General features: G+C 32.0%; 17 protein-coding genes across 25 annotated transcripts in view; 8 read left to right on the top strand and 9 right to left on the bottom strand.

Annotated features, from left to right (window-relative positions):
- Nucleotides 680–7441, bottom strand: LOC109361070 (von Willebrand factor A domain-containing protein DDB_G0286969-like). The gene is made up of 13 exons (XM_019606373.1): nucleotides 6967–7441; nucleotides 6228–6380; nucleotides 5927–6139; nucleotides 5761–5850; nucleotides 5515–5631; nucleotides 4381–4650; nucleotides 3881–4040; nucleotides 3366–3443; nucleotides 2909–3009; nucleotides 2592–2762; nucleotides 1954–2028; nucleotides 1387–1500; nucleotides 680–1096 (listed from the first exon to the last, which is right to left on the bottom strand). Exons 1-13 carry the CDS (start codon nucleotides 7345–7347, stop codon nucleotides 755–757), a joined length of 2265 nt encoding a protein of 754 aa, XP_019461918.1. The 5' UTR covers nucleotides 7348–7441; the 3' UTR covers nucleotides 680–754.
- On the top strand, nucleotides 11459–17381 carry LOC109361012. Of its 2 annotated transcripts, XR_002109248.1 has the most exons (9): nucleotides 11459–11746; nucleotides 12307–12613; nucleotides 13834–14031; nucleotides 14353–14625; nucleotides 14945–15047; nucleotides 15224–15342; nucleotides 15706–15882; nucleotides 16252–17133; nucleotides 17221–17381. XR_002109248.1 is itself a non-coding variant. In XM_019606284.1 (8 exons), the coding sequence occupies exons 2-8, from the start codon at nucleotides 12320–12322 to the stop codon at nucleotides 17059–17061; spliced, it is 1974 nt and encodes a 657-aa protein (XP_019461829.1). In that variant the 5' UTR covers nucleotides 11459–11746; nucleotides 12307–12319; the 3' UTR covers nucleotides 17062–17381. The 2 variants fall into 2 exon arrangements, 1 of the variants encoding a protein (XP_019461829.1); XM_019606284.1 differs by having other exon boundaries at nucleotides 16252–17381.
- Nucleotides 22849–23634, top strand: LOC109359651. Its single transcript, XM_019604349.1, has 2 exons — nucleotides 22849–23036; nucleotides 23343–23634. The coding sequence occupies exons 1-2, from the start codon at nucleotides 22849–22851 to the stop codon at nucleotides 23632–23634; spliced, it is 480 nt and encodes a 159-aa protein (XP_019459894.1).
- Nucleotides 27851–29337, top strand: LOC109359146. The gene is made up of 2 exons (XM_019603701.1): nucleotides 27851–28190; nucleotides 28658–29337. The coding sequence occupies exon 2, from the start codon at nucleotides 28670–28672 to the stop codon at nucleotides 29153–29155; it is 486 nt and encodes a 161-aa protein (XP_019459246.1). The 5' UTR covers nucleotides 27851–28190; nucleotides 28658–28669; the 3' UTR covers nucleotides 29156–29337.
- LOC109359130 lies at nucleotides 35615–38539 on the top strand. Its single transcript, XM_019603676.1, has 2 exons — nucleotides 35615–36596; nucleotides 38295–38539. The coding sequence occupies exons 1-2, from the start codon at nucleotides 35890–35892 to the stop codon at nucleotides 38362–38364; spliced, it is 777 nt and encodes a 258-aa protein (XP_019459221.1). The 5' UTR covers nucleotides 35615–35889; the 3' UTR covers nucleotides 38365–38539.
- Nucleotides 43901–47414, bottom strand: LOC109359575 (gibberellin 20 oxidase 2-like). The gene is made up of 3 exons (XM_019604276.1): nucleotides 46906–47414; nucleotides 46111–46432; nucleotides 43901–44336 (listed from the first exon to the last, which is right to left on the bottom strand). The coding sequence occupies exons 1-3, from the start codon at nucleotides 47385–47387 to the stop codon at nucleotides 44073–44075; spliced, it is 1068 nt and encodes a 355-aa protein (XP_019459821.1). The 5' UTR covers nucleotides 47388–47414; the 3' UTR covers nucleotides 43901–44072.
- On the bottom strand, nucleotides 53524–54843 carry LOC109361185 (putative protein TPRXL). Its single transcript, XM_019606547.1, has 2 exons — nucleotides 54270–54843; nucleotides 53524–54079 (listed from the first exon to the last, which is right to left on the bottom strand). The coding sequence occupies exons 1-2, from the start codon at nucleotides 54678–54680 to the stop codon at nucleotides 53636–53638; spliced, it is 855 nt and encodes a 284-aa protein (XP_019462092.1). The 5' UTR covers nucleotides 54681–54843; the 3' UTR covers nucleotides 53524–53635.
- Nucleotides 54948–60657, bottom strand: LOC109361184 (PHD finger protein EHD3-like). 4 transcript variants are annotated; one of them, XM_019606546.1, is made up of 7 exons: nucleotides 60514–60656; nucleotides 59427–60118; nucleotides 57379–57564; nucleotides 56947–57279; nucleotides 56493–56582; nucleotides 56309–56353; nucleotides 54949–56131 (listed from the first exon to the last, which is right to left on the bottom strand). In XM_019606546.1, the coding sequence occupies exons 2-7, from the start codon at nucleotides 60030–60032 to the stop codon at nucleotides 55208–55210; spliced, it is 2184 nt and encodes a 727-aa protein (XP_019462091.1). In that variant the 5' UTR covers nucleotides 60033–60118; nucleotides 60514–60656; the 3' UTR covers nucleotides 54949–55207. The 4 variants fall into 4 exon arrangements, with proteins under 4 accessions (XP_019462090.1, XP_019462091.1, XP_019462088.1 ...); XM_019606543.1 differs by having other exon boundaries at nucleotides 54951–56131; nucleotides 59379–60118; nucleotides 60514–60655; XM_019606545.1 differs by lacking the exon at nucleotides 56309–56353 and having other exon boundaries at nucleotides 54948–56131; nucleotides 59379–60118; nucleotides 60514–60657.
- Nucleotides 61807–67595, bottom strand: LOC109360796 (probable methyltransferase PMT10). Its single transcript, XM_019605922.1, has 9 exons — nucleotides 66848–67595; nucleotides 65460–65606; nucleotides 65115–65385; nucleotides 64748–64858; nucleotides 64439–64598; nucleotides 63615–63872; nucleotides 63358–63480; nucleotides 62361–62438; nucleotides 61807–62282 (listed from the first exon to the last, which is right to left on the bottom strand). The coding sequence occupies exons 1-9, from the start codon at nucleotides 67505–67507 to the stop codon at nucleotides 62078–62080; spliced, it is 2013 nt and encodes a 670-aa protein (XP_019461467.1). The 5' UTR covers nucleotides 67508–67595; the 3' UTR covers nucleotides 61807–62077.
- Nucleotides 71007–75803, top strand: LOC109360797. Its single transcript, XM_019605923.1, has 5 exons — nucleotides 71007–71092; nucleotides 71798–73179; nucleotides 73295–73526; nucleotides 74328–74407; nucleotides 75524–75803. The coding sequence occupies exons 2-5, from the start codon at nucleotides 71881–71883 to the stop codon at nucleotides 75599–75601; spliced, it is 1689 nt and encodes a 562-aa protein (XP_019461468.1). The 5' UTR covers nucleotides 71007–71092; nucleotides 71798–71880; the 3' UTR covers nucleotides 75602–75803.
- Nucleotides 77407–77877, bottom strand: LOC109359650 (uncharacterized mitochondrial protein AtMg00810-like). Its single transcript, XM_019604348.1, has one exon. The coding sequence runs from the start codon at nucleotides 77875–77877 to the stop codon at nucleotides 77407–77409; it is 471 nt and encodes a 156-aa protein (XP_019459893.1).
- LOC109360795 lies at nucleotides 83629–92182 on the bottom strand. The gene is made up of 8 exons (XM_019605921.1): nucleotides 87391–92182; nucleotides 86741–87186; nucleotides 86533–86614; nucleotides 86315–86389; nucleotides 84767–84857; nucleotides 84304–84574; nucleotides 84172–84214; nucleotides 83629–84100 (listed from the first exon to the last, which is right to left on the bottom strand). The coding sequence occupies exons 1-6, from the start codon at nucleotides 92018–92020 to the stop codon at nucleotides 84451–84453; spliced, it is 5448 nt and encodes a 1815-aa protein (XP_019461466.1). The 5' UTR covers nucleotides 92021–92182; the 3' UTR covers nucleotides 83629–84100; nucleotides 84172–84214; nucleotides 84304–84450.
- Nucleotides 93814–102089, top strand: LOC109360986 (ubinuclein-1-like). 4 transcript variants are annotated; one of them, XM_019606252.1, is made up of 13 exons: nucleotides 93814–94221; nucleotides 95168–95254; nucleotides 95418–95504; nucleotides 95639–95715; nucleotides 96827–97310; nucleotides 97994–98093; nucleotides 98198–98307; nucleotides 98421–98504; nucleotides 99195–99320; nucleotides 99992–100117; nucleotides 100201–100248; nucleotides 100587–100688; nucleotides 101473–102089. In XM_019606252.1, exons 1-13 carry the CDS (start codon nucleotides 93976–93978, stop codon nucleotides 101902–101904), a joined length of 2109 nt encoding a protein of 702 aa, XP_019461797.1. In that variant the 5' UTR covers nucleotides 93814–93975; the 3' UTR covers nucleotides 101905–102089. The 4 variants fall into 4 exon arrangements, with proteins under 4 accessions (XP_019461797.1, XP_019461794.1, XP_019461793.1 ...); XM_019606249.1 differs by having other exon boundaries at nucleotides 98198–98313; XM_019606248.1 differs by having other exon boundaries at nucleotides 98198–98313; nucleotides 98418–98504.
- On the bottom strand, nucleotides 103856–107342 carry LOC109359137 (cyclin-A1-1-like). The gene is made up of 11 exons (XM_019603685.1): nucleotides 107109–107342; nucleotides 106134–106509; nucleotides 105837–105973; nucleotides 105576–105668; nucleotides 105261–105394; nucleotides 105066–105141; nucleotides 104894–104970; nucleotides 104754–104787; nucleotides 104342–104491; nucleotides 104109–104243; nucleotides 103856–103973 (listed from the first exon to the last, which is right to left on the bottom strand). Exons 1-11 carry the CDS (start codon nucleotides 107283–107285, stop codon nucleotides 103911–103913), a joined length of 1452 nt encoding a protein of 483 aa, XP_019459230.1. The 5' UTR covers nucleotides 107286–107342; the 3' UTR covers nucleotides 103856–103910.
- Nucleotides 109497–118591, bottom strand: LOC109359548 (beta-galactosidase 16-like). The gene is given in 18 exon segments (XM_019604254.1): nucleotides 109497–109670; nucleotides 109928–110073; nucleotides 110462–110566; nucleotides 110738–110830; nucleotides 110982–111091; nucleotides 111736–111816; nucleotides 111915–112113; nucleotides 112227–112394; nucleotides 112864–112982; nucleotides 113064–113148; nucleotides 113432–113537; nucleotides 113673–113767; nucleotides 114586–114729; nucleotides 114848–114940; nucleotides 115305–115371; nucleotides 115725–115837; nucleotides 115977–116072; nucleotides 118424–118591. Coding segments are annotated over 18 exon segments (2124 nt in total). The 3' UTR covers nucleotides 109497–109534.
- LOC109359549 (E3 ubiquitin ligase BIG BROTHER-related-like) lies at nucleotides 124437–125194 on the top strand. Its single transcript, XM_019604255.1, has one exon. The coding sequence runs from the start codon at nucleotides 124457–124459 to the stop codon at nucleotides 125042–125044; it is 588 nt and encodes a 195-aa protein (XP_019459800.1). The 5' UTR covers nucleotides 124437–124456; the 3' UTR covers nucleotides 125045–125194.
- The window catches only part of LOC109360259, a 13474-nt gene continuing 9347 nt past the window's right edge, over nucleotides 128943–133069 (top strand). The window contains exons 1-4 of one of the 2 annotated variants that reach the window (XM_019605007.1): nucleotides 128943–129069; nucleotides 129319–129436; nucleotides 129983–130084; nucleotides 130242–133069. The exon at nucleotides 130242–133069 is cut by the window's right edge and continues 242 nt beyond it. In XM_019605007.1, the coding sequence (XP_019460552.1) occupies nucleotides 130020–130084; nucleotides 130242–133069 (2893 nt within the window). In that variant the 5' untranslated portion in view covers nucleotides 128943–129069; nucleotides 129319–129436; nucleotides 129983–130019. The remainder of the gene's footprint in view (nucleotides 129070–129318; nucleotides 129437–129982; nucleotides 130085–130241) is intronic. The other variant, XM_019605008.1, reaches the window with a different exon arrangement.

Raw genomic sequence — 133069 nt, 5'->3', positions numbered from 1 at the left:
TATATATATATATATATATATATATATATAAAAAGACAACCAATAAAATATTAAAAACACATTAAAAATTTAACTTTAATTAAAATTTAATCATAAATATGATGTTTTAGAAATTTTTCCATACAAGTTTTGTTTAAGAGTTGATATTATTGCAAGATTTTTATTCTAATGACTTTATGTTTAGAAAGAGTTTAAAATTTTATTATCAAGTAGGCTACACCCTTTGTTACATTTTACTTAAATACTGATCATTAAATTATGTGAATTTTTATTCACATATTACTAGTAAGAAATTATAATTATAATTTATCAATGAAAAGATTAAATATATTACTGAAAATTAACAATAATCCCCACAAAAAATAAAATGCTTAGGATTTTTGAAGAATGAGTTTTTAAAGATATTTGAAGAAATTTTTTTCAACCAGTCCCAATTTTACCAAACGACAATGAATTTAGCATATTGTCAACATTATGAATGGGGATTACTTGTCCCCATTCCTGTCTTATTTGATGTTCCCGTCTAATCAGAAGATTCTATTTGATTAAAAATAAAAATTATTTGTACACTATTCTATAAAATTTGATTGACTTAGTATATGGAGATATAATTTTCCTGGGACAGAGGATCCTTTCCACACAAAAAAAGAGCATAGTGTCAGCATCATCACATAAGAGCTTATATATCAACAATTTGTTATATGATACATGTCTTCTTATGCACAACTTAGCATATAAAATTATAAATGTTCTTTCAGTCGAAGCAATCACAATCACAATCACATAGCTCAATACAGCATTTGATTAACTCAAAACAAGCCAGAGCAGCACAAAGTTGGGAGCAAACAATGGTGCATTGGTCATTCACACAAGCACAAGTTTTAAGCAGACACATGCCACAACAGTTATTAGCCAATCGACTGCAACAAGTAGAAGCAGCCTTCTGCATTAATCCTTCAGATGGTTTTGCTTCTTTTATTGCTGGTGGAATGTTCTTAGCAGTTGCTTTCGTGTCACCGAATCCAAGACTCATACCTCCGAGGAATAACTTCTGGTTGTCAAGGTCTATCCTTTGGAGGCTAACTTTTCTGTATACCTGTTTTGGAGTAGGGAATTAAACATATTATGTAAGAGGGTATGGAACTATGATGCTAAGTTTTAGTTTGTTGTCACAGATTAGATTAGGTTGCAATTATCGCAATTGTACATAATTCCGATGCGGCTGCAATTAAGGTCGCAAGTGGTTGTAGAGAGTACCAAAACCGCAACATTGTGACTTCAATTGCAATTACGGATCACAATTTAAAACATGTCCTTTATATTTTACGCAGAAGAGAGGATAAAAGTTTGCCCTTATTTTTCTAAAAATCTAAGGCAAAGGTTTACCTTTTGTATCAGAAATGGTCCAGGTATAGGTTCCTTCTTCCCTTCATTGTTCTCCACAAGAACCATGCAGGTGTACTCTGATGGGACTTTATTTTGAATGCTCATTTTAATAACCTGGTAGAGAGAAGTTTGGCACTTGCTTACAGATGAGTGGTGCAGCAACAAACATAAAATACTATTACCACTTGAGGACATATCAAATTATCAACACTACTATACTAAAGTGAAAAACCATAGTTATCCTAACATACTTGTTGATTTGAAAACAAAGGAAAGAAAGCAAAGCAAAGGATTTACGTAATGTCACAATTTAATAATCTAAAATATATACGACACCAGATAGCAGAAACAATTTCCAAAACATTTCACTTTCCAGTCCAGCTTAATTGATCCCCCTTGTAACTCTTTCTGTCAGTGTGCACAAAATCACTAAATCAGTACCATGATTTTGTTTGTGATCAATGCTTAAATGTATACTGGTATAGTGGTCTTTTCAATTTTTCCAATTTTACCTTTAATAGTTTCATTTTCAAAGATAAAAACTATAAATGTATGTTGAACACAAACCTTCTCCTTCAACTCTTCATTTTCTAATAACCATGCATCAGCAGTGACAAGGTCTATATGTCTCTTTGAAAGAACCTGGAGTGAATACCAAAAATCATGTCAAGCCACATTTTAAGTAATCTATCTATAACTTCAGATATTCTTAAACTTGCAAAATTTTGGTTTGCAGCACTACGAAACACATGTCACGTGTCTGGAATCTATAAATTTAGAACCAATGTAAGTTTGTGTTTCAAGGGTTTAAAAATTGAAATACACATGTAGATGCAACATAAAATCTTGTCAACAAAATACTAGTAGTCTAAGAAACCATCCACTTTTAATATGCCCATTGCCTTACCCAACCAAAATAGAGTGATGAGTGAACGATGTAAAGTAAAGAGGAAAAAAATGTAAAAAATGGCAGTGGAGCAAATTCAGGGCCTGAATCTGGGAACATGTGATAGTATACAAGCATCCTTGCTACAAGGTTAAAGGGCGGTCCAGTGCACGGGGTTCTCAGTTAGTGGAATATGGGGAGGCTCCCACTAGGTTGCATGGCAATATTCAGCTCCAATTTGCTAAGATTGGATAGATTTACGAAACTCAACCAAATACAAAGAATGGGTAGTAGTTAAGTCTTAGGATTGAGATATTACATTACTGAGTTTCATATCCTTTTCTCTTTTCACCTTAAGCTCCATGACAAAGTTGGTCATATCTGCCAAAGTACCAGTAACTTTAACTGATTCAGGAAAAGTTCCGTCGTACCTTCCCGATATGATGAACAGACTTCCCAATGATAGATCTGGAATGTGATTTGGGAATAACTGCAATGATCAGAACACAGTTTAGTTTATATGTGCTCACAGAAACATCAAATAGATGAACATGTAACAATGATGTTTATGTAAACTAGATCATTAGATCAAAGGTTTCCAGTTAAAATTAAAGATGGAAGTTTCTGATTGTGTACCACCTGTGATTCAAGATCTTCTAAACTTTCAATGGTTATATCAGCAACTATGACTGATGAAGCAATATTGAATAGCCTTTGCATTCGAAAGTCAATTGAATCTGGGCAAGGATAAAATACAAGAGATATATAAAACTTCACATATAGATGACTAAGCAGTTACTTGTGTTTCCCTTATAATGGGCAACAACTGCAAAACCTGAATACTTGAGGTTTGGTGCAGATGTAATCCCAATCGTATAGCTAAACATTAGAAGCATTAATACTAAGGTTTTTCAAAAAGAGGACACAATTTGATAGTTTTTTGTTGTTTATCTGTTATCACACTGACTAAAACATAGTTAATTTATGAAAAATTATAAAACATAACAACAAATCTTTTTTTAAGCATCAAATCTTTGCAACTTCAAGCCCCAGTGGTAGGCTGAGTCATGAGTTGGTAAGGAAAGATGCTGACCTAAATCATGAGCGGCATCATAGTGACCCCTCCCAATTTGCGCTAGCATTTGCAGGAAGTACTGATTACAGTACAAACCTGAAAATTTTTGTAAGGAAAATTAAACAGGTTAGTGAGGTTAGTGATATATCAATGTTCAATATTAGGCTAATTTACAGGAGTATTAAAAGGCATTTGGCATAAGCAGCAAGAGTGAATCAAGTGACTCCCAATGATTTAAAAAAACAAGACAAAAGGGTAATTGACGAATGCACATTTCTTACAAAGTTTAGGAGAGGGGAGTTTGACCCCATTCCAAGGTTTGGAATTGCCAAAGACTTATCAAAGAATTTGTTTCTCCAATTTAAAACATGCTTAAATTAACTTTCAAATAATTTTGGCTACATAAAACATCAGCTAAAGTAAGTAAAAAATTATCAAATGTTTAAGTGTTAAGAATAAAATCATTAAAATGGTGGTATCCCAGAATCTGTTTTTTCAAGGCTACAAATAGAAGTTGAAGCTAGAATCCTTGCCTATGCCAAAAGCACATAAGCGTGGTGTATGAATTGATTGCGCACTAGTGACACAGTTTTTCACAAAATTGCATATCTCTCTTTCATCATCAACAGCACCATCAGTAACGAGAAAAATAAGAGAGATTGAATTAGTTGATTTCTGGAACAGCTTCATTGCCTAAGATAGAGAACAATATTAAATAATTTTTTATGACAATATATAGTTATATGCATATTAAGGATTCAAAAACCAAAAGTTCTGTGTGGAAAAAAGCTATTGAACACTGCATAGAACATCCTGGCTATCAACAATTCCATGTGATAAATAATAAATTCCAAGAGCTAAGATAATGAAAGAATATTAGTTTTTCATCTCCTCTTGTTAGATGTAAAAATAATTTCATTACTGCAGTTGAATTGAGAAACCAAAATTGCCGAAAATTTTGAAGTAATACGGCATGAAATAGGAGAAGAATATTTTGCACATCATATAGGAAATGCCAACAAATAAGAATTACCTTAGTTAGGGGAAGCATGATGTTCGTCCCACCATTTGCAATAAAAGTAGTGTCTATCCATTTGTTAGCTTTTAGAATTGCTTCCTCTGTAGCTGGTTCCATGCATGGTGACCATAGGTTGACCTCCACATTGAAAGCTATAATGTTAAATGTATCTTGTGCACTTAGTTGAGAGAGTGATGCCAGTAGTCCATTTTTTATGTTTTCAAGAGGACTTCCCTTCATGCTTGCACTTATATCTACTACAAATACCACATCCTTTCTAAAAACCTATCAAGTGATTGTAACAGAAAGCTCCATTATAAATTTGAAAAACTGCCGTCGACAGACTTTGTGTGAAAATTAAAGGCAGATAGATTGAAGCTAAGATGCACTTGAGTAATGTGAACTATAAAAATGTTGCTATCCTCCTTTGAACTAATTTGCTCCAAGACAATTTTTCCACATTCCATGAACTTCTTATAACTTTAATCATTCAATTACGTATATAAATATAAATATCATTCTACTTTGACAAACAATCATTATTTTGGATGAAATCATTCTTCCGTTGATAAGACTCTGCAAAGAACAGACATCCATCATAGAAGTGGAGACAGCTTATGTTGGACTCAAGAATTGGACACAGAGAAATAGTCATATTTTATTAGAATAATCTGGTTTGTAGATCAGATTTAAGGAATGGTATCTCAAGTTCACAGGGTTTCACGCTAAAAAGGAGTTTCCTCCTTCAAACAGTCAACAAACACAGGTTTTCCCTAACAAAGAGTCTCTCCTCCTTCTGCAATTCAAAAATAAAAAATCCACCAAATGAATGTCCACCCCACACATCTCTAGACTGCTAGACCTATAAATACTGCCAATAAATGTCATACAAACACAAAACTGCCTAACTAACTGCATAAAAACTTCCTAAATAAGCACCTGAAGGCAAAATAACTACCAAATACAGATAATTTAGGCCTAGTGGGACCCGGCTGTTTCATATTCCTATCAGCTTACACTGCAAGATAACCCTTTGATGCATTCAAGTGACATATATACACAAAATCTCGTCTAGCTACCCCATCTTAAGCAATCATAAGTACAAAATAGTTTAGAAAAAAGTTGACTACCATAATATTGCAAACAAACCTTTCTATCCTGGCCATTTTCAGGGTAGAGATACAAGCAAAACATCTCTCTATCATCGAAATCACGCAGGAATGGAGATTGCAACAGCACACCACCAAATATGTCAGTTGAAGAAACCTGTAAAACTGCTACTCAATAACTCAATTAAGCTTGGTGGTAATGTTTTATCATTGTGTGTATAGTACTGAATGTATAGTAGTTGCCTTAAAAAACAGAACCATACAATTCTATGATTCAAGGTCTTACAGTGTATGAGAAACTGAAGTCTGTACTTGACCAGGCTGGCACTTCTGCTTCATAAGATAAACTTAATTTGCCAGCTTGGCGCAAAAGTCCCTGAAAGATAGATAATGTTTAGTTTAAGTCTAGTTAAGGGCAAGCTGAACTTTTGTAACAGCATAATAGGTTTTACCTTAAGAGGATGACTAATAGTTCTGCATAACACTTCTGTCGCAGCACCAGAATTCACTTTCAAAATTATATTTTCTTTCTTAGAAATTTTTCTTCCAACGGGTGTGACATACGAGGGAAAGCTGAAAGGGACACTAAGAGAGAACTGGCCATTGTGAAATAGTATTTTCTGAGTCCACTTGATCTTAATTGAGAATATAGAACCTCCTTTAAACTGCAAGACAAAATAAATATTTTTAAATGATTAAGCTATGTTATCAATAATGAAATGATATTAATCTGTTTTGCTACATAATGGTAACCTGTGGAATCCTAATTATGTATATTTGGCTTTTCAAAAAGTATCCATCTTTAGCTTTTGCTATTTTCTCCTTGTCCTTATCATCTTTTTGAGAGATCAATTCAGTATGATAAGATCTTTCAGCATCAGTAACCTCGAGACCTAGAAGTGAACCCTGTTAGCCACATCATATTTAACTTGAGAATTCATGAAACAAAGTAACAAACTGCAACAATTGCAGGGAATATCGGGATGCAATATCATCAAGCATCATGATATAAAAGAAGCTTCCTTCAACACAAAGTTACTAGGAAAAAACAGGAATAAATTCCATCATGAAACATGACCCAGAAAACAAACTACTAGTGCACAAACGCATCTCGATGATGCTGATCGCAGAACAGGAAAATTAGCCTGCATAAGTTATTAGATAATCCATCTGGAAAGTAACATGCACAAATATAGCAATGCAAGAGAAGTCAAATTTGTTCGAATTTGAAGTTTTTAACCACTCCTTATATCATTAAATAACGCATAACTTTCTAAAAAGTGTATATCCTTAGATTGGTATTATTGCATAATGTAAATCACACGTACTGAAAAAAAACATAAGAAACACAATTTAAAACATCCATGTTTCTTTTATTGGAGAACATGAAGGAACTGAAAAGAAAAGAATGATAGGCAAGTGGCAGGTTATTAACTTTCGGCTTTTCGTATTTAAGGATAAAAATATTATTACATTATAATGTGATATTTACCTGTTCTCCCATGGGTATAGCAACCTGGCAATCACACGTGCTACTAGCCGTTACGCAATGCACGCGCCACTTTCCGGTTACCGTGACAAACGCCGTATCCAAACAGCAATCAACTTCCATGGCAACTCCATGAAGCTGTAGAGGTATCAGCGCCGGCGGCTGACAGCTGCCATGCACGTAAGGCTGGTAGCTACGAATGTCCGGGTTTTCAACCGTCTCCGGATCCGTTATCATTGCGTAACACATCGGTGCCGTCGGTAGGTACTCCGACGACGACCTGGACATTGCCGGCGCCGGAATTGGCGCAGAACCTCTCTCGTAGTAAATTCTCTTTGATAAATTGAGTCCGAAGGCGACGGAGCTGGAAAACTGGTACGCCATGTCCGGTGCCGGAGAAAAGTTTGCCGGCGAATTTAGAGAGAGAGAGAATGAGTTTGGAAAAAGTTGTGATGAGAAAGTGATGGTTTTGGAAGCGGGGTTATTAATAAAAGGTGGAAGAAGGTGAGGTTTGAAAAGTAGTTGAATAATGAGACAGTAAAATAACAGGAGTAGAGAAGAAGAAGAGGTAAGAATCATTTCTCTCCAAATTTTCTTGGCCAATCAAATCAAACATGAATACGAAAATGGTATTTTTGTTTTTATAATTTTTCTTTTTAAATGAATGAATTTTTTTTTATTAATTTGTAACACAAAATAGAATATAAGACATGAAAAGTTTGTTGTGATAGTCAAATATTAATCTTTTCAACAAGTAAATATGACTAAAGTGGTATTTTGACTCATTGATAAAACATTTTCCATCAATAAACTCTTAAGAAGTAACATTATTATTAACACATTCAATTGTCTACTATCTACTTTCAAGTAATAAGTTTATGGTTTGTACGAGGGAATGCTTATATTTTATGTATTTTCAGAAGTAAAAGAATCCTCCCACCAGAGACATAAATTATTGTTATCTTTATATTTACATTGGTAAAAATATCAGATTATTATATATAAAGGGTAATAATGTTTATATTTTTCTTTTCTTGTTTGTTTTGAATGTACTTTTTTCCCATATTGAAAATGAGACTTAACCAATTGTATTAGACGTGACTTATAAATAAGATAAAAAAAAACATGTTCGTGTTATATAATTGACTCATTAGATACCATCATTAAAAACGTGACACGTTTCTAATAATAAAATAAAAAGTGAGTCATGTGTTCATAGTTAATTTAATCAACTTTTATATTTCACTTACATTATCTATCAATGATATATTATATTGACTTTTAAATATATGATGCCTTAATACAGTAATAAACTTAAATTTACATTAATATTATACACCCATTAACCTTCTAAAAAACACAATGTCATATGAAGAAAAACTGATAAGCAATTTAAATTAAATTCTGATATAATAGTTTAAGGAACTCTTTAGCTATATTTATTGTATCTCTACACACCAAATCTCTAATGATAAACAAGTAATAAATGATTGAGATACACTTAAATGCAATTTGGTCCTCAATATTTAAATCCTTTGTACAACTTCAAGTCCATAACAAGAAATCACTAGTCTTTGTCTAAGGCTATAACTATTTATTGGGTTTTGTTATTCATTTCATTTTACAAATAAATTTAACTAATCTCATATATATTAAGGAAGTTAGTTAAAATAATTATCTACTTTGTTTAATATAAAATACAAATTATTACAAGTATTCATGTTGTATATGGGAAATTGTTTCTAATAAAAAAAGATATTGAAACTATTTAAAAGATAATTGTAAATTTGCTTATATTTGAGACAAAAATATTAGTATTTTTTCTTATATATAATTGATAATAGAGAGGAGTACCTTTATAAGATCTTTATTGAAAAACTGAATTTGTAGCTCTTAACAATCAAACAACTTAATATTTATATACAGACATTCTAACAATTTTTTATACGATCACTTATCACATGTTTATTAATCATCAATAAATCTTAAATGAAAATGATACATATAAATAATGAATGATACATTCTTTGCATATTGAATAAAAAAAATTGCAATGTCATAACATAATATTAAACTCATAGTTAAATATATCATTTTTTAATATCAACTTGGTCATTTTAAACTTCTTAAGCATGGTACTAAGGAACCTTTAGATTATTACTATTACTATTATATTTAAGTCCCTCTTACAACTACCACTACTTAATCGTGGTCTACTATTCTTTATTATTATTATTATTATTTATGTTTCTAAGCCATAAGGCCCACCCTAACTAACTATGAATATCTCCCACGCGCTGCATCATGTGTAAACTACATTTAGGGCAAACAAAATACTTCACAGATATATAATTAGAAAAGAAGAGAATCCCTAATTTGCTTCTTTTAGAGGAAGTTCACTTGTTTCATGTTCCTTTTCGTTTATTCAATATATGGTTTGTTACGAGAAGACAAAGCATAATCATGTGCTAAACTTTAGGTAAATGTCAAGGTAAGAATCACCACTACATTTTGTTTAATATATATGTTTCCTAAAGTTAAGAATCAACGTTAGATTTTGTTTAACATATGTTTTATCTTCGGTGATTCGATATTCTTTGAACAAGGAATTAGTTTATCTAATATTCTCGAATAGCCTGATAGTCACAACAATATTTCTTAATCTGATGAAAGTTGCATACAAATATATAAATGACAGAATTATGAATGTTTTGATTCTAAAGGAGGTGGGATTCACAATTTTGGCATAAAAATTATAACTTCCATTTAAAACTCCAATTCATTTTGGCAGAAAACAGGGTAGGTTTTTAACTTAATACAGGAACCGCACTTGTTGGAAGGAGACAACCATGAATCAAAAAATATTACTTCCTTATCCCAAAAATGTAAAGATATATCATTAATAGTACAAAAAAAGCGTACAACCTTAGAACTTGTTTTAAATTGCACTTTAAATCTGAAATTGTGATTACAATATTATAGTTTTAAGAATCTCATTACTTGGTGATAACAATTGTGTTAATATAAGCGGCATTTTTCTGAAATTAAAATATTAATTTCATGTGAACATTTTTTTATAACAACATACTTAGTATGAACAGTATCGTATGAGATAGCGCAGAATTAGGGAAGTGATTGGCGGAAAGTGGAAACACCGGCCTATAACTACAGCCACTAATGATGTTTTGCTAGGATTATAAGGTTTTCTTTACGTATGAAGGTATCACATTGTGTCTGGTGTTAAATACTGTACTACTGTGGAAACAAATATTGAAGTGAATGCGACCAAATCAACCACATGATGTGTGGTCCTTATTGCCGTTTTTTTCTTCTTCTTCTTTAGTGTCTGCCATTACGCTTGATCTTGAGGCCAAGGGCAAGATACAGAAATTCAAAACAAAATTGAATACTAATCTTAGCTCCACATGTCTGCTATTTTATATCCAAAAAGTTAATTAAGAAGTTAAGGCATGTTCGTAACTTTGTAGTTCACTAGAGAAAAAAGTTACAACTTATAGATTATTTAGCAAGATTCTCATGTTAACCATGAAATTCAAACACACAGTAAGATTCTCTTCGATTATATGCTAAGCAGGGTTATTAATACGGTATTAGTCATTAAAACAGTTCGGGTACTAATATAATGATATAACAGTTCAGCCGACTAATTAAATCGCATACAGGCGAAATTAGATATATATATATATTGTTAAAGCATAAGATCCATGGGGAAAATATAATAGAGAAAATGACACCAAAAATTTAATGTGGTTCGACCATTTATCTACGTCAACGACGGAAAAACAACAAAAATATTTCACGATGATAAAAAGAATTAAAAGTGTTTCACTTCACAAAACTAAGCTAAGTATTTAGTGTGTCTTATAATGACTTGGAACATTCTTAAAACAATATAACATGAAGATAGAATATACATTAAGCTAAGTATTTAGAACAAGGATCCTCTCCATTAATGGAGAGGCAAGTGATTGTTTTGCTCATATTTTTAATGGCAAAAAAGTAGTTTTATAATACACAAAAGGGTAAAATTGTTATTACATATTGCATGTTGTGTGTTAATGTGTGTCACTTGCCTCTCCATTAATGGAGAGGAGCCTTACTCAAGTATTTAGTGTGTCTTACAATGACTTGAAACACTCATATTTATAGCTAAAACTTTTAAAAATTATGTATTCACATTAATGTTGATATAACTAGAATCATGACTATCTCTTTAGTGATTTAAGAATTGAAAAAACCTTTTAGGAGAATTACTTTTGGACAATTTGTATCACATACAAATTAGCCAATGAAAATAGTATTGCTTCAGAGTATGAAAGTGCATACACCACCAAATTAAACTATAAAAAAATTTAAAAGTTGAAATTTGTAGTAGAATAATTTCATATATTAGAAGTAATCACATAAACATACCCCACTATATCCATACGGATTTTATTAAAATACAATGTCTCATTTCAGGTCCTTGTTCTTAGTCTTCATTTCTAGTGGTTTCGGTCACCTTATACAAACTCCATCTTTATCCGCCACGTGTAAACCATAAAAATGTTAAGAAACATTAAAAACATAACTTTTTTGTTATTGCTTCCTCCAGAAATTCAACCAAAACATTAATTCTTTCGAACAGAACAAACAAAGAAACAAACTAGGTCGAAGGAGTTAGATTATATGCTTCACGATTATAACCATATTCTGTAATACAATTCATAACCAACTGTTTATGATTCATCATTTCAATTCCCTCTAAAATCACGTTCTTAAGGTTTGTTCATTTCTCCTTCATATTTTATCGTCTTCTCAATTGGAATTTCAGGGTTTTTGGGTTTCGGTTTTTCTTCATGTTCTTCAGGTTTCTTTGATTTTTTCCTAATTATTTTGCTCAATTAATTGAATTAGACCTAATTATTTTGTTCAATTAATTTAATTAGACCTAATTATTTTGTTCAATTAATTTAACTGATCATTGGTTTTCAGTTTTTCCCAATTTGATTAGTCGAATTAATAGATGTTCAAAGTCGAGTTCCGTAGCTAGCTGAAATTGAAATTGTTCGAATGTAACCCATCCAATGGATTTCCCTTCTGAATAATCCTGAAAATCTAAAAAAGTTGACATCAATTTATATGTGGGTGATTTTTGCTCATCGTAATTTAAACTCTAGTTGTTGAAGAAAAAAACCCATTTTGATTTTTTGGGTTGGAATGGTTCACTCTGATAGAATGGAAAATGAAAATTTTGAAGTTGGCTTATATGGGAAATTGTATTACATTTTTTTTTGTTATGAACCATTTCTAATTTTTTTAAAAACGGGATTGTTATTATAGGGAGAGTAAAATCATGGCAACTGCAACCATGGCTACTGCAGCCGGTGCAGCTGCTCTTTTGTACTACACAATTAATAGGAAGCTGCAGTCTCGCACGATCGGTGATGATGAACATATCAGCGATGCGCCCACGAATGTGCCTTTAGGTATTGACCGTGTTTCTCATAGATTAATCCAAGCCCCTGCTACATGGTCGGAGACAATTTCAACATTGTCAGAGACTCTTAGGTTCACCTACTCAGAAACACTTGGGAAATGGCCCCTCGGAGATTTGGCATTTGGTATAAGCTTTCTTCTGAAGAGACAGGTAAATGATAAATGGGGACTTTGCTTTTTTGTTTGTGGTCCTGGTTATGTCTTTACTAAGTAGGATACAGAATTAGGAAAAAGTAGGTGCTTGTTTTTAAGGCAGAACCTTCATTGAATGATTGGAAGGCCAATTTAATGCTTGCCATCTCAATAAAAAATTTATGGTCTCTGAAGAAAATAATCCAATGTTTGGAGAACAGTATTATAACTTATATTATCTCTGAAGTTATCCTTACATATTATGAGCAACTTAATTTTTTTAATCATTGTCTTAACTCTCAACCTCACAGCAGTGGATTGAGTTTATAATTTGCAACTTAATAGCTTCTGCTGTTAAACATTATTATGCTCAAACTGTCATATTAGATTGTTTTTTGGATTTTATGATTTACATGATATACTTGCTGTTTCTAATTTCTAGGAGAGTAAGGTGACTAAGATAGCTTGGAGAATAGACTATTTTCTCCAAAATGAATCCTCTATTGAACTTGAACCATGAGATATTTCACATGGTCCATCCAACATTATATATTTCTTTTGATTTAAATTATATATTAATCGATTTTTAAAGATAGATCAATTTCATGACGTCCTTGGAAGACAAAATCTTTGTTTTTTAGCCTGAACTGTTGCATTTCATCTGCTACCTTTATGCATGTAGGTTGTGTTGGTTTAAATTTTAAGCATATAATCACATATCTGTCTTTTAAATACGTAAGTTTGGATGGCAGTGTTATGTTTGTTTTAGATTTTAACCCTCTAAAATCAGTAGAACCTGTCCAAAGTCATTTCTTGCAGTAATTTTACGTGAAGTAAGTTGGGACTCAGGATTAGCTTTTTAAGTGGAGATTTTTTTAAGATGGGACCTAGTAGTTTTCCAAAAAGGCCATACAAGCAGTTCCAATAAAAAGAATTCAAATGTAACAAGTTGGGACCTTGTGATTTTCTAAAAATACCCCTAAATCCTACTACAAATGTAATTATACAATATAATACCCAACAAATCAAAAATTCTAAAATCAATATCTTTCAGTGTAATCCAAATGAACCCCAAGTTACTAAACTATTGATATTCACAGAACATTAGCTTTGTATTTGACCTTCAAAATGGCTTTATATTTTATATTTTGACATGCTTCCCTTTTTGTTTTAGCTTTTTTTAGTGTAAGTTTAACATCAATATTTTAAATGTTAAAGTTTCTGGCATATGCTTTGCAGGGAAACTATCATGTTGACAGTGTCTTTGCTGGTAAGGACAGTTCACAACTGAAAGGATCTGACATTATTGCTGAACTGAAGTATCTCTTGAACTTGTTGACACTTTGCTGGCATTTTTCGAAGAAGCCCTTTCCATTATTTCTGGAAGAAACTGGCTACACTGAAGAAAATGTTCTCTTTCAAGAACCAAAAGCAGGAGTAAGTCTGTTGATAATAATTCAATATCGATACGGTACCCTTGTATTTTATGTACTTTTTCTTTTGAGGAAGGATGGAAAGCTGAAGTGGTGGATGATGTTGTCTTAGACAGAAGAAATTGGGATTGAAGGGTGGAAATTGACTCTATGAGGGGTTTTCCTTTACTTTTCTGAACCTTTTATTGTGGGAGGACAGGGGATCTAAGAGGTGCCCATGACTAAGATGAATAGATGAATAAATAATACTTGCTTCCATACCATTTGTTGTATTTCATTTGGTAGAAATAAAATGTGTAAACTTGTCTCTTCATTTTTCATTCAGATTTTGAAACCAGCTTTTACAATAATGGTTGATCACAACATGGGATGCTTTCTGTTATTGATTCGTGGTACACATAGCATCAAGGATACTTTAACAGCTGTCACCGGAACTGTGATACCTTTTCATCATAGTGTAGTTTATCAGGGGGGAGTTAGTGAGTTGGTTTTAGGTTATGCACATTGTGGAATGGTTGCAGCCGCTCGATGGATTGCAAAGCTTGCAACTCCTTGTCTCCTTGAAGCACTTCGCCACCACCCTGACTATGAGGTCAAGGTATTGATATTTCCTTTCATGATGTGCCCAGCTCTTCTGACTAAACAATCCTTTCAATACACACTTTCTGGTTAGACAATGATATATATTTTTCTTAAAAAAATAATGTTGTTAATCATATAAGAGAATTGGTGATTCTATTGTTTGACAACAGAAGTTGTTTTCTCAGTTCGTGAAATCATTCAGTTTTTAAATATGATGTGACTATTATTTTCTCTTTTCTGGCTTTTGTCAATCTATATTGAATCGTGAGCTTCAAATGTTTAGTATGGTGTCTCTCTGGTTTTTGTGGATTACTTTTTAAAGGTCTTTTACGTAGATTGTAGGGCATTCCTTGGGTGGAGGCACAGCAGCACTCCTGACGTATATATTACGAGAGCAAAAAGAATTGTCTATGACTACATGTGTTACATTTGCTCCAGGTTTGGTTTTTGATATAGTTGCAAAAGCTAATATTCTTGAAACTAATTTGAAATTTTCTATTGAAGTTTAAGTGATGCTTTAGTAGTATCCTGGGACACGTTGGGACTTTTATACACCGTGAATCTCTGTTCCTTAATTGGTGCAGCTTTATACTGACTTCCTGTTACTCATGTAGCTGCTTGTATGACATGGGAGTTGGCAGAGTCAGGCAATGGTTTTATTACTTCTGTTATAAATGGAGCTGATTTGGTGCCTACATTCTCAGCTGCTTCTATAGATGATTTGCGTTCTGAGGTAGTGATCCTTAAGTTTTAAAGAAACAATTATGCATCTTGTATAGGGAAATATTTTTGTAACCTTGATTTTTTGGTCGATACTTGATATTTGAGATCTGGTGATGCTGGTTCCTATCAACTTCCACCCACAATCTATGGGAAAGGCTTTTTATTAGGGTTAAGATTTTACAATTAACAAAACTTTGTACTAAAGGAAGTTGTAGAATATTTTAGGAAGCAGTCATAATGTTCTTGCTCACCAATGATGTCAGTCTTTAACATAAAGTCGTAGTGCACCTGACTTTATTAAATTTGTGGATCATATGTTTCATTTTAACTATTCTGCATCATGTGTTAAAGTTATTTTTTCTTCAATTTTCAGGTGACAGCATCAGCATGGATAAATGACTTGAGGAATCAAATTGAGCAAACAAGAATACTCAGTACTGTCTATCGTTCTGCTTCAGCATTGGGTTCTCGCCTCCCATCCATCGCCACAGCTAGAGCAAAAGTTGCTGGGGCTGGTGCAATTTTACAGCCAGTTTCTAATGGTACCCAGGTACTTTTCCCTCCTGTTATATAGATTTATTCCCTTGTGTACAAGTTATGTACAACAATTTTGTTTCAAAATCTGGACACATTAGACGATCCACTGTTGGAGCTCAAAAAAAGTGTGCTCTTTTTTGGTTGTCTTTCGTGTGCTGAGCAAAACATTTCTGAGTGTTCCAATCCATTAATCAATAGTTTAAATAATATTTGTTCACAAATATAACTTGAAGGGTTAAGTTTTATTCTTGTTAGTTCTTTGTTAAGGTTAGAGGTTGAGGTGTTAAATCTTGCTCTGCTTTAATGCAGTATGCTTCATATTTATTTGATAACTATCTTCAATTTGTTTCTAGTTCACGGTCTGCATTTTGAACAATTGTAGGTTGTGATGAAGAGGGCCAAGAGTATGGCCCAGGCAGCATGGGCACGTCCAAACCTTAACCTGTCCTCTTGGTCATGCATGGGACCCCGTCGCCGAGCTGTGGGTTCTCGTTCAAACACCAAAGGTGAAAATGGTTCCCCTAGATCTTCATCATCCTCTGTCAATGAAGAGAGTTCTGATCAACTTATTTGTTCTCCTAAGAAAGGAGTTAATGCAAAGAACATGAAACTTCCTGTATCTTCATCCGTGGAAGAGTGGTCTTCTGAAATTGAACGTGCCAACGAAAGGGCTTCAGACGCTGAGGGGAATGTTGTTGGTCACAATGACAGCGAGCACATGACGGACCATGACAGGTATGAGGATCAGATGAGTGAAGTGGAATTGTGGCAACGACTGGAGCACGAACTGTTTGACAGACCTGACGGCGAGGTTGAGGAGATAAGGGAAGAAGAAGAAGCAGCCATAGCAGAGGTAACTGATGGGCAAACCCAGAGCTCTGCGCCGGAAATGAAAGAAGTTCATAGATTTTTCCCTGCTGGAAAGATAATGCACATTGTTACATTCCACTCTGATGCTGATGAGCATGAGAATGATAGTAGTTCATCCTCAACAAGTTCGGACAGTAGCGAGCCAGATGAGACTAAGATTGGTATTTTCCTTACGCCGAGGTCTCTATACAGTAAAATTAGACTTTCACAGACCATGATCAGTGATCACTTCATGCCAGTTTACAGAAAGCAGATTGAAAGTCTAATTAAAGAACTGGAGGAAGAATCTGCTGAGGATCATAGAACACAAGTAATGTTATAGGCAAAATAATATTCAAAACTAGGTTTTTATGTTAGTACTATACTAGGGAGTTTTTTAGTCCCATTGACCTTGGAACCAAGTCCCATAGGAACAGCAGTTTTTGTGTTATGCTGCAGTGATGGTAATTCTGATGACCAAATGGAACCAACTAATCACTAGATGCTTTTGTCATTGATGTTGGAAGGGGAAAATATGTAAATGGTTGTAAATAATAATAATGATGGTAAATTGACTAGTAAAAGAAAAAGGTTAAACTTATTCATTGTAATCTGATGAAATGATTTTGAGTCAATATCTATATCAATTAAATGTTTGCTGTACTCCATGTTTCATTGCACCTAATTCTTTTAGAATTGCTTTAGTATTTATATTGAGTTTGGTGGGAAGGGTCCATATTTAGCAGGTATGCAGTAACTGACTCATTTAGATACAGGGTTAGTTACTTTTTATCCTATTATTGTATGACATTTTCTAATGAACATAATAGGTAGTATCTCGAATTTGTTATAAAAGTTAAATGAGAGAATCATATAACTATGATGCGATGTTTTTAGCATACTCAATAACTTCAATAATATAGTTAGATCGAGATGTACATTTCTATGACACTCAATGTTGAAAGATCGAAGAGATCATTAGGATAATGAGCTCACCTTTGAATGGTTGTTTAATCAACAAGGTAATGATGTATGCTATTCAACATACACGCCTTGCAATGTTTGATTAAGTGGACCTCATAAGATGAACACCATTTAATGTCAACCAGAATAAATCAATCATCACTACTTCATTATGGAAAAGTACTACTACTAAATTGTTATAATTGACAGGTACAGTGAAAAGTGAACATCACTTTATTTTGGGTGCCTTAAATTGATTTTATAAATAGAAAACAACTTATCAATTACTTGATGTGATTAAACAGAATCTATTACCACCCATGCAAAATATACAACCTTATATGAAACCTGCCCTTTATACTTATAATAACTTTAAAAATGTGTAATAAGTCAATTGAACCGATTAAACCACAAAGTGGTTATATTTTTAATTTGAGTAATATTCTACTCAATCACCATTTAATTATATGATGTAATCGCAAATTTAGTTGAATCTTAAACAACATGTTCGTTGCATTTAAATATGTGTTAATTATATAGGCAGATAAATAATAGTGGTCAAAAGCATAACCCATCATTGTTACCCACAATTTAGTTGAATCCTAGTTTTTTTGTCTATATGAGTGCGGGATATTAAGAGGAGAAAATTTAGATGCTGACTCAAAAGTGTTAAAGTGTACCAACGGGTGTTGGTTCAAGTGGTACATGCTTGATTCCCCTTAAGCAAGTATTGGGTTCGAGTCTTGTGGATGAGAAAAATGTCTGCTGGAAGAGTTAGCCCCACGTACCTGTGGATGTTCCCAGCTCGGACAGGATTGCCTCCGGTACGAGGATACCAGTGGAAATAAAAAAAAAGTGTGAAGGTGTTATAGTGCTCTTTTCCAATAAAAAGAAAATATGTATCACAATTTACTAATAATCCTAATGAAACATATAACAAGTATAGCAACTTTAACACATATCTTACTATCATTGAAAAACACAATAACAAAGGATTGTCTTTTTCGCCAAAGTAGAAGATTTCGTTGCCAATCCATCATCATTTACACATGTCAATACAAAAAGGCTAATCATATACATTCTAGAAAGTTTCTATATCTAATCAGAACCACTCACAAATTATTCAAACTTGTGTTCTTGTGCATTTTATCTCATCCCTTTTGAAAGAACTAGTGTTCTCCTTTCATCTTGTATCAATAGGCACTTAAGAACAGGAATACATCTTTTGTTCTAAGATATATATCACTTCATGTACATCTTGTTTTTTATTAAATAGAAAATGTAAAATTGATAAATATTTAATTTATGTTTTACTATTCTGACCAATAAAAAATAAATAATACATAGACTGGTACAAAACTTGGGCAAAAGCTATGGCTCGATCTGTAGCCTAGTCCATAACACCTTAAATAACGAGTTGACCTGCTCGATATGAATCTAGTCACATACACTCCTCTTCAAACTCTAACTTGAACTACACTTACCATCAATCTGAATTGAATCATGTATATCACCCATAACCTGGTTTAGAACATCATCTTATGTTAATTAAATGCTATAATATTATGTGGGTGAACTCATTTACCTATCAAAAAATAAAGTGAGTATGTAAGTGTGTCTATTCATCATTGATTAGTTAAAGTGAATTGAAGTCTCATCTGGATTTAGTTAATTAAAAGCAATTTAAATACATCTTTACTTGCTTACTTTACTAGCAAGCTAGTGAATGGTTTTTATTGTTGTTACTTCTAGCAACATTATCTAAATATATCGCTCCTTTATTAAAAGTATTACCCAAATTCTTCATTAGGGCACTAGAAAATACTAATAATACAACCATATATTATTCTTTCACACCCCAAATTGTGAGATAAAAAACAAAAACCAGAAACTCTAGTTCCTCCTTTTCTATTCATCTTTGGCTAAACGTTATTGAAGAGGAAAAGTCCTAAACAATAGAAGGGGAAAGTGTTAAAGCATAAAGAACTTCATCATGTCCTACAATAATCTTTTCATAAAGGATCGACCTGTTACTTTGTGGGCGCTAGAAAATGTTTGTTTTCTTCCTATCTTTACCCTTTTCGATCTACCACTTTTATAAAAGCTTAATAATAATATTTTTAACAAAAATTCTTTACTATATCAATTACAAGTTCTACCTCTAGAATATCCTCATCTTTGTAGGGGAAGAAATATGCTATCCCAAAAGTGTGATCCCTATTTACACAATTTTGTTCCTTCCTTAATTAGCTTGCTGTTTTCTTTTTTACTTCCTTATTCTATAAAAAAGATTATATTCATGATGTATTTTAATATTATAAAATGATTTTGTTATTAATTAATTAATTAATTGAGCTTTAACCTTTGTATACAATCTTGACATGTCTTCTTGATAAATGAGTAATAATAATAACAATAATAAACAATAAATAAATAAGAATACTATTCATAATTGAAGAGAAACAAAAGGAAACCATAATTGACATCTGAAGCATACCCCATAATGGTGAAAGTATAAAATAATTTATAATCATTTGGTTTAATCTCTTTCACTTCCATGCGATCAATCAATAATTTAAAGCTTACACGTGATAAGGGTGGTATCATAAGGCATGATGATATGCAATTAAATTAATTATCTTTAATCAATTATATCAACCACTACAAACTACATTTCATGTCGTTACCATCTACATAATATGTTGGAAAACCACAAGCCAATTTGTTTTAGTTGACCGAAATCAAACGTGTACATATATAGTGGGAAAAAAATCTTTTTTGATTTCAGAATAATTAGTTTTCAAATGTTTGACGCATTAATCTTCCTATATATTGTAGTTACCTCTTATGCTACTCAAATGAAATGATCATCTTCCAACTAATAGAAACATACCCAATTACTATTTTCTGATGAAAACAGTAATTATGCTCTTTACAATGATTTATATGCACCTATTTTATCTTGTGTATTCCACATGATGCAATATTCTATTGCTATAGTGCTGCTATTATGTAAACCCACAATTACTACATGTAATAAGGTACCACTATACCATTTCATAAGTAAAATTCATTTTCTGTTAAATGAAAAGTGAAAAATATTATTACATGTGTGCATGCATATCTACTTGTGTTGAAAGGTTAATCAAATAGTTAGGAAGTTAGGTTGGTAATTAAAAGTTTCTATTATTGTTATGTGATTGATGTTAGTTAGCCAAATATGGAAACTTGTATAAATGGGATTGTATGGTGATTAAGAAAAGGCAATAAAAATATCATATTTTCTCCAATTCTTACGCAACAACTTCTTCTATGTTTTCTCTCCTATTCTTCACACTCATTCATTGTTTTCGTCACTATTTTGCTCTAACATCTGGTATCAAGAGCAACAAAGAAAGATCCAACGAATTCCGCTGCAATCGTGGCTCAAATAATCGACAATTATGCAACGAATCTGCCCATATTATATTGCAAGAATTGGACAAGGTGGAACATCCAGATGAAAGTCATCTTTGGCTATCAAGATGTAGTTGATATTGTTGAGGAAGGGCTACGAATCTTGGAAGAAAATGCCACTGAAGCACAAAGGAATGCTCACAAACAGAATAAGAAAAGAGATTGTAAGGCAATTTGTCTTCTTCACCAAGCTATGGACAATGCTCACTTTGAGAAGATTGTAGGATCTGCAAATGCAAAGGAAGCTTGGGATGTGTTGGAAAAACACTATACTAGTGCTGGACAATTAAAGAAAATTCGTTTGCAAACAATGAGGAGGCAATATGAGCTTATGCAAATGGAAGAAAGTGAAAGAATGGTTGATTTCTTCACAAAAATCATAACTCACACAAATGCAATGAAGTCTTGTGGTGAAAAGATGGAGGATGTTGCAATTGTTGAGAAGATTTTGAGGACAATAACTCCCAAATTCGACCATGTAGTGATAGCTATTGAAGAATCAGGCAGAGTTGAGAAGATGAAAATTGAAGAACTTCAAGGATCCCTTGAAGCTCATGAATAGAGGATAAATGAGAGAATGGTTGTTAGGCCTTCACACCAGGCTCTTCAAAGACAAACAGGAGCAAGAAAAGGAAACTTCTATGTGAAGAACTTTAACAAGAATCAAGGGAAATGGTCAGATTCGAAAAGAGACTCAATAAGATTGGCTGATGAGCAAGAATAGTCAAATAGAAGGAGTAACAATAAACAATCAAAAGGTTGGAAAAGAAGAATTGACAAAAAGAAGGTCAGATTGTTCAATTATTACAAACTTGGTCACTTTTCCTCTGAGTGTTAAGCACCAAACAAAAACAAGTATCAAGGAAAACAAGATTCTGAGGCAAATCTTGTTAAAGAGGAGAATGAAATGTCTAATGATGAAGCAGTGCAACTGATGATGACAACCAGTAGCATGAAGAATGAAACTAATACTTGGTATCTTGATTTAGGATGTTCTAACCATATAACTGGACAAAAGGAGTGGTTGATAAACTTTGATTTAACCAGAAGAAGCAAGGTGAAATTCACAGACAATAGGGTGATGATAGTAGAAGGTACAAGAGACATCCCTTTGACAATGCAAGATGGCAAGAAAGCCTTAATTAGAGATGTGTTGTTTGTACCTAATCTGAAAACAAACCTCATCAGCATAGGCCAACTACATGAAAAAGGACAGAGTATGGAGTTGCGCAATGGATGGATGGTGATATATGACAACTTGAAAAGAAGAGTCATCAGTGCATCCTTGTCAAACAACAGAACATTTCAGGTAAAACTAGGAGCAGTGAATTCTGAATGCCTGAAAGCAGAGGTCAATGAAGATGAGCCATGGTTGTGACACTTGAGGTATGGACATCTTAATTTCAGAGACCTTAAATTGTTAAACAAACGAAATTTGGTCACTGGATTACCTGAAATTAAGACTCAATTGCCAACATATGATAGTTGTATACCTGGTAAACAAACCAGAACCTCTTTCAGCAACCATACTCAAGGAAGGGCAAATGACCTGTTGCATATAGTCTACTCAGATGTGTGTGGCCCCAAAGTTCCATCACTAGGATAGAACAAATACTTTGTCAACTTCATTGATGACTTTAGTAGGAAAATAAGGATATAACTCATTAAAGCCAAAAGTGAAATGTTTGAGAGTCTGAGGAGGTTTAAGACAATGACTGAAAAACAATCAGGAAAGAACTTGAAGATTATCAGAACTGATGGAGGAGATGAATTCACATCAAGAGAATTTGAGAATTTCTACTTAGACCAAGGCATTGTTCATGAGATAATAGCTCCATACACACCTCAACACAATGGAGTTGTTGAAAGAAGGAACATGATTGTGATGAATATGGTAAGGTGTATGCTCAAGTGCAAGGGTCTACCTCATTACCTATGAGGTGAAGTAGTTTCTATAGCTACCTATGTACTAAACATATGTCCAACTCAGAGCCTGAATGATCAAGTTCCTGAAGAAGTTTGGACAGGGTGAAGACCATCAGTGAAGCATCTGAAGGTGTTTGGGTCAATGTGCTACAAGCACATACTGGATTAGATAAGGAAGAAATTGGATGATAAAAGTGAATTGATGATCTTTGTTGGATATCATCCAACATGATCATACAAGTTTTTGAATCCAACTACAAATCAAGTTGTGTTCAACAGAGATGTTCACTTTGAGGAAATAAGTTCCTGGACAGACCTTCTCAGAATAATTGAACAAAAGAAGACAATCCATCTGATCCCAACACCAGATGAACATGATGTACCAGATGAAGTTGAGTCTGCTCCAAGACAAACTGTTACTAATGCTACTACAACTAGACCTACAAGGATAAGACAACCACCAAAGAGACTCAATGAGTATGAATTGTTCCCTGATGATGCAATCACTGAAGAAGGAGATCTAATCCATTTGTCACTAATGGGAGAAACTAAACCAATCACTTTCCAATAAGCCATGGAGGAAGATGTTTGGTTCAGCGCAATGCAGGAAGAGCTTTTGGCTATTGAAAGGAATGATACTTGGGAAGTAGCCAACCTGCTAGAAGGAAAGCTACCTATACCAGTAAAATGTGTATATAAGGTTAAGCTAAGACCATATGGAAGCATCTCAAAGAATAAGGCAAGATTAATTGCTAAGGGTTTTATGCAAAATGAGGGATTTGACTACACATATGTCTTTGCACCTGTAGCAAGATTTGAAATAGTGAGGTTAATTGTGGCCCTAGCAAACTGGTTTAGATGGAAATTATGGCAACTTGATGTCAAGAGTGCCTTCCTTAATGGAACTCTTGAAGAAGAAGTCTACATTACCCAACCTCCTGGTTTTGATGTAATTGAAGATAGAACCAAGGTATTGAGATTGAATAAGGCTCTCTACGATTTGAAACAAGCACCAAGAGCTTGGAACAAAAGGATTGACTCCTTTATGAAATCCATTGGCTTCACCAAATGCAAAGTTGAGCATGGTGTTTATGTGAACCTAACAACTTCAGGAGAAACAGTCTTGCTATGCTTACATGTGGATGACTTGGTTATCACAGAGAATAGTGAAGTTGAGATCTTGAAGGTGAAAGAAGAACTCAAGTTTGAGTTTGAAATGATAGACTTAGGTGAAGTGGCTTATTTTTTAGGATTAGAATTTCTGAAAACTAAGGCAGGAATTATAATGCATCAAGCAATGATATAAAAACTGTATCGTATCGGTCGGTTCGACTGGAAAACCGGTGAATCGGACCCCTAACTGGTACAATACATATATTGAACTGATCAAGTATCAAAACCGGTCAAAATCGATGAACCAGTCAGTATTTGACTAAACCGGCCGATTTATACATATTTTTTTTTAAATTTAAAAACTTAAAAACCCATTACAATGTGACCCATGTTTCCAACATTTCTTCAACACTTCAAGGCACATGCTTCCAAGGTATACTTAGATTACACCTTTTGGTTCCTAACATTTGTGTGTATCTCAGTGACATTTGTGTAATCTTGGAGTACTGTCTGAAGATAGGATTTGGTACAAAAATATAATCTCGATATGAGACAACTTTGACTCCTTGGTGTTAAATGTTAAAACTCCAAATTTATTTGTTTTGTAGAGTGCGTTGTGAACTTGTGTCATTTATTTATATTTTGTCGTTGTTAAGTGACACTTTTGGATTGATATATGTTTTGTAATTTAGACTTTGAATTTGTTAAAAACTTAAAGTTGTTTGTTTATGTGAATTTTGAGTAGATTATGAATATGAATTATAAATTTGAGTATCTACCTATTTGGAAAAAAATATTGTTATAGGTTTATATATATATATAAATATAAGAAGGTATGTCCGGTTTAACCGGCATACAGTTTAATTACTGAACCACCGGTTGAACCACTATATCACTATACCAGCACCCTGACCAGTTTGATAACCGGTACGGTTTTAACAACATTGGCATAAAATAAAATACATTGCAAATGTATTGAAGAGATTTCACATGAATGATTGCAAACTAGTAGCAGTACCAGTTGAAGGAAAGTTGAGTACAAATGATGCAGAAATAGAAAACTCAACTGATCCAATTCTATACAGGCAGATTGTAGGTTGTCTCAGGTTTATATGCCATAATAGACCTAAGATAAGCTATGGTGTAGGAGTGATTAGCAGACAGATGGCCAATCCAAAGCAATCACATATGATAGCAGCTAAGAGAATATTGAGATACTTAAAAGGAACTCTGCACCTTAGCATCCTTTTCCCGAATCAGAAAGCAAAAATTGAATCATGTTTCATTGGCTATTCAGACTCAGATTGGTGTGGAGATAAAGAGGATAGAAAGAGCACCTCTGGGTATGTGTTCTCCATCTTTGGTGCCCCTATATCTTGGAGTTATAAGAAACAGGATGTAGTGGCTCTTTCCACTTGTGAAGCAGAGTACATTGTAGTCTGCAATGCTGCATGTCAAGGCTTGTGGCTAACATCTCTGATATCAGAATTGAAGTATGGTGAAATTGGTAAGTTTGAGCTAAGAGTGAATAACAAATCAACTATAAATCTAGCCAAGAATCCGGTTAGTCATGGAAGGTGCAAACATATTGAGACAAGATTTCACTTTCTAAGAGATAAGGTTGAAAAAGAGAAGGTGAAGTTGATTCATTGTGCCACAGAAAACCAGATTGTTAATGTGTTGACAAAAGGCTTGAAGCATGAAAGGCTTAAGAAGTTAAGGAATATGTTGAATGTATGTAGTATCAAACAGAATTGAGAACTCTTAGTTTTGTAAGTGTATTTGCTGAATTGTAACTCTTTGATTAAGGAAGGGTGTTGAAAGGCTAATCAAATAGTTAGGAAGTTAAGTTGGTAGTTAAAAGTTTCTATTATTGTTAGGTAGTTAATGTTAGTTAGCCAAATATGAAAACTTGTATAAATGGGATTGTATGGTGATTAAGAAAAGGCAATAAAAGTATCATACTTTCTCCAATTCTTATGCAAAAACTTCTTCTCTGTTTTCTCTCCTATTCTTCACTCTCATTCATTGCTTTCTTCACTATTTTGCTCTCTAACAACTTGAACTTTAGCTTTATCACACTTAATTTAGATTAAGAACAACTCCCTAGATACTTTATACATGGAAGGAGAATATTGAGAATATTTGCGACAGTATATAAGAATAATTCTGTGTCATCTCCCCCTATTTTAGTTTAGAGTAAGTTACACTGACATCTTCTGAGTTTTAGCGAAATTACATAAAACATCCTTCATTTATTTACACCTACACAAACCCCTTATTTTTTATACTTTCATTATATTGATCACCCCTGTATGAGAAATAAGTATAATCTTTTAAACCAAAAAATGTGATAAATGCAATTAAGTTAAATAAAACATGATATATTATGGAAACAAGTCCAAATAATATACAAATCAATGTATCTTTATTATTTTTGGTTCGTTATGATATATTACAAGAGCGGTTTAAACAATATCTCTTTATAATTTTTGATGCATTCTGTAACCAAAAATAATAAAGATACATTGATTTGTGTATTATTTAGACTTGTCTCTATAATATATTATGTTTTGTTTAACTTAATTGCATTTATCACATTTTTTGTTTAAGATATTACACTTATTTTTCATGTAGGAGTAGTCAATGTAATGAAAGTATAAAAAATATGGGGGTTTGTGTACGTGTAAAAAAATGAGGAGTGATTTATATAATTTCGCTAAAACTCAGGGTAATATATCTAGAAGGATATCAGTGTAATTTACTCTTTAGTTTATGTATGATTCCTTTTTATTAAATCACCTAAAAACCACATATAAATATGAATAAAAGTTGATAAGAATTATTTTTTAAAATGGAAATAACTACCATCATACCATATATCTAGAAGAAAAAATCTCTTCCCTGGAGAAGTATACAATTCAACATCAATTAATTTAAAAGTGTGGCATCATTTATTAAATCATGATTATCTAGTAAAAAGTTCATAAGCAACAAAAAAATGTCATGATGATATTGATCTAATGGCCACTTGTTTTGGTAATCTCTCCTCTACCTAACATTACAACATGCCTAGTTTCACAAAATGTGAACACTATGTTACCACCACTCTATCTATTTATTCAACCAAATCTGGTAGCTATACCTACTAACTAGCTAATTATGAGACTTATAATAAAACTATAAATTCAAATCAGCAGGAGGCTAATTTATATGAATAATAAATCGTGCAAGTTGTACCTTCCTCACACATGTCACCAAGGTATTGCTTTGCTTCATAAATAAGAAAAAATATTATTGGTGCTCAAAGTCCAAACAACACACATTGGCTAAGATAATCCAGCAGAAGAACAAACTTTAAATATGTACGTAGAGACAATTAATAAAATTTTAATAATAGATAAATTTAAAATATCTTGGATATCAAAACATATTTATTTCATAGATAATTATTTTGGATATCAACAAAAAAACCAAAACATATTTATTTCAAAATATCATTGGATATGTTTTCTTACAAGTTTTTCCTAAAATATAATGCTTAGCTGGCAATCCAATCATCAATGGCCAAACATTAACACATTGAAGCAAAAACTTGGCTGATGTGGATTATGACATTGTCCACCTCCTTAAAGTATCAATCATTGGAGTTCTGTATCTAACTACAACTCTCTCTCACTATTCATTCATATATAGTTGAGTACAGGCAGGATCCATTGAGAAATAAAACCAATGTCTCTCTTTTTGTTTTCTTCAAAGTTATCTACTTTCAGAAACAAAAAACAAAAACACTTTGTTTAATTCTTGAAAGGAGATTGAGGAAAGGAAAAGGAGAAGTTTTTTTTAGGACTAAGGTTCCTCTGAAATGGTTTTCATGTATGAGATTTTGTTAACCGAGGAAGAAAAATTTGAGGAAGGAGAGTGGGAGAAAGAGAGATAAGAAGAGAAGAAAACCCATCAAGCAGAAATAAAAACCAATCTCTTATTTTGGTTCATTTTTATCTGCTTCTGCTGGTAATTCTCTAATCAAATTTCATGTTGAATTTGTTTGTTCATACTAGACTTAAGATTTATGGTGCACTTTTTTGTATTATTCATATAAAGTTCCATGCTTTTTTGTGCTCAGCAACAATCTCTAGTATAAATTCCAAATGGGAGGAGTGTTTTTCTTAAAATAGTTTTTCCTTAATTGATATACTGAAACAGTTTGTTTCAAAGGGTTGTCTATAATATGATTTACTAAATAACATATTGTATTTGATTTGTGTAGTCAATTATAGTGAGAAAAATGCTTAATTGTTGATGTTACTATGATTTGTTCATGTGATAAGCAATTACTATTGATCATGTGAAAACCATTAGTCTTTTGAGGCATATCCTTGAATGTTTTTTTTGTGATTTTTTTCTTTGCATCCAAACAGAAACTAGTATAAAGTGATATTAACTTGTTTGGTATTGATTGTTTATCTCTTTGTTCACAGGGTGCATTGGAAATGTCTGCAACAATGATCAGTGATCAGATGGCGATTTCGGCACCAGAAACTCAATCATCAGCAACTAGCAGCATACTAGTTGCACAGAATGAAGTTGAATTTGCAATCTGTGACTGCTGTGGCCTAACAGAAGAGTGCACACCAGCCTACATAGAAAGAATCAGAGAAAGATACCATGGAAAATGGGTTTGTGGCTTATGTGCTGAAGCTGTTGAGGATGAGATTGTAAGGTCTGAAAGGTTTATTGGCACAGAAGAAGCATTGAATAGGCACATGAACTTTTTCCAAAAGTTCAAAACTTCAGGACCTCCTACAAACCCAACAATGCATTTGATATCAGCTATGAGGCAAATTCTTAGGAGGAGTTTGGATAATTCACCTAGAGTAAGGTCCACACCAGCTACACCAACTAAGATTCATATAGAAATTGGTGGTTCTGGCCTTAACAGATCAGAAAGTTGTTTCTCTACTCTGTCTAGTTCATGAAGATATGGAATGTGATTTGAAACAAGAAACAACATGATGAGAATATTGTATTTGATTGGACAGAAATAGAGAAAAGGTTAAGTTTGAATTACATGTTCAAATGATGTAATATAGAACTTTCAATCTATTGTTAGAAAATTGAAAATTTTCTCAAAGGTTTTGTTAGTAATGTTTGTATTCAATTTATTTCTTAGAATCCTATGTTCATTATTGAAGACAAGCATTTCAGAGTTGGTGCAGCTGAAGATAAGATTCGATAATGCTGCAGCAATTATGGAATTGTGCAAAATCTGAGAATTTGATCATGGAATTCAATTAATCATGCCTCTACTCAAATTGATCAAACTGAGTTGAAATCAGTTATTCTTAAAGGAATTAAAAGTATAGAAAGTTTATATTACAAATATAACTTCAATTTTTAATGCATGAAATACACAAATCAACAAGTCAATAATTGACTTCTCCAAGCTGGCTAATCATTGGTGAAATATAAATTTGACTGTTCTACTTATGTATACAAAGATCTTTTAGCCTAAATCATGTCTTAAATTTTATATGAACCAATACAAACATGTTATATCAATTAAAAAAATTAAATATTAATTATTTTTTATATTGTTTTATTATTATTAGTATGTGACATGATTTGAAATAATATTTGTTGCTACAATGCTATTGTGTCCAATGTACAGTGCACCTTCTTGGATGTCTCTACTGTGTCAGAAACATGAGATTGTGATTATGTATACAAAGTTTTTTCCATAAAATAGCCACTCTTGTAATGATTTCATTCTTAAAATATAGGAGGAGGATATGACTGGTGCAAATAATTAATTTATTTCTTGGACTATATCTAATGTCCTAACCCCTTTCCACGTATGACAAATAATGAAGCTTGCAAGCTGTCCACAATAATCTGGTCAATCATGTATTTTAGTGATTTTTTAATGAGAATACATATTTTTCTATAAAATTAAACTAGGATTTATTTTTAAAATATTACAAGAAAGTGGTGTGTATTATGTCACGTCAGTTACAAAAATTAAATATTGATAACTTTATCAATTTTATTTCATTATGATTGGTTAGGAACATTGTTAGAGACAAAGTTGGAGACAACAGATACTCATCCATAACCCATCATTAGCAAGCAAAAGTACTTGTTTTGAAGACATGTCATTGTAAATATAGGAAAATTTGTCTTAGAGACTCTCATACATAATAATGAATAAAATGTTAAAGAAATTCTCAAAGTCCCCTCTAGAACAAAAAAAATTTCTCCAACTTTTGATCATCTTATGACACGTGAAACGAGATAAGTTATTAAATGTTTTTAAAATTTATTTTAATAAAATATTACTTTTTCATTAGACCGGGTAGAAAAATAAGACAAAAATAAGGACATTTGATCTCTTTCTCCATTTAGGGGCATAAAGAGTGATTATTCATCATTTTGTGATATGCATGATTATTCTTGAGATCTTTGAGCTGGCACAGCACACGAGTGTAATGACAACAAAGTTTTTTGCCTTGTTCCAAAACCAAAGGCAGAGAAGATAATGAAACTGCTGTATGACCCTTTAAAGACAGAACTTTGTGGAGTGCAATGACAAATAATGTGTCAGGTGGAATTTGGCATTTTCTTAAGATCATCTGCAATAATTCCAAAAGGACTCATGTTTCTTGCATTTCAAAGAACATATATGATCACGTAAAGAACGTTATTCCTTGTGTGTACTTATAAACTTGATCACGTAAATAACACTATATCTCTCCTTGTGTGTATCTCTATCTTCTTGGAAGGTTCCTAAGAATAATCTAAGCACGTTTAGTACCCTGTCTTCCAAGTCATCTTTTGGTTGAAACATTCATTGGTCCTTGCAAGTTGCAACCTAGCCATGCTGCATGAGGTAATCTCATGCATAAGCTTCAACAGTAGGGTGATTTTATTTGTATTTTTTATTTTCTCAAACCCTTCTTCCATCCAATAGATAAGTCAAATAGGAAACCCCTCTCAACATTACTTTTGTTATTAGCTTTTCTTATATTCCTCCAATCTTCTCGATCTTCGTTACTCTAGTTTTAATTTCTTTTCTATAGAGTGGACGTTGAACTATTTAATTATATCTTTAACTTTAATGTTTAAATAATTTGTTAATAGAAGTACTACTTGTTTTCATGATATTTGAATTTTCTTTTTAAAGAATTTGTTAAACAAAAACACACACATAAATCCAAGATTGATCCAGGACCTCATACTTAATAATTAATGATTTAGGAAACATCATGTGTTTTTCCTTATATAGTGTTTCAATTTCTTATAAATCTTCAGGTCAATTTTTAAAAGTTTGCCTTAAAACATTTCATTTATAAATTAAAAACTGTTAACTTATTAAAATTACACTTATTTATGGAAATTACCATAAAACAAAATTTCCTTAAACCCTAAAAGCAAAATTTATCGGTTGGCCATGGAAAAAATCATATTTGATAAATATAAAAGGCGAAAGAGAAAAGTTGTAAATAATTTTCCCCACTACCTTCAGATAAAGAAACCCTATTTAACTTACTAAACTACCTATAAAAACAAATGGAATTAGCTTCTCCACTTTAACTTGCAAATTGCCTGTCTTATACGTTGGAGTTAGAAATGACGAGATGATAGACAAAAGTAGGTGTATTACTATATTATCTAACTATCTTGACGTAGTTAAAAAGAAATTTTTTTAGGTACCATCAATATTATTATCTTTTCTTAATTGGCGTCGCTCATAAGAATCGAATTTTTGACTTTTTAATTATCACGATAATCTTACAGGACCTTATGTAACTTGACCAAAACCCTTTATTAGTAGTTGAGCAACGTATGAGTAGATGTATAGTTCTTGCCACCTAGGATGATAGGGAATATAATATCATCCTTTTTCTTTGAAAATAGTGGGTGATTTCCTCAAAAACTTAACGCTTAAACCGCCCCAACAAGCCTCCAAACTCTACCATCAATTTATATAGTTTGATTTTTCCTTCCACTCTGGATGTTGATTATTTAATTCTCGAATAAGATAATTCTGGATCCTTCACATTGCTCTATGCCAACTAATTCATGATGCTTAGCTCAGAATTAATTTAATAAGCGGATTATAAAATAGCTTATGAACCTTTTAATTCTTTTTTCATATATGAATACTTTTGTTTATAAAACCAAGTGCTGGCCAATTATTAAAGGAAAAGTTAGGTCATCATAATATATAAATAGTGCATGTTTTCCGTGATTGAAGGTTGCATTGTGAACGAGTATATTCTTAAATCTTACTAGACTTTGGTCTGCGGTTTTGTAATAGAATATACATGGAATAAAACCTATGTGTAGAAAAGCTATTTGACGCTACAATTCAATTCTCCATTTGATTATAGAGATATATAAACCATGTTCTTCACCTCAATTGAAGGATTTTATGGGTTTAGAAACCAAATCTGTTGGGTGATCTATTGTTTTTTCAACTAAAATTTCAGACTATTCCCTTGAAGAAGAAAATGTTACTCATTATATCAGAAATCACACTCAACAACGTCTGTTTATAGAACATTGTTAAATTATAATGGAAAGAAATCAATAGTGCTCGATAAAACAAACATTACATTTTCTTACACCTTTAACGAAGCTCGCTTCAACCAATAACATCTCCCATTCAATGTATAACTATCCCATGAGAATCTTATTGTGGGATGCCAATGTCTTGATTATCCCATGAGGATATTCCTACTGTTATGGTCATCTAAATTTGTGAATGTAGGGTTTGGACTAATTTAATAATTAAATAATAATGTGCATGAGATAAGCAATAGACTAATATTATTTTCACAATCAAAATGAAAATTTATGTTGTCATTTAGATATTTTTTAAATGTATATAGGTATAGAAATGAAATATAAGATATAAAAATATTTTAATTTATTGTGAGTGAATTTGTTATAATATTCATGTATTGTCAGTATAAAAATTTATAAAGAATCAATTCATCATTTATTTGTATTATTTTTTCTTGAACAATCAATAATTGCATTTTTTTCCTCTTTGTTAAATTTGAACTAAATTAACTTATCTCCTTTATTCATATTTATATATAGTTTAGAATATTGCGTTTTACTTTTATGGAGATCTCTATTTACACCTGGTGCATGATGCACGCACCTATTACTATATTAGGTTTGCCTTCCAAGAATATTCTTTTGTTACCATGAATCCTGCGTTCTATTTTAAATCACGTGTGACGTAGAAGATAAGTGAATGAAGCCTTGATTTACGTAGTCTCTTCAATGATCATCTTTTAATTGGTCCTTATATGAAAATGATCTTCCAATTTAATTTCTACAATTAAAAATAGCTACCGATAGAATAAACTAAACATAGCTACATGTCTTAATAATACAATTAAAAATCACCCCCTGCTGCTACTGATAGAATATACCCTCCACCAAATTGTTGCACTTCCCATTAATCCAAAACAAGATTCTGTCTTGATCTTATATAAAAAAAATTCTATACCAATATTGCTTTAATTGAAAACTACATTGTTTAATGGAGAACAAAGTCACCATGAAAACAAGACAGCAGCAATAACAGTTAATCGATTAATTGAGTAAGTGTTAATCGATTAACTGAGTAAGTGTTAATCGATTAACTCAACTGTTACTCGATTAATTGGTTAGAAAATCAAGTGAAGAATTGGTTGAATGATTTTGTATACTATTATTTATCATTTATAATTCATATTTAATTATTATCTTAGTATAAATAAAATAAACCTAGAAGTGATGATAATTTCATGAAAACCGTGGACTGTCTTAATTAGGGAAACAGATGTGGAGCGGGTGATGTTGGGCTTTGGCCTAATTTTAATTCTTTTGGACATAGGTTCGAGGGCTTAGCCTTTAGAATTCAGATACTTGTGCTTATATTTTAGTAGTATTTGTTATTCACTCACAGCTAGATTCCAATGTAAATAAACTTGAATTTATTTGTGACAGTTTAAAATATAAATTTTGAACTTATTTTATCATATTAAATATTGTTCTTTTTAAATACTGCTTCAATTGTAATCTTGAGATATTTTAAAATGTTTACTTTTGAAAACTCCTGACTTTTAAATGGGAAGAAGAGTTAAAGAGATGCAATATCTCATATAAAATCATGAGTGACAATTTAGATAATAATGAACTATTTGTTAAAGAAGATTAAAAAAATAATAAGGAGGTGAAATGATATTCTTACGAAGTGTATTGGTTTACTTTTTTTTATTTGAGTTAATTTATTACTTCAAATAATTAAATATGAAGACAATGATTAATGAACAGTTGAACACACAGATTGATAATAGGAAAAGGAACATTGATTGTCTGTGAAGGCAATGAAAGACAACATGATTGTGATTATAGCTTTATGATGCACTCTCCTTGTTAGTGCAGAAGCACGATGTGGGGTTGTGATGCCTTGCAATAATGCAAAGGAGCAGATACCAAAAGCTTTTTGACACCATAAGCTTTTGATACTTCAAATGTGAATAATTCCAAGAAGTTGATCATATGGTGTGAGCATTCCTCTCATTTGATCCATGGAATATTTCTTCATAACATCTCATGGGAATAGACAATAAAATGCCAAATAATAAAATCCCTAAATTTTTTAAATCAAACCTATCTTGTCCTATCATATAAACCAACCAAACATGAAGCCATAACAACTTAATATAGCTTAATGAATGGAGATCACATGTCTCACTTTGATGTCTTACCAAGCCAATTAAAAAGTAACATCTAATTAAAAAAGAAAAATAACAAAAAACAAAAAATATTATTCTTATATCATTTGAATGAATGTGATTGGTCTAGGACATGTAGACAATAACTTTTTGGGACAAAAATAATCCTTATTTTAGCTTAATTGGGGGTGAGGATAAATTTATCATCACTTCAAAAGAAAGTTCTGAATAATTGATAAATATTAAAATGTTAATATTTATTATAGTCGAGAGAATTCTCAACTTTCTTCACTTCATTTCATAAACATTTCACTCTAACCATCACATCACCTTATGATGTTTTTTTTTAATTTGTTATAATTGAAACTCGGATCTATAACTTCACTCATTTCATTCTTTAAACTCTTCATCACCTTAGACTCCATATTTCACAAGTTTTTATCCCTAACACATGATTATATGATTATGCTTAATGGTCTTTTTTCCCTATTGCATGTATACATTTAATTTTTGTGATATATATTATTGTGGAAAGGAAGCCGTACGTTTAGCAGATTCACGTTGCAAAGTGGGTATTCAACAAAGTAGAAACGAAATGAGTAGGAACGACACATGTTGGTATCTCTTGCTTCAATATAAACAAAGAGATAAAACAAAAGACAAAGCAAAGCTCATTGAAGGACAACAAACTAGGACTATGAGGAAGGGAATGGGCCCACTACATCTAGAATCACTTGACTTTAGGATCTTCTGTTACTCTCAATCCCCTATTATCTTTCTCTCTTTTCAAAATCTTAGTCACCAAGAAATTAAAGAGCATCATCACCTTTGAGGTTAAACACCATTGTGGTGGGTGAAGATATTCATATTCTTATCCAACCCCAATCACACACAAACACATACATATACAATCCTAGCCTACACATATTTTATTCTTCCTCTTAACCCTAAGAAAATTGAACAAGCAAAAAACCATGTTTGATCCAAGAAGAGACCAACCCACAATTTCTTTTCCATTATTTGATGGAGTGGGACTTAGAATTCATGGTAATGAATCAAAGGTTAAAGAAGAGCATGGTATTTGTTCAACTCCTTTATGGACTAGGAGTCCTCCAATGAGTCCTCATCAAAAAAGAAACTATTATAGAAGTCTATCACCTTCATCAAAGACTCAAGCCATTGAAAGAGGGCAAAGGGAGCTTATGGAAATGGTTAGAAACATGCCCGAGTCGAATTATGAGCTTACTTTGAAAGATATTGTGGAGCCACCAAAGGTTGATGTTGTAGAACACAATAAGGTAAGAGAGAAGAAAATTTTGAGCAACAAAAATGTGCAGAAGAGGGAAGGTCTAAGTATAAAAGTTGATAAAAAGGGAAGTAGTAGTAGTAATAATAAAATTGATAGTGGAGGGTTGTATCTGAAAATGGTTTTTCCTACTTCTTTGGGATCTAAGAAGAATAACAAGAAGAAGGAATCATCAGCAAATAATAATAGTTCAAAGGTCTCTCCAAGACCATCATTTTCTGATGGTTCTTCCAATAAAGGCATTGATAAAGATTGGTGGAAGAAGAATCTTTCAGCTTCTGCAGGAGATAGTGAGAGTGGTGTATCCAGTATCAATAGTGGGAGCATGAAAAGTTCTGGTAGCAGCAGTAGCAACAGCAGCAGAAGTAATAGCAGGTATGCTTAATCTAATAGATACATGGAAATACAATGGTTTTGAGTTTGTGCATGTTGAAACATTAGAAAAATCAATTAATCATGGCACGTAGTACTCTTCATAATTTGCTTCGAAGGATGATCTGATTAACAAGTTTTAAAAGTTTAGGTAACAGTTAGTTGCAGAGTAAAATTGACTTAAAACTTCTTCAGTTTAATGAATAATGTGTACTGTGCATCATTCCATAATTGATTCGTATGTATTTTTCAAAATGTAACGACTTACGACTTTTAATATGAACCATAGATAATTTATTCTTGGTAAAAAAACATATCTACAATGTGGGTCCACAGTCCTCTTTTTTCTAATAGATTTTATGGGATAATTTTTAACTGCCTCAGATGGTAGATTACTAGATTTAATACAAATCTCCACATGCACTTGAAACAAACAAAAAAAGTAAGGTTTAATTTTTTCATATTTTAAAAGTTGAATATACGTCTATACTTTATTTTTCAATTTATTACTCACTAGTTTCACTCTAATTCTCCATTTTATAAACTTAATTTCCAATATATACTAAATAATGCAAAATTTCCGGTTCTTGTTGAACTCTAGTAATCTCTAATAAGAACACTCAGTTGTTTATCTTTCACTGAGTTGTTTATCTTTAAAATTATGCTCCTTGGTAAATGTGCTTGAAATGATCATGGTAAGTGACAAAGTCAAAGAAAGAAGTGAATGCATTGCATGCACGGGTTGTCGGTTTGATAGGCTTTGTTTAACATATCTGTTATGAATCTGACTATTAAATCTCGGAGATTAATAGGGAGAAGGCACCACCTCTTTTCAACTTTCAATTGATAAAGTATTTTGGCATTTCTTTTAAGGACCTCTTTTTTGTGGACAAATAAAAAGTAGAGATACATCTTAAGTCTTGTTTGTTAGCTAAGTGCAGTGCCCTTTTGTCGGACCCTAATTAACTAGAGAAATGTTGTAAAAAACCATGAATTTTTTTGTTACAAATATGAATATAGAGACCAACAATGTTGGTTTAATAGTATATCACCCATACCAAAATGTTAAAAGTTGAATTCCTAAAATAAATAATTATTAAGAGAGATAATCACATACTCTTAAAGTGATTAATTCATTATCCATAAAGCAAGTAATACATTTGTTAATACCGAAAAAACTTGGCTAAGAAGTTATATTAATGATAACTAATTTGTGTGTCGATGGATCATAGAGGAACTAAGATCCTCTATCCCAAAAGCTTCATGTCCCCATGTTCCAAGCCAATCATATCTCACCAAATTATATAAAAATGTTATTTTATATATTTTTTAATTTTCTTTTAAAATATGTGTCAAATTTTTATTGGATTAGGACATAATGAGACACCAAAAAGTGAGACAATTGAAGCCATGTATGCACACATTTAATAGGAGATTTACTTTAAGATTCGATCTTCTAATGTGCGTTATGGAAACGTTTTAAAATACCAAAAAATAATAAGTTTGTATTGAAAATTGTGAATACATATTTATTTATGCACACATATATTTTATAAAAGCATCAAATTCTAATAAAAAGTACTTTTTGGGTAACTTAGAATGTCCCATTTGATACACATCAGAAACCCGTTAATATATAATATCATGTGCTTAAGATCATTAACAAAATTCGAAAATAAGTAACTTTTGGATGCAATGCAGGCACAACACGAATGGTGGTGATAGTTGTTGGCCTTTCATTCGAAGACCCAAAAGCCTATCACAAAAATAAGAGTTCCCTATGAAGAACAAGAGTACTACTATATGATATGCATATTTATTAATTATAGCTTTCCTTGTATTTAGACATAATGATTAGAAAGATTAAGGCTTGTATGCAAAGTGAAGAATGTTTTAGTGAATTTGTTCCAATAGAAAGTTTTTAAAATACCTGCTTATTTTGCTCTTTATACTTTCAGGTTAATACAAACTTGGATAGAATAACGTTTTATGATGTGGTTCTAAATTATAGAGGGAACTTATTTGGGAAAGCTACGCATTTCTGAAGAGAGTAATTACTACATTTAAAAAGCAAAAAATCACAATAAGATATTTGTGACTAAAAGTTCTAGAGATGATAATTTATGGCCATGAAAGATATGGTCTGTTCTTGTTCCTCCGAGCTATAATAGTTAGGATTCACACGATTCAATGTACGAATATACTTTCATAAAAAAAATAGGAATATAATGTAAAAGATCAACAACCAATAAAATATGGGTTGATCTTGTTTCTCACAGTTATAAATTTATAATAATCAGGATTCACATGATTGTAAAACCTATCAATTTTAGTAAGAAACTTGGAAGGAATTTCAGGATTCAGAACAATTTTGGTTGCACTATTGGCTCTTAACACAACCAACATAATTTGACTTCGTGTAAGGTAGTTATTTTTCAGTTAATTTGGTGGTTGGAAGTGAAAGAGACAGTGTAGGAGAAAGAGTTTGGATAGGAGCAGAAGCAAAATGAGTTTGTGGTGGAGAAGAGGAAATACGTTGATCAGATGCATTGGCCACAGAGGAGATTTTGATTTTATTCAGTTAAGATAACATTCTCATACAGTTTTAACGAATGATTTACTAATTAAATCATATTGCTTAAATTATATAATTTATAATTATTATAACACACTATATATATTATTATTTGTAACATATAACTAATTAATTATTAAAATAATTTAATAAATATTATTATTTGTGAAACATAACTTTATTATTGAAATTATTTAATGGTTGACTATGTTACAAATAATTTAGTTTAAAATTTGAATTCATAATTCACTATTTAAAAAAAATGATTTCTTTAATAATAAACTAATTTTGATTGACATGGTACAATATATTTTTGATTAATATTTTTTAATTTTGATCGATTTAATTACATGTTCAGAAACCATGTGTTACTTTGGGCCTTTTTGAAACATCGGCCTTCAAAATGAATGGGCATGTTGTTGGAAGCCCAATTGATTAGTTATTGGTCTTCACAGCTATGAGTCTATTGTACCAAACTTTAATTGGGAGGTTTATTTCGTGAAATGTAATTAATTGGGTTTTGTAAAATCATTGTTGAAATGAAACAAAAAAAGATAAATCTTAGGGAAATACGATATAAGAATTCAGATCAGTAGTTTTGGAAGTCAATGACGAAATTCACAAAATCAGTCTCATTTTCTAATTAATACTCAGATTTGATCAATACTTGCACATTCAGTAACTCAATCTCAATTGCAGCAATCACAACAAGATCCATGTATTGAATCCCAAGAATATTTTATTTATTTTGTTTTTAATTTTAGACCCCAATTTTCTTTTCAAAAACTTATAGTGCCCTTATATTCCCCTTCTTCCTCAACCTTTTCAAAGGCCACGAATCCCCTAATATTTTCCTTCTTCTTCAAACCCCACAAACCTCTAATACCAAAGTACTTTGTTTTTGAAGAGTTCTTAGCAAGTTTAATTGTCATTTTCTCTACACAAATAAAGTGATAAAGGTAAACAGAGATAAAGATTTTCTATCAAATGTATATATGCACTTAGCACACAGTTAATCAATCTCAAAATTAGGAATGGCAAAAATACCCGACCCGTGGGTATCCATAATAATATCTACGACGGGTACCCATAAAAATAGTTTATGGGTAGGAACAAGTATCATAATAATCGCCTCATGAGTAACTGCATATTTATAAATTTATTTTTTAATTAAACAATTTATATGTATTACATTTTTATTATTATTTTATAACTATATTCTATCTATTTTTATATTATTTTATAATGAATTTTAGTAATTGAAATATATGATAAATTTAACATGTACATAAATTTTATTATTAATGTAATAACTATTTTATATGTATTGATTATTATAAAATATATAAATATATACTGAAATTAAAACTGGTTGGATACTCGCAATATCCGTTACTCGTGCGAGTACTCGTAAATAGTCAAGTACGGGTATGAAAAAATACTACTTATGACCATTCTGCACGTTGCCATCCCTACTCAAAATAACTTAAAAAGTAATTTATATAAAAGGTTTATTGTTTCTTATTTATTAAAACATGATTTCAAATATACATTCCAAATCTTTCTCCCTATATTTTGTTGCAGCTTTTAGGACGTTACATGCATAAAAGACAAAGGTCAAATAATAGCACTATTATGGTTACTAGGAATTATGCATATGCAAAGTGGTCCAGTATTGAAGTATGATATGCATTCAATTTATTCAATTATCTCTTTTAAAAGGGATGCTTTCAGCAGAGGCAGTCCCCCACCCTCCTTCACAAAAATTTCCTCATTCAATCAGTAAACATGATTCTTTGTCTATGGTTATAAATCATATATCTGATCTTTTACCAACCAATTCCTGTGTTCTTTGTTCGTACTCATGTTCTCATCCTCATGTCTCTTTCATATTTACATTTTTGTTTGTCTTTTCCTCTCAGCAAATCCTGTAAGAAGGGGGTCAAAATTGCATTTGCACGTAAACATAGAAACATGAGAATGAAACATTTTACCCTCCCTCTTTATGAAATCTCTAAGAGCGAGTGTACCCATTTTATAATGCCTGGATGTAACCCATATTACTTATATCATAAAAAGAAATATATATGCCGACAATATATTATTTTATAAACTGTCATTATATTATCATTATTTATATTTAATAATTATTGATTTTTTTTAAAAGTAATACAAATTAATACGATTGAGACTAAGTGATTCTTTTTGGAGGATGATGCACAATAAAAGTGTATTTGTGTTATCAACCGATGGTTAGTCTAGGTGCATGCATGCATGGTAGCAAATGTTAATATATATAAGTATTTGTTGCAGGAATGTAATGTCCCACCAAAAATGACATGTTTAGTGTGAAATTTACTTGGATAAAGTTCCAACAAAGTCATGCCTTAGCTCCACATGGAATTTTTGGTACTCATGTCTCACCGAGTTATGCTTTTTGTGCGGATGAGGAGTTTGAAATCTTATTATATATATATATATATATATGACAAAGCTTTTACTCTCAATTTGGTCTTACATCAATCTTGTTTAATGATGTTAAGGTAAATTTCTTTCTTCATTCGAATATGATTGGGATGGAGAAAACGTGTAAAAAATATAGATGTCTTTTTGGTACGTCATTATTTGGATAATTTGATTTGTGAGGAATAAAATCACCTTTGAGAATTCGCTGTTAAATCTTGATGAGATGATGGAACTCATATTTCTACACTCTTGAAATATCCTCAATGTTCATCTTTATAATTTTAACTATTCTTTTATGGATGTAACTTTTAATTTGCTTATCTAACAGTAATGTAATAACTATTTTATATGTATTGATTATTATAAAATATATAAATATATACTGAAATTAAAACTGGTTGGATACTCGCAATATCCGTTACTCGTGCGAGTACTCGTAAATAGTCAAGTACGGGTATGAAAAAATACTACTTATGACCATTCTGCACGTTGCCATCCCTACTCAAAATAACTTAAAAAGTAATTTATATAAAAGGTTTATTGTTTCTTATTTATTAAAACATGATTTCAAATATACATTCCAAATCTTTCTCCCTATATTTTGTTGCAGCTTTTAGGACGTTACATGCATAAAAGACAAAGGTCAAATAATAGCACTATTATGGTTACTAGGAATTATGCATATGCAAAGTGGTCCAGTATTGAAGTATGATATGCATTCAATTTATTCAATTATCTCTTTTAAAAGGGATGCTTTCAGCAGAGGCAGTCCCCCACCCTCCTTCACAAAAATTTCCTCATTCAATCAGTAAACATGATTCTTTGTCTATGGTTATAAATCATATATCTGATCTTTTACCAACCAATTCCTGTGTTCTTTGTTCGTACTCATGTTCTCATCCTCATGTCTCTTTCATATTTACATTTTTGTTTGTCTTTTCCTCTCAGCAAATCCTGTAAGAAGGGGGTCAAAATTGCATTTGCACGTAAACATAGAAACATGAGAATGAAACATTTTACCCTCCCTCTTTATGAAATCTCTAAGAGCGAGTGTACCCATTTTATAATGCCTGGATGTAACCCATATTACTTATATCATAAAAAGAAATATATATGCCGACAATATATTATTTTATAAACTGTCATTATATTATCATTATTTATATTTAATAATTATTGATTTTTTTTAAAAGTAATACAAATTAATACGATTGAGACTAAGTGATTCTTTTTGGAGGATGATGCACAATAAAAGTGTATTTGTGTTATCAACCGATGGTTAGTCTAGGTGCATGCATGCATGGTAGCAAATGTTAATATATATAAGTATTTGTTGCAGGAATGTAATGTCCCACCAAAAATGACATGTTTAGTGTGAAATTTACTTGGATAAAGTTCCAACAAAGTCATGCCTTAGCTCCACATGGAATTTTTGGTACTCATGTCTCACCGAGTTATGCTTTTTGTGCGGATGAGGAGTTTGAAATCTTATTATATATATATATATATATATGACAAAGCTTTTACTCTCAATTTGGTCTTACATCAATCTTGTTTAATGATGTTAAGGTAAATTTCTTTCTTCATTCGAATATGATTGGGATGGAGAAAACGTGTAAAAAATATAGATGTCTTTTTGGTACGTCATTATTTGGATAATTTGATTTGTGAGGAATAAAATCACCTTTGAGAATTCGCTGTTAAATCTTGATGAGATGATGGAACTCATATTTCTACACTCTTGAAATATCCTCAATGTTCATCTTTATAATTTTAACTATTCTTTTATGGATGTAACTTTTAATTTGCTTATCTAACAGTTAACTATTGATGTTTGTGGATAAGAGTATCACTCGTTCTCCTAAATTCATTTTTTATTAATAAATTTCTCTGCTGGTAAAAAATATATTAGTATTTGTTGTAGGTAAGATTTGAGCTCTCAACCTCTTTTACCCCACTTCTTATCTGTAACCATAATGATCAAACCATATTATAACTCTTACCTGCATTGTAGATGTTTAATTTGCTTTTGAAGTCTCATCTTTTATTTATATATATATATATATAAATATTAATATAAACGTAAATCCATTCATTTATATTACTTATACAATAATAATTAAATATAAATACAAGATGATTTTATGATTATAATAAATGTATAATTGCAACCATGATTTAAAATATTGAATGGAGTGAAATTAGATTGTAACCTTACTTATATATAATATATAATTCCATCCGCAAGAATTCTTGTCAGCATTGATCAAAACATGCGGTACGTGGTGGAATTAAGTTACATTAAAAGTAGAAATTTTGGAATGTAGGAAACAGACATGGTTCAATTTAACGAGAGGATGTGGCTCACCCCATAGTAGTAAAAGAAAAGCAGTAGAACAGAATTTATAAATATTATTTGTTGGTTAACTTGAAGGGGTTTATGGTTTGGATGATAGCAACCACTTGGTGAAGTTTTGTAGGGTATCTTCATCAGCTCTATAGTATTTTTGTGTGAATTCAAGCAAATTGGACCATGTGAAATCTGGATACTGTTTTGTCCCATCTTTGACAACAATAGCCTCTGGGGCTCTCAACACTTTGTCTTCTTTTGGGCACAGAAAGAATGCCAAGGACCTCCTCTCCTTGTACTGGTTAACCACTGCCCTATGTAGACAACTCTTGTATCTCCCATTTGATAGTGCCTACACAACCAACAATTATTATTATAATTATTGAATCGAGTCTCACGATAACAAATCTAAAAAATAAAAAAGAAATTATCAGATAATTCGATAGTTAGGGTGAATAATTTGTATGTTGAGAAATTTTTGTTTTAGATGGTTGAAATAATTTCACTTGTTGTAAGAGTTTAATTGTAAAATCATGATATTCAAACTCATAATTATAAGATAGGATATTTATGTACACCTTACATGCATGATTCCACGTCTAAGCATATAAATGTATAATCCAAATTATTAACCTCCATATATAGAATTTAAGAGATTATTCGAATATATACATTAGGGTCACGACTTGAAAGGCCTTAATTTGTCACTATATGGGTATCGAGTAGAATGTTGCAATCAACCCTTAACTAGACTCATGTCCATTTCCTAGTTTTAGTCCCTAGCTAGCTATAACTTTTTTATGTAGCTCTCACTGATTTCGACCTCAATATTTTTTATTTCTTTTGAATCAATTATGCTATTAATCTAAGTTGTAAAATAAGTTTGTCAATCATTTAAATTATTTTTTTATCTTATATTTGTTGTGGACGAGACTCGTCAAACCAACTTATAACCCCTAATCATTTAACTCGTAAAACTAACTTATAACCCCTAATCATTTAAGTTCAAGCCTTGAGTGTGGTTTGAGAATTTTCAACTATTCATTATCGTTTTTATAATATTCTTTTAAGGTTTTTCTGTATATAATAGATAAATTTGTTACTAATGTTATTTGTTCAAATAATTTGAGTGGAAAAAGTTAAATGAATTTCTTAATTAATGAATGATAATTTGGTCAACTACTTACAATTATTAATGAATTTAATGATATTTTTAATTTTCTTAGTATGCATGAAACTACCTAAAACAATAATACAGAAGGAAATAATAAATTAGGAATGAAATGATCCATATATTCTTATAAGTCTTCATATATACAATATAAGAAAAGTGAGATGTGTGAGAATATTTATGCTATGCATGTTATTTTTCTTGTGATATAGAAGAATTTAAATGCTAATGTTATATAATGATATATATATTATTAATAGATCTGAATGTATTTGCATGGTCTTTTTTTTCTCCTAAGTAAAGAGATAACATTAAGAAACAACAATTTCCTAAGCAATTGAAAAAGACTACACAGAGGATAAAATACAATGCCAAGGAACAGATGGAGTAATAAAAGAAAAGATTTGCATGCGGGTTTGATCATGCATCCTGCTTTTAATGTTGACTTTTTTTATTATTCCATTTAAAAGTGTTTGACAAAAAAATTAGAAATTAGAAATAATATTGGTCTGATATAATTCATTAACTTCAAGCAACAAAAGGAAACATTTTACTTTTAGAAAAAAAATGACTTGCATAATTATTTTAAGGGAATAATAATCAGTAACCATATACCTCATACTTGTCATCATAACTTTCTTACCTTCATATCTCACTCTATTCTATTCAAACGAGTGTACATCTCAAGTGTTATCATGTTAGGGATCCTGCACTCAGAACCAATCGTAATACATAAAACTATCTGAACAGTTAATTGATTGATTTGTCACCTTGCAACAGATAATAAGGACATGATTTGTATCTTGCACAGATATTGATAGCCACATATATAGTCCAATATATGCATAGACACATAACATTAATTTGTAACTATTATACGTCACCAATAATAACCAAGTTTTTATCCTAATAGGTAAGATCGATAAGTATTAAGCATTTGAAAGAGCGTACGTACCGTGAAGGTATCACCAATGTTAACAACGAGTGCGTTGGGATGAGGTTTCACCTTCTGCCATTTCTTGTCTGCAAACACATCAAGCCCTCCAACTTCATCTTGGTGAAGAATGGTCACAGAAGTTGGGTCACAATGAGGTCCTGTCCCTAATACAAGATTTGGCTGTTGGCATGATGGGTAATAGTTACATCTCATGATGGAGCACCCTTCTTCAAATAAGTCCTTATAATGTAACCTATCCACACCCAAGCTTATAGCCAATAGTTCTACCAGTTTCATTCCTAACCCCTTCATAGCTTCACAGTACTTCTGAAATACCACTCTGCGGAAATGGAGTGCACAAAAAGAATTACATGGTTGTATTGTTTTGTACATTTATCGTACACCTAAATTTGGCACATCAATAGATTTTTCTCTCATGCATCATATACTAACACAGACACATCTCACATTTAGGGTTAAGTTGGAGCATTTGTCTTATACAAGTGACCCATGGGTTTTGATGTCATACTAAAATAATAATTGTATTACTCCATCATAAGAGGATGAGTCATTACACAGTAACAAAGTTATTGACAAGTGTTCGAATCTTGAAAATTGACTCGCTACTTAGTGGAATTAGATCTGAGTTAGTCTCCTTAACCTCATCATATGGTGGGAGCCAGACACATTTTAACTTACATAAGATGATTATGAAGTTATTATTTTATGAGTTAACGCATACCATACACGTCCAAAAATAAAATGAAAAGGAATCTCTCATTAGCAAGACATGGTATTAACTATTAGTCTTACCCAGCTTGTTCAAAATCTTCCCCTAATGTGGAGTGAAAGTAGTTGGTGAGAACAGGTTCCAAGCTATTGCCATGGAATGGAAAAGAGAGGGTCTCCTTCCATGGCAATTTGGAAGCAAACCGGTCAGCATGGGCACCAGAGTAGCCCCACAAAGAACCACGAGTCTTAAGAATATTCAATTTCCTATGAATTGGAAGCTTGAAAAAAGCATCCATTTGATCATATGCTTCTCCAATGAGGGCTGGATCAACCCCATGGTTAATAACTTGGAAGAAGCCATGGCTCAAACAAGATTTGCGTATGAGTTTAGCAACGTGAAGTGTGGCCTCATTATCACCTCTTAGGAACTCATCAAGGTCCAAAACTGGAGCTTGGAGCTCTTCAAGGGAATCTTCTAGACACTCCTTTGGCCACACAAAATTCAAGGGCACATTGGGTTGCCTCTTTAGCCACGATGGGTCAAAGAATAAGCTTGAGTCCATGGTACGTGGTTTTGATTATGGACACAAGTAGAGCGTGAAGAATTAGCAAGTTTGGTGTAAATATATATAGCACATAAAGGTCACGGAATGGCATTTATTTATATGGTAAGTTTTGTTTCAGAAAAGCATGTAAATAACAAAGTATGATATATAAATATCAGAATGCATCTAAAAAAACCAAGTGAGAATATATGAAATAAATGGCCGGCACTAAAACACATTAATTTGTTGCAAGCATAAATTATAAAATGGCCGGCACAATACATAAATGGCTATTGTGAGATAATAATTAACATAAATTATTTTTAAATGGGGAATATCAAAAGATACATCTACATAATTTTTATTAAAGTAAATGGAGATAGGGAATTTTTAACAATTAATTTTATTTATTAGGTAAAATGGAATGTTATGAATGAAAATGAACCTTTATGGGAGTGATTTTTTAAAGAAACATGCATCTAATTTTGAATATTTAAGAGGGCTTCACCTTGATGGCAGAGTTAGGAAATATAGTTTTATGAGAGAGGGATTGATAGGGATTAGTTTGATTAGGGTACAAGAAGGATAATGATAATCCGTCCCATAATTTTTTTTGTGTCTCTGTCCTGTGTCCTGGACCAATCAAACTTTATAAAATAATATTAAAATATTAATATATATTTTTATAGTTTTCTTTTTAAATAAATGAATGTGAACATATGATCCCCATCTATATAAGAAAAGGTATGACTTTGAAGGATATTATGTTCTAGGAGGATTGTGTGTGGCAGAAGTACAATACAGGTAGCTTTGAATAAAAATACTAAAGTAAGTGGTTTAAGGGAATGGAGGAATGGCAAGTGTATATAGCCATATAGCGGAGAAAGAGTCGCTTTCATTGAGAACAAAAGGAAGCTAAAGAACTATACAATTTCTTAGCATCAACATAAGGCCTAAACAATATGTTAATACATAAATTTGGACCCATGATAAAGGAAATATGTCTTTAGTCACAAACACTTATCATTTGTAAACACTTATATTTGTTATAGTAAAAGGAAAGAAATTGTGACAGAGAATTTGTCAACAAACTATGGTCAATGTAAGCACTAACAAAGATGATACGTTTAGCTTGAAAGATAGTTATGAATTGAGTACCTACACAGTTGAATTTGCTAAGAAGAGACGCACTTGATCCCAATATTTTAATAAGTTGTGCATTATGTAGAGGTTGGAGGAATCAATTAATAATATTTTTTATTATGCCAACAGTGTTATGACATTTGACAAAAACTTAGATGGAAATTTATTCTATAATTTACAAAGAAGTTAAATCCAATTCCTAAATCATTAAGATTTGTAGCATGTGATTACAAGGATGAATTAGTTGTGGCTATTTTTGTGCTTTGTAACCATATGGGATATTTGGCATGTTACAAATCATATTGGGTTTGAAAATCACAAATTTACATAGATGAAGTGGTGAAGTTAATTTACCTAAATTTATGTAATGTTCTAAAAATAAGATATTTAGGATTTATATATTATATTATGTTGAGTGGGTGTTAAACATTTTGATTTGTGTCACTGTTTGTTATACTTTTATTTGACTAGAGCACCCCTTGTTCTACTTACCGTATATGTTTTTAATAATAATATCTTTTGTTTGCTGATATAAAAAAACTTTTTTTAAGTGATCATTCACTCATATTTATTATTATTAATTATCTAGATATGTTTGTATAGTTCAAATTTATTCATACAATTATAATTTTTATATGAGAACAATTCTAATTTGAATCACTCTTATATATATATATAAAGTAATATTGAGTTGATGTAAATACAAACTTTTAAAAAAATCAATTCTATGGTTAATTTATTTTTTTCAGTATTTAATTAACTTAGTTATTGACCATAATTATTTTAAGTAATGACTGCTTATTTAAAAAAAAATTATTGCTTTAAGTAGCATATATACATGAACCCATGCTATGGTGTTTTGATTTTGAAATTGTTTCCAAATTGATTATTTACATCATCCTTTTGGTTAGATGTTAGATTTTGGTGAAAGAACTAATGAAATCTTCTTAAATATAGTATATAGTTTAGTAAGTAACATTGATAATTTGGAAAGTGTCATGCTTGTCTAAACTAGGGCAAGTACATGTCCATTGATTAAAAATATATATGAAATATCATATTTTTTACATCCTAAATAAAAACGCTTGCAGGCCACTCAATATAATTTAAAGAAATGGAAAATAAGTAAAATATAAAATTACATCAAATAAAATAAAATTAAAACAATAATTTTATATCACGTTTTTTAAATTATAGATAATTAACATTGAAGTTAAATGAGAAAAAAAAACTAACTTTGACACTCACATATAATGTCTTGAGGCTATTATGTTTTAAATAGAAATAAGCAAATGGAAGAATATATGTATAGTATATCATGTTTTAAAGATGCATGAAGAGGGTGATTCGTTTGGGTAAATAAAGGCCAACAGAGGGGACCATTCAATAATTTGAAAATCTGATGTTTGTTGTCGCTGCTTTGGGTGATTCCGAATCAAATTTGTGAAGATGATGTTCCTTGTTCTTTGCATAAAACTTTAGGTCTGATTATTAAAGTTGGTCCTTTAGTTTCTTCTTAAATTGGGCTGCATAGGGCCCCCATTATTCAATTAATTTCATCCTATTTTTATTTAATATTTATTTTAGTTAATAGTGATCGTCAGTTGTCTATACTCTATATGAATGCAATAGAATATTCTGTTAGATTCTGACAAAACCGCTCTTTAATGGTTTGGTTCGGTTACACGGTTTTTCGTATTATTTTTTTTATAGTTTTTTTGCACCAATTGAAAGTTCAAAATTTATTAAGAGATATTGTTTGTCCATAAAAAGAAAAACAATATTACTATTATTATCAAAGATTATAAAGTATATATAGATGAGTAAAAAAAATGAAACTCGTAAGTGTGTTTTGTCAGTAACATATATAACAATTATGTAATTTATAGAGAAAAAATTGAATTATCATATATATAATAATACAATCCACAATTAACATATATATCTATTAGTAATATATATAATAATACAATTTACGATTAGTAACATATATATCAATTAGTAAAACATATAACAATATATTATATATATGTTAGTTTCAAACTCAATGTCACAAAATTTAGAAGATATGTTCTAGATCATCAAGACATTGTGAAATAATTTAGTAAGTAATAATATATATAATACTAACATAATAACAATTTAGTAATATATATAAAATTATAATTCACACAAAAATTGATAATTTAAGTTACAAAATTGGTTGAAGAATCAAATTTAAACAGCAATAATACATCATTCACAAATATCTATTTTTTAATATGCGGTTCAGTTTTGTTCTAACTGTTCGTAAATTTATAAAACCATAAGTTGAACCAAATATAAATGATTTTTTAAACAAATAACCGAACCGAGCCGCAAACCAAATCAAACGATATTTTACAGTTTGATTCGTTTCGGTTCGATCGGCTTCTCAGTTTAAATCATAACTCTTTACCCACCTAAATACAACAACAGTTTCTTAGAAAAAAGGTATAATGGCTATATGCTTGCTCAAGAAAGGGTTGTCAAATATAGTCATTCTACACTGCTTTCTTGAACAAACGTTTTCATGTATAGGCATTCTATAACATTATTTTATCAAGAAAGTGCTGTTAATTTTACTCGTTTCCCCACAATATCTTAATGCACTATTTTTTTAGTAAACATATAGTCTTAGATTTTGAGCTAAAGAAAACAGGCAACATCATTATAATTTAAAAGTCTCAAACCAACATAGGCTAAAACATTATCATTATATAATAAACAGTATAGTTGAAACAAACATACGTACAATATAGCTAAAATTACATTAGTTGGTCTATACAAAATATAAATATGGCATGTCCAACAAAAAGTCTAGTAATTAGTGGTCCATCTTCTCCAATAGATGTACAGTTGAAATCAAATTTTTTTTAGTAACCAAGTATTTCAAATCATATTTGGTTCACTTTCCATTTTCATTTATATTTCATGAATTAAAAGTATTAATAATTAAAAAAAACTAATTTAGAAATTTGATTCTTGGAATTAAAAAATAATAATTTTAAATAAAAATGTACTTGGTGACAATTTTCCGAGAATGGTATTATACTTAGGAGGCGTCAAAAATATTTTTGAGATCCAAAATAATTGTTTTCTTGCTTATTTAGCATGTTTTACATTTTGAAAATTCTATCTCTTGAAATTAAATTTCAGATCCAATAAATAATTTGAGAAAGAATTAAAATTTTCATCATTTTTGTTTAACAAATTTCAATTTTATTTTGAAATACTAATAATTTTATAATACCCTAAAAAAATTATCAAAAATACATTATTATCACTTACACTATTTGCTATTACTAATGAAATATTATTATTCTACTCTATTTACTATTACCAAGGAAATATTATTATTCCTTAACACTTCGATTTAAAAGTATAGAGATATATATTCAATTCATATTTGGTTTATTTTTCCTTTTCAATAAGGAGTTTAATTTTTGTGAACAAAATAGTAATATTTTAATTAAAAAATAAAATTGGGATCAACTTTCCTTGATCAAAAATTATATTATAATTGGAAGTGTCTAAAGTTTATTTTAAGACTGCAAAAACTATTTTCTTTTTTAAAATTTATTTAGCATGTCTAATATTATGTTTCAAACAATAGTTTATGAAATAATTAAGAATATCCTCATTTTTGTTTAACAAATATCAATTCGATTATGATATAATATCATTTAATTAATGAGAAAAAATATACGTACTGATAGTATGATAGTTTTTTTATACATTGTCATATTATCGTCCATGGTTTATTTTAAATTATTATTGACTCTTAAGAAAAGTAATAGAAATGAATGATATAATGATTGTGTATAAATTTTTTTTACATTTATAATACATAAATGTTAAATTATTAAATAGTACCCTAAAAAAACTGGGAAGACTAAGTTTTTTAAATTTACTCCTCATCTTAGTCATCAATTTTATGGATATCTAATAGCTTATATGTACTCACTAATTGAAATCATTAGATTCTCTTACAATAGATGGTTAGAATGTGGAGTAAGTTTAAAAAACTTATTCTTGAAGTAAATGAATCTCCTCTTACTTATAGGACAAGAATCCTCTGTCCCAAAAAAACAATGTCCCCCTGTCCCTAACCAATCATATTTCCTAAAATAATATAAAATATTAATTTATGTTTTTTATAAAAACAAATTCTAATAAAATAACCTATTTTGATTGGTTTGGTACACCATTGGAGACACCAGTGAATACAGGTGACCCTCTTCCTTACTTATAAGGTAATATTATTTATCATACTTTCTATATAAAATTATAAAGATGAAGATTCAAAATATCTTTGATTTATTTTCCTCATTAAAATAATAATATATTTAGGAAGCTTGAAAGGTATACCTTTAATAATAATGACAATACCAATGGTATTGATAGTATAGTAGTAACTAACCACAATAATAAGAATGATTATAATGTAAGAAAGTTGAAAACAAGATGAAAGAGTGGGTTTTCCCTCTTTTTAACATTTTAGTATTATGGAAAAAGTTTTGTCTTGTGATCTAATGAGACAAAATAAAGCAACTTATGTGTTATCCCTTGTTCTATAATTCAACCTAGTTTACAAATTAAATAAACAAAGAAAAAATTGTCTACGGTTCCCCTTTTTTTAAGTAGATAGGATCATTTCCACAATGGAAAGGTAAATAATCACTTTTAAACGTATACATATGGATAAAAATGTCACTTCATTATATTTTAAAGATAAAAATATCAAATTATGTTACATTTTTCTCTTGTTTTATCATTTTTTAAGTAGTTAGGATCCCAACTCTTTTTTACTATATCAAACACACCTCTTATATCATAGTCTCATGGATATAGAAAATTATATAACACTAATTTCATCAATATTACAAACTTCTAGCAAATGGATTTATGAATAAATATTGTTGAACAAGCCACAAACAGGAAATCAAAACAACGAATAAAAGGTGGTTACAAAAAAGGTTAAGAGGTAAAATGAAAGAAAAATGGCTTCTATATAAACACTGAAATATATCTAAATGCATATTAAATATAATGCAACTATGCAAACCAGGTATATGTAAAGACAAGACATGACACACTGTTTTCTACAAAAAGATGAAACAGTCAAAGGAGACAAGAGGATTTTCAATATCCTCTATCAAACCTGAGTCCACGCCATTTTTAGACACCACTTCCTCAACCATGTTGGTTTCATCAATCTTAGAATCATTAACTTTGTAACTGCAACTTTCCCTATGCCTCAAACCAGAATGAGTTAGCTTCCTTGAACTGTTGTTTGGACTTATTGGTTTAATATTCTCTTTCCTTAAAGAAGAAGAAGAAGAATGGGAATGAGATACATTAGTTTTTGGACCACTCATTCTTTTTGAAAGAGTATTATCTCCATTGAATCTTCTGCTAGGAGATGGTGACCTTAACATTCCACTAGCTAGGTTGTATGATGAGCCAAGCCTCTGATCTACTTCTACTTCCTTTCTGAAACTCTTCTGTCTTGTTAGGTTAACAGGTGAGTTTGATCTCACTCTCTTCTGCACCATGGAAACATGGTATCAGATCATAAAGAGGAAGAAAATGATTGTGAACATAAAATATGGAGCTTATTATATGAAGAAAAAAATGATTACATAACTTACGGTTTAAAACCATGTATTAAGTCAATATATGATTTATATACGATGATAATCTTGTAACCTAGCTAATAGAAAAGGACCCATGTACCTTTTGTGGTGGAGATTGCCTTATTGGTGCCAAATTAGACATAGGTGATGATGGAGTAGCCTTAGGTTTTGTAGGAATAAAGGAATGAGTAGCTTCCTTGAGTGAGTTGATACGAATGATATGTGGGTTCTCTTTATAGCAAGACCATAAAAACTCATTAGAAAATGATCTGTCCTTAGAGGTTAAGGAAGAAGAAGAGGTGGTTGAGTTAGAATTAGTGGTGCAAGTGAAGGAGCAAATGGAAGAAGAAGTGGAAGATGTAGGAGAAGAAGGAGATATATGTTTGAATTTTTTTGAAGGATATAGAATATTTGAAGTTGGTGGAGCTTGTGAGATTACAAGCTTGTCCTGAACAGTATGAAGTTGATTTTCTAGTGAATGATTTTCTGGTATGCTAATGCAGCAACCCATTTGATAGCAAATGGTTTTAGAAGGAAATGGTTTATGGGGTTAAAGAAGAATAAGGGTGATCATTGAGTTTTATATGGTATTGAAAGTTGTGTTTGAAAACATGAAGGGAAAGTTGAGGAATGGCTTTTGCTTTTGGTTTATTCTCTTTTTTTAAATGGTATTTGAATTAAGTTAGGTGATTTGGACCCAAAAGAACAACACATCAATTCTATATTTATGCGAAATGATGTTCTTTGTAGTGTTGTATTAAGTTTTTACATTTGAATATAGTTACCCGGGAATGATTGAAACCGTTGCAAAACGGTAATGTATGAAGGTGGTGGTGGCAGCTATTATTATTATTGAGGTTTTAGTGCGTGGAGATGTCAAAGTGGGGTCTATGTGTGCTATGCCACAAAGTTTTGGGCCGAACTACAAATAAGAAAGGGATCAAGACTATTTACTATTATGCAGCCAATTTTCACAGCAAAAAAAACAGTTAATATGGCATTAGTTATTAGCAGTTAAAACGTATGACCTCAAAAAACTCATGTTCTCCGTGACTCAATCTGGGTTTCAGACAAGTTCTCTTCAACATTCAGAGTATTGGCTGCAGTTAAAAGCAAGTCCATTCCTCCAACTTTGTTTAATTCACGGCCCCGTTTATTGCTCCATCTCTTATCATCTTCGACATCATTTAGCTTTGAAACATTTCCATCTGTTCTACACTTCTTACTCTCATATGCCTTTTTTGCTCGCCGTATTGCTTGGATCCCTGCATCACATTTTCGGCAGAACCATTTCCCTTTTGGAATAGAAGTTCGTGGAGGTTTCATGCAATAGGTGTGGTATGCATGATCACAGCCATCACAGAGAACAATGTTATCATCATCTTGATCAGTGAGGCAAACTCGGCACAAACAAGAAGGGCAGTACCAACATTGAGCATACAATTTCATCTGCTTACTTGACAAACACCTTACATGGTAGTATTTACTGGGGCAAAAAGGGTGAGCACATATTTTTATTTTTTCACCATCCACCCCTTCTTCACAAATCTTGCACTCAGGTGAGTTTTCCCCACCTATGGACACTTGAATTCCATCATCATGAGTACAATTTGAATTCTCTTCCACCACATTCAATGTTTCCTCATTTGTAGGGATGTTTTCCTCACTAAAAATGTTGTTCAGGGTCTTCGGGACGTTCAACCTTTCACACACCACACACTTTTCATGTGGAGATCCTATACCCTTACCAGAACAATTGGCACAGAACCAGCTTTTGTGGGGTATTTCTTTGACAGAAGGCTCAATACAGGGAACATGGTATACCTCCTCACATGAACCACAAACCAAACAATCCGCACCATCTGCCTTCTTTCCGCAATACCTGCAAATGCAACTTTTATATGCAGCACAGTCTTCTTTCTGCTCTGCTTTCGTTTGAGAGCGGGATTCCCAGTTATACAACTGTTAGACATGACCAAATGAAAACAATTCTCAAACCCAGTTTATGTAGATTAAAGTTGCCCTAAGAACTAAGATTGCAGAATTATTTTTTTAACTGAGCTACAAATCTTTTACACTTGATCCTGACATATGCATGACCAGCTCATGAAATCTTAGAATAAACTTGAACTATCTTACCACTTGCTTTTCATCTTCGAATGAGCAGTTCGCTGAAACTCCAACCTGAAGGGTAAGAAAACTAGGCTTTAAAAAGGGCATGCAAACGCTCACATAACCCAAAGCAGAGAGCAAAAAATCCAAAGCAAAGAAAAAGAAATGGAACCTAAGCACTTAGAAAAATAATTACAAGGGTTTGCCTTACCTTCTCACAGTAGGACGCTTTTGACATGACGGACAGGCTCTTGGTAATAGCAACAATCTCATTTCCAGTATCTTGAAGCTTTCTCCAAACCTAAAAACATCAATAAGGATACATCACGTAAAATGAGAACCAAAAAAATTTCCTGTGATCTGCTCAAAGGCTGGGAATTAATAAGGACACTCAGAATTACCCTCAAATGATATACTAGTGAACCAGATATGATTTCATCTTGAAGTGAGAATGAGAGTCCAAAGTTATATATAAATAACAACAAACATCAGGGGAGAAATAGTTAAAAGAAATAAATATAAGATGCCCAAAAGCCAAAAACAATTTAGCATCGTGTTACTGAGGTAAACAGGATGTTGAATCATCTAAAATTTTCAATCTTTCTCCAGAAAAATCATATAGCTGTGTAAAAAGTGTTTAATTGTCAAGAGGGTAAAATTTTTACCTGTTCAATATCTGACAAGAAAAGTGTCGGCGAATGTTCATAAGCGTGTTCTTTCATCCTTGTGTTTATGACACTAAAGTCGAATACCCTTTCAGGTTTGATTCCTTGAAAATTTTCAAGTAGCACCTTACATAATGAACCGAATTTTTCAGAGGTTAAGATATTACAGAACACGCGCTGACACCTCTCAGTACCACCACGACCATCTGATCTACTAGAACATCCATTATGCATGATATTTGCATGCCCATTAGTTTCATTCTGTAATCTGTGAGACAACAGCTCAGATTGAGAAGAGCATTCTTGACCACCTTTGACAATTTTAAAATTTTCCTGCAAAAAAAAAAGATGGAACATAAAATGAAAGAAACAAAAGAGACTTACGTCATGTCATATAAGCAGAGCATAAATAGTTCTAAGAGTAAAACATACTGTAACTGTAGGGGCACAACTAGTTTTGGGATAGTTCATAAGTGCTTCCCTTATGCAACCCTCTATGCCGCCATTGCTACCACCTAATGAATGATATAAATCGTTTAGCACAACATTTCGCCAATGTCCATGTGAATAATTTTTTGAAGGATTGCCTACAGCTACATCACATGGTTTTTTCACAGCCTGCAAGGATAAGAAATTTTCAAATGTAGCTTTGTAGAATGAATAAAATAAGACTGTTTATTGTGCTTGGCGTCATAACGGACCAAGGTCAGAATCATCTCATGCTAAATTGTGAGGCACAAATCAAGATATCATGTCAGTCAAATACAAATATAGAAGCACAAATAATGAAAACCAAACACAGTAATGAACAGACAAATTGAAATCCCATCAGCTGAATTACTTACATGAAAAAGAATAAATGATTATAAATATATAATTTTTTATAGAATTATAAATGATGTTCGATTACATGCAGGATAACAATTGTAACCCTGTTTCTTCCCTTCTCCTTAACTAACATAACTTTTAACCTTCTGCTTGTAAAAATAAACTCAGCCTTTAGATCAAACATCTTAAAACATACCAAGGCTAGTATTTTCCATCAAACATGAACGTTATATTGTACCCTTATCAATAGCATCATTGACTCATGGTATCCATTGATAAAGTAAGCAAATTATCTGCAAATTACAATAAAGTTCAACTGAATCTGCTATCAAATATCCAAAAATCCGTATAAATTGCTTTTCCAGCATTTTGAAAATATAGCACATAAGTTGCAACCCATATCCATGGTGCACAATAATAAATCTTGGATTTTACCATTGTCAATAACATCATTATTTATCATTGCATTCTATAATAAATAAAGGAAGGTTCAGCAGAATCTGCTATCCAGTATTAAGAAATCCAAGACTCTATAAATTGATTTTCCAGCATTTTAAAAATACAGCACATAAGGATCCGTTCTTAGAAATACTCAAAAACAATGCAACACACAATTATATAAATTAGTCATGTCATGCCATTGGACTTTAATGCATGATCCATGATCAATACATTGAAGTACATCCTCTCCCTACAGTCTGGACTTTGAAGTATGCTGCGTGTAAGTTGCAACTTAACTCCATATTGCACATAATTAAGTTTAACTTAAATGAATTAGATGCAAATTTTATGCTGTTAAGAACAACATTAACATAAAAAATGATGCTCAAATTCTTCCATGTGAGTATGTTCTCCTCATTTTATATTCCTTAAATTCGAATATTTAACTAGCAGTTACCCAAGTTACCAAATTATGAATAAAATGAAGTTCAATGTGGGGTTAATTAGATTATTCTTACAAGCATAAAATAGCATGCTTATTGAAATTAAGATTAAACAAATATGATAACTCTATATCCATAAAGAATCAACAAGTTAAGAGCTCAAACGAAAAAAGATAATAGCATTTGCTTTTCCTTCTACTTAAACAATAGCATTTTGCCATTTTATTGTAAATTTAAAAAAAAAAAAACTCGCTACCATGGATTTAGAAACCAATGTAAGAAATCAAAAACCTGAAACCTGATATCTTAGGCTAGAAGAGAATATCTACAACACTCAGTATCCCCCGGTCAACAATTTCCCCCTCTTTATGACTAAAACAACTACAAACCATTAGAAATCCATGCGCAATCCAATTATTAAAAAAAACCTTAATATCAGCACTCTTGCAAGTTACTCCATAAACTACAAGTTGTAGGTACATGTTTATCTATGAAGCTAATTTATCACTTTCCTAGGTTTAATGTGTGCCTAAGTAAAATTGTGAACTAGAAAATCTAGCACCTTGTGCCTCTTAACAGTTTTACATAACGAAAAATATATATAAATATCATACAGCATATAAAATTTATCTTGTCAATTGACAAGCGACAGATGACATGTGCAACCGAAAGCCACCACAGATACAAAATTACAGATGCTGCAAGAAGGGTAGAGGAAACCTGATCTAATAGGTGACTTGCAGCTTCCACACATCCTTTGCTGCCTACCTGAACTTTGCTTTCTGAACTTGATTTCACATCTTTACGCCTCTTATAAGTTCGCAAATATACAACTCCACCAGAGTCCCCTTCGGCAACAACTTTCCCACTAGCAATATCCATTCCATTATTAACAGTTTGGTTCTTCAAGCACCAAACATCTTTCCCTTTAGAAACACTGTTCCTATCAGCAATCACTACTCCGCTATTTACAGTTTCATTATTCAAACACTGAACTTCTTTCCCTTCAGCAAAACCATTCCCATCACCAATCGCCATTCCATTATTTACAGTTTCAATCTTCAAGCACTGAACCTCTCGGCCTTCAGCACCACCATTCCGACCAGAAACTGCCACTCCATTATTTATAATTTCATTCTTCAAGCACCGAACAGTATTCCATTCTGCAACACCATTCCCATCAGCAATTGCCACTCTATTATTTACAGTTTCATTCTTCAAGCACCGAACCCCATTCCCATTTTCAATTGCCACCCCACTATTCGCAGCTTTATACTTAAAGCATTGAGCCCCATTCCCATCTTCAATTGCCACCCCATTATTTACACTTTCCATAGGGTTATCAGTATTACTATTTTCATCCTCAGTATCCATTAAAAGAAATAACCTTGACTTTCAGCAGAAAATTAGGGTTTCACAGCAAACAAATCAAGAATTCCTCAAGATTTGTTGGTAACCACCTTCAGAAAGCAATAACAGTGGAAACCCATAAAAACAAAGTTATTAATTTTATACACGTTTAAGCTAAAACACACACTCCCTTCATTTCACCCCAAAACATAAACAAAGGAACAAAAACACACAAAAAATCAACTTGGGCAATAACGTGTGTGCAGTTAAAGAGTCTTTCTTAGAAATAGAAAAGTGAAGTGAATCTAACACCAACGCAGCACCGAGATGCCATGGGAGCATAAATTGGGTATGCAATTAAGTATGCACACAAAGAACTAAGAAGATTATTTTATATTTTTGTTATTATTTGAATTACTTGAGCGCGGAAGAGGTTGGTGAGAAGTGGAAGAGAAATAGCGAAAGAGAAATGAAGTTGTGGAGAGAAAAAGAAGAAGGGACTTACAGTGAGAGAGAGTAGTGGAAATGGAGAGAAAAGAGAGGTTTGTAGATGCAGATTGCAGAGTGCAGTAGCAGAAGAAGAAGCTCTATAAACTATAAACTCTTTCTTTCTCTCTCTAAGTTCTATCCTTCGGCGTTTTTCTCTCAGGAGAATTTAAAACACCGGTCCTTGCTCTTTTTTCTCCTCTCTTTCTAATAACCTTTTTTCTTTCTTTTTCAACCCTTTGTATTAGTATTTGCAAAAAACGTTTTCCTTTGAATTTAATATCATGTATGGTTAATAGTTTTGCATGAGAAAAAAAAAAAAATATATATATATATATATATATTAGTGTATGAGTTTTATATAATATCACTATATTATTTAATATTATGTTTTAATTATTAAAAAATATAAATAAATGATGTATTAAGTGTTATAAATATTTATACATATAGTATATAAATACTATATTATTTTAATATATTGAGTCAATCATTAATTTGTGTAACAAAAAAATTTAGATTATGTATTAAACTATTTTGTTGTTTCTAGTATATGGAAGATGTCCAATTAAGGATTTGTTTAGAGTTATTAGGAAAAATGAAGGAGATGGATCAAAAGGTTAGAAAGGAGAAGAGAAATGAAAGATTTTGTCCTTGTTTTGGATTATAAAATTGAGAAGAGAGATTATACGAATGATAATGTAATAATATTTTTTTTATTTTTCCTTTAAAAATGTAATTAATAATGAGAAATTGATAATAATGTATGATTATATAACATTAGAAATATTTAGCTATTTTATCTTGAACAAAATCTCAAATGTATGGAACTTTAAAATAGACTTGTGGAGAGATAGTTTATTCTACATAAAGATTCGGAATAGGAACAAGTACCTCAGTTTCTAGTTGAACAAATTGCTTCTAGTGTGGAGAAATATTAATGAAGTCTACATTTAATAAGAAAACCGTTGGGTCTTGATGGGGAAGCCAACTTTTTCACAGGCATGAGTTGAGGCTCAAAGTGGGAGAATAATGGCACCTCATCCACCAAGATTGTCATGGTGAAAGTGATGAAATTAATTGCTGTATCAGGGTAGTGGGTCCTCAACTCTTCATTTTTCAAAGAGATGATTTTGATATTGAGGAAAGCTAGAGTGGCACCTCCAAAGTTAGTGATGCAGCATATATTGCTGTGTCTTTGTTAAATTTAGAACAGATCATATTACAAGAAATCAAGCTTTCTTGTTGCATAAGTAAACAAATTTCCCAGCTTTCACCATCACTTACTTAAACCTTACATCAAATTTGTAACAAAAAGACAACATTATCATCTAGGCATCTCTATTAATAAATACTGTGAAGATTGATTATAGGACAAAGAAAATTCATTTTTGTTTACAACATAACCTGTTAGCATGGATTAAGACTGATAAGTATAGAACTAACTTTTTTTCAAAAAATGTAACTTCGGTAAGTTGGAGCCACATTTCTGGCTCTAAATGAGATTTCAGGTACGCTACCATCTTCTGGTTGAATGAGCCAATAAATTGCTCTATTAGTTACTACTGATACAACTGAACAATTCAGAAGCGTTTTTCACACCTTAATATCTTCCACCTTGAATACGGACCCTCGTTAACATCATTCTGGAAACTAGTCCATCCCACTGCAGTTGCAATTTCTTCTAATTCACCAATAAGATGTCCGAAATCACGTATATATACATTCCCACCCGGTCTTAGCATCCGATCCATCTCAAGCATGATGGTCGAAATATTACACTTTTGCCTGAGAGAAATAAATAATTTGTCAAACACCTATAGTGGCAAGTGCCTATAGAGAAACAAGTATGAAATTAAACCACACCTCTTTTTCTCAACAGAAAAGAGACCTGCTGCATGCAAAAAATCATACGTTCTTGGGTATGTATCAAATGGCTCGCACCTGTTATGGTAAAAAAAATTCAAGCATCAGGATGAATCCCTATATGTAGTGACGAATTAAAAAATAAATAAAAATATTAGCATCAAGTTTCAGAAAGAGAAATAAATTAATTAAGTAGCTGATGCATAGATGGTTAATTTCTTCTAGTTGCAATTTCATTTTGCCAAATATATGCTTATGGAATTTGGATCCTCTCCATTACTCGAGAGTCTATTACCATATTAGGATTATGACATTTGACAAAAATAAAAATCCAATGATTCTGATTTTAACTTATTTTTTAATAAAATAAATTATAATTCTTATTTCCCCTTATAATCTAGTTATGGACTGTCCAATACTAGAGAGGAGTTGGACTCATGCTTATGATGCTCAAATGACTCTAAGGTAGCAAGAAGGCAAGCAGTATTAACTTTGAAATTCGTACAGCATGTTGTCAACTCATATAACTAAAAGTAAAATGCATATTCACATATCAGCTTTAATTTTATAAACTTGATCAACTGAAAGCCAATCAAGAAGAAGCATATAGCATGTGTGTTTTCAGAGAACAAAACCTGTTCATTTTCATAATAGCTTTAAAAATTGAAGAGTAAATATAAGTCAAGATTGTTTCAACCAATTTCCAGATGTTTAACTGAAATAACATTTCAGAACTCATTTGAGAAACTTGACCATAGTTCTTACACCAATCGGACCCTCTAAGTTACACATTCCAGTATGGTTAGATTACATAACAAGTAAAATATCAAATTGGTCCTCCTAAGATACATATGACACCATTGGCAATTTTATCTTTGAAGGATCAATTACTCATTGATAAACAATGATGTGATGATGACAACTTCTTTAATCGTAAAATAACCAAAGCGGAGTTAAAAAAGAGCAACTTATAAAAAAGTACGCAAATTTATCATACCAATCATGCATAACTCCAATCAAACCACGGTCATATAGGATCGGCAAAGTGTTGAATCCACTAACAGGAACAACATTCATGACCCAGCAGTTAACCTGGAGATCATGCAGTGCTGCAGCAAATCTGCAATTGTCAAAATAAAAGTAGCAAATCTGCAAGGTTAGACAATCATTCTACAAAGCAAGAAATAAAAAACAACTAATGAAAATAAAATTAAAAAACAAAAGAAGAAAGCAAGAAATAATATAATTACATACCCTCCAAATCCTGCCCTCATGTCCATTACATTCCTTAGGTTATACTCCTTCCAACGGTAAACACGAACATAAGTATCTACGATATCATTCCAATATTTTGATTCAGCCTTAAAGAGTTCTTTTCTAGATATAATGGCATCCTGTTTGATGCTTTGAAGCCTGTCTGGTGGTTGATGAAGGCGTGCAGGCCACTTAGTAACATTTGCTCCATGTCCACTACTAGGTAACTGAGTGATGCATGCCTTAAGACCAACGTACCTGCACAGTGATTTAAAGTTATCAAAAATTCTGATATTTTTTCCCACTAAATATAACTCTAAACATAATAGTTTTGTCAAGTTACTGAAGAGGTGAAGATGTTCAAACCATCTGCAGCATGTATACAAGTTGGTTATTGAATTCTTCAAAAAAAATCTTCCTCTTAGGATTCGATCATTTTTGGCTACTGTCATTCTTTACATGGTTTTATTAAATATTAAGCTAACAAGCCTGTTTTTGTTTTTTAAAAACAAGTATGAAAGTTAAGCACGAATAAAAATAAGAGGAAATAAGAAAGCCGCATGTGTCAGTAATGAAATGCAGGCACCCACCAAGCAACATATAAAATTCTACCTGACAAGCCGAATTATTATATGATGTATTAGATATATGACCAAAATCACTATCATTTCTTCACTAAAATTTTCAGAAAATTTTCTTCAGAAGAAAATCAACATTTAACATATTTGACTCTTATTAGTCATTGCATTCAAGTTCAAGCATCATGAATATCACAATTAAGATGAATTACTTAAGTGGATCAAATAACATGTCGGGAGACATACCAAACATCATCTGGTTCATCATTGAAGTCACATAATGGAGGACCCACAGTGATGTCACGACTAAGGTAGCAGCTATTATTAATAGGTTTCTTCCATATAGCAATATATCCCTGCTTGCTTACAAGTTCCCAACAAATGCGAGTAGTCAGGTCCACCATTTCTGTCAAGTAATAAATTCGAAGATCATGATGTATAGAACTAAATATTAGGGTCATTTGATACCAAGGAATATGATGTTGCAGTCAAAACTAAGAAAATAGATATTTATCTACTACAATTATTTTGGTTAACATTGAAATTCTAAGCTACCTTTCCATTGTTCTTGAAGGGTGTGTTCATGTTTGTAAACAGGCTGTGCAACCCATACAAAGTAACCACCTGCCCGAAGAAGCCTATTTGCCTCAAGAAGCAAAATTCCATCTGCATCAAAGCCATAGGAAAATGGGATATCAGTGCTACAAATAAAGCCATTAAACATACTTGTGATGGTACTTACATCCAAACTGTTCCTAAATCCTTTGCATCAAAATATGAGGAATTCTAATGAAAGTTTAAAACATAAAAAAAATGTTGTCATCTCATACAGGAAAGCAACCAAAGTGCAATTAACTACAGTTTCCTCTTAGATGCTTGAAGCGACAGATAAAAGGTCAAAATAGAGAGAGGAAGAGAGTACCTTCATGAGTCCAATTAACTCTGCATCTTGAACAATGTATGAGGTCAAAAGCTTGGCTTGGGAACAATAATCGGTGTGTAGCAAACACTGCTAGCAGGGCAGGCACACCACGCTCTAGAGCAAATTGAATCTGATTTTCATAAACATCTTTTGATGCTACTGAAAGAGTGGTCACATTACGTTTCATCAAAAACGCACCAAAACTTGCCACTCCACAGTCAATGTCTAAAGCAACTCGGATGTTGTGACCAAATGCAATGTTAGGAACCATCTGCAATTCAATTTCAAAACTGCTTTCAGTGTCTTGCCGATAAATATCAAAATGAAATTGAATAAGAGACTAACCGCTGAAATTATATCCAGGTATTTATCAGCTCCTTCAATAAATTGTGCTCCACCACCACGAAAAACAATTTTATCCTTCTTTATTGATATCCATTTTTGGCCGCCTTTATCTTTAACAAGACGAGTGGGCACATTACTGAACCAAACCTGTCATTGCATACAAGTTAAGGAGCCTTTCTTCCCAATCCAAATAAAATGACAAGTGTCACATCATGCAATTTGAAAACTATGTGTATGCTAATTTCAAGTTTACAATTTTAAAAATTAAAATTTAGCAAGTTGACCGCAATCAAATTTTGCACCTAGCACCTAATTAATAAATTATTTTAAATGAATAGCACTCAAGATGAAGAAATTCTTCCCTAGATTAACTTAACGATAAGGTCCAGATAAATAAAAATCTAGTGTCCAAGTTAACCATCATGTATGTATCTAAGTGTAACAGTTTTGTCACCTGCCAACATATTGTCAAAATTGCAGTATTTTCTCAATACAATTACCCAGCTAAATTTATTGCCATAGTTAAGATGTAATACATTAAATGGTAGTCAGAAGTTCCTGAGAATTTCTTCCCTAAAATTACGAGTCACTACAAGAATTATTTCATCTAAACTAGACAATTAGACACCCCTTCTCACTTCCACTATTATTCTTAACATCTTAATATATAAGGATTGAGATCTTCTCATGTTGTTAAATTGCATGAGAGTGCACATTTTATTTTAAATGACTACCAGATCTAATAGCCTATCATAGTGTGTATCTGCAAATAAAAGCCGGTCTTCCAATAGTAAGTTTTTATCATAAACTAAGGTATTTAATACATTGAATATTCCCCCCTTCAAAAAAATGAATATTCAAAACCATAGTTTCCAATATAAACCAAAGAACAATTTCTATCTTTTATTAGTCACTAGTTAACAACATAAAATTTGCATAAATTTTTTTTGTCTCTCTCTATATTGAAAGGGATGGAGTGGGACCATATCAAATCTAAAAGTACAATACAACCTTTTCAATGTAATCTAATCTGAAATGGAAACAAGCTTTCCCCATAAATTTAAATGTCATTTAATTATCAATATAATAATGTCATTTCAATCCTTTACCATATGCCTATAGTGGCTAATGCTATAACAGTGAGGTTATTGACATTCTCAAATATCTAATCATACTCTTCATAGATTAAACATAATTTTGCAGCGTGAAAAAAACAATAGCAAGAGGAGTATATACAGATAATTTAGAGCACCAAAAGCGAAGCATGCAATAGAAAAAAGGCATAAAACATATCGAAGCAGTGCAGAAACAAACAACAGACAGCAGCACCAAGAATGAATGAGCAATTGCGACCATAAAACTTACAGAGGTGGCAACGCAAAAAGTACCTCGTCTCTACTCTGAGGCCAATGGATTGGGGCACGGTACCCTTTGGGCCTAGGAACCAAACAATTCAAACCCTTCCCTTGCTCAGGGCAATGTCTTTCGTACTTTTCTCCTCTCACGCTCTGATTCAATTGTGCAACCGCTTCCACATTATCCAAACATGGTATATAGTTCACCATTTTCATATCACACTTCTTGTACTTCTCAACCTTCACTCTCACGAAACTGCTATCTTTCTCACTTTCCTTCACCCTTCGTGAATTACTCCAATTCTTGAAATCATTAACCAAATCCGAATCCAAGTCACCGATTTTGAAATCCTCCGTCATTACCCCGTTCCTGTCCAGAACCCCCATCCGCACCACCGACGGCGGCGGAGGAGGAGACGGTGGAGGTGTAGGAGGCTGGTTCGGCGGAGGGGGTGGAGGCTGGTTGGGTGAAGATAGTGGAGTATGGTACGGTGGTGGAGGAAGGGTGGGTGACGGTGGTTGATACGGCGAGGGTGCGGTGGTGTTGAGGAAGTTGATGGAGAAGGAGAGAGAGGGAGAGTAGGTGGGGAAGTAACGAGTGAAGAAGATGAGAAAGGTGAGAGAGAAGAGTGCGAGAGCACTGATTTTAACAGAATAACTGCTTTTCGTGATATCTACGCTCACCATTTTCATGATGGACAGAGAACAACAACAACAAGGTTGAGCTCAAAACTGAAAAGCGACAGGGAAATCTGCTGTTTCCCGTCACTTCTACCTTCTCCTTTACGTGACTTAAATTTCATCAAATCAAATTTTATGATAGCTTACATACTTCTTTATCTCGCATCAATCAAATTTTAATAAAATAATAAAAAAATATTATTATTTTTTAATTTTTTATTTATATGGTAATGTTTCATTAGTCTGCAATAAAAAAAATAGACATACGATTTCTATCCATTTTTACTGACTTGTAATTAATTAATTCATTGACTAAATTCTTCCATAGCTTACTTTATTGAAGTAATAAGAGGTTACAAAAGCAATAAAGTTATGTTTTAGTATCTATAATTGTTGATAGAGGGGACTAGCTTATTAGTTTAATTATCTTACCTTATTCTCTAGGAACATAGGATCTAGCAACCTAATTTAACCCAAAATGTTTTTTATTTTGGATTACTTTAGTTTTTCTATAGATATAATTAATATGATTTACTTATTGGTTTGGATTTGATTTGATTGGAATCAAAGCCCAAATAAAATGAATATCTAATTTATTTTAAATATGTTTGGTTAATATTGATATATTATATGATTCAAATTAGAATAACATATTACCATCTATGGTAACGATAAAATGTTAATAAGTTATGGATTTGATTTTGAAAGAGGAATATGAGCTAGCTATTTTAAAATAACATTAATAATTTCTCATTAGATAATAATTTTCTAAAATTTATATATTTAAGCTTTAGAGCTAATGCAACTATCTAAATCAAAAGTAAGATAGTTCAAAATCACTTTTAATATCAATTTTATATTTATTTAACCAAGCCAATTTTACTTGGCTCCTCTATAATTTACCAAATTTGCATTTCAATCATGTGGATTATGGTGAATCCGAGTATAAAGTGTTAATAATATTATGTTTAGATGATTCTTAAGTTAAAATTGCAGAAAAAACATGAATATATATAGTATAATAATTTTATAAATTATCATTTTATTATTTATCATTCATATATAATTATTATTAACTTACTCTAAAATATAATGAATAATAAATATAATGAATAATAAATAATACATACATAGAATGCTTAAAGGGTCATGCCAAATGAGTGCATGTGGACCACTTTTAGTCATATTTATTATTCATTAAATCCGTACCGTCATGTGTCTAGTGTGACTCGTGTCCCAACTCTTGTTTTAAGCAACCAATCTCAATTCTTGTCTTTTGTGTTCGTGTCAAAACAAATCAGAATGCAATGGCATAGGTGTCATTGTTACATGAATCTATTAGAATGAGCCACCCACAAAGTAATGTCCCGGTCATAGTGACGTAGATGAGTAGGACCTGACCCTACTCATTCATCTAATTTGGCATGATAGGTTTGAAATATGGTTAGATTTTATTGGTCATATGATTGAGTCCAGATGTAAAAATAGACTCGACCAATATTGAGTATTGGGTAGGGGACACATGACCTGACCCAAATTTATCATATGATTACTCATTGATTATATTTGTTTGTGTGTCTATTCAATTATGTACATAATAATGATATTATTTGGTCAAAACTATTAATAATTCTCTAATTTTTCATTACATTTACACAATTAACAGTATATATAGTTATATATATCATTTCATATGTCAAATTATTAATATACAATGTCAAGAATGTTTTATCTATAATAGTATAATTATATTTAATTGAATCTATGATTGCGTTCGAGTTTAAGGGTTGATCTGGTCGACGAGTTAACTTCAATTCTAAGTCTGAGTTTAAAAAATAACTCGGTCAACATTTAGGATCGGGTAAGTGATAAGTCTCACCCTACCTGACCTATGTTCACCCCTAATCCAACGTATCAATCAAAGTAGAGAAAAATTGTATATTATTTCAATTTTATATATTGTTACCAATATCGTTAATTTTTCGAAAAACAAAAATATAAATGAATGATATAATATATTAACTGTGTATAAATTTTTAGATTGATAATGCATAAATATTTGATTTTTATCTGGTTAAAAATGTGTATTGTATCTATAGTAAAACTAGTAATTAACTTATTTGATTTTTCGATTTGATTCATCAGTTATTATTTTCCATTTTTGTTTTAGTTATTTAATTTTGATTCTATTATTATATTAATTCATTAATTTTTTTGCCACATGCATTTTTCTTATATAATCATGTGTCTCTTTCTTGTTATGTTACATTAGCAAAAAAAATATAAATAGACTAACATAAGATCCAAATTAAATTAAATAGCAATGTGAGAAAATAAAAATAAGAGATTGAATTAAAAAAAAGAGTAAATTTTGCTTACATTCTTCAATTTTAATAAAATTACATAAATTAATCCTTCATTTTTTTACACTAACATCTATATGTGGCAAAAATTGTAATACAAAACTCCAATGTACATGTTAGACTTCTAGTGCACTTGTTAAGTTCTAATGAAATTATATAAATTATTGAATTTTTTACACTAACATCTATATGGGGCAAAAATTGTAATACAAAACTCCAATGCATGTTAGACTTTTAGTAGAGGGGGATTTTTTTTCTTTTCTTAAACACTATCTTAATAGAGTTAAGCATGAACCAGTAAATACTTAAAAAACGCTGATGCAGTATATAAATTTAAACATTGTACGTGGTTGAGATGTAAGATAATTGTGGTAAAATAATTCAACTTTATAATATTTATTTTAAATACGTAATATAGAATGTTATCAAATTATTAATTCATTAAATGTAAGTAAAATAATTTTATTATTTAAAATTACTTAATTATAATATATAAAATGAGATTAGAATAATTAGAGGCATAATTATAGGAATTGCAACAACTAATTAAAAATTATTATAAGTTTTATCTACCTCAACCCAAATCTAAAATTCCAATTTTGAAGTTGAATATATTGGAATCGAAACAATGAACCTTGTTTTCAAGGTGTTGAGTTTCAGATTTTCCTTATCCAAACTCACCTCGACTTTCAACTCGAACACATATATAACAATAATTTATAAATCTCTGGTACATAAAATTTTAAATTTAGAATAAATATATATAAACCAAAACTCAACCAAATTAGATATTTCTATTAAACTCGAGTTGGATCATTAGAATGTAATACAATAATACAATAAATAAATATATATATATATATATTAATATTAGAACAAAATATTTCACAAGATAATTTATTTTCTTAAATTCACTTAATATTTGCCATGTGTTTTATTTATTTTTTATGATATATTTTAAAATAAAAACTTATTCAAAGAATAGAAATAAGATAAATGTCAAATATTGGGTAAAGTTAAGAAGATAAATTATCTTTTTGTACAAAAATATATATTTTATTTTCTATATATCGGGTCAAAGTCAAACCTTAAACTGATGTAGAATAACCAAAGAGGTAACTCAAAAAAACGTTGTAAAGTTGTGTACTATAGGAACCTCGAAACCTTAATGCTTTCTGAAGAAGAAGAAGAAAAAAAACAGATTAAAGAACCTTATCTCCTTCGTTTCACCAAGGTTTCTATCTCCATTCTTTTCCCTTCTCTCTTCGTTTTTATTTTATGTTTTCATTCTCTTTTCTGTGAATTGGGGTTCCTTTTTTTATTATTTGTAGCATAAAGAAAACATTATGGGGTTTTGTTCTGTTCATTCTACATCACTTCTTTCCTTTTTTTCTTTTCTATTTTGTATCACATCTCTTTCACGTGTCTTCTCAGTAACCCATATTTTTCAATGCCATGTTGGTTTTCCTTTTCCACCATTCTATTTTTGCCCCTTCATGCATGTCCATTCATTGTGTATAAGTACTGGTTTATAGTAAAGTAAAATGACCCATGTTCCCTTCTATCTTTGGATTATATTCTATCAAATATGACATTGTTGTTGAAGGCAAATTACCATTCCTTATTTATGGATGCATTTAAATAAGATGCTGGAGGATACTTGATTAGAATGTGATCCAAAAAATATTGGGTCTAACCCAAAAATTGATTTTTTGTTTTCTATTGATGTCTATGGATGCATTTAAATTAGCTACTATTACTGTGTATGTCAGTTTGGATTAATTTGTTTTCCATAATGCACCAAACAATGTTTTTCATCTGAAGTCCAAACAACCGAAAATAGTATTAGTTTCAAGTTAAGTTCTTTTACTGTAATCGTTTTTTCCTTATGAAATCAAATTTCATTATAATTTTGTTTTTTGTTGTTGGTTGTTTTTAGTGAGTGGTCCTGTTTTGAAGGACATTGTTATCTTTAAAGGAAATTGAGGTGTGATTCAGTCAAGATTAGCCCCGGATTTTCTGATGAGTGGGAATTTGGAAGGTTCTGATGATAAAAGAAGCAGGGCAGAAAGGCGATGGAGGAGAAGGGAGCTCAATTGTTATGGCAGTGCTCCAAGGACGACTGTGAAAGTGGAAAATAAAATAAGTCTGGAAGCATATGTTTCTGTCATTGATCTTGACGAAGATAGTCGTGTTGATAGCACTGATATTAATGATAAAACTGGATACAACAATGCTGACAAAGATGATTGTATTGGTGGTTCTGATATTGTTGCCGAAACTGGCTACAACGACATTGATGTTGACAAAGATAACCATATTGATGGTTCTGATATTGATATTGATGTCAACACTGGCTACAACAATGACAATGATGATGATTCAGACCCTGATTATAAAAAGTTCTTGGAAAATTTGAGGGTAGAAGGGAATTCCTATGTTTATTCAGTCATTGTGGGTAATCAACGTGTTCATATAAGGTATGAACAAGATGAAGAGGAAGAAAACAATGATGATAAAGTTGAAGAAGAAAAGGGTTTTACATGGAGGGGTGAGACTGGAAATTTAGGAATTGCAGATAGTGATTCAACTAGAGAACAAATAGGTGGCTCTGTGGATTCTCAGCAAAATCTAGAGACTGAAAGAAGACATAGTAATAGAAGATCACATTCAGGTACTTCTAGAATTCCCGAGAACAATTGCAACACGGAATTGGATATTGATGTCGACGAAGATTACGAAATAATGCTGAATTCTAGAATGAGAGATTATGACAGTGACAATTTGGAGAATGTGGGAACTGGAAATCTAGGAATTAGGGGGGTTGACTCAATTAGAGAACAGACAACTAACCCAGTGGAATCTCTGCATAGTCAAGAGACTGAAAGAGGACCTTGTAATAAAAGTCGGCATTCCGAAGCTTCTCGTGTACAAAAGAGCAATGACAACACTGAATTGGAAATTGATGTGGATGAAGACTACCAAACATTCCTCAATTCATATAGGACAGGTTGCGACAGTGAAAGTTGGGTGCCTATGACCTGTGAATTAAAAGGGACGAGTTTGAGTGTTAGGCGGAACTCAGGAGCTTCTTATCAGGCATTTGATACTCCATTAGTGCAGTCCGACTACGACGAAGATTACCTATTATTCCTCAATTCTAATCCGATCATTGATGGCGATTTGTATATGTGTGATAGGAATATCATTAGTTTAGAGGGTGACAGTAATTCCTCTGACTCCGACGATCTAATTCTTCTAGAACCTAATCAAATTGGTGAAAACACTCCCTTCATTCCTTCAAAAATGTTTGATTCATCTGTAAGTGTCTTTTTAACTTCGCACATAGTAAATTTATTACTCATAGTCACACACATGCACCTTAGTAAGCCATTTCACAACAATTATTTATAACTTTTTGTCTTGGTTTGTTTAGTGCTTTGAAAATGAAACAAACCCGAGGCAATTACCTGCTTGTGATCAGTCTCAGTTTAGGAGAAGACTAATGGAATATCTTGAAAAGCCATATGACCAAGAAGAGTATGATGGTTATCTGACTGAAGTACATCGTCAAAGGCATAAGGAACGTCATTTTGAAACACGGCAGGGTGTAGTTAAATCATACCCTACTTATGGTTTCAACAAATCATATCTTGAGTTGTACCCTGGTAGGTCCAGTATCTTATCAAGTTTTTCTGAATTTGTAGATATTCCTCTTTCATTTTAAGAAAATGATAGAATGAAGTTTAACCGTAAGCTAACTATTTAGTCAAGATTAATGGTTTTGGTTTCATTCCTACCTCTACTATTAAACAACTCTCACTTGATATTCTGGGTGGACTAACAAGACAGTAGAATTATATGAACTGAGATCAAATTTCAGTGTCCTTCCCTATTGTCACAAAAACCTACAATAAATCCATTCCATTTCATCTGTGTTCATCTTACAGAGATGGTGTATGTGTCGGTTGATATGGGCAGGTGTATCTGGAAAGTTAATATAGGCAAGGTGTAATTTCCGAAACATGAATGTAGAGTAAGTTAGAACCTTAGGTGTTAATGTAATTTACTCAATAGCTAATGAATTAATTTATCATTAACGGTGACCAAAACAACAACCACCAAGTCTTTTCCCACTAAACAGGGAGTTAATTTGTTATTGAATTCAAGATGTATAGGCTAACCTTAGATTTTCTTTTGATCAAGGAAGACCAGGGCACCTTTTAGCCTAAAGGGGGTGCTTTAGTCAAGAACTCTGACTATTATTAATTTTCAATCAACAATGTATCTAGGTTAGATTTTGCTAATTAATCATCATTGCAATGTTTCTGTAAATATTGGCGTGTACCACTTGTTAGGTTGCTTCTGCTGCTTCTTGACTTTCGATTGCTTGTATTTTCATTCAAGCATAATTTTGTCTATAATATCTTCAAAGTCCTTCATCAAATATTTGTTTCGTCATTGTGCAGATCTGGAAAAAGCAATTGCTGAATTCAAGGAGCCGCATAGGGTTTTATTTGTCTTACGTGGATTTATCTTCTGGTTGCAAGTAAGCCAATAATTCCACACTGACATGATTTCTTCTTTTAGATCACTAATGTGTAGAATGTATTGCCATTAAAGTGTTACTTTTCTTACATTAAATTTCATATTTTCAACTCCTTAAGAGCGAGCCAAGTAGCCAACCGACTTTATTTCTTATGGTTTACTTGGACAAGTTGAGTTCTTATATGGCTTCAAATTGAGTCCTTCAAATTGTTTTAAACTTGTGTGCTACAAAGAAAGCTCTTACACCTAGTTATAGTGTTTACACCTATTAAGTTTCAAACTAAGATCCTTACTTACTCTTTTAATAAATGATTGTGGCATTCGCCTCGAAGTCTATGGGGAGCAAAGAAATTCAATATGGTAAATCTAGAACCTAGCTAACTGAATTATCATGTATCTGATTTCTCTCATGCTTGCTATTTACCCTCGGAGTTATGTTGGTAAGTATGCCAATCTGGTTTATACTTTATACTTTTTTCCTGTTAGTATGGTCGATATACTCTTAAGGGACAGAAAAATAAGAGTATTTTAGAACCCAGAAGTGAGGTAAGTGGAGTGGGGGAAACTAACCATTCTGAAGGTGTGGGAAGTTTGAAGAGTGACCCTTTGACTTTAGCTACTTAAACGCTTACTCAATGCTTAGTAGCAGGAATTCTATTCTTTTTATCGAGTATACATGCTTTATCATGTGTACCCCACAGGTACATGTTGAAATAGTTGCATTGCTTTCTTTCATTTGCTAAACATTCCCCTTTAAGGGTCTAAAATCTGCTCTTGCTGCAATAAACAAAAAGGACATAAAGAATGCACTAAACAATAATTTTGATAATGCTGCTAGCTACAACATTTCAAACATTGTTTTAAAACAAAATGGCCCACTTTGGCAATATTACTTTTGGGCATAGTTTTGGGTCTTAGTGGTGATTAGATAAAGTCCTCCTTAAAGTGGTGACTCCAAGATTCAATGTGACTAAACAATGTTTGGTTACTTTGTATAGTTCTAAGTTCTTTAGTGGTGAGAATGTGTTAAATATTGTACATATCTTCTGCTAACCAATGTAGATTACATGTAATGTCAGTTATATTGATGTACCATTTTTTTCATTTTTTTGTGCAGAATTTGACTTATGACCATGATGGAATATTTCAGCCGTGGCATGACGAATCAATTTTGGAGGTTTTAAGAAAAATGTAAATATGGAAATCTTACTAATAATTTAATATCTAAAATTTGAAAGGTAGACTCTAATATTCTTAAATAGGTATATTTATGAGATTTGGACTTGCTTGGGCAAGAAATGAAAATCTGTTTGAAGCCTTAGCCCTTAATAAAGGAATGCATGGTTCAAACATTACAGTGCCTTGGATTATATTACCACTGACATTGTCTCTTTGCCAAATTTTGCTATATATCATTAAAGAAGGGTAATGATATTTGTGAGGTTTGGTTTGGTAAAACAACTGTGTTTCCTGAACTTGTGTTTGTTGTTGAGTTCACATGCAAAATGGACTAACTTAATTGAGTTCTTTTTTTCTTTTTCTATTTGTGAAAGTATGTTTTGGTTAGTTGTGAAAAACTTGAAACTTTGGTAAACTAAAAGCAAATCTTAATTGAGTTTTTTAATCTGTGATATATGTTAATGATTCTATTGAATGTAAGTTTTCATTGAAAAATAATATATTTCAAGAATGATAAATAAAAAATAGAGTAAATACTCATTTTTGTCCTTCATATTTTTTGACTTTACCAATTTGGTCCCTTCAAATTTGAAAAGCCTAAAATGGTCCCAAAAATTTCAAATGTGGGTTAAATAAGTTATTTTTCGGGTCAAATTAGTTCATATCAGATATTGTAAAATATGCTAAAAAGAACTAATTTGATCCATATTTAAAAAAATTGAGACCATTTTATGTTTTTCAATTTTTGAGGAACTAAACTGGTAAGATCGAAAAACATGAAGGACTAAAATGAGTATTTACTTTAAAAAAAATTTCTCATGAAATTTTGCTTCTTTTCCTTAGTGAGAGTCTTTGCTTGAATTGCTTCTTAATTTTGGGAGCACATCTTTTGTGTCAGTTTGTATCATTCTATGTACCATATATTTTTTTATTGGTCATAAAAGTAAAATATGAATTAAATATATATTAACTTTATATTTTCTAATCATGCTACTGCTATCACAAGTTTAAGAAGTTAGGGGTTATTTGTTGAATGTTGAAACCACGTGGGAACATATTTTGTGGCCACGATTAGTGTGAAAATTGAAACATCATGGTAGCAAAGTAAAGAAATCAACAAAGAAAGAAATGAATAACCTCTTTGTATTGAAGAAGAAGAATGATCAAAAGAATTACACACTATTATGAGATTCTGTGAAAAAACTACTTGCTAAACTAAAAGGAAAAGACTACTTAAATAGTCATCTGCAAATCCTAATCATAACGGAAAGAAAAAAAAAGAAATTCAAAAAGTTGCCAAAAAAAAGGAAAGAACGTGAAAAACGTGTAGAAAAAAAAATTTCAGAGATTAAACTTTTGGGCTTGTATGTTGGATTTAATTTTCAACGTCCCCCTCAAGCTTGGCATGTGAATGTTGATAATGTCAAGCTTGTGCAAGAGACTTTGAAAAGGTGAAGAGGAAAGAGATTTAGTGAATATATCCGCAGGTTAAAATGAAGAAGGAATAGGGAGAAAATGAATTAGTTTGTTCTACACTTTCTCACGAACCACATGGCAGTTTATCTCGATGTGCTTGGTATGTTCATGGAAGATTGAGTTTGCAACAATGTGTAAGGCAGAGTTATTGTCACAATAGATGCTAATTGGTGCTGGATGAGAAATCCGAAGGTCTTGAAAAAGGTACATGAGCCATTGAGCTTCACATGAAGCCATAGCCAAAGCTCTATACTCAGCTTCGGGTGATGATCTTGAGACAGTGTTTTGTTTCTTGTTTTTCCAAGAAATAAGAGTAGTTCCTAGAAATAAACATCATCTTGTGACTCACTTTCTAGTATCCAAACAAGTAGCCCAATCCGAATCTGAATAACCCTTTAGAGTTGTGTCATTGTTGGCGGGAAAGAAAATTCCTTGGCCTGGTGAACCTTTGAGATATTTTAATACTCTGGTAGAAACTTTGTAGTGTGAATCAGTAGGAGAGGCCAAATATTGACGCAAAGCTCCAACAGAAAAAGATATATCGGGTCTAGTATATGTCAAGTATAGAAGCCTCCACATAAGCCTTCTATAGGAGGTAATGTATTCAAGAGTTTGTCCTGTTGCAAAGTGAAGCTTTATGTTGTATTCCATAGGGGTAGATACTGGTTTTGCTCCAAGGAATCCAGTTTCTTGAAGTAAATCCAGGGTATATTTTCTTTGGTACAAAGTTATCCCTTGCTTGGATCTGGCCACCTCCATTCCTAGGAAGAACTTGAGTTCTCCAAGATCATTGATGTTGAATTTCTTGTTCGACATTGCTTTGGTCTGAATTATTTCATTCATGTTATTTCCTGCTAACACAAGATCATCTACATAAACTAGAATGGTTATGAAGCCAACATTAGTAATTTTAAGAAATAGTGAGTGATAAACAAAATATTTTTGTAACCAAATTGAATCAAAGTATTTGTGAGTTTATCATGCCATTGTCTACTAGCTTGTTTTAAGCCATAGATAGACTTTTGTAACTTACAGACCAAGTTGAGATTAGTGTTGTGCAATCCTGGTGGAATTCTCATGTATACTTGTTCTTTGAGATCACCATGAAGAAAAGCAGTGTTGATATCCAATTGGTGTAGATGCCAATTATGAAAAACAACAAGACCAAGTTGAGATTAGTGTTGTGCAATCCTGGTGGAATTCTCATGTATACTTGTTCTTTGAGATCACCATGAAGAAAAGCAGTGTTGATATCCAATTGGTGTAGATGCCAATTATGAAAAACAACAAGACATAAAATGACCCGAATTATAGTCATTTTAACCACATGGCTGAAAGTTTGCATGTAATCAACTCCCTCAGTTTGCATAAATCCTTTTGCAACTAACCTTACCTTGTATCTTTCTATGGATTCATCTACATTATGTTTTATTTTGAATACCCATTTACATCATATGGCCTTTTTATTATTAGGTAAAGTGGTTAGAATCCAAGTGTTGTTTCTAGCAAGAACATTCAATTTAGTTTTAATGGCTTCTCTCTAGCAATGATGTTTAATAGCCTCATAGAAATGACTAGGAGTATGATCAATAGATAAAGATAAGGAGCAATTTCTATATTTGTTGGACAATGCCTCATAAGAAATACTATTACTAAAAGGGTATTTAATGTGATGGTGAGGAGTTTTGAAACCTTGGGCCAGACTCCAATTATAATCATTCAAATAGTTAGGGGTCCTTCTAATTCGGTTGGATTGTCTAGTAGGAGGAGGGTCAACATGTTCAATAGGTGTTTGGTTAGGATGCGATTCTATTGGTTCATTAGGTGCTTGGAAAGGTTGCACAATAACATAATCAGTAATTATAGACTGATTAAACATATCTAGGTTGTTAATAGGTAATATAGCATTATTGTTGTTATCATGTCCTCTGTTGTTGGCTTCTTTATTCGGAAAGGGAAATATGTGCTCAAAAAAGGCAACATTTTTGGGCATGAAAACTTCATTTGTTGCTAAGTCAAGCAAGATGTATTCTTTGGTGCCATGTTGAAAGCCTAATTAAATGCATTTCCTAGACCTAAGATCTAATTTCTTCCTATGTGAGACTATGGTGGAAGCATATGCATGACTGCCAAAGACCTTGAGATTTCTGATGTAAGGCAAGGTTCCAAATAATTCCTCAAAGGGGGATTTGTTGGATAGAAACGTAGTAGGTTGTCTGTTTATTAAGTGGATAGCATGAGATACTGCATAATTCCAAAAACAGTTAGGTGTGTTAGTTGAAAGATTAAGCCTCTAGTTACCCCAATGATATGCTAATGTTCTCTCTCTACAACCCTATTTTGTTGGGGTGTTTCAATGCAAGAAGTCTGATGTTCTATCCATTTGGACATATAGAAATCTTTAAGGATAAACTCCTTGCCATTATCACTTCTGATGGCTTTTATCCTTAGGCTAAATTTGGTCTCAACAAAGGAAGTAAAACTTCCAATAAGGTGATTGGTTTCACTTTTCTATTTCATGAAAAAGGCCCATGTAAATCTGGTCTTATCATCAACAATGGCAAGAAAGTATTTGTGCCCAAAAGTGGAGGGGACAACAATAGATCCCCATATATCAATATGAATCAAATCAAAAGCAGCAACAAATTTAATTATACTAACAGAATATGACAATCTCTTTTGTTTTGCTAAATGACAAGTATCACAGGGGTCATTGTTTTTATTACACTTAACAAAAGGAAATATAGTTTGTATAGCAAGCATTTTCTCATGAGACAAGTGACCTAATCTAGAATGCCACAAGTTAGAGTCATCATAGCTAATGTAAGCATTGATTCTGTGAGGCTTATCATAGTTCTTGGTGGATTTGTTTAAGACATATAGACATCCCTTTAGCTCAACTGCACCAATCATCCTCAAGGAGTATAGGTCGTAAATTTGACAATAATTGGTTGCAAAAGTTAATGTGCAGCCTAAAGAGGTAGTGAGTTTTGATATGGATATGATATTGAAATTGAAAACTGGCACATATAGCACATAAATAAGGTAAAATTGGTCAAAGAACATTCAATTTCCTGAATAGTTGGCAAGAACTTGATTGCCATTAGGTAAAGTGATAGAGAGATGTTTAATTCTCTTGTAGTTTTGAAAGAAACTAAGGGAATGACACACATGGTCTGTTGTCCCTGTGTCAAGGACCCAAGAATTTGATTTAGATCCATAAGATAAAATGAAAGGGATATTACCCGATGCATGGTTATCTCTGACAAGAGTAGAGTTATTGATTAAGTTTACTTGGTTGATGTCATGAGATGTTTGGATCATGGATTCCTTGATCAAATTCTTTAATGCATTATGATGTGTTGGAGTGAAGAGTAGATTAGGATCATGTTTATCTTCTTTAAGCTCTATGTCTGCAGGGTTTTATGGTTCATTCAATAGATCTGGTATCTCTTGTCCAATGTAACTGTTGATATTGTTGGTGTTTGTTGAGTAGCTTGAGGAAAATTCATGCTTCTTGTAGCATGTATTAATGGCGTGACCACTCCTTTGACAATAGGTGCATTGTTTATATCCTCTTCCAATTCCATTAGATCTTCCTGGTACATTTGTTCTGCCACTTCTTATTCCTTTGTTCCATCTTCCTCTTCCTCTCAATCTTGTGTCATAGTTGTTGGTTGAAAATTTTTGCAGAGAGTTTTGGATCCTCAAGTTGCATTTGTCGTTCTTGTTGAACAAACATTGAGAACACTTTCTTGATAGGAGGTAGAGGATCAATAAGCATGATTTGTGATCTAATAGGGGAGAATTGCTCATTGAGTCCTCTCAAGAAGCAAATTACATAGTCGTTTTCTCTATAGTTTATCACAGTAGGAATGGTGATGCATTTGCATTTTATTTCACAAGAATAAGGTGAAATTTTTCTATAGTCATCAAGTTGATGCCATAGTCCTTTCATTTGAGTGTAGAATATGTCAATTGATAAGTTTCCCTGCTTGATTGAATGAATCTGTCCAATTAACTCAGATACTCTGAACATACTTCCCTGGTGATATCTTTCACGCAAGTCTTTCCAGATTTATTGTGCTTCTTCCATCCATAAAACACTCTGAATGATGGACGATTCAACTAAGTGTGTGAGCCAAGATATGACAAGATTGTTGCATCTTTTCCAAAAGGAATGCATTGGATCATAAGGAGGGGGTCTAGGCAGTGTTCCATCAACAAACTCATACCTGTTTTTTGTTTCTAAAGCCATGGTCATAGCACAAGACCATGCATGATAGTTTTCTCCGTTCAACAAAGAAGAAACAAGAACAACACCTAACCCTTCATTCAGATGCATATAATAGGGACTTGAAGGATCAAGCAATGGGTTGATTATTTGGTTTGCCATTGATCAAATAAAAAAATAGCAACAAAAAAAAGAAAGAAGGAAGAACGCAGAGAGAGAGAAAATCACAAAAAAGGTAAGAATGGCGTAGTAGAATCACCCTCTCAAGAATGCTCTGATACCATATGAAAATTGAAACATCATGGTAGCAAAGTAAAGAAAACAACAAAGAAAGAAATGAATAACCTCTTTGTATTGAAGAAGAAGAAGAATGATCAAAAAATTACACACTACGATGAGATTCTATGAAAAAACTACTTGCTAAACTAAAAGGAAAAGACTACTTAAATAGTCCTAAACAAATCCTAATCATAACAGGAAGAAAAAAAGAACAGAAACTTTTCATCTTTGGAAAGTTTAATAGAAACAGAAAAAACTGAAATTCAAAAAGTTGCCAAAAAAGGAAAGAATGTGAAAAACGTGTAGAAGGAGAAAATTCAGAGACTAAAGTTTTGGGCTTGAATGTTGGGCTTCATTTTCAACGATTAGCAGCTAAATTGTAAGTGGAAAACATAAAGACAAATTCAACTTTTTATGTTTTGCCTAGTCTATGCAATTCATTACATATTTTTTCTTGATCATATAGAATTATTAATCTTTGAGCATTACTTCCTCAAATGAGTATGAATTGGCCGGGAAAATTTTGCACTCTAGACATATCATCTACCATTCATATAGGACTTTTACTTAAACTTGGTGATATCTAATGGTAAATAAGGTGTTTACAACATACAACTATAATTTCTTTTAATGAATGTTTCATACTCTATAATCACAAGTAGAACGGGCCAATTGTGTGAAGGGGAAAAAGTTAGTGGATGAAATAAATTAATTATTCCACCAATATATCATCTATTTCCCAATGCTAAATAACCCTAAAGCTCAATAATTTTTTTCTTGGAACCAGATTGATTGTGTATCATCATCATCACTCCGTTGTCCCTTTTAGCTTTTTTGACTGCTAATTCTATGAAACGACAGGTAGCCTTATTTTTAAACCATGGTTTAATATATATTTTTTCAATAAAGAAAGATTGTATTATACTCAGCACAATAGGTGTTCACCCAATACAAAGAAAAGATCAAGAATTGATCTTTTTAGAGACTACATCAATACAAGATTTCGGATCCAAGCATCATTACCCGGAAGCCCCTTTACAAATTATAGCCACACTACCTTAACATGATGGCTCAAACTGCAGCTAAAACCAAAATATATTCCCAATAGATCGTTATTAAACTCCTTAATAGACACTTTCATCATATCCAATATACACCTGGAACTTTCACCTGTCAAAGATAATTTGGCATCTGAAACATATAGCTCTGAAGTATATCAATCATATCTGTTCTATTTTACAATTGCATCACAATAGCCAAATAAATATGGCATTTCAAATATCCTAGAAACGTCAAAACAATGGTGCAAGGAGTGACACACTAAAGTTTATAGGCTCAAGATTCTCACAATTCAACTGCTCTTGGAGCAGGTAGGTTCTTTCTCTCTATATTTCCGATGTTGTACAATGGTAAAAGGGTGACTCGGTATACGACACTCCCACCTAGTGGTTCTGGAGAAGGATAGATGTGCACAGTCTTATCCTCGGAAGCGAAAAAACTGCTTCCAAGATTTGAACCCTGACCTCCAAGTCATACCGTTGCACCGAAGTACAATTACAATGAACATAAAAAAAGGTTGGAAAAAAGACTACCTAAACTACCTCATTTACAATTGCCTTCCTCTGGTCTCCCACCATTATGACATGCTAGGATTGAGATGATTTCATGATAAGAACAGGTTCAATAAGTTCATCAAAATTATCCAACTCTAAATCCAAAGAATCACTGTCACACAACATTGCTTGTTCAAATGATTGATCAACACTTTCTGCAACTTCTTTGTCAACGTCAACATCAAGGCCAATGTAGTCAGGAAGTTCTACGTCAACATGCCGATGACATTGCCTTGGAGCAACCATCATCCCAGGTTCAGAAACATGAACAGGACTAGAACCAAAGTAACGTCCTCTACTTTCCTGATCTTCGGATCTCTTCCTTTTCTTTCCCTTACTTTGTCTTACGGGGTGGTGAAGCTTGCATTTGGTTCCATGACTACAGGTTCCTGTTGCTTCAAAAGTAGGACAGACACAGCTATGCTTCTTCCGACACGGAGACATTAGTGTGAGTGAATGACAATAGATTTATTGGAAATCAAAGTCAACAAAACAATATTAGTAGTATTACAAAACATCATCTGACTTGGAAACAATCAGAGGAAGGGCTACATGCTGAAACTGACAAGGCATACAAAACTCAATATGATGAAGTACATCAACCTCGTAGAACCCGATTACTACCATACCATAACTACAATGAGTCATCACAAAAAAGTAAAGACCCCATTCTTTAGATATATAAGTGTGATTATGTGAATATTCATATGCACAGAAAGTGATTAACTTAATTGCAATAAAAAAAAGAGGGAAATTCAATATTCAAATTATCTGGAAAGTCGACAAGAAATTAAAATGTGGTTAAACACCTCATTCCCATCAGCACAATAACCCTTAAGAAATCCTTCACAAATAGATGCCTTAGGGTTCACATTGACATGTCTACATGGGCAATCTCTGTTTGTGCATAAGCCTGCCATGATATTTGTCAGAACCATATTCTCCTATTATCCCTTTCATAAAAGACAACTTTACATAATGCACCTTGCAAAAAATAAGAACAATCTGGCATTCTCTCCGGAATAACCTGCACACAAAAGTCAACCTTAGAGTTTAGACAGATCAGTAAATGCAGTAGACCACATTCAGTTCCTTTGACCCGATATTTCACAAAACCTTATGAGTCAATGTGCAGTTGGGAGTAGAACATAAACCATTCAGGAACTTAGTACAGACAGCAATTTTTGAGGGATCATGAATATATGGACACTTGCCACCATCCTTGTTACATTTCCCAAATCTAGTAAAAAACTGACAATACTTCTACTTCCGAGCCAACCGCTGTCTGGCAGTGTGCAAACTCCATCTAACTTTTTCATTTGCCAATTTTCGAGTTCGCTTCTTTGGGTCTCTAATAAGCTGGTTACCATTGCCAATTTGGATATATCTGCAAATGTTGATGCCATCATTTAAATGCTTAACTATAGGGTGAATAAAATTGCAAGACATAATAACAAATCTTCTCCCTCTTCTTCAATTACTTTCTTCAGAGGCTTGTTAAACAAGACAACCAACACTGACAAAATTGGAGACCATCTTATAAGATATAAAAGCCAGTGAAAAAGAACAATGCACATACTCATCATTTCCAATCACTAATCTCCTTGGAATGTAAGCTCTTTTGGCAGTCAAACCTGAAGGGACAGAAGCAGATGACATGGGTTCATCATCTACAAAGATCATTAAGCAAAATTTTGTAAGACTGCTGTATGATAGAACCTGTTAACTTGCTAGGAGAAAGGTAGCAAAATATTCCAGAAGATATAATAACAGCAAAATGAGAAGTGAAAATGAAATGAAAGAACAAAAACCATAATTATGAAGTATTCATGGCATAGCGACAAAAGAAAGGAGCTTAATGATTTCAGAATAAAATGTCAGACCCCAACCTTGTCTAAACAGGCAATCAAAAGTTCAAAACTATAAACAAAGACAAATAACTGGCACTATTGTATATGAAATCAGCAATAAGAAAATTTGGAGGTAGCAAGAATTATACATTTGCATTTTCTTCCAGCATCTTTGCATCACATGTACTTAAATTTAATCTGAAAATTTTATAAGTGTTGAATTGATTGTTCTTCACATCATATCTGGAAGCAAATACTTAACTAACAAATTCAGGAACCTTTGGAGTGAAAAGGGATGAACACTTTAGAGGTGTGCAATATATGCTAAAATTTGATGCTTAAGAATAGAAGGAATGACAAATACTGCTGCAGCCTCTCTATGGGAATAGTTTCTCTTAGCATCTTCATAATGCTCATCTAATGGATATTTCAAAGAGATTTTTTGTTTGACAAGCAACCTAGCTAACAACTGACAAGCAAACTAGCGAACGACTGACAAGCAAAGTAGCTAATGACTAACAAGCACTGCTTTGTTGATAACTTGCTGTGTTTGGATCGAAGGGCAATTTCTTATTTTTTGTTTGACAAGCAAAGTAGTTAACTAACAAGCACTGCTTAGTTGATGACTTAATGTGTTTTCTTAGAAGGATTTCTTATGCTTTGTATCTTTACACATTTATTCCTCTCATCTAATAATATTATTCTTTAAACAAAGACAAAAGGCTCGGAAACTATAACACCTTACAAATCTTTCTTAGATGACAGGAGAGGATGTCATCAATTCTGAAATTCATTCAAAGGTTAAACAATTACATTTCAGAAAGATACATGATATGCAAAGTTGCATACATTTAAATTACAGATTTATAATCTAACCTGATTACTGAAAACATAATTCTATACCAAACTTCATCGATGGTAAATATGTAAGCATGTGAAAACATATCGAATTGGCAAAAACACATCACACCCAACAAACCTGATCATAATCAATCAGAGATGGCATCATCCCCAAAGGACATTGTCAACCACTCTAGGGTTTAATAATCAACAGATTGATATTTGATCTGTGATATCATTTTTCAGTACATATATAAGTTGCAAATTTGTCATCTAAAATATGTGAAAATGTGTCCACTGTCTAAAATATCTAAAATATGGGGAAATGTGTCCAAGGTCCCAAAAGCATGTATCCGTTTGACAAACAAAACATGCTCCGAAATGTAGATTGTGATGCAAGACCCAAGTAATAGAGGATTTAATAAAAATAAATAAACCTGAAATCCTCTTAAGTGTCCGCCTGGAAGGATCCATTCTGTAACGAACTGAACCAATACGAAATATACGTTCTCCTACACAATGAACCGCTTCTTTCAAAGTCAGAGTAACTAATGAAGATAATGAACACATGCAGTGTAAAAAAATTTAATAGCACAAAAACAGAATCTACAACATTATAATTATAACAAACACTCGTAGAAATAATTCTTCCTACTCTTTGCCCGAGAACCAATGCAAGCCGCATTTTCCTGCTCTCTCTTTTTCCTCTCTACTGCAGCAACTGCGAGAGTGGCTTCCTGAAATAATCATGAGAAATTGAATGAATAATAGTTAGGAAAGATCTTATTCATTTTAGATAAAACATGCCTAACAAAAAAGGATACTTCACTGAACAAAGCCATGGTATGAAAATCTGAACTAACCTCATTTGCTAGCTTTGAATGCTTCTCTGTGGATTTTGACCATTTTAAACTAGACCTACCAACACCTAATACCTTGGATTTCCAAAGAGAAAACCCATGGGTCGACCTAGTGTAAACAGTATCCCTCTTTCTAAATAGAAGCAATTTCTTGCTGAAAGACCAACAGTAATTGATTATTGCTGAGGTGCACAGCCAAATGAAAGTGAAAAACACATAACGTAAGCAGTAACAAATGCTCAAGTACCTGATTGCAGATAAGGAACTATGATTGGAACTTGAAGCATAATTATTAACAAAACCTCTTAAATATGGTGTTCTTTTCCATGGAAACAAATGAGGTAAAACCTTTTGATAATACCATGAGTCACAGACATTTTTGGAAGAATTTTTTCCTTTAAGTGTCCACACCAATGAGGCTCTTAAAGGTTTGCATGAGGTCCCAGCAACTGCAAATAAAAATATACAGTCAAATGTTTCTTGACCACTAATATAGTGAATAGGAACTAATATATGTAACAGCACCAAGAGTTCCATATTCTTCGGCCAAAGGAGATTAAAAAAACACAGCAGCTGATGAAATTAATCATTATCATCATATAAGCAAAAGTTAGACAGATACATTAGGCAAAATAGTAAGTTCTTATTCATACCCTTATGTGATCGCCTCTTACTAAACCTCTTGCTGCTAAGAACCTTACGAACCCCTTGCCCGTTAGAATTTACAGTGCTATTGGGCATTGCAACTGTCTGGTTGATATGACTTTCAAATGTAGTCCTAACTAATTGATTTTTGCTCCTCTTGTAGTAGCCATCAGAGAAGGCAATCTGAGTATTGTTATCAGTAGAGACAGAAACATTGCAATAATTCGAAGTTGCAACCAATTGATTTGTTTTAGGCTTTATATATACTATTCTCTTTGGTTTCAAAGAAGAAATATTTTCATCATTGGCTTCAACTTCGTTCTCTTCATTATTTGATGGATCAGTTTGATCATCAGGAGTTTCATAATGCTTCATTGCATTTTCAAAATAGTTTGGTGAATCATAGCAAACACTGGAAGGAGGTTCTACCAATGGGGGAGACATATTTTCCTTTGAATTGATGTCAATAGGTGCTGGAGGTGTTCTCTGCCTCTGCTGAGGAGCATTTGTTATTCCTATTTTCAAGATTGGTTCTGTCAAATCAACCCGGCTTTCAGATCTGGTGTTTATAGGTAATTCATCTGAGCTGAAAGAAGGTGACTGCTCGGCAGAGGAGATTTGAGGTGAAGCAGAAACCAGAGAAGGTTTCCTAACGAGACTATTACCTTTACGAATGTAAGAGGTATTTTGAGTATTCCCTTTCCTTTCTAAAATCAGCCTTGTGGGAGGAACTGTTGCTACCAAAGGCTTAATTCCAGGTAGAGAAGTATGAGAAGTATTTAATGTACGAAGACAAGTTCGAGGTTTTGATATATAGTATGAAGAGGCAGATGTCTTTGTCTTTGAAAAGGTAAAAGAATGACCCTGGAACGTTTTAGGAATGACACCACCTGAACTCAGACCATGACTTTTAACTTCAGAATAATCTTGAGATGATGTGATATAATTTAAAATCTTCCCAGCAGGTACTTCAGATGCCATCCCTTTAGAACACATATTTGATAGCGCATCAGGCACATCCTCAATCAATTCAACATCCAAAATACTAGCGTTGACTCCATCACCATCGTTATGACAGGGCATAAGGTTCTGCTGAGGTAGTAAATCATCTTTCGTATTGAGATCATTAGATTCCATATCAGCAATTGGAGATATTTGAACAAGGTCTCTATATTGGTAACTTTCTTCAACAACCTGTAAATCAGTCTTTTCTCCCTTACTATTTCCCATGACCAAAGTGTCAGTTTGAGTTCTACTTACAGGCACAGCTTGAATACTATTTTCCTTTTTCTCACCTTGCAACATCGCGAACTGAAGGTGTGGAATGGGCACATTCTCACACAGTGAATAAGAGGCAATGTCTGCGTGCTGTATTTCCGAATGCTCAGAACTCATGAATCCCCTATCTGCACTCATAGATTCAAAAGAACCTCCAACCAAAATATTGTCAGGCAACTTAGCAGTACCCTCTGAATAAGGTATTGACTGAGAAATAGATAGAGTACTCATGCTTGACAATGTGCCTCCTTTCTTATGTGCTTGATTATCACTGAAACTGGTGAGATCAACTGCACAAGATGTAGTGACCACAACCGCGTTGCTGAATGTTGGGTGTCTAGCGGTGACTTTTTCCCTTTTAGAAACTCGTGAAACCTTATTTGCAACATCATTGCCATTATTTTCAACATAAATTTCAGTCTCAGACACCTCTATTTTCCCATGTAGAGTAGTGACCTCATCTGCACTGGATTTCGAGTTAAAATCTAAGCTTTGAACTGATTGATCAAAATCTTGTGAAAGACTTGGAAGTTTCAACACATTTGTGGCTATACCAACATCACTTGCATAGCTAACTGGATTTACTGGGTCAGGAGATATGCCCTCTATCTTTGAACTCAAAATATTTAAATGACTCTTAACTTCTCTCTCTTTTATCTTATATGTATCAAATCCAACAGAAATATTAAAATTTGACAATGTTTCTTCTGTGTCACAATTCTCAAGGGATATGGTAGCATCACTGGGGGGCACCAGTTTTCCAGTGTCACAACAGTGAGTAGTGATATTATCTTCTGAATTAGCTGATTCATTAGCAGAACCCTGTTTCAGTACACTAGTATGTTGTATGCAATTTGGATCTTCTTGAATCCTATTGTTTACTGAACTCGAAATAGCAATCACTTCACTAATTGGCACATCTGTATCTTGGTTTCTTTCCAAATTTGTATTTTGAGTGATTCTAAGTGCCTTACCAGCAATGCCATCATTGCCACTCTCAGAAACTGTGAAATTCTCTCCTGAACCTGTAAGATTCTCTGTATGATTCACCTCTGAACCTGTAAGATCATTGGAATTAAAGTGATAAACCCTATCATTTTCAGACTCACGTGTTTTTATAAGATCTGTGTTAACTATATTATCAGCGGAACAAACCAGGCTGCAATTGATTTCATCCCCTAAATCTACAAGATAACTGTTCTGCGAGCATCCTATATTTGAATAGTTAATAAGTGATGGAGACACTTCATTCTGGCATAATTGCTTATTATCATAAACCATGCCATTGATTTCAGAAGTACTACCATTTAATTCATGGACAGAATTATTTGCAACTAAATCATCGAAATCATTATGTTTATCATCATTACTAGCAGAGACACGAGATGGAGAATTTGAAATGTTTCTACCGCCTTCAAACCTGGCTAATTTCCCAATATCAGAATCTTCACCAGTCTTATAATCATGTGACCTTGAATGTGGCTCGAAACTCAGCAGAGATAAACCTTTCTTCATATCTTCAGGTAATACATTCCCTTCATTTGGTAAAGAGTGCAAGGAGTCTGTTGTGGACACCTTGTCACCAGTGGTGCTTTTCTCCTTCAAGGAAGTTTCAATTTTGTCTAAAGCAGGGTAACTTGGTAATTTAGTAGTGAGGCTATCTGTTTGCACAGTTCCATGATGTGTATTTATTGATGGTGAATGTGATACTGTTGAATTACGATTTTTTACAACTTTCTTCACCACTCTTTGAACCAATTTCTTTTTCTGCACAGCTATTGAGGATGATTTCTCAGAACAAAGATTAGTAGTTCCATTCGAAAGGGTCGCCTCATTTTTACAATGAGACATATCGGAAAAACTGGTGCATGGGGGAGAACAAGTATCAGAAACATTCTTCTGCAAGCTCAAGTCCTTGGCAGAACTAGAGGTGGCGTTTGCTTTGCAAGGTGAGCTATCTAAACTTACAGAACCAGTAGATTGTTTAAATAGTGGTAAACCAGAACAATCAGTCTCAGAGACCGAAACCTTTTTCCTCCTTTCTGTTGAACTCATATCTGTATAAGAAACTGTAGTCATATTTGTATCACAAACAACAGCCGAACTTGAAGGTGCCACTATAGCCTTGGCCACCAGAGAATTTGATTCGAAAGAAATATCAAGCTCAACAGGACTTTCTTTTCTCTCTTCAGCTTTCACCCCATGCCCATGACCTATGTACCCATGTTGCTCCTTACCTCGGAAGAAATTAGACTTATTTTCAGCAGCATAGCCAGTATTACAAAACTTCTCATTCTCATGATTCCTATGATTAGGTTTAACCGTCTGAAGCCTAAGAAGAGCACTCTTCTTCTGTATCTGTTTTTCCAGAGGAGTGTGAGTAAATTCATGAGCACAATCCCCGCTGTTCCCTCTACTATTGTATCTACCCAATTCATTGTCATAATAATCTCTTTTCCCACACACTATCCGAAAATCATTGCCATTTTTTCCAGTAGCACCAATCTCATTCTTTCCAAATTCAAATGACGGACACTCATGCAAAAGAGACTCGCGCAAAACTCTCGGTCCATTCCTCTCATTCACCCACCTCTTGCTTTCACCATGTCCTTCGTCTCTTATGCCACTGCCACCCCTAGATAATTCAACCTTGCCTTCCACGTCATACACATGAACACAACCCTCGGGTTTCAAGCCAATATCCCTCACACCCTGCTGACTCGGCGAATCATAATTCGGTCCAAAATCCGTGCGATGGTAGTTTCCATCACCACCCCAACCCCACACAGATTCTTCCCTCTGCCTCACTCTTTCTCTAGGGTTTAACTCATACACATCCATACGTTCCATTCTCAACCTAGAACTCCCATCATCATGATCAAACTGAAGGTTATCTATTGGCTGATACAGTGGTGGTGGTGGTGGTGGTGGCAAACGATCCACCGGACGGTGATGCAATTCCATGTCAAAATACACCGGAGAGTAATTCCTCGGGTGACGGTTTTCAGAAGTGACTCTAGGGTTAGGGTTCCAGGAGGATTGATCCAAATCGGGTAAAGCGCGGCGAGGAAGGTCGTTGTTATCGGAGAAACTATGGGAATTGGGACATGAGTGAGGGTGGTGGTGGTTATTAGAGATAGGGCGATTTTGTTGGATAGGATAGTTGGGCGCAAATTGAGGAGGGTAAGTGTTATTGTGGTAGGGAGGGGGAGGAGTGGCGCGGTAGGAGGATGGATAAGGGTGAGAAGGTGGTGGTGGCGGCGGAGGAGGGAGGGTTGGTGGCGGAGGGAGGTGGTTAGGGTTGTGATGATGGGAAGAGGTAGGAGCATACTTCGTACGGAGGTAGTGATGTTGATCCATGGTTGATGACGGTGGCGAATGGATTAGATCCACGACGGCGATGACACTTTGTCAGCTTCTACTGATTGGTTTTGTTTTGATGACAGCGTTTAATCAAAACTGATAGGAAACCAGTAAGGTTTGCTCACTGCTCATACGGCGATGGTGTTTATTTTTGAAAGATACTTGACCGAGTCATATTCATTAGGATTCGACTAAGAATTAAATTGCCACAAATTTGTTAAGACAAAAAGGTGAATAAACTCAACCTTAGTGTATAGTTATTTTAAAGTTTAAATTATAAAATTATTGAAACTGAATCAAATTACAAAATGTAGTTTATTTTGTTTCTTATTTCAGTTATTTTTTAAGGAATTATTTATATTCGGTTTATGGTTTTAGAAATATAAAAATCGTTGGAACCAAACTAAACTACATATTAAAGAAATAGATACTAAAACATAATGTTGTATTGTTGTTGGAATTTTTCAACTAATTTAGTGGCATAAATTATCAATTTTATATGAATTTTATCATTATATGTATATATTACTAAATTGTTATTATGTAATCTTATATATTATTACTACTTACTAAATTGTTATTATATATATAATACTTTCTCAATGTTAGCATGATTTGTATGATATCTTCTCATTTTTATGGTACTGTATCTAAGACTAACATATATCATAAATTGTTATACATATATTACTAAAATGATTACTAATTATGAATTGTAGTGTTATATATACTACAAAATTGTTTTGTATGTTATTAATCATAAATTATATTATTATATATGTTACTAAGTGTGAATTGTACTCTTGTATATGTGGTCATTCATTTTTTATTCCTAAATTATACAATTGTTAAATATGTTATTGACAAGTAGTTAAAAGTTTCAATTTTTTATTAATGATAATAATTATAGTGTTGTTTCCCTTTTATTGACAAACAATGTTTTTTGTAGTATATTTCTAACTTTCAATTGACAAAAAAAATGAAAACTTTGGAACCAAACCATTCCTAAGATGTTCAATTTGGTCTTTGCAATAGAATTTGGGATTAATTAAGGTGAACTGAACCATATCTTTGTATTTAGTTTGATCACAGAATTGTACACAAAATCAAACGGAACTTCTACATCCTCTAATTGGGGTGAGGGTCATCTGTTCCCAATGATGTCTTATTCTCTACCTCAAGTCAATCATATATTAATACATGAATAAAAGAAAAAATTTAAAAACAAAAAATAATACTTTCATTAACTTGATATAGAGAATCAAACTTCCTCACAAGTCACAAGACCTCCCTATCTCTCTAATCGGGTAAGACACAATTGAAATAGGATATTTGTAAAATATGTGCTAGTAATTAAAACTATTTAGAAAATGCATTGGGAGGATGTGTGCACTTTCTCCTTTACTCCTAATTAATTTTGCAATTGATAATTTAAAATATTATTTTCATATTTGTTAACTATTAAAAATGTTATCCCTTTTTATTGTTAAAATTACGTTGGTGAATTCCTAATATTGTTTTGGCGATGTTTTATTTTTTGGTTGTTTTATTGTTGTTTTTATTTTTCAGTCAGATGAATATTATTAATGTTTACTATATTTGTGTGTATAAAATTTGATCCTTTAACCTATTTTAGAATAAATATGTTTTTTTATCTAACCTCCATAATACTAAATGTGTTATTAAAAAAGTGAAAATTTAATTTTAGATTGAATTAAATAAAGTTTTTTAATATAAACCAAACCACATGTTATTTATGTTTTCTTTGATGACTTTTTACTTATAAACCCTTCTCCCAAGTTCAACACTCCTTCTTCTTAAGTTATTTCCCATCGTTTTCCCCCATTTTCAATTCCCTCCCAATTCCATTCTCCTCCGTCGCATAGGGCTTAATTAACCCTTTCCGCTATATTTCTCTCACTTCTTCTAGAACCTTCCCAACAATTTCAATTATGGCGGAAGTGAAGGCTCATTCCGCCGCCGCCGATTCATCGAGGCCTTCGTCGTCGTTCGTGAAAAGAGGCGACCGGCAAATGTTTACGGTGGAGCTCCGGCCAGGTGAGACTACAATAGTGTCATGGAAGAAGCTGATGAAGGACGCTAACAAGGTCAACAACACTAATAATAGTGGATCCACTTCCGCACCCGAACACCACCGTTCCATTCCGAACCCTGCGCTTGAGTCCAGAATCGCTCCCGTGAGCCTCTCTCTCATCTATTTACGTTTCTGAATTGCAGATTTCGTTTCCAATTTTCGTTTACGTATTCATTTCTTTCAATATGTGAATGATACTTCACAATCAAATTAGTATTTAAGAGTGCCCGTACAGTGAGCACTGACTGTGATTTATGTTTTATTCTTATGCATAAAATTAGTAGTGCTAAATCATATGAACTATTTACATAGAACCTCACGCTGAGACTGAATAATAGTAAATGTGTCTGTATTATATTTTTCAGCTGTTGAAGCAAATGGCCTAGTGTCTTTGCTATTCGTGAATGTTATGTATCATGTCTCTCTGGATGAGAGTTTTGTCATTAGTTTAAAGCTATACATAAATATATCTGCATAAAAACCAGTCAGTACTATTTGCAGGAGTTTTTATTTGTTTCAAACTTAGCTATTATTTGCTTCTGCTGCCAATGTACACTTATTACTTCATAACTTGTATGTTTAAATTTTTATTAGCTGAATTTTCTATTGACATTAGTAGATACAAGTATACAATTGGGTCATCTGTGATATGGTCAAGGGCTTAGTATTTGAGAAAAATATAAGGTGTAGTAGTTAGTGGACATACATACAGTTAAAAACTTCAAATGCCTCACTTCTATCTGATAACTACTTCTTATATTTTAAATACAATATCTGCTCCTGTTTTAAATATGTTTTCATAATTTATGACTATAATGTACACAGTAAATCTATTTTCTTTTTCGAAACACGGAATTATATCAAATATTCGAGGTCAGTGTAAACAAAGCTTGGACTGACTTTAACTTGCTGTATTCTGCACGCCTACAATATCTTACTATTTATCTTGCAGGCACATGTTTGAAAATACCAGCATAAATCCCAGCTTATTGTCATTTAATGTGGTTTTGTGCTTCACTATTTTAACAACTCTCACACGTCATATTTAGGGACATCCTACTGAGATTGAAGAAAAAGATGTTCCTCAACCGAATCGTTTCAGTGCTGTAGTAGAAAAGATTGAACGCCTTTACATGGTATGTGTATATTGCTTACCGAGATTGTTACTCTATGATGATGTGTACAAGCAGGCATTAGTTTCTACTCTAAATTCATATCATAGATGTCTATTTAATGACTATATTACCTTTTCTTGGTAGCTTACATATTGAGAATAATGGTATACTTAATCATTGTCAGGGTAACGATAGTAGTGATGAAGATGTACTTGATGTTCCCGATGATCAGTATGATACAGAAGACTCTTTCATTGATGATGCTGAATTGGTTGGTATCTTTGTATTATGTTTAGGTTTATTATTTTATTATGGCTCTTCTAACCTTTGATTACTGATTGGAATGTTGTTCTATGTTATGGATATTTGCATTCTCATGTTATTGTTTAACTGTCCTTTTCGCAGGACGAATATTTTGAGGTTGATAATTCTGCTATCAAACATGACGGGTTCTTCGTAAATAGGGGGAAACTGGAACGCATGTAAGTTTTGTTTTGTTTGAATATTTCATGACTGTTTTGAGTATTTCCTATTTATTTTATTTTATTTGCAAATGACTTAAATTTAGCAAGCCTTTACAGTTTGTTCTTTTTTTTGGTTGATTGGTAAAGTAATGGAGCAATATTGCTCTAATATGTTATTCTCTTTAGTGGTCATTTATGTGCGCTTTTGGTGTTACATGAAATAAAATGAGATTGCTTATCATTCACTGTCATTGTTTGAATTGATGGCATCAGTTAAATATGAGAAGTCCTGTGTGAATTAACTTATTATCATCTCTTAATATTGCATGTAATGGACACATACTATTTTGTTTCATCTCCTGTTTTAAGGGGAATATTATCTACAGTTTTGGTAGCCAATTAACTTGTAGGCATTAAATGGGTTAAATGTGAATGTTAGCCTCTTTAAGGTCTTTAGCAGTTGTGTTACACTCATTTGAATTCATCAAAAGATTAGCATCATATAAGACCACACAAACATAAAATTTGTTTCAGAAATTCCTATAGCCTTTTCTAAGTAGTATATTTTCTTTTTCTCGTTTTCCTTTTTTCTTTAGACACATCTTTAATTAAATTTCTACTTGTATGAGCTATAAAGTATGTATTTGTTTTGCTATTGTCACTGTTGCTCCTCTGTTATTGTTGATAGTTGCTCTAATGTTCTAAACTTCCAATTTTGCTGTATTTACTGTTAAATAACCTGGTTTTTTAGTTGGTTTAAAGTATTCTCCAGTTATAACTTCCCGCCGACTACTTCAATTAGTAATTTAGAAATCAATGCTTTGTCAATGAAAATGATTTATGATAGAGCGTTATGGCATCATTCGATCCATGTAATCAATCCCACCTAGTGGGACTACGGTTTGCTTGTTGTTGTACTTCTATACATAATTTTGATACAGTAGAAATGTTTTTTCATGATGCTGACAATATTATCACATTATATTTCTGATATGGGTAGATATTCTTTCTTGTGACAATTGTCTGTAAATTATGCATCATCTTTCTTAATCTATTAGATTGAAGTAAATTGATGGTTTCAAATTCTTGAATATTCTTATTGATATTCTGTTTCTTCCTATATTACTAGAAATGGACCTCCAGTATTACCTAACCAGGAACCGAAGAAAAGGCGCCGAAAAGATATATCGAAGAATCTTGGTGAAAATAAGGATGGTAGTGGATCAAATAAACATGTAAAAGTGGGCAAGACAGCAGCTGGAAAGACAGCTGTATCTGGTGAAAATCATGAAGAATTGAAATTACGGAGCCAATTGGATCCTGTTGTCTGTTTGAAAGCCTCAAAGGATAATTTACCTTCTACTGTGACCGAAGCAAAAGATGCTGATAAACAGAAGATAGGAGTACCTGAATCTAAGAACACAGTTGACAAATATAAAAATGCAAGTGGGTTGCTTGATGCTTCTCATCAGAAGTGCCATGAAAACAGTGCATGTGCACACTCTAAACTCCAACCTGGAAGACTTGCAAGTAATCTTGATGGTTCAGAAAATACAAGTAGGCCAAAAGAAAAAAGTGGCATCCGTGAAATACCAGATCTTAACTTGTCTGAGGTAATGTTTGCTATGCAAGCACCAATAAGTTTACTTCCTTCGGTTTTATGTTGTCTTCCTTAATTTTGTTTTTGATTTGATAAATAATTTAAATAAACAAGCGATAAATATAAGTAAAGTTCTGCCAAAAATCCGTGGAACTTCTATCAATTCACTTTTTGTATTCATACTAAATTAAAGGGTTCTGCCACTCAGGCCATAAACACCCTATGTCCTATGAAACGTGATGGACTGCTCGTCGAATAAGCAATTCCATTGCATGATCAATTTTCGTTGCTCTTTATAGTTCAACTCTTACATTTAGGTATTGCCAGAGCCAGACAAAGTGTGTGCCAAAATTCTCAACAATGTGCCAATTGGTAAAGAAAATAAGGCTTTGCTGACTCCCTCTCTTATTTGCATGATGAAAGAAACTTTCATTGCATTAATTCTTAGTTGTATAACATCATAGTTGTCATTTTTCAACCTATCCTTGGTATGCAATTGTTGATTTATTCCAAAACGGATTTAAAGGCCTAAGGGAGACTTTGGCAGGCTGTACTATGCTTATAACATACACTTGGTGCGATAGACATGTTCTATTACTCTGGTTATTGATGGTGAAAGTTGTAACAGTGAGCTGTCATGCATGTAGCATATACTGTAGTAGTCATGACTCATGAGTTTGGTTGAATGTGATGCAGAAATCTGAAAATGTGCACAAGAAAGATGGATCTAGTGTTAGGCCAAAAACTTCAACGCTTGAAAAAGCTATTCGAGAGTTAGAGAAGATGGTTGCAGAATGTAAGTTGGAAATTGTTTTAGATTTTACGTTTATCATAAATGGGCGACATGGGAAGCTTGTGCTAATGCTATCTTCTTTTATTTTTGGTCAAATATTGTCACAGCAAGGCCACCGACTGCGGAAAACCGGGAAGCTGATAGCACACCCCAGGCTGTGAAACGGAGGTTGCCTAGAGAAATAAAGCTAAAGCTTGCTAAAGTTGCTAGATTAGCTGTACCGGCAAATTCTGCTCTCCTTCCTGATTTTATTCTTTTAATGCATACAATTTATGTATTTACTCATGGGCTTTGAACATTAGAATAACTGTACATTTTTTTCTGCAGCAGGCAAGCCAAGGGAAAGTATCAAAGGAGTTACTTAACCGACTTATGAGTATTCTTGGGCATCTGATGCAGCTCAGAACACTTAAGGTATTCCATACTTTTCAATATAAACAGATACAGTTTAGTATCTATTTTTCAGTTTCCAATTATGATATCTCCGTCACACACTTTTAGCTTACATATATTGTTGGGAGTGGGTAAATGGGTATATTAAAAAAGGGCGGTCCAATGCACCATGGAGGGTAGATGTACGCAACCTTAGTGGTGAAACCCTTACTTGAACCGACACATAGCAAGAGCTTTATATCTCAGGGATGTCCTTTTAAATATTATTTGTTGAACCCATAAATGTATGTAAAAATTTGAGATCGAAGCTTGTTTATCTCCCAGTTCAGATGATCACTGTCCACCATGCTGCACTTTTGTACAATTTGTTGTTCATTTGATTATTAGGATATATGATTTAATTAGTTTAGTCTACAGAGTCTGTACACTCAATACTACAAAATCAATTTTAATAAGTGGGACTTCAATTTTTGAGAGATATCCCTACCTTCACTCTTCAAAAGTTTTTCTGCATCATAAATATCAGACTCAACTTTGAAATCAATTCTTTATAATTCAACCCAAGAAGGAAAATTTCCACCTCTTATCTTTTATGCTATGGCTCAATGATTTTCTTGACAAATCATCTCTTAGGTTATATTCATTGTTGTTTAGGCATATTTACTTTCCCTTAATGCTTCAATTATCATGGGTTATGTCTTCCTGCTACAGAGAAACTTAAAAATTATGATCAGCATGGGATTGTCTGCAAAGCAGGAGAAAGATGTTAGGTTTCAACAGCTAAAGAAGGAAGTTGTTGAGATAATCAAGATGCAGGCCCCATCTTTGGAAGCCAAGGTTTATTATAGTTTGCCTTGCTATTTTATACCTGATCAAATATTGACAAACTGGCCTGTGTTTTATTTCAATTTCCATCTTGCTTATCTTTGTTAGTTCGTCATTACTATTATTTTTGTTCCCCCAGTTATACTACTATATATAGAGTATAGCCTAAGCTGCTATTAATTTTGTTAATTAGCTACGTTACTGTTAAGTTTGTTTGTTAACTTTCAGTTAGAGCTGTTAGTGAAACTGTCAGTTGTGACTGTAGTCATTGCAGTTACACCCAAGATCAGTAGATAGTAGCTTATACTAGATCTGATATGTAAAGTAAGTTTCAGTTCAGAGCTATCAATACTTTGGATTCTCTCTATCTCTTTTATTCTATTTTCCTTCACTCTACCTTTTTTCTATTGTTTTCTCAGGTCACCAAATCCTAATACACATTATACTTGTTTTTGTTCTTTCTTATGGATGCTTCTGTCAGTGAATTCGATACGATTTGGTTTTGCTTTGAGAATCATAATTATGGCATGCTTACTTATGGATTCATTTGCCTGGAAAGGGATTTCATTTGTTGTAATCTTCATAGTGAATATTTTTCTTTCTGTATCTTGGTCATGATTCTTCTTTATACTTTTTATTAATTAGTATTTTGTTATGTATGTGTTTTTTCTTGGCATTTCCAGCAACAGCAACATGCTGGAGCAACTGTTGATTTTGGTCCTGAAGGAAAAGCTATAAATAAAAGGAAGTTCAGTATGGACATAACATTGGAGGATAAGATTTGTGATCTTTATGACCTTTTTGTTGATGTACTGAAGTTTGAGCTCCAAATATTTATTTTTCTTTTTTTATTATAAAGCTTTTTCTTAAAGAGTCTTGTTCATTTTCATAGGGGTTGGATGAAAATTCAGGTCCGCAAGTCAGAAAGTTGTATGCTGAGGTGGTTCAAATTTCTAACCCTTCCTCTTAATATTGGTCTAGCAGAGTTAGTTGGTTGCTTGTGTTATGTTTATCTGGAGTTGTATTATGACTTTATGACACCGAGGATCACAAACTTAAGCAAACTTAGTTTGTCTTCTTTTCCTGCTTCCTCTATGTTTGATTTGGTCTACTCTGTGCTTTCTCATTCAAGTTAAAATTGTGTATTTCCATATAAAATTTTATCAGAGAGTGCTATTTAAATCCCCCCTTCTATCCCTTTCTCTTCATGGCACTGAAAAGAAAGTGTTTCTTAAGGATATAATTTTTTCTAACTTTCAATTGCCATGTCCTCTTCAGCTTGCGGAATTATGGCCAAATGGTTACATGGACAACCATGGGATTAAACATGCAATTTGCAGGGCAAAGGAGAGACGGAGAGCACTGCACAGCAAACATAAGGTATGCCTTTCGCAGTGAAAAATAACATTTTAGCTTTGGTGAAGTTATATTCTAAAATTTCTCTAAAAATGATTAACAGTCTTCCCTCTTAGAGGAGTTTCATGAACATAGTTTGTGGTCTAGCCTGCAAACAGCAATATGGCATGACCACATTGGAAATAAGTATGCCTAGGGCTTTAATTTTTCTCTCTTATCCTAACCTAATTTGTATGAACACTTTATTTTGATATGTTAATTAGGGCTTTAAATAGATAAATGTGAACTATGAACTGCAGAAAATATTATTAAAACATTTAAGTTATTGGAGACAGGAACACTGATACTAATTGTCATATAAAATTGTTTCCCTTAGAAGAAGTACAAATCCCTTTGCTAACTGGAACACTGATACTAATTCAAACAATTGAGGCCGACTCTGGCCTTCAAAATTGAAGATGCCCCAATGATCATGCTTCTGCCTCTTTCCAAAGATTTTAAAGCATTGCTTTCTTTAATAGTCTTGGAAGTAACATAGCATCTTAAAGTTTTATCTTGGTGTTTTACATAGATGTTTATTTTCCATTGAAAAAAATATATTGAGGCCATAAAATAGAGAAAGAAATTGAATGATGTAATCTATGATGAACACCATTTAATTTTGATGAGTGAGGTGCTAGTTGTCCGAAGCATGTAAAACCTTGCTTAATTCTTTGCATGTACAGATCACAGGCAGGATTTGATATTTGTCAAAGAAAATGTCGTTTTTAGTGCATTTCTATATCATTGATGTCCTGTGTATTTTTAGAATCAGGAAAAAAATAAGATGAAAAAGTTATTGGCACCTCAGCAAGAGGAGAACGTTCAATTTGATGCTGGTTCAATTACATCACAGCAGAATTTGCAAGACAAATTAGGTCCAGAATCTAGCAGTCATGTTGTTGGTTCAATGAACAAAGCAGTTTCTACTTCAGTTACTGTGAATGGTCCCAAACAAGAAAAAGCAAAGGTAAGTTCAAGCAGTTCCTTGGATGATGTTAAGGTTGCAGATGGTGTTGTAGTAAAGAAGAAGGTAAAGAGAAAGGCAGAACCGGAGTCGGAAGGAAATCATATATGCCCTGAGAAGCAGGCTTCTTTGCAGGGAGAAGAAAGGACTAGGTCCCTAAAGCAGTCTGCAGGTCTTCCCCTCAAATCAAACCTTCAGCCAACATCTATCCCTGGTCCCGAACACTCAAGTTAACATGATATCAACAAGGGGTTCACACAACAGATTGTCACTGTATCACAAAGTTATGTTTCCCTCCGGATATTTTTTTTCCTTCAATCCTCCAGAATCAAATTATATTGTTGTACTATTGTTACAGTTTTTCTGTAATTAAATAAATGTCACTGCAAAATATAGATAGATTTGTTGATTGACAGTGGTAAACCATCTGGTTTCACCATCCTTCTAGCAGTTGGTGTTGTTTTTACAGTGCTGTTTGTACCTTTCTATGTAGCCAGCCTAGATGCAATAATAATGTAGTTGCTTAGTGACTAAGAGATTATAAATTCAAATTTAGCAAACAACCTTATTGGGTATACATACCTGCAACAATGTTGAAACATTTGGTTTGACCTGCTGCTTACCCTCATTAACTTTTCCTGATTTTTATTTTTGCCTGGTATTTTTTGAAGTTATCATTTTTACCCAAGTTACAAATTGTTTCAAGTTATTTAATAAATTGTAGCTAGTAAATTTTAGAGTAAATTATAAAGGATACGTGAAATTACACAAACCACTCCTCATTTTTTTATACCTATACAAACCCCCTAATTTTTATACTTTTGGTATACTGATCACCCCTGTATGAGAAATTAATTTTTTGAATAAGAAATGTGATAAATGAAATTAAGTTAAACAAACAATGGTATATTGTGAAGACAAATTTAAATAATATATGAGTTGATACCTCTTTATTATTTTTGGTTCGTTACAATATAATATAAGAACGATTTAAATAATATCTCTTTAGAATTGTTGATGTATTTTGTAACAAAAAATAATAAAGATATATTAATTGTATATTATTTGGATTTTTCCTCATAGTATACTATCTTTGTTTAACTTAATTACATTTATCACATTTTTTGTTTAAAAGATTATACTCATTTCTTCTGATGTAGAGGTGGTAAGTGTAATGAAAATATAAAAACTAAAGGAGATTTGTGTGGGTGTAGAAAAAATGAAGAGTAATTTTTATAATTTCACTAAAACTCAAGGGATTTCAGTATAATTAACTCTAAATTTTAATTCCATCAATATGATATAATCATATATATATATATATATATATAAGAATGGTTAATATGACCAAAGTGATTAAAAGAAGTGATGATATCGCTAATAAGTAACTTTTAATTTTAATCATTCATGTATAGTTGTAAGATTAAATTTATTATTCTCAAAATTTTTATATAGGAATTATTCTCATTTAAGTCCCTCCTTATAAATACTAGTGTGTACAGGCACTTCGTGCCTGCCGAACAATATTGCGTGGTATTATATATTTCATTTTTTATAATTAGAATATATTTGTTCAGTGTATTTTATATTATAATTTTTGTGTGTTTATGATAATGTATAGTTTAAGGTGAAAGATGTGGTTAATTAATATGTTAGTGATGATTAATTAGGATTATATGGTTTTTTTGTAAAAATTAAATAATGTGAAGGGCAAAATAGGAAGTACAAATTACACCATAATAAAAGTTACACCATGTTTTGCCTTTATATATAGTATAGATATAAGTTAGTGGCATAGGGAAGAGGGAAGTTGACAATTTCTTTTGGTGGTATAGAAAATATGTAAGGTTTGTAAGATAAAACATGCTACATCCTCCTTTTGGTTAGTTACGAGTTAGCAAATGATATGTTAACTACTCTGAATAAGTAATTCTCATTTTGGATATATAGGACTTAAACTAACATTTACAATGTCTGAAACATCCACAGAGATTCTAGAGAAAATTGAGATTCCAATTCCCACAACAGGAGGGAATTCTTCATGTGGAATTCTGTTACATACCCCATTCACAGGCCAATGATAAAACAAAAAATAGAAGAATATTAATCTACTTTCTACCAGCAATCTCAATGATATTTGTCTTGAATGTTCTATCTGTGACCCTCTTCATTGAGAAAGAAGCTATGCCAAACTATGCCTATCCAACAAATAATTGGACTATCCTCATCAACTCCTCTGCTCAATTCATGAAAAATTCTTGAGGTATCGAAGGAGGGCAGTACTTCTTCGCCACATACTTATACTGTAACACAAATGAGTATGATGAATGAAGTAAGCAAACTGATTATAAGAGAAAAACAAATCTTAGCAATTATGTGTGTAGTTATATAAAAGGCAAGGGGAATATAGAGTTCTGTGTATTAGGAAACTTTCTTACTTTGTGCTGACTGTATTTCTCTTGAATTGCAGGTAGGTTAGAAGTGGATCTGCTGCAACAAAGATGATGCAGATCCTTTACACATCGACACAAATCAGAAGGCCGGTATTGCGTGTAATGCAGTAAATTGGAATTCTGTTTCAACAGATAGAAATAGTAAAGTCATGTAACTGTAGAAATGTTTTCTTATTGCAGATAAACATGGCAATAAAAGTTTTTGGGTAGCAGCATACCCATGGTTTCTTTGAAGGGAAAAGTATAAATTTAGCCAGGAAAATTGCTGAAGCTGCTATAAGTGATGGTGCATAACAAAGCATACTGTACTCCAAGAGCGACAATTCGGCAATGTAGTTGGTCAAGCACTCCATTTGCAGTGAAGGAACCTGAGAAATGGAAAGATTAAACTATTGAAAAGGCCAATATTTTAGAAATGGAATTTTAACAATAGCAATATAGGACAATGTTGTTTTATTTAAGAGCAACAATAATGTAGATAGAAGTGGATATATACGCAATTATATTATGTTTCTTTTAACTAAGTAGTGACAAATAATAATCATTTAGAGTCAATGATATGTTTATTTGAACATTTCCTATGAGATAACATATGCATAAACCATATAAATGAGCATCTGAGAAAGATACCTCGTTGACATCTTGAGCTGCACGAATAAATCGTCTGAAATCATATGATTAGTAAATCAAAGCGAATATTAGTGCAACTTCATAATTTTTTTAAATCATATCAACATTAAGCAATATAGTGTTCGGTATCTATATGTTACCTTAAGAAACAGTGAGTTGTTGAGGCTGTCATTTCAAACTTAAGATAATTCAAGATGGCAGATTCCATCTGCAAAACCTGCATCAAATTATTTGATTGAGATTTTCTCACACTTTAAGCCCTAGGAAGATCATTTTGAAACAATAAAATTAGCCAAAGAATTCGACACAAACCTCTTCTTTGACGTATGTGTTATCAGTTATAAAACAAAATTCTTCCACTTGAGGTGCACAAATCTCCTCATATTTACTGCCAACAAGAAACAAAAAACCAATATTAATGTTGTCCAGATGTCATTCCTGGAGTGAAACATAAAACTAGAAATCACATGAATCAAAAAACACGAAAGGGGCGTTATGCTTGCTTACGATGCAATCATCATGCAGGCAACCCCAAGTAATTGCAATTGTTGCCTATTCACAGCATTTCCTGAAAGATATCTATCTATGTAGTTCACTGTTAAATACAATGTTTCAGGTACAAGCCTATACTCCTCAGCCACCTGCAATCAGAAAATAGAAGGTTAACATTATAGACAAAAACTGTGATAGTAAGTTCTAATTTGAGTTATGACATTTCAAAGAATAATATATTAACCCAAACAATTCATTTGTATGATATCAAAATCAATATTTTTCTTTACTTCACAGGTTGCATCATACTAATAGTATCCAAAATGTTACCTCCACAAGCCAGTCGAGCAATATAGCGCGCATGCTGATATTTATGTCCTTCTGAATTCTCTCCATGAAATCTATGGAAGGCCTCTTCTTTGACTAAGATTCAGGAAAGTGGAAGAATACACAATATAAGAACACTTCCAATATTTTACAAACCATCATTAGCTAGATGGAAAACTAGAATAAATCATTACATTTGAGATTTTACATAGAAAGTAAAAGCAGAACATGAATTATTTTTAAACATGTAAAATGAAGATCAACCTCAGATGCACGGAGATGTTTATAGATATCACAAGCATAGGTTGCACAAAGCTGTGGATCCATGTAATTATTATCAATGTTGATAATTTTATCCTCTCCTTCCAACTCAACATTTATGTCTCTACTGCAGATATTACCTGCAAGCAAATCATGAACACTAAATTAGAAGGCATTTAAAATGAAAATACTATACATCACTACCAATAAGGTACTTTAAACTTAAAACTTCATTATTTACATAATTGATGCCAATTCAATGAGACTAGGCATTATGAACAAGACTCAAGAGTATGAAACCTGGTGATTCTGTAGTAGTATCAGAAATGTTGAGATTGCTGAATGCCTTTCTCTGAATTAAATCAAGAGCTGAAACATCTGTGTTATCCACATATTCAACTTCAGGACTCTTGATAGAATCAAAAGAAGACATAGAATCACTCATAGAAACAGACATCCCATCTGATTTACTTGGAGAAACATGAATAATTCTGCTTGGAACAAGAACATTGACAGGGGCAGCATAATTCTTTTGTGGGACCTTAGAGAAAATAACTTTGCTTGATTTAACATTCTGCAAAGAGGGTAATTTATTCCCACTTGCAGAAGATGTAGTGCTTGAAGGAGGAGGATCAATTTCTTTCTTGGTCTTGACAATCTTATTTGAACATGGTACCTTGTAACACAAACTCAGCTAATTTAGCAAAATATTATTTGAACAAATATCTGAGACATGCATAAAGACACACCATATTTTGATGCGAGTGTATTTCAAAGTGTAGTAATGCTAGCAAAACACGCTCTTTCATGGCGATATCAGGTGATCTGATCCGCAATTTGAAAATAAAGCGTAGAGTATTAAAAACTAGTATTCTTGGCATAAATGTAAGTGTGATGTAGCTTAGGCCACAAATCCTCTATTCTAGTTAGATAAGTAACAGATTTGGCTAATTGATAATCAAAGATAAAATCTTCACAAACAACACTTACTAGTAGTATTTACTAATACAGAACAAAAATCCATCCATATTATTTTTGAAAGAGTGTAGTATCATACATAACATTACATCATCCACTATACTATTCATTTGTGTTTATATTACTTTTTCCGAGAAGTTAATAATGATTAAATATGAATGATAGATGATAAAGTAAGATACATTTTTTGTCTTCTCTTTTTGAAATAGCAATTGATCACAAAAAAAAACTCTGTGATCTAAAAATGAAATGTGTGGCCTTAGAAAGCAAAAAAGTAATAATTAAAAGAATGAATACCAAAGTAGAGTTACGGGAAGAAGCAACGGTGGTTCTGTGATTAGTGACATTGGTAAGTGGTGGTCGTTTCTTAGCAGCTACATTCTGCGACGAAAACGACGATGATGATGGATGTCGTTTTGCAAAAGACGACGCTGTGGAAGATGAAAACGATGAACGACGATTCTGGGTCGACATTTTTTAAGAAAGTTGTGTTAATGAAGAATTGTTTGTTAACAACAACAGTGTGTGTTTCATGCATAGATATATGCAGAGGAAGACAGTGAGTGAAAATATGGATTGTATATTGTATTTTGAATTTGGACTGATCTGGGCCGTTGATTCGGCTACGTATCCGTTAGGACATAGGAGCGGGGGCGAATGTGTGGGCCCCACATCCTTCCAACGTTTTCAAATTCATTTCATCACAAATTCAAACCAACCTAGGGAAAGCAAATTTTTCCCAAAATAAGAAAAGGATTATATAGATATAAATATTTGATTTGTCAAAATGATTAGTTGGTTTAGTGGCAGAAGGGTACTAGCATGAGGTGAGTAGGATTCCATCTTATATGCTCATTTAATTTGGCTTTAATTGTGATTGGATTTAAATATAGGTCTTATTAGGTTTATAATTAGATTCATGTTCAAAAATTAGTCCCATAAAATATTCAGGGTTGGGTACATGACAAACATGATCCGACCCGACGCACCACATTGTCACTTACTTATCATATTTATATGTGTCTTGTGTATAGAATAATAATATTTTCTTGAGCAAAAGCATTATTGATTATCTACTTTTTTCTATACGTACATGATTAACCATATATATATATAATTTCATATGTCAAATGATATAATAATAATGTAAAATAGTGAGAAAAACTTTATCTAAAAGATATATGTTATATTTCATTGAATCTAGATTGGATTCGAATTTGAAGGTTATTCTAGTCGATATTTTGGATCGAGTTAATTTCAAATTTGTGACAGAGTAAGAGTTTAAAAAAAATGACACTCACCCCTCATAGCAACACTATTGTTGAGAGGTAGGAGGACAATTATACAAAAAATGTTATTATTATGTATAACTATATTTTGATGTTTTTGTAAAGTAGCTTTCTTAAAAATTTAAGAAGAAAAAAACAAATTCTCTTTCACTTTACACCCTTACATCTCAATTGGATTTAGCATTGAAAACAGGCATTTTGTATAAAGCCAACAATAATAAAACCAAAAAAAGTAATAATACTAATAAATATTTCTTGTGGATGGGAAAAATGCTCGTTGGAAGAGTTAGCCCCACGTATTTGTGAATGTTTCCGGCTCGGACAGGAATGCGAGGATACCTGTGAGAAACCAAAAAAAAAATATTTAAAAAATTAATTGCCAGAATTTGGGATATTAGATCTATTTGATTATGGCCATTTAACTTACCTTGTGATCTTCTCATTAATCATGTTGCTAATTTGGATTCTCTTCATCTCTTTAAGCATGTTTTTTTTTGTTTTCTTCTCCAATTGGAGGCAAATCGAGAGAGTTCTACATTTTCACTAGGAAAAACAAATCCTCAACTTCTTCAATCTATGTTGCATGCATAATTGCATATTGTATATGCATAACATTTATATGTACTCTACCATTATATTCATGTAAATTTTTTTGACATAATTGTTATGACTTTGGACTATTTTTGTACATTCAACAACTTATATTCATAGAATCTTTTCGTGTTGATTAGCGTCGAATTAAAAGGTGGAAGATAAGAGCTTTTGCATGAGTTATTTCAAAAATGAAATTATTCCTTATGATGTTCTAGTAGGTAATCAATTACACGTTTTTGTCATTGTATAATTAATAGAAAATTATTATTCATGCACAAATTGAAACTTGTATTTTTTTACCATGATCTACAATCTTTATTTAAAGGAAAAATTTAGTAGATATTTTTAACTAACTATTTTTTAATATATATATATATATATAATGAAAAGTTTTAAAAGAAAATATCACTGAAATAAACTTTCTAATGAAAAAGTCATTAATTCAAAAATCACCATTAGTTTTAAGTGAGGTAGAATGTGTTAATAGTGTCACTTATTTATGGTAGTTTTACACCCTCAACCTCAATATATGTTGATATTTAATTTACATGATCTATTAGTGTCCAATATCATACCCGTGCTTTCTTGGTCTCACCCCTAAACTAAAGATCCCCCATGCTCCCATGTTATACTTCAAGGAAATAACATAAATTCAAAGAGAGAACCACAGGGCCATACAAACATAAATTTCATTTAACAATAACTAGTACCTTGTCCTTTTGTGTATATATAGAATATACATAGTAGAGAGTATCCCTTATTAGTAACCCCAGAACAAAACTATATTGATGTATTAAAGAAAAACAAAACTATATATCATTGAAGATGAAGCATTCTTCTTTACTGATGTGGAGTGATCGTTGACCTGATGTAATGAACAGTGTCTAAAGTAATCCCAAGTGGGTTTCCAGTTTCTTCTTCAAATAGAACTAGTAGGTTCCCACTATGTTTCAAGAGGGACCTGGGTATGTGATACCTAAACAAAAAAGTTCAATTTTTTAATAATGCTTAACCTTGTAGAGAACAAATTATAATATTGGGTATCTTTGTAAATTATCAAAGAAAGAAGAAAGGTAGAAAAACAAAACAAGACACTTGGCGAATATATCCACTATTTCTGTTTTAAAAGCTAAGGTAGTTTGGTATAATAAGGGTTAAAGGGATATTAATAGAAATTATCTTTGTAAAGAAATTAATAGAAAATACACTGTGGCTAAGGATTCAGGAACATACCATTGCTGTGAAGGGATTCCACTTGGTGTGTGAAAAGATACCCAGTATCGACCAATGCTTTGGCCATTAATCCAAGCTTCACCTTTTCCCATAGAACCCAGATTAAGTGCTACAGGACTATTACCTTTTGGTGCATCAAATGTGGCCTGTAAATCAATAGGTTCAGAAAGTGTTTAGTGTAGAGTGTTAGAAAAGAGTAATGATATTTTCAGGAGCCTTATCACACTTATAATTTATATAATCATCAAGTGTGTTGTGTAGTAAAGAACTCATTCATTGGAAATAAGTGGATAAGTTAAAGAATTTATAAGTACAAAGACTCATAAAGCTTAGGAGCTGTTTTATGCTTTGGTGTTGTGTATTATGTTTCTATTTGTTGTATCTTTGTACCCTTTTTAATAAAATTTTCACCTTTAAAAAAAATACCTTAAACTTTATGATCAGAAGTGTTGTTTCATGGGTGAAGCTAAGATTTCTCATTATTTGGGTTCCACAAACCTAGCAGAAAAATTACAAAAAGATAAATATATATACCTGATACCATGTGAGTGGTTTAGGAGAGCTTCCAAGACTTTTCCACTGAACTTTTTTTGATCCTATATCTGTATAAATTTGCAATATTTCTCCTAACAACCCAACCTTCATTAAAAAAAATAGCATCAACATGCTGTGAACAAAGTACTTTAAATGATAAACCTTTGAAATAATTGTAAGGTTCAAATTTTAAGCAATGGTTTACTAATGAATTTTTTTAGACCTCTTCCATCTGCATGCTACAATAATTTCAGTATTCATAACATAAGTAATCACCTGGTACCCCCAACTTTGATCAGTGAGATTTGTGCCATTAACTTTCACCCTACGCAGACCAGCAACTTTACGCTCTAGATATGCTCCTGAATCCTTCATATAGAAATTAATACACATTTCATATATCCAAAGTCTTCCAATGACTATAGTCTATAGATAATATATAATCTTTAGAATGTGATAAAGGCTCACTAGGAGTTGATTTAATAGATAATATTCATCACTTAAATTTGCTTGTTATTACCGGCATTCCAACTGTTGCACTAAGTAACGAAATTTTGTTTATCCCATTTATGAAAGTGACATTGCTCTCCATTTCGAATTCTGGAATCTTCTTACTTCCATGTGCAGAACCTAGTATTAATATATAGCAGGAACAGATTGTCAATAGTTTAGTTTCTATGGTATACTTGAGTGTCGATCCACATTCTTATTTTTTTGATATAAGTGTATAAATATAAAAAATGAAACATATAAACTTAATAGAAAATGTGAATTTAAAAATATAAGATGTAATAATTGATATGATATACACAAAACTTTTATAAATTTCTCATTTTGTGCATCTAATAATCATTATTGAGTTGTTAGATATATTTTTTTCATGTGCTATTGTTTTATTTTTGGGTTAAGAAAGAGAGAAAATAAAAAGAATGTGTGGATGAATAATAATATATTAATGAAAAAATGAAGCAAAATGTGGAAATTTCTATTTATTAAGGAGAGAGGTCAAAAAGATAAAAATGGAATTTAAAAATTATGTCATGTATGGTGGTTACTACTTGTTTTGGCTTTATTAATAATATATAGATGAAAAAAATGAAAAAAAAAATTGTATGATGTAATATGATGATATTTTTACCCTTAATAGTACAAAAACAAAACCAATAACTTCCATCTCCTAAAGATAATTCTTTTCCATGAAAAATAAAGCAACGTTGATATGTTTCTATGACTTCTATAGAAATTTGGGTTGATGGTGAGATTTAGAGGTTTACCAACTAAAACTCCATTGACGAATGCATGCAAAACATGTCCTCGGCTGTATACACTTAGAACAGATTGAATACTTGAGCTGGCTAGAATACTGCATGAGCAAGATTCAAACAATCATCATGATAATGAATAAAGTAATTATGATATAGTTAAAACTTCAAAGTATTCACATCTTAAATACTTGTGTTTCTATTTTACCTTAAAGTGTACCATAAATAATCAGATGTATCATTTGTTGTAATGATTTGATTCAATAAAGTGTTTGCTTTTAATGAAGTATTATCGTAGTTAGGAATGGCTTCTTCATACACCTTCCACTTTTCAGATGAATTGAAATTTAACCGTGATTTCCTGACTCTGGTATCATTTTTTGTGCTTACCTACAAGAATATCATACAATAATAAGTGTCTTCCACCAAAATCATTATATTTGTGAATATTATGAAACTCAAAGAATAATGGTAAAATGAAGCTAGAGACTTTTCTTTCTTACATTGGCTGTGTTGAATACCACTTTCTTGCAGCGAGGTAGAATACTAATTGATTTTGGAGGTAATTTATATGTGACATTTCGAAATTGGATTGTGGCTTCACTAAGATCATTATTTTCCAGGAAGGCAGCACATTGATCTTTTGTTGAGTTCATTCCAAAAACATAAGCCTGAGTAGAGAGACAAAAAAGGTTAAATTTGCTTACTATACTCAACTTCTGAAGAGAGTACTTTATATATTCAAAGATTGTTACCTACGTGCTAATATTATAAAAATCTAGTTTTTTTTAGCAAAGGTTGTTTGTTTCACCTCATGCCAAAGTATATTATCTACACTTCAAATTAAAGGATCATTTCCCTTGGTTTAAGACTATAAGTAAAGGGAGGATAGGAGATCCACTTAGTCAATGAGTAAGTTAAAAAAACATATTCCACATCTTATATTAGTCATCAATTCTAAGAAAATCTAATGTTTCAGATTTACTAACTACTTCAAATCACGTAAACCATTAGATTTTTATACAATAGATAGCTAAGATGTGAAATAAGATTTTTTTAACTTACTCGTGGAATTCTATCATAGTGAAAACCAGGCTAATTGAATTTCAGGAATATCATAGTTCTATTTAGTTTTCTTACTTCTTGCCCTTGCCCCAAGCTGAATGTAGTTTGTGTTTCATATAGTAAAGTATGTGAACATGACCTGATTGCAGCATGCAGTTTCTTTAGATGGCCCCAGAGTGGTTGCCTAACCAAACCTGATTACGTACATTGACATATCAATCACCCTATGATTCAACATTTTTCAATTATGGAATTGAAGAGGGAAAGAAATATACCATATTCATCTAGTGCAGATTCATCATAATAAGCTGTTGTTACAAAAGCAGATGCTGTTCTATCAAAATTGGTTCCTCCATGGTACTGCATCAAATCAAAGAACATGAAGTTATCATATGCAAAAGAGTTGCATGCAAATGCCTAGAACCTACTTACATGGATAAGAAAAAAGGAGAAGGAAATGAGAGAAAGGATTAGCTAGGGTAAGAACTATAATACATGCAGTCACCATTTCCGTTATTCTACATTTAATAATTGTGCATAATTGCAGGAAAATGCAGCCTATTTGGCTGTAAGAACTACAATGCTACCACCACAATTGTGATTACGACCTGGGAATAAAACCTTGGTAAGAAGATAATAATACCATGTAGTAGTTGACATAGCTTCCATTCTTTGCAACAAACAAAGCAACATTATAGGCAATGTCTTCAGCTGATCGGTGGGGTGGTTCATCACCAAAGGCTTGATAGCTTCAATTATTAAAGTACAATGAAGGTAATTAATTAGTCAAGTCAAGTAAGATGCTATATAGGATTTGCTGAATCTCTTTCTCTATAGATTTCAATTTATTAATTATAATAATGCAGACTTCTGTAAGAACATACAAACTTGTCCAATTCTCTGTCCATAGTGAAGGCTTGTTTGGTGAGTTGGGTCCCTGAAATGTTTTCCCGCATCTCTTACCGTTGCATGTGTTGATCTGCATATTACATGAAATACTTAATAAATATTGTAATATTAAAACTAATTATGTGTTATGCATCATTTGTATGCGTTTGATAAGAGCTAAGAAGAGAAATAAGAAGATTTCTTATATATTTATATAGCTTCATTATTTTTCATACAGGTCCGTGTACAAGATACTAGATCTACAACACATGCCAAATTATTACATATGGAACTAATCCAATGAGCATACACAGGAATCCTTAGAAGTTGGTTCAGACTAGAACCCTAAACATTAAAAAAAAGTAATGTAGAAAGCTCTACCTAGTTGGATATGAGGAAGGTAGATGTAGGGCTGGAAACGAGCTGAATTGAGTCGAACCAGAGTCCAGCTCGATTCGGCTCAAGTTGATTCGATTCATTGTCAGCTCACCATAAATGTATACAATCTAATACTTACAAGTAAAAAATATATTTATATCTCCAAATCACATGCTAAACATTGTTGTGTTTAAGCTAACCCTACATATATATAAGGGTTCCTCATAGTGGATAGTAGATACCAACACTAACCACTAAGCTATATGTACTTCATTAACTGTACACTAAACTGATAAGTTAATCATAGAGGGAGTTATAAGCTGATGGTGAAGAGGATGGTCATAAAGAATGGAGTATAGGAGGTTGTGGGTTCGAGTCCCGCCATAACAAAAATGAGAGTTATAAGGGTGGTTTGATGGTAGGGTGTAGGAGGTTGAGGGTGAAGTCTCACCCACAATAAAATATTAACATATTAATAACTAACATACTAACATTTGCCGATAAAAAAAAAAATTATTCATAGATACTAACCGCTGGATCAGGAGCATCATCTTGCTTGCACATTATCCAAGGCACACCAGTTTGTGTTTTCACTGCCATTTCTACTGCCCAATTAACATAAGAGGGCCCTTTTTCATGAAACGCCCTTTCAACCATGCTATACTCATTCTCAATCTGCATCAACCATAAATCATTAATTTATTAATATAGTATAAGTGGAAAAATGTTATGTGACATTACTGATATATATAATTATATTTGGCAATGTTTGTTAAAACATTAAATTTTAAACCTGTGATAGTATGATAGGTCCTCCTTGTGAAGCATAAAGATTATTTAATTTCATCATGTCCACTATTTTGGTAGTGAAGTCTTGCATGTGAAACTGCCATTAGAGATTTGAAAAAGAACTATGAGGGTTCCATAAGTAAACAGTGAACTCTGATTAAAGGACACATGATTCCAACACTACTTCACAGTTTTTAGAACGTAACACATTAGATGAAAATAAGAGAAAAATATATATGCATTAACTAATAAACTGTCACTATATCATTCACCATTAATTTTTAATCATCGTTAACTCTTCAAAAAAAATATAAATGAATGATAAATAATATAATGATTGTGCATAAATCTTTATATTGATAGTGCATAAATATTATATTCTAAAGATAATGTGATAGACGAACTACACATTTGATTGTGGAATATCAAATTATAGCACATAGAAAGAAGAAATAAAATACCTTGAATGGCTCATTATCTGATCTAAGAACAATACCCGGAATATGACTCAACCATAATGGTAGGCCCCTGCACCAACAAAATCATGCATTAACTCCTATCTATATGTAGATATATACATATTAAGGAATGAATTGTTTGAAATAATAACTATCATATTATATATATTTAGTGTTATTGAAGTACCTATATATATGATTATAATGAAGCCAGGATATGTTTTACCTTAGACTAGTTCCTCATGTTAGAAGTGTTATATAGAACAAGGTAAATAATAAAATAAAATGACAATTATATTAATTTATTTATAATTGTAATGACATTTTTATCTTTAAAATTAAGTATAAAAATAATATTATTCTCTCAGTTACTAGAGAGGATCTCTACTCGAAATTTTTATCACTGCAAGAGGAGGGTCTTACCCATAGGTCCATTCACTTTCAATGAATGGTCCAATTCTGAGAGTCACATATAAACCCTTTTTCTGGATTTCTTTAATGAATTTCACTAAATCACGCCTTCCACTGAAGTCAAACTGCAAAAAAAAAAGTAAACAAATATTTACGGATATATCACTATATAATTTACAAGTTAATTAGAAAAAGTGAAAAATATAAGAAAATAAAGTTTAAGAAAGAATTAAAGAGTATATTGGAGAAGAGATTTGAGGTTACCTGGCCTTGTATGGGCTCGTGAAGGTTCCAAAACACATAAGTTTGTATAACATCTATCCCTCCTTTCTTAGCTTTGGCAATTAAAGAAGGCCACATCTATTTAAATTAAAAATAATGAAGCCATGCAATTGAAATCATAATTGCTTATATTCTTATTATTATAAAGTGCAATAGAGATATTAGAATTATTGGACCCAACTCCTTAAAAACTAGATTACTAGGGATGATTGACAAAGTTATTATAAACGATGACTCCATTCAAAAAATGATTTTTTTTATTTGGCAAACGGTGGTTTACTAAAATTGATTTTGACTAAAACGAAATGATTTATATTTGGACATTTTATTTTATTGGTAAAGTGATTTACTAAAACGATGTTTTTTTTGCATAGATTTTGAAAAAAATGCTTTTAGATGCAAAAAAAAAATGAGAAAAATAATTATTGAGTGGTAAAAGCAAAATCAATTTTTTAACCACGAAAATAAAAGCTCCAACTTCTTGCTTCTGGTATTCTACTCAAAAAGTGATTTTGGAGAGTAAATCATGTACGAACCAAACCAACTCAAATATCCTTAAAACCACGTTTAGCATGCAATCGTGATTCTAGTAGCTCTTACTCTATAAGTACAAGCAGGCAATCAGGGTTGCTCTATCTATCCTATATATCAATATAATGCTCACTAAAATTAAGGTGAGTATGACTACGCCCATTTTTAAATTTGTCCGTCCTAAATTTGGACAGAGCAGACTTGCGAGCCACCCTAAATTAAAATAAAAAACTAAAATGATTTTATACATGGAATATTGTGAGATATTATTTATTATTTCTTATATTTGACTCATCAAATTTAATATATTGTAATATTCATTGATGTCAATGGATGAACACATTTTTCATGTCATACCAAAAATGTATGAACGGGAGAACTAATAAGCATGACCCAAATTGTCAATGATATATATAATCAAACATGGAGTAATCATATGTCTATTCTTAACTAAGAATGAAATGGCCAATTAAAAATATGAGAAAACAACGAAGAAAAGTAAATGAGCAATTAAAAATATCAATATTCTTAACTAAGAATACAGTGGCAACAATAAATACAAATCACAAAATTAATCACATCTAATTTCATTTAATGTGTCCTTATAAAATAGAAATTTATTTAATTTTTTATTATTTTAATGGTTATTATTATATTCTCTAGAAAAAAGATTACATCTTCCCAATTGATGAACTCACAAATCTATCAAATTATGAAAAACTGACCATTATAAGATTTTTTTTAGTTTTATTTATTAGAAAAATATAGTATTATTATTTGCAATATTAATTCAATTGTTAAAATCGTTAAATGATTGAGAATATTACAAAAATATGAAAATTTTTCATTGGCGAATTAATTTTAACCAATATTATATGATACAGTTTGAAATATAGATATTATCTCGGTAAAAGTTTCAAAAATTAAAGAAAATAAGAATTAATGTAATGCAAGTACTCATCAATAATTTAGTATTGTTTTCCACAACAACCTTAATCATAGATATAGTAAATCATTTACACGGTATTTTATTTATTAATTAGTTTTAATATAGGACATATTTTTACCAATATAATATTTTCATTATGTATGAGGAATATTGAACTCTTGGGGGTTGAAATAACAACTAATTGAACTCTTTTTTCTAAAAACAATTTCAGAGTTTGGTGTTTGTATGCATATAATGTAAAGCTTTGTTTTCTATATTATCAATATATCATCATATTTAGGTGTTTTTTTTAATTTAATACTTTTATTAACGCATGAACAGGTATAAAACAAAAATATAAAAAGTAATGAATGTTTAAAAAAAATTATTTGACATAACATGTTTTTATTGGTGTTGGATAGAATTTGAGACATAATTTAGAACAATAAATCTCTATTCATAAATAATATGTTGATAAAGGTTTTCACTTACTGAGTATGTAGAGAGTTAATATATATAATCTTATCTCTGCAACCACATATAACTGTTTTATGAATTTGAATTTGTGAATTCATAGTCAATAAACTATAATATTATTGTTGTGTTATCTTCAATCTCCTTAGGACTTCCTGAACTGATTTTAAAGGGGAAGAAATAAAATTAATTTTTTAAAGATTATCTTATAAACATATTTCATGTCTTTAATGTTGAAAGTTGGTTCAATTTCTTACCCATATCATCTTACAATCATACATACACATAATATTTTGTCAAAGCTCACTATTCCCTATGGACAACATTCACGAGAAAGACATTGAAAATAAGGTGATTCAATTATGTTTACTCTCTTACCTATGACTAATTATAATCTTAGCTCCTAATTCCATGTACAATAAAGTTTAAAATCTCTGAATTTTATAGGAAAAGAACACAGAAGAAAAGAAGAAAGATAATATATATGATAAAATACCTCAGGGGTGCTACGAGGATAGTGAATTGAACCAGAGAAGAGGATTCTATGCTTATGATCGATGATTAATGATCTTCCGTCATATGTGACATTATTCCAACCTTGGACGCTGCCAAAAGCCACTGCTAAAAGGATTGCAAGGTAACACCATAGAATCTTCATCACCATTTTTGCACCACTACTTTCACAGTTAACACCCTCAGTGTAACTTCGTGATGCTACTCTCTGCAAAGAATGTGTGTGTGTATATTATGCTGAAGCTTAAAAGGAACGGTGAAAATATCTTTAGTTGAATGTATCTCTAAAAATCACATTAGTTATTAAATAATATACACTTGAAAAATACAAGCTAATATTTAGGATAATACCATACACTAAACGTTAGAACATATTTTATAGGTCCATCTACATGTTGAATTTGACCAACTTAGCACCAAACTTCAATTTAATTCAAACTTAGAATTAGTAGATATTTTATCTAAAAATATAATAAAATCTAAGGAGTAAAATAAAAATCTCTGTAATATCATTGTAAAGTCTAATATTGTAGATATTTAAATAAATATATGTCTAATAAGAAATGGTTTAAAATCGTAAAAGGAAACATGTGATTCTTTGAATACTTGTTTTAGTAAAAATATTAATCATAATAAAGAAATGAATCATTATTCTTTTAAATCATTGAACATCAATATCAAGAAGAAAATATGACTGAAGAGTTCAAATAGGAATGATAATTGATGTGAATGGGTCTGAAGAATACGAGTCCACCTTGGGAATTATGATTTATGGAGAATTTTTTTTATGGATTTAATATGTATATATTGACCATGTAAATGCTTTTTTACATTGTCAGTAAATTATTCATCATTGATTTGTTAACTATTATTGACTATCAAAACAAAAGTAATAAAAATCAATAGTGAATGATGTAATCACTTTCAGTACAAAGATTTTAAACTCTTTTTTATTGTTTTTCTCCCATCTCCTTTTCTCTCTCCCTCTTATGTGGAAGCTAAGTTTTATTAATTGAGACTAAAATCTAAAACTACAAAGATTTTCACTTTTTTTATAAATATAATCAATATTTGTAATTGTTTGTTCTTAGTTGATTGAATTATTTCTCTCTTCATTGTGATAAAGTTTCATTATTACTTCCAACACGAATTTAAAAAATAAAGAATACGTGGTATGGCACTAATTTTCAAGTTGGACGATAGTTGGGATAATTTTTATTTCCATTGTCGGTCTTCTAATATTCAAACATTTTGCCATCATAAGTTAAATTCATTTTGACTTTCCTTTCTATGTTGAAGTTTATTCAATTATGAAAGAAACAAAATGTAAATGGAAAGAAAATCACTTTACATTTAAGAATTACTATGTCCAGAGTTCAGTTTTTATAATTATTTTTCATTTCTAGCTAGATGAAGTATTATTTTGACTTTATAATAGTAGTATACATATGCGCACGATTGGTTCTGAATAGTCTATTAAAATTAAATCAATAAATACAAAAGCATAAAATAAAAAATAACATGCATTCAACAATTTAAAATGATAAAATAAAAAATAAAATGAATAACTAAAGGTTGTGAAAATTTTACCTTTGAAATATTCACGTAAAAAGTTAAATTATACATAATGATGTCATAAATTTAGCAATTTAACAATATGTAATAATCCTTATTATACGATAAAGAGTTTAAACTCTATGAGATTACACTTGTGTGATTCTTAACATTTTTTTGTCATTATTATACAATTGAACTAATGTAATATGATGGCTACTAATGTACTAATCCAAGATTTGAGGTGTTTTAAGAGAATAAAACCGAAACAAAAGGAAAAGAAAAATGATGTACCCATTTTTTAAATTTTTGTAAGAATAGATTGAACTATCTTTTCATATTTGAGAGTTAAATGATATATTTAGAGAATTATGAATAGATTAGACACAATGAAACTCCAATTATATTTAAGGGATATGCTTTTAGAATTTGAGGGGTTCATCCTTATTTTCATTTAGTATCCATAAATTATCACATAGGTTTAAAGTTACCAATAATTATGTATATTATAATTATTATTTAGATATGTTTTTTATACTACTAAGGGTATCATTCACCATATAGAAATTAAACTAATCTCTTTGGGGTATGATTGCATCTCCTAATAAGTATCACTCATATGAATCTAACATTTAACCTGCTAGTCTTTATGGGGATCTAGTGGAGTCTTACACAATTAGTTTAATATGGTTTATTAAAATATGTTTAATGTGGGAAATAATGGTTACTTTAAAATGATTAAAAATAGAGATGGAAAAATTATAAAAACAATTTAAGGTGTTATATAGGATTTACTTCAATTTAAGAATTAAATAATTTTAAAGCTATTCTTGATAATTGGTTTTACAAAAAGTGAACTAATTATGTCAAACAGGTCAATAAAATATCAAATGAATTTTATGATGAATTTGTCATCTTCCAGAATTGGAAACAATCTAATTAAGAGTTAATTGAGAGAATATAAATTGATTTTCTAATCAAATGTAAGGAGTCTATTTAGAGTGCAAAATTGTAAAATATGAATCAATTAGGTCAAACAGGTCAATAAAATATTAATGAAACTTTACGATGAATTTGTCATCTCCATGAATTAAACAATATAGTCCAAAATACATATAGTAAAAAAATGAAATATATGTAAAAAAAAAATTGATTCTATGATATCAAACAAACATGCAAAGAATAAACAAAATATTTGTAGAGTTAATTAACACCCCGAATTTTAGTGAAATTACATAAATCACAATTTACTTTTTGACACCTACACAAAACCCTTGAATTTTATACTTTTATTATACTGACTATCACTGCATGAGAAATAAATGTAATCTTTTAAACAACAAAAAATGTGATAAATACAATTTAGTTAAACAAAAGATTATATATTGTGGAGACAAGTCCAAGTAATATAAAAATTAATGTATCTTTATTATTTTGGTTACAAAATGTATCAACAATTCCATAAAGATATTGTTTAAATCGCTCTTATATTATATCGTAACAAACAAAAAATAACAAAGATGTATTGACTCATATATCATTTGGACTTGTCTCCACAATATATCATATTTTGTTTAACTAAATTGCATTTATCATATTTTTTGTTTAAAATATTACACTTGTTTCACGTGTAAGGGTGTCAATACAATAAAAGCATAAAAATTAATGGGTTTATATATGTGTAAAAAAATACGGATGATTTATGTTTACTAAAAAAAACTGGACTCTATTTTTTAACATTAGTTAAGGAAGCAATATATATGACTTATATTGTACGGGGAATGCTAAGTTTAAGCACTTATCATTAAGACTCTTATATTTTAGTTTCTTTTAATCAAAGGGCAAAAGTAAAGTGAGAAAAATTATGTGGGACAAAGAAAATGAGTAAGCCATGGGAACGAGTCAACAAGAGCCTAATGAGTTAGTCTATTATTAGGTGCCCATTATTATGAAGATTTTTTTATTAATTATTTTGATTTCAAATTATTTATTACTTATTACAGAGATTTTTATTAATTACTTTGTTTAGCTATTAAATATAAAGTATTAGAAAATATTTTTATTAATTGAATTATTTAATATTAATTTATTATTAATAAACAAGATTTTTACGTTAATAATCGGTGATGTGAAAGAGATTAAATATTTAAAAGCACTATTTTAATATATTAATTATTATTTATTTAATGATAAAATGAAAACACCTACTAATATTATTATTAAAAATGAAATTTAATAAATTTAATATTATTTAATAGTTTATAATAAAATATTTTTATTAATATTGATATACATAAAAATAATATTTATTTAATTAATTATTATTTATTTATATAAACAAATAAAAAATAATTAAATAAAATATTTGAAGTAACACATGGCAACTAGCGATTAGAGGATTATATCTTCAGTGTCACTAAATAAGGACAGAAGGAAACAGTGTTATATCCGATAGGCTTAGAAAATGATCCATATGTTGGGGATACAAAAAACATCACAAAAGACATCACAAAAAACATCACAAAAAACACCATTTTATTGTTAGTTTTTGGTGTGTTTCTAAGAAATTATGAGAGTCTATTTATAGTTTAAAACAGTGTTGTTAAAATCGTACTGGTTATCAAATCAGTCAGGGTACTAGTATAGTGGTACAGTGGTTCAACCGATGGTTCAGTAATTAAACCGCATGCCAATTAAACCGGTTAACTGAACATATCTACTTATATATATACATATATAAAAACCTATAACAACAAAAATTTACTACCTACTCAAAAGATAAGTTTAGAAAACATTAAAATTTGGTACTTATCCATCCAATTAGGACCCACACTCACAACTTAAAGACACAACCACCTTAACCACCCTAATAATAGCATATATCATATAAATCAGTGTTGTTAAAACCATATCGGTTATCAAACTGGTCAGGGTACTGGTACTGGTATAGTGGTATTGTGGTTCAACCGGTGATTCAATAATTAAATTGCATGCCGGTTAAACTGGACATACCTACTTATAGTTATATATATAAAAACCTATAACAAAAAAATTCCAAATAGGTAGATACTCAAATTTATAATCTACTCAAAATTCACATAAACAAAAAACTTTAAGTTTTTTAACAAATTCAAAGTCTAAATTACAAAACATATATTAATCAAAAGTATCACTTAACAACCGCAAAATATAAATAAATGATACAAGTCCACAACTCACTCTACACAAAAAAAATTTGGAGTTTTAATATTTAACACCAATGAGTCAAAGTTGTCTCATATCGATATTATATTTTTCCACAAAATCCTATTTTCAGACACTACTCCAAGATTACACAAATGTTACTGAGATTACACACGAATGTGAAGAACCAAAAAGTGTAATCTATATATGCCTTGGAAACATGCGAAGTGTTGAAGAATGGTTGAAAAGATGGGTCACCTTGTAATGAGTTTTTAAGTTTTTTTCAAAAAAAAAAACATATATGTGTATAAACTGGTCGGTTTAGTAAAATACCAGCCGGTTCACCGATTTTGACCATTTTTTGACCGGTTTTGATGTTTGACCGGTTCAACACCTGTACCGTACCGATTAGGGGTCCGATTCACCAGTTTTCCGGTTGAACAGGCCGGTACGAAATGGTTTTTACAACATTGCTATCAACATTAATTGTTGAGATTTTTTTGGTTAGAATGAATTTGTTAAAAATGTAAAATCAATATATTTATCATACCTATTATACACAATAAAATTATTTTTACATTTTCGTTATTCTTGTATATAATTGTTTTTTTATTTTAAACATTTATTTCAACTATTATATTTTTTTAGCAAATTTATTATAAATATATATTAATATTATTTATAAATACATATTATATTTTATACACACGGATTCATATGTGACAAAAATATATGACTGATGGGTGCCCATAAAAATACCCACAATAATATATTTTGAGTGTTTACAAGCATTATAATAAGGGATGAAATTTATGATCCTTAAGCATGTTCTCAAGTCTATTCAAAACCAAACACATTAAAATGAAAGTAGACAAAATAATGAATGTTTAATTTTTTTTAAAGCTTGATTAGTTTGAGACAAATGGTTCTAACAGAGAATATCATTGTCCCATGATGAGGAGTGGAGTTGTAGAAGGTATATTGCTACTTATGGAGAATGCTTAGCTATTGTTTTACACATAAGCTTCCTTGTACACACGAAAAAACTCAAAAGTCGATGGTTGTTATTGATAATGCCTACAAATAAGGTAAGAGACTTTCCCAAGAATCTGGAATATTGAGAATCCATGACAAAGGTTTTACATTACTTGATATAGAAGTTTAGATCACCCTCAAAGAAATCTCTAAAATTATGCTTTCATTCATCTCCTCAAATACTACACTTTGCTCAGTTCTCAAATGATAAATTGTGCAAGTTAAAAACCTTTTTTTCACTTCAATGGAACCTGAAGAGGGAAAACAAATTCCCCATAAAAATCCATACACTCAACATGAGGAAGTTAGTTCCGATTTTGGTCTAGCAATTCGCTTGCATGAGCAAGATGGAACATTCCCATCACTCGAAAGTGATAATGAAAGTGATTCTTCATCCTCCTTTGATAATTATTACTATCGCGAGGCCGATTTTTTCCTAAGCCAAGAGATAGAATCAGAGCTTCAGTTTCTTGAGAGTGAAGAAAGCAATGATGATTATGATGATGATGATGATGTTGAAGCTGATGACATTGATGTAGATGAAATGACTTATGAAGAGTTAATTGAGTTGGGAGATTTTATGGGAAAAGAGAAAACAGGATTATCAGCTATTGAAATTTCTTCATGCTTGCATTCTGCTGAAATCAAAAGTGGAATTGACAAGTGTGTAATTTGTCAAGTTGAATATGAAGATGGTGAGGCTCTGGTGGCACTTCAATGTGAGCACCCTTACCATACAGATTGTATAAGCAAGTGGCTTCAGATTAAGAAAGTTTGTCCAATATGTAGCATTGAAATTTCAGTTCCCAATATGGTGAATAAGAATCCTTGATTGTTTAGATGGGACTGTGAAATTTGGACAATCTAATGGAGATAGTTGAGAACATAACATTACATGAGCTTCTTAACATTACAAAAATGAGAAAATTAATGCTTCAAGATAAGTAAATGATTGAAAATCAAATTCATAAATGTTACTTATTCCATGTTTAGTTTAGAGTTTTTCATTCCCATAATGTTCTAAGTTTATAACCCATGTTTGCTACTGTATATGTATATATAAATATATCCCAGTTCAGTTCTTTAATTCATTCTTGTACCATTTTCATTTTGTTTTTTGCAATGTGCCTTAGTATTCATAAATTCCAAGCAGACACGTTGCTTTTTCGTTATCATATACGTTTGTGCGTTGATGCAACATATCAATGTGCATGAGCAACATGAAATGGGAGATTCTGCAATTTTGTCAAGGCCCAAAAGCTAGGCTTCTGGGTCAATGGCGGTCTGATCCAAAATATAAGATTGTACTTGTCATGATATCCCAAAAACTACTCCTCCAAATAAAAATGCAAGCCCAGCTCTTAAGGCCCGACACGTTCCAAAAATCCAACATAAGTAGCACATGAAGTTGGAGGTTTCTTTGTTTTTTATATAGGAGCGATACTTATTGAGAGAAAAGTAGTCACACAACTCGAAAATAATTAATCACTTACCTATTGGAGTATAGTATGAGAAAACACATTTTGTTATACCAAGAAACTTAGATATGCTGCAATAAAAAGTAATTGTTAACCAGTAACACATTGCCAACTTTGCTTATGCATACAAGGTTCCAAATGTATTTTTAGAAAAAACATACACCTAATAATATGCCTACAAATATATATTTTTTGGAAAAAAGACACACATAAGCACACGAGAGTGAACTTTTTGGTAGCACATGAAGGCATTCATTATTGTTTCATTTGAGCCTATTTAGTGGTAAGGTAGTATTTGGTAGCTGTCATGATTTTGATCACATTTATGAGACTAGGAGTGTAAAAATATTCCCACTTAAAAGTTGGAATCCAATTTTTTACTTCCTCCATAATTGAGATATCCAAAAACACTTTTAGATCCTCATTTGCCTTAGCATCCCCTAATATTGTTGTGAAAATTTGACCGAAAGTTTAACTCGGAATTGGAAACAACTCTATTTTGTAATCTTAATTAAATGGGTGGTTGGGTTTTGAACCGTGAAAGTTCCAGTGTGACCATGTAAACCCAGTTAAACCGGAATAATTCGAAAAGTAAACCAAACAGTTGACTTAAAATGAACAAAGCAGAGCACTAATTTAATGTTTTGTATTACTCCAATCCAAAAAAAACATGATGATATATTATTTCAATATAATTATAAATAATTATTTTGTTTTACTCCACCAAACAATTTAATCATTTAAATCAATTAAATTTAATATAAAACATTTTCTAATTTAATATTGAGCTTGAGTTTCACCATATTAACTCTACTCGTAATGTAAAAATCACATAAACTATTAAAATATTTTACTTAGTCTTCTCTAGTCTACATTTCGCTTGTTAAAATATAACTTAACATTTAAGTTTATGCAACTACCAAACTGAACTCAAAGTTAAAGCACCTTGAAAGTAGAAACTGACGAATTTATTAACTGATCAACCAGGAAAAATATTTGCATAAAATTTAATACACTCATCCCAATATTAACCAATTTATTAAACAACTCCAAAAAAAAACTCACCAAACAACAAAAACATTTGAATTAGTTTAATACACCCATCCCAACACTGAACAGCCAAATCAAAATGATAAAAAAAAATTATTACAAAAGAAACAGTTAGAAAAACAAATATTATATTAATGGGTGTTCAGATGTACAATATGCATACTGATTATAAGATTTATTATCTATATTATTATAAAGCATGCATTTATTCTTTATAATAAAAAGAGTCAATATAACTGCACTGAAGGCACATGCAGATACAGCATAGTAGATTCATTTGGATTCATTGAAAAAGACCTATGCCATAGAGAGAAAAAACGGATCATGCTTAGTGAGTATTATCACATTTCTGAGTCTAAACATGTGTCCTTTTTTCTCTACAACCATCCAAATTCAATCAATAAGTTCCATCCCTACTCTTCTTATAATAATATTAGGGCATGGATCAGACAAAAAGACCTCTCTATCTGTATATAGGGTCATTTATGTACTAACATAAACTGTGTGTCTCCAACATTTGTGCTTTGTAGGGTCTACTCATTACTTCAACAAATTAATAGGCTACCTTAGATCTAGTTCCTACTATAAAGTAAATTACTAGAACCCTAGATTTCACTATGCTAACACTATTATCTGAACTGTTTATCATACACTATAGGAAGTACTATAATATTTTATGAAATAATCAAGGTATTGTAATATATAAATATATTATGTTGTTTTATAACAATTTAAATTATATTTATCTTTCAATTATTATTATTTTTTATTTTTTATCTACACATATCTCAAAATTTTGATAAAGAAATCACATGACAAAGGTTATGACTGATTTGTTGTCAAAATAACATCTTTGCTAACTAAAATTAGACCACTGTAATGACAAATAATTTAAAATAAAAAACATGGCAAATTTGGGATTTTATTCTCAAGTACTAATTTCCTTTTATTTCAAAAAATGTTATAATTGGAACAAAACATTCACACCTTACTTATTTATTTCTATTTTTTACATATATTTTATGTTGTCTATATATACAAGTTTTTTTTCTTCTAAAATACATACAAATTTAAAATTTAAAAGATCATGTTATTAGTAAAGTACTAGTTATCATACAAGTCATAGTAGTAGATATGACGATACAATAATCCAATCAAAAGTTCACTAATTAAAATATATACCAATTAAATTATATAATTTATAATAAATATGACAAATTTATAAATATAAATATTATTATTTGTAACTTATAACTCAATTATTAAATTGATTCAATCATTGATCATGTTATAAATAATTACTTGTTTCAAATATTTAATGTATCATTTTGAAAAAAATATGATTTTTTACCATAGAAAATCAATTTTGATGGATAATTTGTTTTTCCTTATAATTTAATAAATTGAGGATGATTACAATAAATTGTTATAAACACTAAACAAATAATATAATTTGTAGATCAATTTTATTAAACAAAGAATTTGTACAATAATGTTTGTTTCAAACTTCCAATAATATAGCACTAAAAAATACACCACTTGAAAACAAAGAAAATCAGGCAAGCATCTTGTTGTAGTAAAAAAACAAAAATGCACAAATCCCAATCAGGAAAATATGGAGCTAAGTAAAAACATGGGATAACCAACTGTCTCTTTCTGTACATCGAATCAGACACTTTCTCTTACGAAAAAAATCAGGGAAACGTTAGAGGTTTTGCTTAGAATTTCACGGATAAACTTTTATACAAGTAATATATTTAATTTAATATTATGAGATTTAATTTTTATTATATTCTGACCTTTTCTCTGATTAACCTGTCTAAGAAGTTATTGTTGTTTTTTTATTCCTACTACCCATAAGATTTATTTGGCACATTTTACTTTTTCATATAATATTCATATATTGTATTAAACTATATGTTAAATATTCAATTTGTATGAACGATACTACTTTTTAGAAGGAAAACCAACACTTAAAAATGATTAATTACGTTAGATACCACTCATCTAAAAGTTAATGTTTTTCTTTTATAAATGTTGGGAAAAACATTCATTAAATTAACTAATATATGATCAAAATATTACAATCCTCCTCCTTTATAGGTTCAGTTCCTCCAACTTTACCCCAATGAAGGACGCCGTCAAAGTAATAAAAAAATGTTTGATAATATTAAAATAGTAATAATGGAAGAAAAGAAAATAAGGTTTACACAGAACCGAGAAACACACTCAATTCACTCGCTATTACTTTCACTCTCTTTCTCTGTCTGTTAGTCAATTCCATTTCACGTCATTCTCGTTTCTCCGGATTCTGGATTCTCATTTTCAGGTATCAATTCTTTGCATTTTTCACTTCCGATTTCTACAAGCGGGGATTGTGAGAATTGATAATTGTGTTGCACACTTAGATTCATGCTATTCCTTAATTTATTGTTCTTTCACTTGACCTAGCTTCTGTGATCGTTTTGTTTTTTATTATTTTATACTCCCGCTTTAGTTTTTGTGCTTTTTCAATTGTCTCTGGAAGAAGATCTGAATTCGATTCCGCTTTTGATCTGATTTTTTTGCTGTTTTTCAGTGTGGCTTGGTTTTTCTTAGATCAATTGTCTGTATCAGTTTGTGAATAGAAGGATGTGTTGCTGTTGTTGCAGATAGTTAGAAGCAGAGGAGTTCTGCGGCATTCTCATTGCAGCGAGGTAGTGTCCTTTGATTTTATTTATGTTAATGGTGTGCCAGTCATGTGTGGTTTGAGTCTGGGTTTTTACTACTGTTACACTGTGAATTGATTTATGGACTCTGGTATGTGAAATCCATAAACTGAGTTGATTGCTGGTTACTTTCATTTTGGAACAGTCAGTGTATAATTGAGGGCTATGTTTGTAGAATTTCATTGTCTATTTGTCTTTGTAGATTTTTATCGTGTTTCGGTGGGTGCTAGTTAAGTAGTTAACTAGACATTATGTTGCAATTGGTAGACTGAGATTTGCTTTTCACTGTTGAAAGGGTAGACTATGATTTGTTTTACTGATTGGGTCTATATATCTCTTCAACATGATTGTTTTAAAACAACATTCCAACTACTGGTTCTTCTGAGGAATAGGTTTTGTGAATTATGATATAATAAAAGCTCAGAATATAAAGAACCAAGTGCATCTCCTTTTGATGTTTAAATGTGTTTTTTCCTGTGCGCTTTTGGTTACATATCAATTTGGGATGAATTTTCGGAATGTTTAATTTTTCAGGAATCCTACAAGGAGGACAAACTGGCATATTGAGCAAATGTCGAAGTCTCCCTCCTCTCCCGAACAACAGCAGTCTATTTCTTCCTCTCCTTCTCAGCCTAGGTCATTTGTTTTGCTTCCTAATCATTAGGAGTTCATTGCCGAGAAAGCATTCTATAAAAACAAGCTAGAATATTTATAGTGAATAAGTGCTAAACTTTTAGTAACTAAAAATGTGAAAATACTAACAAATGACATTTAAATACCCAATTATGTACAGGGAATTTAATGAGGCAACAGGGATGGATGACCCAGAATCTACAATGGCGACAGTCGCTAATTTTGTGGAGCAATTGCATACCAACTTGTCATCACCACTTGAGAAAGAATTTATTACAGAATGCTTGCTGGGTATTTCCAGGAAAAGAAAGGATGCTAGAGCACTTATTGGTTCCCATGCACAAGCCTTGCCATTGTTCATAAACATTCTTAGAAATGGAACCCCCATTGCAAAAGTTAATGTTGCTGCCACTCTCAGTGTCCTGTGCAAAGATGAAGAGTTGAGGTTAAAGGTACTTCTAGGTGGTTGTATCCCACCATTACTGTCACTCTTAAAATATGAATCTACTGATGCCAGGAAGGCAGCAGCTGAAGCAATATATGATGTTTCCTCTGGTGGTCTTTTGGATGATCATGTTGGTATGAAGATTTTTGTTACAGAAGGTGTAGTTCCGACCTTATGGAATCAACTAAATCCAAAGAACAGGCAAGACAAAGTCGTGGAGGGTTTTATCACTGGAGCATTAAGAAATCTGTGTGGCGACAAAGATGGCTACTGGAAAGCAACATTAGAAGCTGGAGGTGTGGATATTATTGTGGGTCTCTTGTCTTCAGACAATGCTGTTTCTCAGTCAAATGCAGCTTCTCTATTGGCACGTTTGATGCTGGCTTTCAGTGATAGCATCCCCAAAGTAATAGACTCTGGAGCAGTCAAAGCATTACTTCAGCTTGTTGGTCAGGAAAACGATATTTCTGTACGAGCTAGTGCTGCTGATGCCCTAGAGGCCCTTTCTTCAAAGTCGATCAAGGCTAAGGAAGTTATTGTTAGTGCAGATGGTTTACCGATCCTTATTGGAGCTATAGTTGCTCCTTCTAAAGAGTGTATGCAAGGTGATGGAGGCCAGGCTTTACAGGAGCACGCAACTCGAGCTTTAGCCAATATATGTGGTGGTATGTCTGATTTAATACTATATCTTGGAAAACTGTCCTATTCTCCTCGTTTTTCTGCGCCTCTTGGTGATATAGTTGGTGCTCTTGCTTATACACTCATGGTCTATGAGGAAAAAGTTGATGTTGATGTGGAACACTTGGATGCAACTAAAGTAGAGGATATTCTAGTAACACTTTTAAAGCCTCGAGACAACATGCTGATTCAAGAACGTGTCCTCGAGGCTATGGCTAGCCTATATGGTAACATCTGTCTCTCGAAGTGGCTCAATCAGGCAGATTCAAAGAAGGTTCTTATTGGACTTATAACTATGGCTGCCACGGATGTGCAAGAATATCTAATACTTTCATTGACAAGCTTGTGTTGTGGTGAGGTAGGAATATGGGAGGCCATAAAAAAGAGAGAAGGTATCCAACTACTCATATCATTACTGGGATTGTCCAGTGAGCAGCATCAAGAGTACGCAGCTCAGTTGCTAGCAATCTTAACTAACCAGGTCGATGACTGCAAGTGGGCAATCACTGCTGCTGGAGGGATTCCGCCACTGGTGCAGTTGTTGGAGACAGGCTCACAGAGAGCAAGAGAGGAAGCAGCTAATATTTTATGGAGTTTGTGCTGTCACAGTGAAGATATTCGTGCTTGTGTTGAAAGTGCTGGGGCCATCCCGGCATTCTTGTGGCTGCTTAAGAGTGGTGGACCGAAAGGACAAGAAGCTTCTGCTATGGCACTCACAAAGCTTGTCCGAGTAGCTGATTCTGCCACAATTAATCAGCTATTAGCGTTGCTCCTAGGGGATTCTCCAAACTCAAAGGCCAATATAATACGAGTTCTAGGTCATGTACTTACTATGGCTTCAGCGAAGGATCTCCTGCAAAAGGGTTCTGCAGCTAACAAAGGCTTGAGATCTCTTGTTCAGGTTCTCAATTCGTCGAATGAGGAAACCCAAGAATATGCAGCTTCTGTCCTTGCTGATTTATTTATCGTTAGACAAGACATTTGTGATAGTCTCACAATTGATGAGGTTGTGCTTCCTTGCATGAAACTTCTGACTAGCAAAACTCAAGTTGTTGCCACTCAGTCAGCTCGAGCGTTAAGTGCTCTGTCCCGCCCAACCAAAAACAAAGCTGCAAATAAGATGTCTTATATTGTAGAGGGGGATGTCGAGCCACTGATCAAGTTGGCTAAAACATCCTCTGTTGATGCTGCTGAAACTGCTGTTGCTGCATTGGCCAATCTTCTATTTGATCCTCTTATTGCGGCTGAGGCTCTGGCTGAAGATATTGTTTCAGCTTTAATAAGAGTTCTAGCCAAAGGAACCTTCGAAGGTAAACAAAATGCATCTCGTGCGCTTCATCAATTATTGAAGCATTTTCCAGTAGGTGAAGTTCTTAAGGGGAATGCACAATGCCATTTCACGGTGCTTGCACTTGTTGATTCCTTAAGAGACATGGATATGGATGGAACTGATGCAGAAGATGCTTTAGATGTAATTGCTTTGCTAGCCAGGACCAAGCAGGGTGTCAACTTTACTTACCCTCCATGGTCGGCTCTGGCTGAAATACCATCAAGCTTTGAACCCCTTATCCGCTGCCTGTCTGAGGGCCCTCCCCTTGTGCAGGACAAGGCAGTTGAAGTTCTGTCTAGGCTTTGCAGAGATCAACCAGTCATACTTGGTGATATGTTATCTGCTAGTTCCAGGTCCATTGGTTCATTAGCTACTAGAATAATGAACTCCTCCAGTTTGGAAGTAAAAGTTGGTAGTGTTGCCTTACTAATTTGTGCTGCAAAGGAGAAGAAAGAGCTTTCAATGGATTTACTTGATGCTTCTGGGTTTCTAAAACCATTAATATGTTCTTTAGTTGATATGATGAAACAAAGTT

This window comes from Lupinus angustifolius, chromosome LG11, assembly GCF_001865875.1.
Source record: "Lupinus angustifolius cultivar Tanjil chromosome LG11, LupAngTanjil_v1.0, whole genome shotgun sequence".
Taxonomy (NCBI): Eukaryota; Viridiplantae; Streptophyta; class Magnoliopsida; order Fabales; family Fabaceae; genus Lupinus; species Lupinus angustifolius.
The sequence above is the reverse complement of the archived record's forward strand: the minus strand, read 5'-3'. Positions and strand labels throughout refer to the sequence as shown.

Bases quoted from the DNA above. Each gene is read 5' to 3' on its own strand.
- LOC109360796 (XM_019605922.1), bottom strand. From the start codon at position 67,507: ATGAAAATGGTGAGCGTAGATATCACGAAAAGCAGTTATTCTGTTAAA. The intron at 65,607-66,847 runs GTACTTTTTGCG...ATGCAATGACAG, and splicing joins GGCCTCAGAGTAGAGACGAG to GTTTGGTTCAGTAATGTGCC. The intron at 65,386-65,459 runs GTTAGTCTCTTA...ATTGAATTGCAG, and splicing joins ACCTGGATATAATTTCAGCG to ATGGTTCCTAACATTGCATT.
- LOC109359130 (XM_019603676.1), top strand. From the start codon at position 35,890: ATGTTTGATCCAAGAAGAGACCAACCCACAATTTCTTTTCCATTATTT. The intron at 36,597-38,294 runs GTATGCTTAATC...GATGCAATGCAG, and splicing joins AGCAGCAGAAGTAATAGCAG to GCACAACACGAATGGTGGTG.
- LOC109361012 (XM_019606284.1), top strand. From the start codon at position 12,320: ATGGCAACTGCAACCATGGCTACTGCAGCCGGTGCAGCTGCTCTTTTG. The intron at 14,032-14,352 runs GTAAGTCTGTTG...TTTTTCATTCAG, and splicing joins TTCAAGAACCAAAAGCAGGA to ATTTTGAAACCAGCTTTTAC. The intron at 15,343-15,705 runs GTAGTGATCCTT...TTCAATTTTCAG, and splicing joins TAGATGATTTGCGTTCTGAG to GTGACAGCATCAGCATGGAT.
- LOC109360986 (XM_019606248.1), top strand. From the start codon at position 93,976: ATGGCGGAAGTGAAGGCTCATTCCGCCGCCGCCGATTCATCGAGGCCT. The intron at 98,094-98,197 runs GTAAGTTGGAAA...ATATTGTCACAG, and splicing joins AGAGAAGATGGTTGCAGAAT to CAAGGCCACCGACTGCGGAA. The intron at 100,689-101,472 runs GTATGCCTTTCG...GTGTATTTTTAG, and splicing joins CACTGCACAGCAAACATAAG to AATCAGGAAAAAAATAAGAT.
- LOC109361185 (XM_019606547.1), bottom strand. From the start codon at position 54,680: ATGGGTTGCTGCATTAGCATACCAGAAAATCATTCACTAGAAAATCAA. The intron at 54,080-54,269 runs GTACATGGGTCC...TCCATGGTGCAG, and splicing joins GGCAATCTCCACCACAAAAG to AAGAGAGTGAGATCAAACTC.
- LOC109361070 (XM_019606373.1), bottom strand. From the start codon at position 7,347: ATGGCGTACCAGTTTTCCAGCTCCGTCGCCTTCGGACTCAATTTATCA. The intron at 2,763-2,908 runs GTACACAATCAG...TGATCATTGCAG, and splicing joins AAGATCTTGAATCACAGGTG to TTATTCCCAAATCACATTCC. The intron at 1,501-1,953 runs GTTTGTGTTCAA...TCTCTCTACCAG, and splicing joins ATGAAGAGTTGAAGGAGAAG to GTTATTAAAATGAGCATTCA.
- LOC109361184 (XM_019606543.1), bottom strand. From the start codon at position 60,032: ATGGATACTGAGGATGAAAATAGTAATACTGATAACCCTATGGAAAGT. The intron at 57,280-57,378 runs GTATGTTTTACT...TTTTTTTTGCAG, and splicing joins GTTGTGCCCCTACAGTTACA to GAAAATTTTAAAATTGTCAA. The intron at 56,132-56,308 runs GTAAGATAGTTC...CATGTCTAACAG, and splicing joins TCGAAGATGAAAAGCAAGTG to TTGTATAACTGGGAATCCCG.
- LOC109359650 (XM_019604348.1), bottom strand. From the start codon at position 77,877: ATGTCGAACAAGAAATTCAACATCAATGATCTTGGAGAACTCAAGTTC.
- LOC109359651 (XM_019604349.1), top strand. From the start codon at position 22,849: ATGACTGAAAAACAATCAGGAAAGAACTTGAAGATTATCAGAACTGAT. The intron at 23,037-23,342 runs GTGTATGCTCAA...TGTGTTCAACAG, and splicing joins ATTGTGATGAATATGGTAAG to AGATGTTCACTTTGAGGAAA.
- LOC109359137 (XM_019603685.1), bottom strand. From the start codon at position 107,285: ATGTCGACCCAGAATCGTCGTTCATCGTTTTCATCTTCCACAGCGTCG. The intron at 104,788-104,893 runs GTAACATATAGA...ATATGATTTCAG, and splicing joins ACAACTCACTGTTTCTTAAG to ACGATTTATTCGTGCAGCTC. The intron at 104,244-104,341 runs GTATGCTGCTAC...CTGTTGAAACAG, and splicing joins TCCCTTCAAAGAAACCATGG to AATTCCAATTTACTGCATTA.
- LOC109359549 (XM_019604255.1), top strand. From the start codon at position 124,457: ATGGAACCTGAAGAGGGAAAACAAATTCCCCATAAAAATCCATACACT.
- LOC109360795 (XM_019605921.1), bottom strand. From the start codon at position 92,020: ATGGATCAACATCACTACCTCCGTACGAAGTATGCTCCTACCTCTTCC. The intron at 87,187-87,390 runs GTATGAATAAGA...TTTTATTTGCAG, and splicing joins TAAGAGGCGATCACATAAGG to TTGCTGGGACCTCATGCAAA. The intron at 86,390-86,532 runs GTAGGAAGAATT...TTCATTGTGTAG, and splicing joins CATTGGTTCTCGGGCAAAGA to GAGAACGTATATTTCGTATT.
- LOC109359146 (XM_019603701.1), top strand. From the start codon at position 28,670: ATGTCTGCAACAATGATCAGTGATCAGATGGCGATTTCGGCACCAGAA.
- LOC109359575 (XM_019604276.1), bottom strand. From the start codon at position 47,387: ATGGACTCAAGCTTATTCTTTGACCCATCGTGGCTAAAGAGGCAACCC. The intron at 46,433-46,905 runs GTAAGACTAATA...CCATTTCCGCAG, and splicing joins GAAGATTTTGAACAAGCTGG to AGTGGTATTTCAGAAGTACT. The intron at 44,337-46,110 runs GTACGTACGCTC...TTGGTTGTGTAG, and splicing joins ACATTGGTGATACCTTCACG to GCACTATCAAATGGGAGATA.
- LOC109360797 (XM_019605923.1), top strand. From the start codon at position 71,881: ATGAGTGGGAATTTGGAAGGTTCTGATGATAAAAGAAGCAGGGCAGAA. The intron at 73,180-73,294 runs GTAAGTGTCTTT...TGGTTTGTTTAG, and splicing joins CAAAAATGTTTGATTCATCT to TGCTTTGAAAATGAAACAAA. The intron at 74,408-75,523 runs GTAAGCCAATAA...TTTTTTGTGCAG, and splicing joins GATTTATCTTCTGGTTGCAA to AATTTGACTTATGACCATGA.